The following is a 142990-nucleotide window of genomic DNA, read 5'->3' as shown; positions in this document are numbered from 1 at the left end:
ACACTGATGTGATCAACACTAAACACTATGAATAGATGTGTCTACCAATCAACACTGATGTGATCAACACAAAACACTATGAATAGATGTGTCTACCAATCAACACTGATGTGATCAACACTAAACACTATGAATAGATGTGTCTACCAATCAACACTGATGTGATCAACACTAAACACTATGAATAGATGTGTCTACCAATCAACACTGATGTGATCAACACTAAACACTATGAATAGATGTGTCTACCAATCAACACTGATGTGATCAACACTAAACACTATGAATAGATGTGTCTACCAATCAACACTGATATGATCAACACTAAACACTATGAATAGATGTGTCTACCAATCAACACTGATGTGATCAACACTATGAATAGATGTGTCTACCAATCAACACTGATGTGATCAACACTATGAATAGATGTGTCTACCAATCAACACTGATATGATCAACACTAAACACTATGAATAGATGTGTCTACCAATCAACACTGATGTGATCAACACAAAACACTATGAATAGATGTGTCTACCAATCAACACTGATGTGATCAACACTGATGTGTCTGAATCATGTGACACTAAACACTATGAATAGATGTGTCTACCAATCAACACTGATGATGAATCAACACTGAAACACTATGAATAGATGTGTCTACCAATCAACACTGATGTGATCAACACTATGAATAGATGTGTCTACCAATCAACACTGATATGATCAACACTAAACACTATGAATAGATGTGTCTACCAATCAACACTGATGTGATCAACACTATGAATAGATGTGTCTACCAATCAACACTGATGTGATCAAACACTATGAATAGATGTGTCTCACTAACACTGAATAGATGTGTCTACCAATCAACACTGATATGATCAACACTAAACACTATGAATAGATGTGTCTACCAATCAACACTGATGTGATCAACACTATGAATAGATGTGTCTACCAATCAACACTGATGTGATCAACACTAAACACTATGAATAGATGTGTCTACCAATCAACACTGATGTGATCAACACTAAACACTATGAATAGATGTGTCTACCAATCAACACTGATGTGATCAACACTATGAATAGATGTGTCTACCAATCAACACTGATATGATCAACACTAAACACTATGAATAGATGTGTCTACCAATCAACACTGATGTGATCAACACTAAACACTATGAATAGATGTGTCTACCAACCAACACTGATGTGATCAACACTAAACACTATGAATAGATGTGTCTACCAATCAACACTGATGTGATCAACACTATATGAATAGATGTGTCTACCAATCAACACTGATGTGATCAAATCACTAAACACTATGAATAGATGTGTCTACCAATCAACACAATCAACACTGATGTGATCAACACTAAACACTATGAATAGATGTGTCTACCAATCAACACTGATATGATCAACACTAAACACTATGAATAGATGTGTCTACCAATCAACACTGATGTGATCAACACTAAACACTATGAATAGATGTGTCTACCAATCAACACTGATGTGATCAACACTAAACACTATGAATAGATGTGATCAACACAATCAACACTGATGTGATCAACACTAAACACTATGAATAGATGTGTCTACCAATCAACACTGATGTGATCAACACTAAACACTATGAATAGATGTGTCTACCAATCAACACTGATGTGATCAACACTAAACACTATGAATAGATGTGTCTACCAATCAACACTGATGTGATCAACACTAAACACTATGAATAGATGTGTCTACCAATCAACACTGATGTGATCAACACTAAACACTATGAATAGATGTGTCTACCAATCAACACTGATGTGATCAACACAAAACACTATGAATAGATGTGTCTACCAATCAACACTGATGTGATCAACACTAAACACTATGAATAGATGTGTCTACCAATCAACACTGATGTGATCAACACTAAACACTATGAATAGATGTGTCTACCAATCAACACTGATGTGATCAACACTATGAATAGATGTGTCTACCAATCAACACTGATGTGATCAACACTAAACACTATGAATAGATGTGTCTACCAACCAACACTGATGTGATCAACACTAAACACTATGAATAGATGTGTCTACCAATCAACACTGATGTGATCAACACTAATACACTAACACTGAATAGATGAATGATGTGTCTACCAATCAACACTGATATGATCAACACTAAACACTATGAATAGATGTGTCTACCAATCAACACTGATGTGATCAACACTAAACACTATGAATAGATGTGTCTACCAATCAACACTGATGTGATCAACACTAAACACTATGAATAGATGTGTCTACCAATCAACACTGATATGATCAACACTAAACACTATGAATAGATGTGTCTACCAATCAACACTGATGATCAACACTAAACACTATGAATAGATGTGTCTAAATCAACACTGATGATCAACACTATGATCAAATCAACACTGATGTGATCAACACTATGAATAGATGTGTCTACCAATCAACACTGATGTGATCAACACTAAACACTATGAATAGATGTGTCTACCAACCAACACTGATGTGATCAACACTATGAATAGATGTGTCTACCAATCAACACTGATATGATCAACACTAAACACTATGAATAGATGTGTCTACCAACCAACACTGATGTGATCAACACTAAACACTATGAATAGATGTGTCTACCAATCAACACTGATATGATCAACACTAAACACTATGAATAGATGTGTCTACCAATCAACACTGATGTGATCAACACTAAACACTATGAATAGATGTGTCTACCAATCAACACTGATGTGATCAACACTAAACACTATGAATAGATGTGTCTACCAATCAACACTGATATGATCAACACTAAACACTATGAATAGATGTGTCTACCAATCAACACTGATGTCAACACTAAACACTATGATCAAATCAACACTGATAATCAACACTATGAATAGATGTGTCTACCAATCAACACTGATATGATCAACACTAAACACTATGAATAGATGTGTCTACCAATCAACACTGATGTGATCAACACTAAACACTATGAATAGATGTGTCTACCAATCAACACTGATGTGATCAACACTAAACACTATGAATAGATGTGTCTACCAATCAACACTGATGTGATCAACACTAAACACTATGAATAGATGTGTCTACCAATCAACACTGATGTGATCAACACTAAACACTATGAATAGATGTGTCTACCAATCAACACTGATGTGATCAACACTAAACACTATGAATAGATGTGTCTACCAATCAACACTGATGTGATCAACACTAAACACTATGAATAGATGTGTCTACCAACCAACACTGATGTGATCAACACAAAACACCACTAATGAAGATCCAACAGTAGGTTTATTCCTTTTGCATGTTCAGTGTTACACTGTATCCGGTTGTAAAGGATTGTTACAGCTAGTAACACAAATAAACACACACACGCAATACAGTTACAAAAACATTGTCATTTATTTCCAAAAAGCAGTATTATTTGAACACTTGTGTTTTGTATGTAACACTTTCCATACCCAACAGGAGAAAAACAGGAAAAACATTCAGTAAGATAAAGAGTTTTCTGTACAAAAAAATGTAAAAATGAAAGAGGCTCATTCTTTTAAAACTCTAAACACAAAAAAAGACATAAACACGTGAAAAATGTAAGAAAAAATACATTCGGCTGCATCCTGTCTCCTATTTCTCCCTGGCCACAACACCTCATCTACATCACAAGCCATGTTCTCCCTGGCCACAACACCTCATCTACATCACAAGCCATGTTCTCCCTGGCCACAACACCTCATCTACATCACAAGCCATGTTCTCCCTGGCCACAACACCTCATCTACATCACAAGCCATGTTCTCCCTGGCCACAACACCTCATCTACATCACAAGCCATGTTCTCCCTGGCCACAACACCTCATCTACATCACAAGCCATGTTCTCCCTGGCCACAACACCTCATCTACATCACAAGCCATGTTCTCCCTGGCCACAACACCTCATCTACATCACAGGCCATGTTCTCCCTGGCCACAACACCTCATCTACATCACAAGCCATGTTCTCCCTGGCCACAACACCTCATCTACATCACAAGCCATGTTCTCCCTGGCCACAACACCTAATCTACATCACAAGCCATGTTCTCCCTGGCCACAACACCTCATCTACATCACAAGCCATGTTCTCCCTGGCCACAACACCTAATCTACATCACAAGCCATGTTCTCCCTGGCCACAACACCTCATCTACATCACAGGCCATGTTCTCCCTGGCCACAACACCTAATCTACATCACAGGCCATGTTCTCCCTGGCCACAACACCTCATCTACATCACAGGCCATGTTCTCCCTGGCCACAACACCTAATCTACATCACAGGCCATGTTCTCCCTGGCCACAACACCTAATCTACATCACAGGCCATGTTCTCCCTGGCCACAACACCTAATCTACATCACAGGCCATGTTCTCCCTGGCCACAACACCTAATCTACATCACAGGCCATGTTCTCCCTGGCCACAACACCTAATCTACATCACAAGCCATGTTCTCCCTGGCCACAACACCTCATCTACATCACAGGCCATGTTCTCCTGGCCACAACACCTCATCTACATCACAGGCCATGTTCTCCTGGCAACAACACCTCATCTACATCACAGGCCATGTTCTCCCTGGCCACAACACCTCATCTACATCACTGGCCATGTTCTCCTGGCCACAACACCTCATCTACATCACAGGCCATGTTCTCCTGGCTAAACAACACCTCATCTACATCACAGGCCATGTTCTCCTGGCCACAACACCTCATCTACATCACAGGCCATGTTCTCCCTGGCTAAACAACACCTCATCTACATCACAAGCCATGTTCTCCCTGGCTAAACAACACCTCATCTACATCACAGGCCATGTTCTCCTGGCCAAACAACACCTCATCTACATCACAGGCCATGTTCTCCTGGCTAAACAACACCTCATCTACATCACAGGCCATGTTCTCCCTGGCTAAACAACACCTCATCTACATCACAAGCCATGTTCTCCCTGGCTAAACAACACCTCATCTACATCACAGGCCATGTTCTCCTGGCTAAACAACACCTAATCTACATCACAAGCCATGTTCTCCTGGCCACATCACCTCATCTACATCACAAGCCATGTTCTCCTGGCCACAGCACCTCATCTACATCACAGGCCATGTTCTCCTGGCCACAACACCTCATCTACATCACAGGCCATGTTCTCCTGGCTAAACAACACCTCATCTACATCACAGGCTATGTTCTCCCTGGCTAAACAACACCTAATCTACATCACAAGCCATGTTCTCCTGGCCACATCACCTCATCTACATCACAAGCCATGTTCTCCTGGCCACAGCACCTAATCTACGTCACAAGCCATGTTCTCCCTGGCCACAACACCTCATCTACATCACAAGCCATGTTCTCCCTGGCCACAAAACCTCATCTACATCACAAGCCATGTTCTCCTGGCCACAACACCTCATCTACATCACAAGCCATGTTCTCCCTAGCTAAACAGCACCTCATCTACATCACAAGTCATGTTCTCCTGGCCACAACACCTCATCTACATCACAGGCCATGTTCTCCCTGGCTGAACAGCACCTCATCTACATCACAAGCCATGTTCTCCCTGACTAAACAGCACCTCATCTACATCACAAGCCATGTTCTCCTGGCTAAACAGCACCTCATCTACATCATAAACCATGTTCTCCTGGCTAAACATCACCTCATCTACATCACAAGCCATGTTCTCCCTGGCTAAACTGTACCTCATCTACATCACAAGTTATGTTCTCCTGGCCACAACACCTCATCTACATCACAGGCCATGTTCTCCCAGGCTAAACAACACCTCATCTACATCACAAGCCATGTTCTCCTGGCTAAACAGCACCTTATCTACATCACAAGCCATGTTCTCCTGGCCACAACACCTCATCTACATCACAGGCCATGTTCTCCCTGGCTAAACAGCACCTCATCTACATCACTGGCCATGTTCTCCTGGCCACAACACCTCATCTACATCACTGGCCATGTTCTCCTGGCTAAACAGCACCTCATCTACATCACAGGCCATGTTCTCCTGGCTAAACAGCACCTCATCTACATCACAGGCCATGTTCTCCCTGGCTAAACAGCACCTCATCTACATCACAAGCCATGTTCTCCTGGCTCAACATCACCTCATCTACATCACAAACCATGTTCTCCCTGGCTCAACATCACCTCATCTACATCACAAGCCATGTTCTCCCTGGCTAAACAGCACCTCATCTATCACAGGCCATGTTCTCCCTGGCCACAACACCTCATCTACATCACAAGACATGTTCTCCCTGGCTAAACAGCACCTCATCTACATCACAAGCCATGTTCTCCTGGCTAAACAGTACCTCATCTACATCACAAGCCATGTTCTCCCTGGCCACAACACCTCATCTACATCACAAGCCATGTTCTCCCTGGCCACATCACCTCATCTACATCACAAGCCATGTTCTCCCTGGCCACATCACCTCATATACATCACAAGCCATGTTCTCCTGGCCACAGCACCTAATCTACATCACAGGCCATGTTCTCCTGGCCACAACACCTCATCTACATCACAGGCCATGTTCTCCTGGCTAAACAACACCTCATCTACATCACAGGCCATGTTCTCCTGGCTAAACAACACCTCATCTACATCACAAGCCATGTTCTCCTGGCCACATCACCTCATCTACATCACAAGCCATGTTCTCCCTGGCCACATCACAAGCCATGTTCATCTAATCATCACAAGCCATGTTCTCCCTGGCCACAACACCTCATCTACATCACAAGCCATGTTCTCCCTGGCCACAAAACCTCATCTACATCACAAGCCATGTTCTCCCTGGCCACAACACCTCATCTACATCACAAGCCATGTTCTCCCTAGCTAAACAGCACCTCATCTACATCACAAGTCATGTTCTCCTGGCCACAACACCTCATCTACATCACAGGCCATGTTCTCCCTGGCTGAACAGCACCTCATCTACATCACAAGCCATGTTCTCCCTGACTAAACAGCACCTCATCTACATCACAAGCCATGTTCTCCCTGGCTAAACAGCACCTCATCTACATCATAAACCATGTTCTCCTGGCTAAACATCACCTCATCTACATCACAAGCCATGTTCTCCTGGCTAAACTGTACCTCATCTACATCACAAGTTATGTTCTCCCTGGCCACAACACCTCATCTACATCACAGGCCATGTTCTCCCAGGCTAAACAACACCTCATCTACATCACAAGCCATGTTCTCTCTGGCTAAACAGCACCTCATCTACATCACAAGCCATGTTCTCCCTGGCCACAACACCTCATCTACATCACAGGCCATGTTCTCCCTGGCTAAACAGCACCTCATCTACATCACAAGCCATGTTCTCCCTGGCCACAACACCTCATCTACATCACAGGCCATGTTCTCCCTGGCTAAACAGCACCTTATCTACATCACAGGCCATGTTCTCCCTGGCTAAACAGCACCTCATCTACATCACAGGCCATGTTCTCCCTGGCTAAACAGCACCTCATCTACATCACAAGCCATGTTCTCCTGGCTCAACATCACCTCATCTACATCACAAGCCATGTTCTCCCTGGCTCAACATCACCTCATCTACATCACAAGCCATGTTCTCCCTGGCTAAACAGCACCTCATCTACATCACAGGCCATGTTCTCTGGCCACAACACCTCATCTACATCACAAGACATGTTCTCCTGGCTAAACAGCACCTCATCTACATCACAAGCCATGTTCTCCTGGCTAAACAGTACCTCATCTACATCACAAGCCATGTTCTCCTGGCCACAACACCTCATCTACATCACAAGCCATGTTCTCCTGGCCACAACACCTCATCTACATCACAGGCCATGTTCTCCTGGCTAAACAGTACCTCATCTACATCACAAGCCATGTTCTCCCTGGCCACAACACCTCATCTACATCACAAGCCATGTTCTCCCTGGCTAAACAGCACCTCATCTACATCACAAGCCATGTTCTCCTGGCTAAACAGTACCTCATCTACATCACAAGCCATGTTCTCCTTGGCCACAACACCTCATCTACATCACAGGCCATGTTCTCCTGGCTAAACAGCACCTCATCTACATCACAAGCCATGTTCTCCCTGACTAAACAGCACCTCATCTACATCACAAGCCATGTTCTCCTGGCTAAACAGCACCTCATCTACATCATAAACCATGTTCTCCCTGGCTAAACATCACCTCATCTACATCACAAGCCATGTTCTCCCTGGCTAAACTGTACCTCATCTACATCACAAGTTATGTTCTCCCTGGCCACAACACCTCATCTACATCACAGGCCATGTTCTCCCAGGCTAAACAACACCTCATCTACATCACAAGCCATGTTCTCCTGGCTAAACAGCACCTCATCTACATCACAAGCCATGTTCTCCCTGGCTAAACACCTCATCTACATCACAGGCCATGTTCTCCCTGGCTAAACACCTCATCTACATCACAGGCCATGTTCTCCCTGGCCACAACACCTCATCTACATCACAGGCCATGTTCTCCCTGGCTAAACAGCACCTCATCTACATCACAGGCCATGTTCTCCCTGGCTAAACAGCACCTCATCTACATCACAGGCCATGTTCTCCCTGGCTAAACAGCACCTCATCTACATCACAGGCCATGTTCTCCCTGGCTGAACAGCACCTCATCTACATCACAAGCCATGGTCTCCCTGGCTAAACAGCACCTCATCTACATCACAAGCCATGTTCTCCCTGGCTACAGCACCTCATCTACATCACAGGCCATGTTCTCCTGGCCACAACACCTCATCTACATCACAAGACATGTTCTCCTGGCTAAACAGCACCTCATCTACATCACAAGCCATGTTCTCCTGGCTAAACAGTACCTCATCTACATCACAAGCCATGTTCTCCTGGCCACAACACCTCATCTACATCACAAGCCATGTTCTCCCTGGCCACATCACCTCATCTACATCACAAACCATGTTCTCCTGGCCACATCACCTCATATACATCACAAGCCATGTTCTCCTGGCCACAGCACCTAATCTACATCACAGGCCATGTTCTCCCTGGCCACAACACCTCATCTACATCACAGGCCATGTTCTCCCTGGCTAAACAACACCTCATCTACATCACAGGCTATGTTCTCCTGGCTAAACAACACCTCATCTACATCACAAGCCATGTTCTCCTGGCCACATCACCTCATCTACATCACAAGCCATGTTCTCCCTGGCCACATCACAAGCCATGTTCTCCTGGCCACAGCACCTAATCTACAAAGCCATGTTCTCCTGGCCACAACACCTCATCTACATCACAAGCCATGTTCTCCCTGGCCACAAAACCTCATCTACATCACAAGCCATGTTCTCCCTGGCCACAACACCTCATCTACATCACAAGCCATGTTCTCCCTAGCTAAACAGCACCTCATCTACATCACAAGTCATGTTCTCCCTGGCCACAACACCTCATCTACATCACAGGCCATGTTCTCCCTGGCTGAACAGCACCTCATCTACATCACAAGCCATGTTCTCCCTGGCTAAACAGCACCTCATCTACATCACAAGCCATGTTCTCCCTGGCTAAACAGCACCTCATCTACATCATAAACCATGTTCTCCCTGGCTAAACATCACCTCATCTACATCACAAGCCATGTTCTCCCTGGCTAAACAGTACCTCATCTACATCACAAGCCATGCTCTCCCTGGCCACAACACCTCATCTACATCACAGGCCATGTTCTCCCTGGCTAAACAACACCTCATCTACATCACAGGCCATGTTCTCCATGGCTAAACAGCACCTTATCTACATCACAAGCCATGTTCTCCCTGGCCACAACACCTCATCTACATCACAGGCCATGTTCTCCTGGCTAAACAGCACCTCATCTACATCACTGGCCATGTTCTCCTGGCCACAACACCTCATCTACATCACTGGCCATGTTCTCCTGGCTAAACAGCACCTCATCTACATCACAGGCCATGTTCTCCCTGGCTAAACAGCACCTCATCTACATCACAGGCCATGTTCTCCTGGCTAAACAGCACCTCATCTACATCACAGGCCATGTTCTCCATGGCTAAACAGCACCTCATCTACACCACAAGCCATGTTCTCCCTGGTTCAACATCACCTCATCTACATCACAAGCCATGTTCTCCCTGGCTAAACATCACCTCATCTACATCACTGGCCATGTTCTCCCTGGCCACAACACCTCATCTACATCACAAGCCATGTTCTCCCTGGCTAAACAGCACCTCATCTACATCACAAGCCATGTTCTCCCTGGCTAAACAACACCTCATCTACATCACAAGCCATGTTCTCCCTGGCCACAACACCTCATCTACATCACAAGCCATGTTCTCCCTGGCCACAACACCTCATCTACATTACAGGCCATGTTCTCCTGGCTAAACAGTACCTCATCTACATCACAAGCCATGTTCTCCCTGGCCACAACACCTCATCTACATCACAAGCCATGTTCTCCCTGGCTAAACAGCACCTCATCTACATCACAAGCCATGTTCTCCTGGCTAAACAGTACCTCATCTACATCACAAGCCATGCTCTCCTTGGCCACAACACCTCATCTACATCACAGGCCATGTTCTCCTGGCTAAACAGCACCTCATCTACATCACAAGCCATGTTCTCCTGGCTAAACAGCACCTCATCTACATCACAAGCCATGTTCTCCTGGCTAAACAGCACCTCATCTACATCACAAGCCATGTTCTCCTGGCTAAACAGCACCTCATCTACATCACAAGCCATGTTCTCCCTGGCTAAACAGCACCTCATCTACATCACAAGCCATGTTCTCCTGGCTCAACATCACCTCATCTACATCACAAGCCATGTTCTCCCTGGCTCAACATCACCTCATCTACATCACAAGCCATGTTCTCCCTGGCTAAACAGCACCTCATCTACATCACAGGCCATGTTCTCCCTGGCCACAACACCTCATCTACATCACAAGACATGTTCTCCCTGGCTAAACAGCACCTCATCTACATCATAAACCATGTTCTCCTGGCTAAACATCACCTCATCTACATCACAAGCCATGTTCTCCCTGGCTAAACTGTACCTCATCTACATCACAAGTTATGTTCTCCCTGGCCACAACACCTCATCTACATCACAGGCCATGTTCTCCCAGGCTAAACAACACCTCATCTACATCACAAGCCATGTTCTCCTGGCTAAACAGCACCTTATCTACATCACAAGCCATGTTCTCCCTGGCCACAACACCTCATCTACATCACAAGCCATGTTCTCCCTGGCTAAACAGCACCTCATCTACATCACAAGCCATGTTCTCCCTGGCTAAACAGTACCTCATCTACATCACAAGCCATGCTCTCCTTGGCCACAACACCTCATCTACATCACAGGCCATGTTCTCCCTGGCTAAACAGCACCTCATCTACATCACAAGCCATGTTCTCCTGGCTAAACAGCACCTCATCTACATCACAAGCCATGTTCTCCCTGGCTAAACAGCACCTCATCTACATCACAAGCCATGTTCTCCTGGCTAAACAGCACCTCATCTACATCACAAGCCATGTTCTCCCTGGCTAAACAGCACCTCATCTACATCACAAGCCATGTTCTCCCTGGCTCAACATCACCTCATCTACATCACAAGCCATGTTCTCCCTGGCTCAACATCACCTCATCTACATCACAAGCCATGTTCTCCTGGCTAAACAGCACCTCATCTACATCACAGGCCATGTTCTCCCTGGCCACACACCTCATCTACATCACAAGACATGTTCTCCCTGGCTAAACAGCACCTCATCTACATCATAAACCATGTTCTCCCTGGCTAAACATCACCTCATCTACATCACAAGCCATGTTCTCCCTGGCTAAACTGTACCTCATCTACATCACAAGTTATGTTCTCCCTGGCCACAACACCTCATCTACATCACAGGCCATGTTCTCCCAGGCTAAACAACACCTCATCTACATCACAAGCCATGTTCTCCCTGGCTAAACAGCACCTTATCTACATCACAAGCCATGTTCTCCTGGCCACAACACCTCATCTACATCACAGGCCATGTTCTCCCTGGCTAAACAGCACCTCATCTACATCACTGGCCATGTTCTCCTGGCCACAACACCTCATCTACATCACTGGCCATGTTCTCCCTGGCTAAACAGCACCTCATCTACATCACAGGCCATGTTCTCCTGGCTAAACAGCACCTCATCTACATCACAGGCCATGTTCTCCTGGCTAAACAGCACCTCATCTACATCACAAGCCATGTTCTCCTGGCTCAACATCACCTCATCTACATCACAAGCCATGTTCTCCCTGGCTAAACAGCACCTCATCTACATCACAGGCCATGTTCTCCTGGCCACAACACCTCATCTACATCACAAGACATGTTCTCCTGGCTAAACAGCACCTCATCTACATCACAAGCCATGTTCTCCTGGCTAAACAGTACCTCATCTACATCACAAGCCATGTTCTCCTGGCCACAACACCTCATCTACATCACAAGCCATGTTCTCCCTGGCCACAACACCTCATCTACATCACAGGCCATGTTCTCCTGGCTAAACAGTACCTCATCTACATCACAAGCCATGTTCTCCCTGGCCACAACACCTCATCTACATCACAAGCCATGTTCTCCCTGGCTAAACAGCACCTCATCTACATCACAAGCCATGTTCTCCCTGGCTAAACAGCACCTCATCTACATCACAAGCCATGCTCTCCCTGGCCACATCACCTCATCTACATCACAGGCCATGTTCTCCCAGGCTAAACAACACCTCATCGACATCACAGGCCATGTTCTCCCTGGCTAAACAGCACCTCATCTACACCACAAGCCATGTTCTCCCTGGCTAAACAGCACCTCATCTACATCACAAGCCATGTTCTCCCTGGCTAAACAGCACCTCATCTACATCACAAGCCATGTTCTCCCTGGCTAAACAGCACCTCATCTACATCATAAACCATGTTCTCCCTGGCTAAACATCACCTCATCTACATCACAAGCCATGTTCTCCCTGGCTCAACAACACCTCATCTACATCACAAGCCATGTTCTCCCTGGCTAAACAGCACCTCATCTACATCACAGGCCATGTTCTCCTGGCCACAACACCTCATCTACATCACAAGACATGTTCTCCCTGGCTAAACAGCACCTCATCTACATCACAAGCCATGTTCTCCCTGGCTAAACAGTACCTAATCTACATCACAGGCCATGTTCTCCTGGCCACAACACCTCATCTACATCACAAGCCATGTTCTCCCTGGCCACAACACCTCATCTACATCACAAGCCATGTTCTCCCTGGCCACAACACCTCATCTACATCACAGGCCATGTTCTCCCTGGCTAAACAGTACCTCATCTACATCACAAGCCATGTTCTCCCTGGCCACAACACCTCATCTACATCACAAGCCATGTTCTCCCTGGCTAAACAGCACCTTATCTACATCACAAGCCATGTTCTCCCTGGCTAAACAGCACCTCATCTACATCACAAGCCATGTTCTCCCTGGCTAAACAGCACCTCATCTACATCACAAGCCATGTTCTCCCTGGCTCAACATCACCTCATCTACATCACAGGCCATGTTCTCCCTGGCCACAACACCTCATCTACATCACAGGCCATGTTCTCCCTGGCTAAAAAGCACCTAATCTACATCACAGGCCATGTTCTCCCTGGCTAAACAACAGCTCATCTACATCACAAGCCATGTTCTCCTGGCTAAACAACACCTCGTCTACATCACAAGCCATGTTCTCCCTGGCTCAACATCACCTCATCTACATCACAAGCCATGTTCTCCCTGGCTAAACAACACCTCGTCTACATCACAAGCCATGTTCTCCCTGGCTAAACAGCGGGGAAAGAATCTTCTGGAGTGACGGATCCAGCCGCCGAAAGCCCCCACATCATCTTCATCACATGCATCCTCCATTGCCCGGAGAAGAGACATGAGTGCGAGGGGATGGCGGTCATACACATTCCATCGCCATGCCGTAAAAACACTATTTAATTGTTTTTAGGATATAGGAAAATGGTGGGAGGTATAGAACAATAAAGAGACATTCACAACGGCACGGTGGCCAACAGTAGTGGAGAGGGTAGCAAGTTTTAAGTTCCTCAGCATACACATCACAGACAAACTGAATTGGTCCACCCACACAGACAGTGTGTTCTAGTCAGTGAGTCAGTGTGCTGCCAACACACTGCCAACACACTGACTCAACTCCAGCCACTTTAATAATGAGAATTGATGGGAAATGATGTAAAATATATCACTAGCCACTTTAAACAATGCTACCTAATATAATGTTTACATACCCTACATTATTCATCTCATATGTATACGTATATACTGTACTCTATATCATCTACTGCATATTTATGTAATACATGTATCACTAGCCACTTTAACTATGCCACTTTGTTTACATACTCATCTCATATGTATATACTGCACTCAATATCATCTACTGTATCTTGCCTATGCCGCTCTGTACTATCACTCATTCATATATCTTTATACATATTCTTTACCCCCCTACACTTGTGTGTATAAGACAGTAGTTTTGGAATTGTTAGTTAGATTTCTTATTGGTTATTACTGCATTGTCGGAACTAGAAGCACAAGCATTTCGCTACACTCGCATTAACATCTGCTAACCATGTGTATGTGACAAATAAAATTTGATTTGATTTGATTCAATGTTCCGTCCCCTTCTTTTGGCTTGGTTGAAGCCTCATCAACTGTGAACATAAATGTGTTGATTTGCAGAGGCATCTAGCTCCAAGACATCCAGCTCCAAGACATCCAGCTCCAAGACATCCAGCTCCAAGACATCCAGCTCCAAGGCATCCAGCTCCAAGGCATCCAGCTCCAAGACATCCAGCTCCAAGACATCCAGCTCCAAGACATCCAGCTCCAAGGCATCCAGCTCCAAGGCATCCAGCTCCAAGACATCCAGCTCCAAGACATCCAGCTCCAATACATCCAGCTCCAAGACATCCAGCTCCAAGACATCCAGCTCCAAGACATCCAGCTCCAAGACATCCAGCTCCAAGGCATCCAGCTCCAAGACATCCAGCTCCAAGGCATCCAGCTCCAAGACATCCAGCTCCAAGGCATCCAGCTCCAATACATCCAGCTCCAAGGCATCCAGCTCCAAGACATCCAGCTCCAAGGCATCCAGCTACAAGACATCCAGCTCCAAGACATCCAGCTCCAATACATCCAGCTCCAAGACATCCAGCTCCAATACATCCAGCTCCAAGGCATCCAGCTCCAAGACATCCAGCTCCAAGACATCCAGCTCCAAGGCATCCAGCTCCAAGACATCCAGCTCCAAGACATCCAGCTCCAAGACATCCAGCTCCAAGACATCCAGCTCCAAGACATCCAGCTCCAAGACATCCAGCTCCAAGACATCCAGCTCCAAGACATCCAGCTCCAAGACATCCAGCTCCAAGACATCCAGCTCCAAGACATCCAGCTCCAAGACATCCAGCTCCAAGACATCCAGCTCCAAGACATCCAGCTCCAAGACATCCAGCTCCAAGACTCTCTGAAACAGACAAGACAATATGTGACATAGACAGTCAATATGGTGATGCACAATACACTGGATTACAGCACGGTAATGTGTCTATACACTGCTGATATGGTAGTACGTTCACAGTATAGAACTTACTTGCACATATTCATAGCGCTGTTATTTAACCCTCTCGGAGTTTCGCTCAAATGGCTCCCTGTAGACCTGTTTCATCCGGATTCAGTTTTGCTGTAATACACGGTCCAATGTAGACAAGCCCAGCTGGTGAATGTTATTGAATATTGTGTTGTCTGCAATTATGTGGTTCTGGATTTCTCCTAGTCTAATGGTATTGTTGACCACCACCATGTTCACAATGGTGGTCTCCTGTTCTGGTGTGAACTGTGTCTTCCACCATGGCCTGACCGTCTCTCAGTTCTGCAGAAGATCCACAAATATGATATGATTGGTTACAGTAAGCTAAAATAATACATTTTCTTTCAATATGAAATGACATTACTGTAACATTGGCCAACAATCACTGAGTAACAAAGGCCTACTGATATGTCAGACTGCAGTATACATACACAAAGAGCATAGTGTAGATGGAAGGTAACTTACCGGTTCTCATTTCTGAATGTACGGATGACAGACGCAACCGTGTAGCGGCTCAGGTTGGGCTGAACTCTCTGCCCAGCCTCCCTCATACTCAATCCATGTTTGAGCACATGGTCAACCAATGTGGCCCTGATCTCATCTGAGACAACTGTCCATCCTCGTCCTCGTCCTCCTCTTCCTCCTCTTCCTCTCACTCCTTCACCTCCAGCTCTTGCTTCACCATTGACTTCCATTTTCCTCCAGAACAGGAGAGATCATCTGTGGCCTTTTATCGTGCTGAAGCTCTGATTTCTAAGTGAACAATTCAGCAACTAGTGTTTACACCTGTGAGGAGTGGGTGTTGCCAATTGGTGCATAGAGCTTGGCATTGTGATTTTGAATGGTGTGCCTAATGTGGAGAACTGTGTGTAGTGTTTTGCAAAAAGTGTGATATAGAATTGAAAACTGAGTATAAAGCAGGAATTGTGCTTGCGATTTTGCAGACTTGCTATAGAGATTTAGTACATGAGTTTCAGGTTTCGGTGATTGCGTTTCAAGTTCCAATTTTAGTGTGTAAACAACCGGGGAAAAAACTGCAACACTGGTCATCTGTTTCACTTGTTATACAACACTACCCCCTAGTGGTCCAACAGCAGGATGCAGCTTCAGATCAACAATAAAACGTCTCAATGACCACCTTACTCCCCAGCAGCCCCCGGTGTGTGTGGGGGCCCATGCGCCTGTCATCGATGTAAAAATTTTAAATTAAATTAAAAACAGTAAGCCTCCCAAAAGTCATTCATAAACCTTTTTAAGTGCCATATGTAGCCGGAAGCTAAGTGTTTGTTTCTTGGGATTCAGGAACGTGACTGATCAAACTGCATCAGGCCTTGCATTTTATTTTTATCTGATTGTAAGTAAGTGGTTTTCGGTGAGAAATGCTGTGGTCAAGCCTACGACTGCACTGGTGCAATGAGTGGAGCTTACTTATTTATGAGCTTTAGAAATTGATCTCTCTGCAGAAGACAGTTACAGGGCAGGTAAAAACAGCTTGATTGCCGTAGCAACATCAGGGAAACTGGGCAGAAGGAAGGAGGGCTTCAAATACAGCAGTTATGTAAAGTCTTTCATTAAGCATCTCATTTCCCTTAATTGCCGGCCTCAACACATTAGGGAAAGATATTAACTGTATAGGAAGCTCTGGGGAAAGATATTAACTGTATAGGAAGCTCTGGGGAAAGATATTAACTGTATAGGAAGCTCTGGGGAAAGATATTAACTGTATATGAAGCTCTGGGGAAAGGTATTAACTGTATAGGAAGCTCTGGGGAAAGGTATTAACTGAATAGGAAGCTCTGGGGAAAAGTCATCTGGATACTGGACTGACAATACATCCAGATTATCATCTTTAGCGGACAACAGTTATTGAGGGTTTGAAAAGAAATGGTCTGGGTTGGTAATACTATAGAACAGTCCAATGTACCACCTGGACCAACAGTCTGGGTTGGTAATACTATAGAACAGTCCAGTGTACCACCTGGTCCAACAGTCTGGGTTGGTAATACTATAGAACAGTCCAGTGTACCACCTGGACCAACAGTCTGGGTTGGTAATACTATAGAACAGTCCAGTGTACCACCTGGACCAACAGTCTGGGTTGGTAATACTATAGAACAGTCCAGTGTACCACCTGGACCAACAGTCTGGGTTGGTAATACTATAGAACAGTCCAGTGTACCACCTGGACCAACAGTCTGGGTTGGTAATACTATAGAACAGTCCAGTGTACCACCTGGACCAACAGTCTGGGTTGGTAATACTATAGAACAGTCCAGTGTACCACCTGGACCAACAGAAACGGTCTGGGTTGGTAATACTATAGAACAGTCCAGTGTACCACCTGGACCAACAGTCTGGGTTGGTAATACTATAGAACAGTCCAGTGTACCACCTGGACAAACGGTCTGGGTTGGTAATACTATAGAACAGTCCAGTGTACCACCTGGTCCAACAGTCTGGGTTGGTAATACTATAGAACAGTCCAGTGTACCACCTGGACCAACAGTCTGGGTTGGTAATACTATAGAACAGTCCAGTGTACCACCTGGACCAACCGTCTGGGTTGGTAATACTATAGAACAGTCCAGTGTACATCCTGGACCAGCAGAAACGGTCTGGGTTGGTAATACTATAGAACAGTCCAGTGTACCACCTGGACCAACAGTCTGGGTTGGTAATACTATAGAACAGTCCAGTGTACCACCTGGACCAACAGTCTGGGTTGGTAATACTATAGAACAGTCCAGTGTACCACCTGGACCAACAGAAATGGTCTGGGTTGGTAATACTATAGAACAGTCCAGTGTACCACCTGGACAAACGGTCTGGGTTGGTAATACTATAGAACAGTCCAGTGTACCACCTGGACCAACAGTCTGGGTTGGTAATACTATAGAACAGTCCAGTGTACCACCTGGACCAACAGTCTGGGTTGGTAATACTATAGAACAGTCCAGTGTACCACCTGGACCAACAGAAACGGTCTGGGTTGGTAATACTATAGAACAGTCCAGTGTACCACCTGGACCAACAGTCTGGGTTGGTAATACTATAGAACAGTCCAGTGTACCACCTGGACCAACAGTCTGGGTTGGTAATACTATAGAACAGTCCAGTGTACCACCTGGACCAACAGTCTGGGTTGGTAATACTATAGAACAGTCCAGTGTACCACCTGGACCAACAGAAACGGTCTGGGTTGGTAATACTATAGAACAGTCCAGTGTACCACCTGGACCAACAGTCTGGGTTGGTAATACTATAGAACAGTCCAGTGTACCACCTGGACCAACAGAAACGGTCTGGGTTGGTAATACTATAGAACAGTCCAGTGTACCACCTGGACCAACAGTCTGGGTTGGTAATACTATAGAACAGTCCAGTGTACCACCTGGACCAACAGAAATGGTCTGGGTTGGTAATACTATAGAACAGTCCAGTGTACCACCTGGACCAACAGTCTGGGTTGGTAATACTATAGAACAGTCCAGTGTACCACCTGGACCAACAGAAATGGTCTGGGTTGGTAATACTATAGAACAGTCCAGTGTACCACCTGGACAAACGGTCTGGGTTGGTAATACTATAGAACAGTCCAGTGTACCACCTGGACCAACAGTCTGGGTTGGTAATACTATAGAACAGTCCAGTGTACCACCTGGACCAACAGGAACGGACTGGGTTGGTGATACTATAGAACAGTCCAGTGTACCACCTGGACCAACAGGAACGGTCTGGGTTGGTGATACTATAGAACAGTCCAGTGTACAACCTGGACCAACAGGAACAGTCTGGGTTGGTAATACTATAGAACAGTCCAGTGTACCACCTGGACCAACAGTCTGGGTTGGTAATACTATAGAACAGTCCAGTGTACCACCTGGACCAACAGGAACAGTCTGGGTTGGTAATACTATAGAACAGTCCAGTGTACCACCTGGACCAACAGTCTGGGTTGGTAATACTATAGAACAGTCCAGTGTACCACCTGGACCAACAGGAACGGACTGGGTTGGTGATACTATAGAACAGTCCAGTGTACCACCTGGACCAACAGTCTGGGTTGGTAATACTATAGAACAGTCCAGTGTACCACCTGGACCAACAGGAACAGTCTGGGTTGGTAATACTATAGAACAGTCCAGTGTACCACCTGGACCAACAGTCTGGGTTGGTAATACTATAGAACAGTCCAGTGTACCACCTGGACCAACAGGAACGGACTGGGTTGGTGATACTATAGAACAGTCCAGTGTACCACCTGGACCAACAGTCTGGCTTGGTAATACTATAGAACAGTCCAGTGTACCACCTGGACCAACAGTCTGGTTGGTAATACTATAGAACAGTCCAGTGTACCACCTGGACCAACAGTCTGGGTTGGTAATACTATAGAACACCACCTGGACCAACAGAAATGGTCTGGGTTGGTAATACTATAGAACAGTCCAGTGTACCACCTGGTCCAACAGAAACGGTCTGGGTTGGTAATACTATAGAACAGTCCAGTGTACCACCTGGACCAACAGTCTGGGTTGGTAATACTATAGAACAGTCCAGTGTACCACCTGGTCCAACAGAAACGGTCTGGGTTGGTAATACTATAGAACAGTCCAGTGTACCACCTGGTCCAACAGAAACGGTCTGGGTTGGTAATACTATAGAACAGTCCAGTGTACCACCTGGTCCAACAGAAACGGTCTGGGTTGGTAATACTATAGAACAGTCCAGTGTACCACCTGGTCCAACAGTCTGGGTTGGTAATACTATAGAACAGTCCAGTGTACCACCTGGACCAACAGAAACGGTCTGGGTTGGTAATACTATAGAACAGTCCAGTGTACCACCTGGACCAACAGTCTGGGTTGGTAATACTATAGAACAGTCCAGTGTACCACCTGGACCAACAGTCTGGTTTGGTAATACTATAGAACAGTCCAGTGTACCACCTGGACCAACAGTCTGGGTTGGTAATACTATAGAACAGTCCAGTGTACCACCTGGACCAACAGAAACGGTCTGGGTTGGTAATACTATAGAACAGTCCAGTGTACCACCTGGACAAACGGTCTGGGTTGGTAATACTATAGAACAGTCCAGTGTACCACCTGGACCAACAGAAACGGTCTGGGTTGGTAATACTATAGAACAGTCCAGTGTACCACCTGGACAAACGGTCTGGGTTGGTAATACTATAGAACAGTCCAGTGTACCACCTGGACCAACAGTCTGGGTTGGTAATGCTATAAAACAGTCCAGTTGGTATAGTACTAATGACGTCAGGGTGATTTATACCCTCCAGTTGGTATAGTACTAATGACGTCAGGGTGATTTAAACCCTCCAGTTGGTATAGTACTAATGACGTCAGGGTGATTTAAACCTTCCAGTTGGTTTAGTACTAATGACGTCAGGGGATTTAAACCCTCCAGTTGGTATAGTACTAATGACGTCAGGGGATTTATACCCTCCAGTTGGTATAGTACATTTAAACCCTCCAGTTGGTATAGTACTAATGACGTCAGGGGATTTAAACCCTCCAGTTGGTATAGTACTAATGACGTCAGGGTGATTTATACCCTCCAGTTGGTATAGTACTAATGACGTCAGGGGATTTAAACCCTCCAGTTGGTATAGTACTAATGACGTCAGGGTGATTTAAACCCTCCAGTTGGTATAGTACTAATGACGTCAGGGGATTTAAACCCTCCAGTTGGTATAGTACTAATGACGTCAGGGTGATTTAAACCCTCCAGTTGGTATAGTACTAATGACGTCAGGGGGATTTAAACCCTCCAGTTGGTATAGTACTAATGACGTCAGGGGTATTTAAACCCTCCAGTTGGTATAGTACTAATGACGTCAGGGGGATTTATACCCTCCAGTTGGTATAGTACTAATGACGTCAGGGTGATTTATACCCTCCAGTTGGTATAGTACTAATGACGTCAGGGGGATTTATACCCTCCAGTTGGTATAGTACTAATGACGTCAGGGGGATTTATACCCTCCAGTTGGTATAGTACTAATGACGTCAGGGGGATTTAAACCCTCCAGTTGGTATAGTACTAATGACGTCAGGGTGATTTAAACCCTCCAGTTGGTATAGTACTAATGACGTCAGGGTGATTTAAACCCTCCAGTTGGTATAGTACTAATGGCGTCAGGGGATTTAAACCCTCCAGTTGTTATAGTACTAATGACGTCAGGGTGATTTAAACCCTCCAGTTGGTATAGTACTAATGACGTCAGGGGATTTATACCCTCCAGTTGGTATAGTACTAATGACGTCAGGGGGATTTATACCCTCCAGTTGGTATAGTACTAATGACGTCAGGGGGATTTATACCCTCCAGTTGGTATAGTACTAATGACGTCAGGGGATTTATACCCTCCAGTTGGTATAGTACTAATGACGTCAGGGGGATTTATACCCTCCAGTTGGTATAGTACTAATGACGTCAGGGTGATTTAAACCCTCCAGTTGGTATAGTACTAATGACGTCAGGGGGATTTATACCCTCCAGTTGGTATAGTACTAATGACGTCAGGGGGATTTATACCCTCCAGTTGGTATAGTACTAATGACGTCAGGGTGATTTATACCCTCCAGTTGGTATAGTACTAATGACGTCAGGGGGATTTATACCCTCCAGTTGGTATAGTACTAATGACGTCAGGGTGATTTAAACCCTCCAGTTGGTATAGTACTAATGACGTCAGGGGGATTTATACCCTCCAGTTGGTATAGTACTAATGACGTCAGGGGATTTAAACCCTCCAGTTGGTATAGTACTAATGACGTCAGGGGGATTTAAACCCTCCAGTTGGTATAGTACTAATGACGTCAGGGGATTTATACCCTCCAGTTGGTATAGTACTAATGACGTCAGGGGATTTATACCCTCCAGTTGTTATAGTACTAATGACGTCAGGGGATTTAAACCCTCCAGTTGGTATAGTACTAATGACGTCAGGGAGATTTATACCCTCCAGTTGGTTTAGTACTAATGACGTCAGGGGGATTTATACCCTCCAGTTGGTATAGTACTAATGACATCAGGGGATTTATACCCTCCAGTTGGTATAGTACTAATGACGTCAGGGTGATTTAAACCCTCCAGTTGGTGTAGTACTAATGACGTCAGGGGATTATACCCTCCAGTTGGTATAGTACTAATGACGTCAGGGGATTTAAACCCTCCAGTTGGTATAGTACTAATGACGTCAGGGGATTTAAACCCTCCAGTTGGTATAGTACTAATGACGTCAGGGTGATTTATACCCTCCAGTTGGTATAGTACTAATGACGTCAGGGGATTTAAACCCCCAGTTGGTATAGTACCCTAATGACGTCAGGGTGATTTAAACCCTCCAGTTGGTATAGTACTAATGACGTCAGGGTGATTTATACCCTCCAGTTGGTATAGTACTAATGACGTCAGGGGATTTAAACCCTCCAGTTGGTATAGTACTAATGACGTCAGGGGGATTTAAACCCTCCAGTTGGTATAGTACTAATGACGTCCCCTCCAGTTGGTATAGTATAATGACGTCAGGGGATTTAAACCCTCCAGTTGGTATAGTACTAATGACGTCAGGGGATTTAAACCCTCCAGTTGGTATAGTACTAATGGCGTCAGGGTGATATAAACCCTCCAGTTGGTATTACTAATGACGTCAGGGGATTTATACCCTCCAGTTGGTATAGTACTAATGACGTCAGGGGATTTAAACCCTCCAGTTGGTATAGTACTAATGACGTCAGGGTGATTTAAACCCTCCAGTTGGTATAGTACTAATGACGTCAGGGGATTTAAACCCTCCAGTTGGTATAGTACTAATGACGTCAGGGTGATTTAAACCCTCCAGTTGTTATAGTACTAATGACGTCAGGGTGATATAAACCCTCAGTTGGTATAGTACTAATGACGTCAGGGTGATATAAACCCTCCAGTTGTTATAGTACTAATGACGTCAGGGGATTTAAACCCTCCAGTTGGTATAGTACTAATGACGTCAGGGGATTAAACCCTCCAGTTGGTATAGTACTAATGACGTCAGGGTGATATAAACCCTCCAGTTGGTATAGTACTAATGACGTCAGGGGGATTTATACCCTCCAGTTGGTATAGTACTAATGACGTCAGGGGGATTTATACCCTCCAGTTGGTATAGTACTAATGACGTCAGGGGGATTTAAACCCTCCAGTTGGTATAGTACTAATGACGTCAGGGTGATTTAAACCCTCCAGTTGGTATAGTACTAATGACGTCAGGGGGATTTAAACCCTCCAGTTGGTATAGTACTAATGACGTCAGGGTGATTTAAACCCTCCAGTTGGTATAGTACTAATGACGTCAGGGGGATTTAAACCCTCCAGTTGGTATAGTACTAATGACGTCAGGGGGATTTAAACCCTCCAGTTGGTATAGTACTAATGACGTCAGGGGGATTTATACCCTCCAGTTGGTATAGTACTAATGACGTCAGGGGATTTATACCCTCCAGTTGGTATAGTACTAATGACGTCAGGGTGATTTATACCCTCCAGTTGGTATAGTACTAATGACGTCAGGGGGATTTAAACCCTCCAGTTGGTATAGTACTAATGACGTCAGGGGATTTAAACCCTCCAGTTGGTATAGTACTAATGACGTCAGGGGGATTTAAACCCTCCAGTTGGTATAGTACTAATGACGTCAGGGGGATTTAAACCCTCCAGTTGGTATAGTACTAATGACGTCAGGGGGATTTAAACCCTCCAGTTGGTATAGTACTAATGACGTCAGGGTGATTTATACCCTCCAGTTGGTATAGTACTAATGACGTCAGGGGGATTTATACCCTCCAGTTGGTATAGTACTAATGACGTCAGGGTGATTTATACCCTCCAGTTGGTATAGTACTAATGACGTCAGGGGGATTTATACCCTCCAGTTGGTATAGTACTAATGACGTCAGGGGATTTATACCCTCCAGTTGGTATAGTACTAATGACGTCAGGGGGATTTAAACCCTCCAGTTGGTTTAGTACTAATGACGTCAGGGGATTTAAACCCTCCAGTTGGTTTAGTACTAATGACGTCAGGGGATTTAAACCCTCCAGTTGGTATAGTACTAATGACGTCAGGGTGATTTAAACCCTCCAGTTGGTATAGTACTAATGACGTCAGGGTGATTTATACCCTCCAGTTGGTATAGTACTAATGACGTCAGGGGGATTTATACCCTCCAGTTGGTATAGTACTAATGACGTCAGGGTGATTTATACCCTCCAGTTGGTATAGTACTAATGACGTCAGGGGGATTTATACCCTCCAGTTGGTATAGTACTAATGACGTCAGGGGGATTTATACCCTCCAGTTGGTATAGTACTAATGACGTATTGATGTTAGGGTGATCGTAAACCCATATGGTTTGGAGCTTTGCTGTGGGCTGTTAGTTATCATTATCTATTGATGTTAGGGTGATTTTAAACCCATATGGTTTGGAGCTTTGCTGTGGACTAGGAGCTCTCATTATCTTGCACCAAAGTCAAAATAGGCTGCTATGTAAAGCGTGTCCTACTTCCTGCAATAGTGCGGCTTCGTGCTTGTGTTTCACGCCAATGAAACGTGTCTGTTAACTTATCTATTTATGAATTAATATTAAGACTAGGAACACACTGATGATCCAATATATAATACAAGTGTTGTTTTTATCAACCTGACAAGGAAAAATACACATTGCACAAAGTCTACTTAATGCCATATTGATAAAGAGCTGTTTAAGTAACGTCTGCTTCCAACTCACTCTCAAACACATAGATCCCCTGAACGCAGCTCACTTTCCAACCCACTTTCCAGACCACTTTCCCCAACTCACTCTCAAACACATAGATCCCCTGAACGCAGCTCACTTTCCAACCCACTTTCCAGACCACTTTCCCCAACTCACTCTCAAACACATACCTGTAAATCCCCTGAATGCAGCTCACTTTCCAACTCACTCTCAGACACATAGTTCCCCTGAACGCAGCTCACTCTCCAGATCCCAATCACCTGTTCACGCACCTGCATGTCATCATCTCACTCTATTTAGTTCAGTTCTTTGCCCCCCCCCATCACCGTGAGGTATTGTTTGTTTGTGACACTTCTTTCAGAGCTCTGGTTGGCGTGTGATTTACTCTTCCTGTGTGTGATAGTGAGGCAGGCAAACACTATCTACCTTTTGCCCGATCTCATGGACTATGTTACTAGCCTCTTCCCTGCCTGTACTGTTGCCCCTACACCGCCTGTGTATGACCTTCTGCCTCCTCCTGTGGTCCTTTGCTATAAACACCTGCTGCGCCCTGTGCTTGAAACCAGCTCTGTCTCCTCCTGTGCTTGAAACCAGCTCTGTCTCCTCCTGTGCTTGAAACCAGCTCTCTGTCTCCTCCTGTGCTTGAAACCAGCTCTCTGTCTCCTCCTGTGCTTGAAACCAGCTCACTGTCTCCTCCTGTGCTTGAAACCAGCTCACTGTCTCCTCCTGTGCTTGAAACCAGCTCTGTCTCCTCCTGTGCTTGAAACCAGCGCTGTCTCCTCCTGTGCTTGAAACCAGCTCTCTGTCTCCTGTGCTTGAAACCAGCTCTCTGTCTCCTCCTGTGCTTGAAACCAGCTCTCTGTCTCCTCCTGTGCTTGAAACCAGCTCTGTCTCCTCCTGTGCTTGAAACTAGCTCTGTCTCCTCCTGTGCTTGAAACCAGCTCTCTGTCTCCTGTGCTTGAAACCAGCTCTGTCTCCTCCTGTGCTTGAAACCAGCTCTGTCTCCTCCTGTGCTTGAAACCAGCTCTCTGTCTCATCCTGTGCTTGAAACCAGCTCTCTGTCTCCTCCTGTGCTTGAAACCAGCTGTGTCTCCTCCTGTGCTTGAAACCAGCTCTCTGTCTCCTCCTGTGCTTGAAACCAGCTATGTGTCTCCTCCTGTGCTTGAAACCAGCTCTCTGTCTCCTCCTGTGCTTGAAACCAGCTCTCTGTCTCCTCCTGTGCTTGAAACCAGCTCTCTGCCTCCTCCTGTGCTTGAAACCAGCTCTCTGTCTCCTCCTGTGCTTGAAACCAGCTCTCTGTCTCCTCCTGTGCTTGAAACCAGCTCTGTCTCCTCCTGTGCTTGAAACCGGCTCTCTGTCTCCTCCTGTGCTTGAAACCGGCTCTCTGTCTCCTCCTGTGCTTGAAACCAGCTCTCTGTCTCCTCCTGTGCTTGAAACCAGCTCTCTGTCTCCTCCTGTGCTTGAAACCAGCTCTCTGTCTCCTCCTGTGCTTGAAACCAGCTCTGTCTCCTCCTGTGCTTGAAACCAGCTCTGTCTCCTCCTGTGCTTGAAACCAGCTCTCTGTCTCCTCCTGTGCTTGAAACCAGCTCTCTGTCTCCTCCTGTGCTTGAAACCAGCTCTGTCTCCTCCTGTGCTTGAAACCAGCTCTGTTTCCCCTCAATCATTACAGCTTATTTCAAAGAGAATGTTTTTTTTCTCATATAGCTAAATACAACAGCCAAGAGTTAAAAGGTTAATATAAATAATTGCATGTAAAAAAAAACAAGCTCATTAGACTAATTAAATATTAGCATTGGTCAATGTTATTCATGTAAGTCGCCCTCTATAAGAGCATTTGCTAAATTACTAAAATGTAAAGCATGTGATATATAAAATATCATATACATGTAAAACACAGCAGGACAGTTGTCTATGTCACGTTCTCTCCACTCCGGTGAGGATGGGGTTCTCCACAGCAGGACAGTTGTCTATGTCACGTTCTCTCCACTCTGGTGAGGATGGGGTTCTCCACAGCAGGACAGTTGTCTATGTCACGTTCTCTCCACTACGGTGAGGATGGGGTCTCCACAGCAGGACAGTTGTCTATGTCATGTTCTCTCCACTCCGGTGAGGATGGGGTTCTCCACAGCAGGACAGTTGTCTATGTCACGTTCTCTCCACTCCGGTGAGGATGGGGTTCTCCATAGCAGGACAGTTGTCTATGTCACGTTCTCTCCACTCCGGTGAGGATGGGGTTCTCCAGAGCATGACAGTTGTCTATGTCACGTTCTCTCCACTCTGGTGAGGATGGGGTTCTCCACAGCAGGACAGTTGTCTATGTCATGTTCTCTCCACTCCGGTGAGGATGGGGTTCTCCACAGCAGGACAGTTGTCTATGTCACGTTCTCTCCACTCTGGTGAGGATGGGGTTCTCCACAGCAGGACAGTTGTCTATGTCACATTCTCTCCACTCCGGTGAGGATGGGGTTCTCCAGAGCATGACAGTTGTCTATGTCACGTTCACTCTGGTGAGGATGGGGTTCTCTCTCCACTCTGGTGAGGATGGGGTTCTCCACAGCAGGACAGTTGTCTATGTCACGTTCTCTCCACTCCGGTGAGGATGGGGTTCTCCACAGCAGGACAGTTGTCTATGTCACGTTCTCTCCACTCCGGTGAGGATGGGGTTCTCCACAGCAGGACAGTTGTCTATGTCACGTTCTCTCCACTCTGGTGAGGATGGGGTTCTCCACAGCAGGACAGTTGTCTATGTCACGTTCTCTCCACTCCGGTGAGGATGGGGTTCTCCAGAGCATGACAGTTGTCTATGTCACGTTCTCTCCACTCTGGTGAGGATGGGGTTCTCCACAGCAGGACAGTTGTCTATGTCACGTTCTCTCCACTCCGGTGAGGATGGGGTTCTCCACAGCAGGACAGTTGTCTATGTCACGTTCTCTCCACTCCGGTGAAGATGGGGTTCTCCACAGCAGGACAGTTGTCTATGTCACGTTCTCTCCACTCCGGTGAGGATGGGGTTCTCCACAGCAGGACAGTTGTCTATGTCACGTTCTCTCCACTCCGGTGAGGATGGGGTTCTCCAGAGCATGACAGTTGTCTATGTCACGTTCTCTCCACTCTGGTGAGGATGGGGTTCTCCACAGCAGGACAGTTGTCTATGTCATGTTCTCTCCACTCCGGTGAGGATGGGGTTCTCCACAGCAGGACAGTTGTCTATGTCACATTCTCTCCACTCCGGTGAGGATGGGGTTCTCCACAGCAGGACAGTCCCTGGCCTCCAGAGCAGCTCAGAGTTTGTGGCAGAAGACTCTGGTGTGTTCCCCAGCTCTGGGTCAGCTCAGGTAGGTGCGTCTCTTCACCAGCCTCCTCATGTGGTGGTAGGGTGCGAGCTGGTGGTCTGGGATCTTCTCAAAAAACACCAGGATCAGCAAATCCTTCTGCTCATCAAACAGAAGGAAGACTGGAAAGAGAAGTGTCTTTTTTTTCATTATTTGACCCATTATTTGACTCAATATACAGGGAGAGTTTCCCCCAAAACCTCCAACCTGTACCTAACATTGTTTTCCTCAACAACCCAGCCACACAAGAAAATAAATGATCAACTTCATGTGTGACTGTAAATTGTTGGTGTGTGAAAAACAACATTTGTCAAATAAAGCATTTTGCTGTTTTTCTGTTAGCTACGACACATTAGGGAAATGAACCCCTGGGCAGAATACCATAATACATAGAAAGATATGAAACCAACCTGGACACCTGGATCTCTCTGGAGCAACACTCGCTCTCCAGGTTTCAGCTGCTGATTACAGACGGTCTTTCTGCTCCGATAGATGGTGTTAGTGTTTCATACTGGAGAGGGAATGCAAATCAACAACGCTGGACAGTGGAATCAGGTGTATCAAAAAGGCCGTTTATTGGTCAAAGATATCTTGTCCTGCAGTTTTACGTGCACGGATCTAGTTCATATAACCCGATAAGGAGTCAGGTGAAAAAGAGAGCTAGACATTGGTCACAGCAGATTTTATACATGGAATATGGAGGTGGAGTCTTGTCGTGTTGGTCTTCTGACTGGTCCTGAAGAGTTGGAGGCGGGCCTTGCTCTAGCCAGAGCGGGCCCCATTGGTGCACAGCAACAGTCATTTGCTCTTGGCACCCGACCAGTAGGGGGGGTAGAGTGTGTGTGTACAGTGCTTCATGAAATGTATGTGTGTACAGGAAACGTGGATATTGGTAATGTCTGCTTTAGGCTCAGGTGTTTCCTGTCTTTGCAGGAGAGCATGCAGGGTTCAATGTCAGCGAGATAGCTTGGCACTTCTAAGCTCGTTAGTGTTGCAGGATGCTCTTTGTAGTTTTACAGGGGAGTAATATTTGCGTGATGGCAGCTGTGTGTCCTTCGGATAATCATGTTATTGCACACAGGCTCTAGACTTGGCTGAAGACACTGGGCCCAGAGTTATCTGAGGGCATCCGGTTTAACCAGAGCTTTGGTCTGCTAGTAACGCTTTATATTAGATGATTTATATAACAAATGCTACTGTTTTTTTCTATGGTTGGTTTATCTGTGGAACACAGTGAGAAACCATGTTCTCTCATGAATCTACACACAATACACCATAATGACAAAGCAAAAACTGTTTTTAGACATTTTTGAACATTTATTAAAAATAAAAACTGAAATATCACATTTTACATAAGTATTCAGACCCTTTACTCAGTACTTTGTTGAAGCACCTTTGGCAGCGATTACAGCCTGGAGTCTTTTGGATATGATGCTATAAGCTTGGCACACCTGTATTTGGGGAGTCTCTCCCATTCCTCTAGTTCCTCCTAGTGAAAAACATCCCCACAGCGTGATGTTGCCACCACCATGCTTCACCGTAGGGATGGTGCTAGGTTTCCTCCAGATGTGATGCTTGACATTAGATGCCTTTTGGCAAACTCCAATTGGGCTGTCAAATGTCTTTTACTGAGGAGTGGCTGCAGAGATGGTTGTCCTTCTGGAAGGTTCTCCCATCTCCACAGAGGAACTCTGGAGCTCTGTCAGAGTGACCATTGACTATTGGATATAAGAGCAACTTATACATCTCAACTTATAAATCTCACATTTGGACTCATCAGACAAAAAGACAGATTTCCACCGGTCTAATGTCCATTGCTCATGTTTCTTGACCCAAGCAAGTCCCCCCCCCCCCACCCCCCTTCATCCCATTGCTGCGTGCACAGGGAACATCATCCTTCATAGCTTGAGGGAGGCGCTATCAAAAACGAATCTGTAAATCTTAGCCTGGAGGGTGCGTGACCCTCCTTGTGGGATTTCGTTACAACAGTGGCATTTTCTGCTGCGTTGACGGATGGAATTGTAGGACCCTTCGATACTGACACCACACTGACCTACAGTAAAGTTATCACCAACATCAGCTAGGCCTGCTACCCAACTACAGGTCATAACCACGTTCATATGTGTGGTCATGTGACCGATGGCGTTGTCCATTCATATACAGCCATTGATTTTGTCATCCATGTGCTCAGAACCAGCAGTATCATTTTAGAACGACTAGAGGGCGATCTTGTCCTGTATTCAGACTGTCTCTGAGTCTACTCCCCAGACACACTGGGTACATTACAGTCTTATATGAGCTGAAACTGTCCCAAAAAAAATATTATTTTGTACAGAAATCTATTTTATTACTACTGTCTGAAGGGTTGTACCAATGTTATGTAATTGCTCTAGTGTTTGCTTGAAGTTCCCGAGCAAATTCTAGCCCTTACCTTGCGCATTAACTCAGTATGCTCCCTCTTATGGCAAATCAATTTTCTTATTGTCATTTTAATCAAAACTTGTGCTGACTGATCAACAGTGTTCAGTTACTTTTCAATGTGTCCCCAAAAAACGGATGTCGTTATCCACAAGTTAGAAGTAGCACGGGTGCAGTTTGCACACAACGCAAAGTAAAGCGCGATCTGTGCGCAGTCAAAAGAAACTGCCATGCTAACTTGGTTAGCTATGTGATAAAATGTAACAGTTTAACACATCAACTGTTTTAGACTATTTTAACCAAGCAGGAGAAATAATCATTCAATCAGCACTGAGTGAATTAATGAAAACATTTTTAAACGAACGTCATAACCAGACTGACCATTTACATAGAGTGGTCCTGGATTCGCGAACCGGATATTTTGACCATTCTCTTTCTTGCAGTTTTTGACACCCTCTACCTTTCCCGACACACACCGGCACGCACAGGTACACGCTCAAACTCTCAATGAAGAGGTCTTTGCCGTGATCCGTCAGAAGCACGCCATGCCTACGGTACAAATGCGCAAGATAAATTGCACAGGTTGTAAAAGTGTATCCTTTTCAGGCTCCGCTTTGTGTCATTTGAGAAGCTAAGAAATGTTTCAAGCTGGCCCACGTGCATCTGACAAATGACGTACACTTATTAATATGCACGCAGTAAATCGCACACTATCAGCAGCACATACAGTATGTACTGTATAGTCTATTCCAGATCTATGAGTACTCCCATCTGTTTTCATATGTACACTGATTAAACCAAACGTAAGGAACACCTTCCTAATACCTAGTTGCACCCCCGGTTTGCCCTCAGAGCAGCTTCAATTTGTTGGGGCATGGCCCATGTTGACTCCAATGCTTCCCACCACTGTGTCTAGTTGGCTGGATGGTGAATAATTATTGATACACACAGGAAACTGTTGAGAGTGAAAAACCCAGCAGCGTTAAAGTTCTTGACAAGCACAGGTGTGCTTGGTACCTACTGCCATACCCAGTTCAAAGGCATATGGGGCGGCAGGTAGCCTAGTGGTTAGAGAGGGAGGCAGGTAGCCTAGTGGTTAGAGAGGGAGGCAGGTAGCCTAGTGGTTAGAGAGGGAGGCAGGTAGCCTAGTGGTTAGAGAGGGAGGCAGGTAGCCTAGTGGTTCGAGTGTTGGACTTGTAACCGATAGCTTTCAAGATTGAATCCCTGAGCTGACAAGGTAAAAATCTGTCTTTTTGCCCCTGGACAAGGCAGTTAACCCACTGTTCCTAGGCCGTCATTGAAAATAAAAATGTGTTCTTAACTGACCTGCCCAGTTAAATTAATAAAATAGATATAGTCTTTCCCATTCTCTCTCTGAATGGCACATTTACACAATCCATGTCTCAAGGCTTAAAAATCCTTCTTTAACCTGTCTCCTTCCCTTCATCTACACTGATTGAAGTGGATTTAACAACTGACATTAATAAGGGATCATAGATTTTACCTGGTCAGTCTACTGTGTCATGGAAAGAGCATTCTTAATGTGTAGTATACTCAGTTTATATATCATTTGGCTGTATGTCTTTTTAGACATAAGCCTATTGTAAACGTGTATTATCGTGGCCTCCCCAAATAAATAGATGTGCAAAGATAACTCTAAGCTACACATTCATTTGACAGAGGTAATGAACCGTCCATTGATCAGCACAGCAACTGATTAAACAGGATCATGTTTAGAAAAAAAAACAGGTGTTTCTGAGTTTATGTCAATATTACACAGTTAAGCGAAGAGTTCCAGAAATCTGGAATACAGACAGGCTCTATATCTATATGAGTGACAGTGTCCAAAACATCCCCTTCTGTTGGGGACCTACTGACAAAAAAACGATGTCATGAACTATTCAGATTTTTCAATGGCATGTATTGTTAAATAAATATTTAAGGAAATACAGGCAGGCACCACATTGCTACAAAACAGCTCTGAAAGTTGAAATGTGCTTTGAAGGTGTGTGTGTCAAATCAAATCAAATTTTATTTGTCACATGCAGATGTTAATGCGAGTGTAGCGAAATGCTTGTGCTTCTAGTTCCGACAATGCAGTAATAACCAACAAGTAATCTAACTAACAATTCCAAAACTACTGTCTTATACACAGTGTAAGGGGATAAAGAATATGTACATAAGGATATATGAATGAGTGATGGTACAGAGCAGCATAGGCAAGATACAGTAGATGGTGTCGAGTACAGTATATGAGATGGGTATGTAAACAAAGTGGCATAGTTAAAGTGGCTAGTGATACATGTATTACATAAGGATGCAGTCGATGATATAGAGTACAGTATATACGTATGCATATGAGATTAATAATGTAGGGTAAGTAACATTATATAAGGTAGCATTGTTTAAAGTGGCTAGTGATATATTTACATAATTTCCCATCAATTCCCATTATTAAAGTGGCTGGAGTTGAGTCAGTGTCAGTGTGTTGGAAGCAGCCACTCAATGTTAGTGGTGGCTGTTTAACAGTCTGATGGCCTTGAGATAGAAGCTGTTTTTCAGTCTCTCGGTCCCCGCTTTGATGCACCTGTACTGACCTCGCCTTCTGGATGGTAGCGGGGTGAACAGGCAGTGGCTCAGGTGGTTGTTGTCCTTGATGATCTTTATGGCCTTCCTGTAACATCGGGTGGTGTAGGTGTCCTGGAGGGCAGGTAGTTTGCCCCCGGTGATGCGTTGTGCAGACCTCACTACCCTCTGGAGAGCCTTACGGTTGAGGGCGGAGCAGTTGCCGTACCAGGCGGTGGGTGATACAGCCCGCCAGGATGCTCTCGATTGTGCATCTGTAGAAGTTTGTGAGTGCTTTTGGTGACAAGCCAAATTTCTTCAGCCTCCTGAGGTTGAAGAGGCGCTGCTGCGCCTTCTTCACGATGCTGTCTGTGTGAGTGGACCAATTCAGTTTGTCTGTGATGTGTATGCCGAGGAACTTAAAACTTGCTACCCTCTCCACTACTGTTCCATCGATGTGGATAGGGAGGTGTTCCCTCTGCTGTTTCCTGAAGTCCACAATCATCTCCTTAGTTTTGTTGACGTTGAGTGTGAGGTTATTTTCCTGACACCACACTCCGAGGGCCCTCACCTCCTCCCTGTAGGCCGTCTCGTCGTTGTTGGTAATCAAGCCTACCACTGTTGTGTCGTCCGCAAACTTGATGATTGAGTTGGAGGCGTGCGTGGCCACGCAGTCGTGGGTGAACAGGGAGTACAGGAGAGGGCTCAGAACGCACCCTTGTGGGGCCCCAGTGTTGAGGATCAGCAGGGAGGAGATGTTGTTGCCTACCCTCACCACCTGGGGGCGGCCCGTCAGGAAGTCCAGTACCCAGTTGCACAGGGCGGGGTCGAGACCCAGGGTCTCGAGCTTGATGACGAGCTTGGAGGGTACTATGGTGTTGAATGCCGAGCTGTAGTCGATGAACAGCATTCTCACATAGGTATTCCTCTTGTCCAGATGGGTTAGGGCAGTGTGCAGTGTGGTTGAGATTGCATCGTCTGTGGACCTATTTGGGCGGTAAGCAAATTGGAGTGGGTCTAGGGTGTCAGGTAGGGTGGAGGTGATATGGTCCTTGACTAGTCTCTCAAAGCACTTCATGATGACGGAAGTGAGTGCTACGGGGCAGTAGTCGTTTAGCTCAGTTACCTTAGCTTTCTTGGGAACAGGAACAATGGTGGCCCTCTTGAAGCATGTGGGAACAGCAGACTGGTATAGGGATTGATTGAATATGTCCGTAAACACACCGGCCAGCTGGTCTGCGCATGCTCTGAGGGCGCGGCTGGGGATGTCGTCTGGGCCTGCAGCCTTGCGAAGGTTAACACGTTTAAATGTCTTACTCACCTCGGCTGCAGTGAAGGAGAGACCGCACGTTTCTGTTGCAGGCCGTGTCAGTGGCACTGTATTGTTCTCGAAGCGGGCAAAAAAGTTATTTAGTCTGCCTGGGAGCAAGACATCCTGGTCCATGACGGGGCTGGATTTCTTCCTGTAGTCCGTGATTGACTGTAGACCCTGCCACATGCCTCTTGTGTCTGAGCCGTTGAATTGAGAATCTACTTTGTCTCTGTACTGACACTTAGCTTGTTTGATAGCCTTGCGGAGGGAATAGATGCACTGTTTGTATTCGGTCATGTTGCCAGACACCTTGCCCTGATTAAAAGCAGTGGTTCGCGCTTTCAGTTTCACGCGAATGCTGCCATCAATCCACGGATTCTGGTTCGGGAATGTTTTAATCGTTGCTATGGGAACGGCCTCTTCAACGCACGTTCTAATGAACTCGCACCCCGAATCAGCGTATTCGTCAATATTGTTAACTGACGCAATACGAAACATATCCCAGTCCACGTGATGGAAGCAGTCTTGGAGTGTGGAGTCAGCTTGGTCGGACCAGCATTGGACAGACCTCAGCGTGGGAGCCTCTTGTTTTAGTTTCTGTCTGTAGGCAGGGATCAACAAAATGGAGTCGTGGTCAGCTTTTCCAAAAGGGGGGCGGGGCAGGGCCTTATATGCGTCGCGGAAGTTAGAGTAACAATGATCCAAGGTTTTTCCACCCCTGGTTGCGCAATCGATATGCTGATAAAATTTAGGGAGTAGTAGTGTGTGTGTGTGTGTGTGTGTGTGTGTGTGTGTGTGTGTGTGTGTGTGTGTGTGTGTGTGTGTGTGTGTGTGTGTGTGTGTTTCACTGCACCAGTCCAACTCCAATCAGGTGTCTCAGATTCTCTGTGTCAGCGCCCCCTCCTGCCTCCCCCTCCTCTCCCTCCTTGCCCAGCCCCCTCTTCTCATTGGATGACCTAGTGGGGTTGCCAAGGAAACATCTGTGGTGAGGCTACCCTGCGAAATGTGGGGTGCATCTTTTTTGAATGGGCCTCAAGCACGCACGCACGCGCACACACACACACACACACACGGGAATGCATGCACGGACACACACGTATGCATCCACGTTGTCGAATACACACACACTCAGGGGGAAATCAGTGGTGAGTTTTTATAGAAGCAAGGCCAGTTACCCCTGGGGATGTAATGATGGAGGAAAAGATGACAGGAGCAGAGAACTGCTGTCATTGTTACCTGGTGGTTTTATCCAAAAGAGTATATTATCTATTATAAACTGGGTGGTTCAAGCCCTGAATGCTGATTGGCTGAAAGTATGATGGGTGTGACAAAACATGTATTGTTACTACTTTAATTACGTTGGTGACCATTTTATAACAGCAGTAAAGGCACTTGGGGGGCTTGTGGTATATGACCAACAGGCTTGGGTAGGTTACTTTCCAAATGTAATCCGTTACAGTTACTAGTTACCTGTCCAATATTGTAATCAGTAACGTAACTTTTGGATTACCCAAAGTCAGTAATGTAATCTGATTACATTCAGTTACTTTTAGATTACTTTCATCCTTAAGAGGCATTAGAAGAAAACAAAAATGTCTGTTACCAATTGAACAACATCTATTACAGGATAAATCAATGTTAAAGTTTACATAGCTGGCCATATATGGATGTTACATGTTAAGTTATAGGTTGGTTATGTAGGCTTCTTCTAACCCATCGCTTTCTACTACATATAATAATATGATTATATCTTTACATTAAAAACCAAAGTCTATCAGAATTCCAGTCATTCCAATAAATGTTATACCCCTTGATCTTCAAGAATAGGACTTGGAAATATGGAAGAATAGATTAGCCAAATTGTTTTACTTGAGCATAACCCCAGAACTAAGGACTAATTAGCCTGCCCTACTTGTTTATGATTTTGTTGTCATGGAGGACTGATTGGTGTCATTGATTCAAGGTGAAAAATAAATGCTGTGTTCATGGAATGGCCTGCTTTGAGCACTACTGAACAGAGCTATTTACATGTGTAAAATGTAGGTCATATGCTGCATTTGCTGTAGGCCTATTGTTTACCTTGTAGTTGGTGACACTTTGATATCTTGATAATCTGAAGTTGTTTAAAGGGCAAATCTTATTGTTTTAACCATTTTGGGCTTTGTTACAGATGAAACAATTGTTGGTTACGGCTTTTGCCCCGTCTCTGTTTTGGTAAAAAGCTAAGGGACGGGCCTGGAGAAATGTACCCACTCTTATTGTTTTAACCATTTTGAGGCTTTTGTGGGGTATATTTATTTAAAAAATGTAACTACATTGTTGGTTAGGGGCTTGTAAGTAAGCATTTCACTGTGAGGTCTACACCTGTTGTATTCAGAATTTCACTGTGAGGTCTACACCTACTGTATTCAGCATTTCACAGTGAGGTCTACACCTGCTGTATTCAGCATTTCACTGTGAGGTCTACACCTGCTGTATTCAGCATTTCACTGTGAGGTCTACACCTGCTGTATTCAGCATTTCACTGTGAGGTCTACACCTACTGTATTCAGCATTTCACTGTGAGGTCTACACCTACTGTATTCAGCATTTCACTGTGAGGTCTACACCTGCTGTATTCAGCATTTCACTGTGAGGTCTACTACACCTGTTGTATTCAGCATTTCACTGTGAGGTCTACACCTGCTGTATTCAGCATTTCACTGTGAGGTCTACTACACCTGTTGTATTCAGCATTTCACTGTGAGGTCTACACCTGCTGTATTCAGCATTTCACTGTGAGGTCTACTACACCTGTTGTATTCAGCATTTCACTGTGAGGTCTACACCTGCTCTATTCAGCATTTCACTGTGAGGTCTACACCTGCTGTATTCAGCATTTCACTGTGAGGTCTACTACACCTGTTGTATTCAGCATTTCACTGTGAGGTCTACACCTGCTCTATTCAGCATTTCACTGTGAGGTCTACACCTGCTCTATTCAGCATTTCACTGTGAGGTCTACACCTACTGTATTCAGTATTTCACTGTGAGGTCTACACCTGCTGTATTCAGCATTTCACTGTGAGGTCTACTACACCTGTTGTATTCAGCATTTCACTGTAAGGTCTACTACACCTGTTGTATTCAGCATTTCACTGTAAGGTCTACTACACCTGCTGCACTACACTGCCGTTCAAAAAAGTCATTTTTGTCCATGCAGCTGTTATTCCATAGACTGGGATCTGCACTATGCAGCTGTTATTCCATAGGCTGGGATCCGCACTATGCAGCTGTTATTCCATAGACTGGGATCCGCACTATGCAGCGGTTATTCCATAGGCTGGGATCTGCACTATGCAGCTGTTATTCCATAGACTGGGATCCGCACTATGCAGCGGTTATTCCATAGACTGGGATCTGCACTATGCAGCTGTTATTCCATAGACTGGGATCTGCACTATGCAGCTGTTATTCCATAGGCTGGGATCTGCACTATGCAGCTGTTATTCCATAGTCTGGGATCCGCACTATGCAGCTGTTATTCCATAGGCTGGGATCTGCACTATGCAGCTGTTATTCCATAGGCTGGGATCTGCACTATGCAGCTGTTATTCCATAGGCTGGGATCTGCACTATACAGCTGTTATTCCATAGGCTGGGATCTGCACTATGCAGCTGTTATTCCATAGGCTGGGATCTGCACTATGCAGCTGTTATTCCATAGGCTGGGATCTGCACTATACAGCTGTTATTCCATAGGCTGGGATCTGCACTATGCAGCTGTTATTCCATAGGCTGGGATCTGCACTATGCAGCTGTTATTCCATAGGCTGGGATCTGCACTATGCAGCTGTTATTCCATAGGCTGGGATCTGCACTATACAGCTGTTATTCCATAGGCTGGGATCTGCACTATACAGCTGTTATTCCATAGGCTGGGATCTGCACTATGCAGCTGTTATTCCATAGGCTGGGATCTGCACTATACAGCTGTTATTCCATAGGCTGGGATCTGCACTATGCAGCTGTTATTCCATAGGCTGGGATCTGCACTATGCAGCTGTTATTCCATAGGCTGGGATCTGCACTATGCAGCTGTTATTCCATAGGCTGGGATCTGCACTATGCAGCTGTTGTTCCATAGGCTGGGATCTGCACTATGCAGCTGTTATTCCATAGGCTGGGATCTGCACTATACAGCTGTTATTCCATAGGCTGGGATCTGCACTATACAGCTGTTATTCCATAGGCTGGGATCTGCACTATACAGCTGTTATTCCATAGGCTGGGATCTGCACTATACAGCTGTTATTCCATAGGCTGGGATCTGCACTATGCAGCTGTTATTCCATAGGCTGGGATCTGCACTGTGCAGCTGTTATTCCATAGGCTGGGATCTGCACTATGCAGCTGTTATTCCATAGGCTGGGATCTGCACTATACAGCTGTTGTTCCATAGGCTGGGATCTGCACTATACAGCTGTTATTCCATAGGCTGGGATCTGCACTATACAGCTGTTATTCCATAGGCTGGGATCTGCACTATGCAGCTGTTGTTCCATAGGCTGGGATCTGCACTATGCAGCTGTTATTCCATAGGCTGGGATCTGCACTATGCAGCTGTTGTTCCATAGGCTGGGATCTGCACTATGCAGCTGTTATTCCATAGGCTGGGATCTGCACTATACAGCTGTTATTCCATAGGCTGGGATCTGCACTATGCAGCTGTTGCAAGAGCACATTTTTCCCTGGCTAGTTTCAAAAACAATGATTGATAGGCAGCTTAAACTTCTTGAATTGAACCATTATTGGGTTTAAATACACATTTAGATTTGTGAACAGTCATCCACAACAACAACAAATAGCTAAATGAGAGAGCAGCGCTATGCGCTTTGTAGATATCAATAATAAGTGATATCTGTATCGCAGTAGACTACACCACTGCTGTCATCTTTACCTCCAAGGGTTTATTCAAGTTGGATTATCTTTGGATGCCAACAGCAGTTGTACCATTGGAAGACATAGCTTGTACTGTAGCCCACAAAAGCCTATTCCTTCTCTTTTCCCGCAATCCATCAAACTCATTTGGTGTGTCATCATAGTGGTCTCTGACTTGTGGTCAGACTCGCTCAGGTGGAACAAATTTAAACTTGCGCCTTTTTTCAATGCCGATTTGAATGTAATTGAGAAAAACTGTGTCAGATATTTTTTTTCGCAAACATCCTTTCTGTATTTAAAAGTGATCCTTGAAGAAATCATCTAGTTTCTCAAAAGTAGCTGTAATCTGATTACAATATTTTTGCTGGTAACGTACCAGATTACAGTTACAGTTTTTTAGCAATCCGTTACTCCTCAACCCTGATGGCCAATATACCACGGCTAAGGGCTGTATCCAGGCACTCCATATTGCGTTGTGTGTACCACTACCCCTAAGCCGTGGTATATTGCCCATATACCACACCCTCTCATGCCTTATTGGTTAAGTATATCATCATCATCATCAGTACAGTCTGACCTGAATGGTCATGCAGGTATAATTCTTCTACATTATGCAGATTCTCACACACACACACACACACACACACACACACACACAATTCTCTTCCCTTCCCCTAATTATTCTCCTCCCTACCCCTCACTCTTCTCCTCCCTACCCCTCACTCTTCTCCTCCCTACCCCTCACTCTTCTCCTCCCTACCCCTCACTCTTCTCCTCCCTACCCCTCACTCTTCTCCTCCCTACCCCTCACTCTTCTCCTCCCTACCCCTCACTCTTCTCCTCCCTACCCCTCACTCTTCTCCTCCCTACCCCTCACTCTTCTCCTCCCTACCCCTCACTCTTCTCCTCCCTACCCCTCACTCTTCTGCTCCCTACCCCTCACTCTTCTGCTCCCTACCCCTCACTCTTCTGCTCCCTACCCCTCACACTTCTCCTCCCTAACCTTAATTCTTCTCCTCCCTCTTCTCCTCATTCTTCTCCTCCCTACCCCTCACTCTTCCCCTCCCTACCCTTCACGCTTCTCCTCCCTAACCTTAATTCTTCTCCTCCCTAACCTTAATTCTTCTCCTCCCTCTTCTCCTCATTCTTCTCCTCCCTAACCTTAATTCTTCTCCTCCCTCTTCTCCTCATTCTTCTCCTCCCTACCCCTCACTCTTCCCCTCCCTACCCTTCACGCTTCTCCTCCCTAACCTTAATTCTTCTCCTCCCTAACCTTAATTCTTCTCCTCCCTAAACTTAATTCTTCTCCTCCCTCTTTTCCTCCCTACCCCTAATTATTCTCCTCCCTACACCTAATTATTCTCCGACCTACCCCTCCCTCTTCTCCTCCCTCTTCTCCTCACTCTTTTCCTCCCTACCCCTCACTCTTTTCCTCCCTCTTCTCCTCCCTCTTCTCCTCCCTACCCCTCACTCTTCGCCTCCCTACCCCTCACTCTTCTCCTCCCTACCCCTCACTCTTCTCCTCCCTACCCCTCACTCTTCTCCTCCCTACCCCTCACTCTTCTCCTCCCTACCCCTCACTCTTCTCCTCCCTACCCCTCATTCTTCTCCTCCCTACCCCTCATTCTTCTCCTCCCTACCCCTCACTCTTCTCCTCCCTACCCCTCACTCTTCTCCTCCCTACCCCTCACTCTTCTCCTCCCTACCCCTCACTCTTCTCCCCCCTACCCCTCACTCTTCTCCCCCCTACCCCTCACTCTTCTCCCCCCTACCCCTCAGTCTTTATTTAACTTTTTCTTTCTCATTCTCTTAGTCTCTCGTTTCTCTTCTCAGTCTGTTGTTTTCAGCTGTACAAAATTCTAAATAATTCCATGCAGTCTTTTTAGTTGAATATATACCAACGCTAAGCCCAGGTCCAGGTTTCCTAGAAACTAAAAGGAGATGAGATCAGCAACAGTGTCTATAACCCACCACACACACACACACACACCTCTCTCTGTCATCATGAGAAGCTTTGATCTGGTATTACCTAATGCTTTTACACACTCTGCAGGGAGCGAGAGAGGGGAGGGGAGAAGACGATGGGGAAAGAGATGGAGGGGAGAAAAAGAGAGAGGGGGAGGGGAGAAGAGGGGGAGAGGGATGGAGGGGAGAAAAAGAGAGAGGGGGAGAGAGATGGAGGGGAGAAAAAGAGAGAGGGGGAGAGAGAAGAGGGGGGAGAGAAAAGAGGGAGAAAAAGAGAGAGGGGGAGGGGAGAAGAGGGGGAGAGAGATGGAAAGGAGAAAAAGAGAGAGGAGAAGAGGGGGAGAGAGATGGAGGGGAGAAGAAGAGAGAGGGGGAGGGGGAGAGAGTTGGAGGGGAGAAAAAAAGAGAGAGGAGAAGAGGGGGAGAAAGAGAGGGGGAGGGGAGAAGAGGGGGAGAGAGAGAGAGGGGAGAAAAAGAGAGAGGGGGAGGGGAGAAGAGGGGAGATGTATTTTTTTCTGCACTATTACATTCACACTGATTCACACATTCACACTGATTCACACTGCACCAAATACTCCTGCCTTCCTTAGGCGTACACACACACACAAATACAGTACATCCTTTCTCCAGCAACACGTGCGTCCCTCTAACAATGACAGAGAAAGCTTACAAATAGAGACATTCCCTCCCATCTATATTCAACACTAAAACACACACACGCGCGCACACACAAACACTTATGCAGATAGGGAGGTCTTAAAGTAGATGTACATACACACACATTTACCCGGTTTCATATCGACAGAAAGCCTGTATCAGCTGCAGCCAGCCTCTCTCTGTGTGTCTCTCTCCCACCTTCACATTCATTCAGCCTCAGAAAGACCATACAATCTAACAATCAATATTACATTCGGAGGTCTTCTTGAGGAACAAGTGATGTGAGTAGTTTATCCATCAGCAGCTGTAGCTCTCTGAGCCACACGCAAAAACATCACCCACCACTGCAGCAGAGCAACAACAGCATCACCCTCCCATCCCTCGTGTGTGTGTGTGTGTGTGTGTGTGTGTGTGTGTGTGTGTGTGTGTGTGTGTGTGTGTGTGTGTGTGTGTGTGTCAGCAGGCGACTGAAATGGATGCCAACACACTAAGGCAGAATCGTCTCAATTAGCGCGAACACAGCGGTTTATTAATTAAACAAAGATATTCACACCATTAACAGAACGAAAGAAAACAAAGATATTCACACCATTAACAGAGTGAAAGAAAACAAAGATATTCACACCAGAGGGAATAATAGAAAGACAGAGAGATGGACAGACAGGTAGGTAGATGTAAGGCTAAGAGTGACGTCATTCTGCATTCAGATCTCATTGTTTATAGGTCTGTAACAGCTAATGGTATAGAATAACAGCAGGATGAGGGGAGCGTGGGGAGCGTGTCTATGATTTGGGGATGAAGGTTACTCCTGATTTGGGGACAGAGGGTGAAGGTTTCTCCTGATTTGGGGACAGAGGGTGAAGGTTTCTCCTGATTTGGGGACAGAGGGTGAAGGTTTCTCCTGATTTGGGGATGGGAGGTGAAGGTTACACCTGATATGGGGATGGGGGGTGAAGGTTTCTCCTGATTTGGGGACAGAGGGTGAGGGTTACTCCTGATTTGGGGACAGAGGGTGAAGATTTCTCCTGATTTGTGGATGGGGGGGTGAAGATTTCTCCTGATTTGTGGATGGGGGGTGAAGGTTTCTCCTGATTTGGGGACGGGGGGTGAAGGTTTCTCCTGATTTGGGGACGGGGGGTGAAGGTTTCTCCTGATTTGGGGACAGAGGGTGAAGGTTACTCCTGATTTGGGGACAGAGGGTGAAGGTTTCTCCTGATTTGGGGATGGGAGGTGAAGGTTACTCCTGATTTGGGGACAGAGGGTGAAGGTTATTCCTGATTTGGGGACAGAGGGTGAAGGTTACTCCTGATTTGGGGACAGAGGGTGAAGGTTACTCCTGATTTGGGGACAGAGGGTGAAGGTTACTCCTGATTTGGGGATTGGGGGTGAAGGTTACTCCTGATTTGGGGATGGGGGTGAAGGTTTCTCCTGATTTGGGGACGGAGGGTGAAGGTTTCTCCTGATTTGGGGATGGGGGTGAAGGTTACTCCTGATTTGGGGAGGGGGAGTGAAGGTTTCTCCTGATTTGGGGATTGGGGTGAAGGTTTCTCCTGATTTGGGGATGGGGGGTGAAGGTTACTCCTGATTTGGGGACGGAGGGTGAAGGTTTCTCCTGATTTGGGGACGGAGGGTGAAGGTTACTCCTGATTTGGGGATGGGGGTGATGGTTACTCCTGATTTGGGGATGGGGGTGAAGGTTACTCCTGATTTGGGGACGGAGGGTGAAGGTTACTCCTGATTTGGGGATGGGGGTGATGGTTTCTCCTGATTTGGGGATGGGGGTGAAGGTTTCTCCTGATTTGGGGACGGGGGTGAAGGTTACTCCTGATTTGGGGACGGGGGTGAAGGTTACTCCTGATTTGGGGACGGAGGGTGAAGGTTACTCCTGATTTGGGGACGGAGGGTGAAGGTTACTCCTGATTTGGGGATTGGGGTGAAGGTTACTCCTGATTTGGGGACGGGGGTGAAGGTTTCTCCTGATTTGGGGATGGGGGTGAAGGTTTCTCCTGATTTGGGGATTGGGGTGAAGGTTTCTCCTGATTTGGGGATGGAGGGTGAAGGTTACTCCTGATTTGGGGATGGGGGTGATGGTTTCTCCTGATTTGGGGATTGGGGTGAAGGTTTCTCCTGATTTGGGGATGGAGGGTGAAGGTTTCTCCTGATTTGGGGATGGGGGTGATGGTTTCTCCTGATTTGGGGACTGGGGGTGAAGGTTACTCCTGATTTGGGGACGGAGGGTGAAGGTTACTCCTGATTTGGGGACGGAGGGTGAAGGTTACTCCTGATTTGGGGATTGGGGTGAAGGTTTCTCCTGATTTGGGGACGGAGGGTGAAGGTTTCTCCTGATTTGGGGATGGGGGGTGAAGGTTACTCCTGATTTGGGGATGGGGGTGAAGGTTACTCCTGATTTGGGGAGGGGGTGAAGGTTTCTCCTGATTTGGGGATTGGGGTGAAGGTTACTCCTGATTTGGGGACGGGGGTGAAGGTTACTCCTGATTTGGGGACGGAGGGTGAAGGTTTCTCCTGATTTGGGGACGGAGGGTGAAGGTTACTCCTGATTTGGGGATGGGGGTGATGGTTACTCCTGATTTGGGGATTGGGGTGAAGGTTACTCCTGATTTGGGGACGGATTGGGGGTGATTTGGGGATGGGGGTGAAATATACTCCTGAATTATGGGGGTGAAGGTTTCTCCTGATTTGGGGACAAGGTTACTCCTGATTTGGGGACGGAGGGTGAAGGTTACTCCTGATTTGGGGACGGAGGGTGAAGGTTACTCCTGATTTGGGGATGGAGGGTGAAAACAAAAGCCCCTGATTTGGGGATTGGGGTGAAGCTGGTTTGGGGACGGAGGGTGAAGGTTACTCCTGATTTGGGGATGGGGGTGATGGTTATCCTGATTTGGGGATTGGGGTGAAGGTTAAAACTGATTTGGGGACGGAGGGTGAAGGTTACTCCTGATTTGGGGATGGGGGTGATGGTTTCTCCTGATTTGGGGATTGGGGTGAAGAAAGTAATCCAGGGGACGGGTGAAAAGTTACTTCCTGATTTGGGGATGGGGGTGATGGTTTCTCCTGATTTGGGGACGGAGGGTGAAGGTTACTCCTGATTTGGGGACAGGGTGAAGGTTACAGCCTGAGTTGGGGTGCGGAGGGGTGGCCCTGATTTGGGGATTGGGGTGAAGGTTTCTCAGGCTTTGGGGACAGGGTGATGGTTTCTCCTGATTTGGGGATTGGGGTGAAGGTTTCTCCTGATTTGGGGATTGCAGGGCGAAGGTTTCTCCTGATTTGGGGATTAGGGGTGGGCTGAAATATACTGGAGCCATAGGCAAGCTTGGAGAGTTGTGTGTGTGTGTGTGTGTGTGTGTGTGTGTGGTGTGTGTGTGTTTGATTGTGTGTGTGTGTGTGTGTGTGTGTGTTTAATGTGTATGTGTATGTGTATGTGTATGTGTATGTGTGTGTGTGTGTGTGTGTGTGTGTGTGTTCCCTGATCCTAGTGCCTTGTGTTCCAGGCACCTCATGCAGCGAGAGTGTTCAGTTAGTTTTCCAGTTTTCCATTAGGTGATTTGTTATGGTTGTAAATCCCAGAGAGATTGAACCTGCAGCTGTTTTCCCAGATTGCAGTGCGGCTGTGTAAGGTCATCGCAGTCCATCAGGTGCAGAGGACCATGTGTGTGTTTATGTTTCACTAAGGAGGATGTTTTAGGGATGTTTCTAGGTTACATTCACTGGCAAGGTGAGGTATCCTGTGATCTCCATGTGCACCTTAATGTATAAACATACATACATTCTCTCGGATTTATTTGAGCAATGTTGTCATCACAGCCATCCACTGGCAGTAGAAAAATAGTCAGCAGTACAACCAATCAGGTTTTAGAAGACGGTGGTCCACTGTAGCTCAGTTGGTAGCACATTGCGCTTGCAATGCCAGGATGGTGGCTTTGATTCCTGGGATCACCCATCATAAAAAATAATAGAATAATATGCATGTATGACTCACTGGTGGGAGGATGGGCTCAATGGAATAAATGGAATGGTATCACACAAAAAGTAACATGTTTGACTCTGTTCCATTAATTCCATTCCAGCCTTTACAATGAGCCCTCCCTCATATAGCTCCTCCCACCTGCATTACTGTAAATCACTTTGGATAAAAATGTCTGCTAAATGGCATGACAAAATGACAGATTAAGGATCGGAGTCTGGGATTAGGAGGTAATTAGTTACAGATTAGATGATGACACATTCCAAACTGTTTAATTATATTAGACTGTTAGATTAAACACGTTGTATCATATAAAATCTGTCTTTTAGAAAAAAGGACTTGAAGAGAAAAGGTAAAGGTGCTCTGGACCTTCCTAGCAGTGTGAAAGGTGCTCTGGTCCTTCCTAGCGGTGTGAAAGGTGCTCTGGTCCTTCCTAGCAGTGTGAAAGGTGCTCTGGTCCTTCCTAGCGGTGTGAAAGGTGCTCTGGTCCTTCCTAGCAGTGTGAAAGGTGCTCTGGTCCTTCCTAGCGGTGTGAAAGGTGCTCTGGTCCTTCCTAGCGGTGTGAAAGGTGCTCTGGTCCTTCCTAGCAGTGTGAAAGGTGCTCTGGTCCTTACTAGCAGTGTGAAAGGTGCTCTGGTCCTTCCTAGCAGTGTGAAAGGTGCTCTGGTCCTTCCTAGTGGTGTGAAAGGTGCTCTGGTCCTTCCTAGCGGTGTGAAAGGTGCTCTGGTCCTTCCTAGCAGTGTGAAAGGTGCTCTGGTCCTTCCTAGCAGTGTGAAAGGTGCTCTGGTGTCCTTCCTAGCAGTGTGAAAGGTGCCCTTGTCCTTCCTAGCAGTGTGAAAGGTGCTCTGGTCCTTCCTAGCAGTGTGAAAGGTGCTCTGGTCCTTCCTAGCGGTGTGAAAGGTGCTCTGATCCTTCCTAGCGGTGTGAAAGGTGCCCTTGTCCTTCCTAGCAGTGTGAAAGGTGCTCTGGTCCTTCCTAGCAATGTGAAAGGTGCTCTGGTCCTTCCTAGCAGTGTGAAAGGTGCTCTGGTCCTTCCTAGCAGTGTGAAAGGTGCTCTGGTCCTTCCTAGCGGTGTGAAAGGTGCTCTGGTCCTTCCTAGCGGTGTGAAAGGTGCTCTGGTCCTTCCTAGCAGTGTGAAAGGTGCTCTGGTCCTTCCTAGCGGTGTGAAAGGTGCTCTGGTCCTTCCTAGCAGTGTGAAAGGTGCTCTGGTCCTTCCTAGCGGTGTGAAAGGTGCTCTGGTCCTTCCTAGCGGTGTGAAAGGTGCTTTATATGACCTTCCTAGCCGTGTGAAAAATGCTCTGGTCCTTCCTAAAAATGTGGATCCCAAACTTTTCTGTGCGCTCTCTTCCCCACTTGAAGAGTTGCCAGTGTTGAAAAAATCTGTTCAGGAAGCGATAAGAGTTCTCTAAAAATGTGGATCCCAAACTTTTCTGTGCGCTCTCTTCCCCCACTTGAAGAGTTGCCAAGTTTCTTATACACATAATATATATGTTTCCCATACACATAATTCCAGTGATGTTGTACACACACAACCAGTTATGTTGAACACACACCTCCAGTGATGTTGTACACACCTCCAGTGATGTTGTACACACCTCCAGTGATGTTGTACACACCTCCAGTGATCACCTCCAGTGATGTTGTACACACCTCCAGTGATGTTGTACACACACCTCCAGTGATGTTGTACACACCTCCAGTGATGTTGTACACACCTCCAGTGATGTTGTACACACACGACCAGTGATGTTGTACACACACCTCCAGTGATGTTGTACACACACGACCAGTGATGTTGATGTTGTACACACCTCCAGTGATCACTGGAGGTGATGTACAACATCACTGGAGGTGATCACTGGAGGTGTGATACAACATCACTGGAGGTGTGTACAACATCACTGGTCGTGATGTTTACAACATCACTGGTCGTGATGTTTACAACATCACTGGTCGTGTGATGTACATCACTGGAGGTGTGTACAACACGACCAGTGATGTTGTACACACACGACCAGTGATGTTGTACACACACGACCAGTGATGTTGTACACACCTCCAGTGATGTTGTACACACACCTCCAGTGATGTTGTACACACCTCCAGTGATGTTGTACACACCTCCAGTGGTTAAAGTATGTCAAACTTTCTTTGCCACCCAAAGATTATTTAGTTTTGTTGTGACCCACTAGGATCCAATGGGAGTGTTGCTTAGAGCTCTTCTGTCTATCATTGTCTGATGCCTTCCACAACCCACCAGTCCAGCAAAGTCTTAAACATAAGACCAGTGATGGTGTACACAGGTTCAGTCCAAAGACACCAAAGTTCATGGCTGCCTGGTCCAAAGCTACTTCCTGGGGGCTGGCCCCTGTGTAGCGTTGCCGGCCTTGTTCCCAGGGCGACGGACTGGCACCTTGGAGACAGGGATTCTGGTCCGGGCTGGGATAGGGGCATGGGTGGGTGTGTCAGAGGGAGGAGCGGTTGCGTGGACAAAGGAAAGAGCTGATTGGCTCACAGAGTGAGGGGGTGTGGTCTGTCTGACACTAAGAGGGATTTTGGACTCGCGGGGAAGGCTAGTGCTTCCCTTCATCGAGTGGAAAGAGGAAGAGGAGGAGGAGAAAGGAGGAGTAGTCCGGGCCAGAGGGCTGAGTTTGTACTCACATGCGGAGGTGGAAGGAGTACTCATCAGATCTTCTTCCTCGTCATCAGATCTTTCCAATTCCTCATTGTAGAGGTCGTAGAGCGCATCGCCAGAGCAGCTGTCACACAATAGGCCAAGCCTCTGGTTCCGCAGGAAGCCGTTGTCAGGCGTTGCCGTGGGGGTTGCAGAGGGCGTATCCCAGTAGCCCTCATCCCTAAGAGCCGGGACATCCTGTTGGGGTGGGACTTCCTCCTTAGTCTCCTTCTCATTGGGAGAGGAGGTTTGGCAAGCGGCGTGAGTGGGGAGTTTAGTCACCCTTCCTCCCCCTCCTCCCCCCACTACAGGGATCTTGCTGAGTCCCAGAGACTTGACCTGGGTGAATTTCCGCTCTGTACCCCTCGGGGGAGCCAGGTGAGAGTTGGATCGGAGGAAAGTGGGGGAGTTTTCTCCCCTAGAGGGGAGCATGTGCCAGAGCCCCTGCATGTCTGCGTCATCCACCCCGTCAGGGCTGGCCATCTCCTCCCCACCCCCCATGTAGGCCACCACGCCGCTGCCAGAGGGCTGCTGAGTCGGGGCAGAGTGAGAGGGCATCAACCGTGCTCTGGCAGGGAGGGGGCCAGGGGTAGAGGCAGTTGCGGAGGTAGAGGTAGAAGGGGTGACATGGGTATTAATGGAGCTTCGTACTCCTCCTCCTCCTCCTCCTTCCCCACTACTAGTGCTACTGCTAGTAGCACTTCCTACTCCTCCTCCCCCGTTTCCTGCCCCCTCCTCCTCTGCGTCTGCGATGATGTCACCGCACCCCGTCAGTGAATCGAAGCTCTTGAGTGAAGTGACGTCAGTGAAGAGGACTGAACAGAGCCGGTCCACTGAGGGTTCGGAGTGGGGGTCACACTGATCCAGAGGGGGGATGGCCGTTACAGAGGAAATTGACGTTTTGGGTTTTGAGTGGAGAACGGTGCGGAGAGGGGAGGGGGATGGCGTATAGAGGGATTCTGACAGGTTTGTCGTCAAGGCGATTGATTGCGTAAGTGGTGTCGTGGCGTTGTTGGAGGGAGAGGTTCCTGCCGATTCTGTGTTTTTCTCAGCCTCCGAGCTACCATGATCCTCCAGGAGCGGGCGGGGCTGGGGTTCGAGGGTCAGAGTGATTTCTTTCACTTCTTCTGTTAGAATCACTTCCCCCTCTCTCACCTCCGTTACCTCCCCCTCTCCCACCATCACGTTCTCCTTCCGCCGCCATTTCATACTACTGAAGAAGCCTTTTAAACCCCTCCCCCTTCTCCCAAACCCTGTATTCTCATTGACTCTCACACTTCCTCGTCTGAGCAGCGAAAAGAAGCTCAGTGATTTGCTGAGAGACCTCACCTGTCCCGCCTCTGATATTCCGGACTCCTCCCCTCTCTGTCCGTCTGGTTCCAAGCTCGTTAGTCCGCCATGCGTTTTACTCCTGACGAGCTCGTTAGTAGCCCCCACAGAATTCACATTCACAGAATTCCCGTTCCTGTTGACCCCTTTGTTCCTGAAAGAGAAGAATCCAGCCATTCCGGAGCGTCGTTTTCCGAACAGCTTGAAGGCTGCTTTGTTGATCTTCCCTGGCGGCTGGGGATCGCATGGAGGTGGAGGAGGCTCAATGCATTCTGACTGAACCTCCATCTTCTAGCTATCACTCTATCACTATTTTGCTCTGGCTGTCTCTCTCTGTCTCTCTCTCTCACGCTCCCTCTGTCTCTCTCACTCTCTCTCTGTCCTGCAGCTTGGTGTTCTCTCACTTCCTCACTGGTTCTGTCTGATGCTTGCCTGTTGGTTTTCCCTCTCTCTCTCTCGCTCTCTTTTTTTCTCACACACAAGGTGCTGCCCCTGACTGTATCCATGGCAACTGGTTGCACTAAGCAGCTTTCGTCAGCGTTTGGCGGATTGCCCATGGCTCTCTCTCTCTCTCTCCATTCCCATCCCACCAGCACTATAGATCCCTCTCTGCTTTTCTCTTCTTTATTTATCTATGTTCACAACCCAGATGTAATACTCCCCTCACAGTGTGACAGAGAGAGAGATTGTCTTGTGCTGCACTGCTGTATGTGGTTGTGTGTTTGTGGTTGTGTGTAGGTTTTTGAGAGAGATTTCAAAGGTACGAAACAAATGAGCTTGTTTTTGCTTATGAATGTGCGACTGATACAGTACTTACACGATAATGTGTGCGTGTGTGTTTTCAGGTTTAAAGGTGTAAGTAAACAAAACTAAGCCTCTCAAATCCCACTTAGATGAGAGGATTCGGTTGTGTCGTTTTTTTCAATGTGTGTGTGTGTGTGATGTAGGATTTGAGCAGATTTGCTGATCAGCGGTATCTAGAGGATAAATTAGATTTAGAGAAATATTCCAGCTTAGCTAATGTTCTTAACACACACACACACACACACCTCTGTGCATAGCATATTACCCAATCCTCTCTCTCTCAACAAATGTCTGTTTCTTCCACTCATTCTGCTTCGTTCTCTCACTTTCAACAAATGTATGTTTCTTCCACAGATTGATTCATTCTCTCACTTCAACAAATGTGTTTCTTCCACAGATTCTAAGTGATCTAGCTGAGCTCTGTGGGTATTATTTTTCTATTCATCCCTATCTCCCCGGGCGCCGAAGACGTGGGTGTCGATTAAGGCAGCCCCCCCGCACCTCTCTGAGGGGTTGGGTTAAATACGGAAGACACATTTCAGTTGAATGCATTCAGTTGTACAACTGACTAGGTATCCCCCTTTCCCTTCCCCTAAGCACCTGACCTACTTTCAGCGTCTCTCTCTTCCCTTCTCCATCATCTCCTCTCTTCTTTCCTTCTTCTTTGAGGCACAGGACCCCTTTTCCACCTCATTGCTATCAAACAATGTCTGCATTCACACACACACACACACACGCACGCACGCAAGCAAGCACGCACACACGCACACACACACACGCACGCATGCACACACGCACGCGCGCACACACACACACGAGGGCTTCCGCATAGTGGAGCGTTGAGAAAGAACTTATGGTCTTTCCCAACCAACTCTGATAGACAGAGCTGACCTAGGCATGCCTGGAGAGCATGTTACCAGGTCAAGTCATCTGCCTGCCTGGAGAGCATGTTACCAGGTCAAGTCATCTGTCTGCCTGGAGGCCATGTTACCAGGTCAAGTCATCTGTCTGCCTGGAGAGCATGTTACCAGGTCAAGTCATCTGTCTGCCTGGAGAGCATGTTACCAGGTCAAGTCATCTGTCTGCCTGGAGGCCATGTTACCAGGTCAAGTCATCTGTCTGCCTGGAGAGCATGTTACCAGGTCAAGTCATCTGTCTGCCTGGAGAGCATGTTACCAGGTCAAGTCATCTGTCTGCCTGGAGAGCATGTTACCAGGTCAAGTCATCTGCCTGGAGGCCATGTTACCAGGTCAAGTCATCTGCCTGGAGAGCATGTTACCAGGTCAAGTCATCTGCCTGGAGGGCATGTTACCAGGTCAAGTCATCTGCCTGGAGAGCATGTTACCAGGTCAAGTCATCTGCCTGGAGAGCATGTTACCAGGTCAAGTCATCTGCCTGGAGAGCATGTTACCAGGTCAAGTCATCTGCCTGCCTGGAGAGCATGTTACCAGGTCAAGTCATCTGCCTGCCTGGAGAGCATGTTACCAGGTCAAGTCATCTGCCTGCCTGGAGAGCATGTTACCAGGTCAAGTCATCTGTCTGCCTGGAGAGCATGTTACCAGGTCAAGTCATCTGCCTGGAGAGCATGTTACCAGGTCAAGTCATCTGTCTGCCTGGAGAGCATGTTACCAGGTCAAGTCATCTGCCTGGAGGCCATGTTACCAGGTCAAGTCATCTGCCTGCCTGGAGAGCATGTTACCAGGTCAAGTCATCTGCCTGGAGGCCATGTTACCAGGTCAAGTCATCTGCCTGGAGAGCATGTTACCAGGTCAAGTCATCTGTCTGCCTGGAGAGCATGTTACCAGGTCAAGTCATCTGTCTGCCTGGAGAGCATGTTACCAGGTCAAGTCATCTGCCTGGAGGCCATGTTACCAGGTCAAGTCATCTGCCTGCCTGGAGAGCATGTTACCAGGTCAAGTCATCTGCCTGGAGGCCATGTTATCAGGTCAAGTCATCTGTCTGCCTGGAGAGCATGTTACCAGGTCAAGTCATCTGTCTGCTGGAGGCCATGTTATCAGGTCAAGTCATCTGTCTGCCTGGAGGCCATGTTATCAGGTCAAGTCATCTGTCTGCCTAGAGAGCATGTTACCAGGTCAAGTCATCTGTCTGCCTGGAGAGCATGTTACCAGGTCAAGTCATCTGTCTGCCTGGAGGCCATGTTATCAGGTCAAGTCATCTGTCTGCCTAGAGAGCATGTTACCAGGTCAAGTCATATGTCTGCCCGGAGAGCATGTTACCAGGTCAAGTCATCTGTCTGCCTGGAGGCCATGTTACCAGGTCAAGTCGTCTGTCTGCCTGGAGGCCATGTTACCAGGTCAAGTCATCTGTCTGCCTGGAGAGCATGTTACCAGGTCAAGTCATCTGCCTGGAGGCCATGTTACCAGGTCAAGTCATCTGTCTGCCTGGAGAGCATGTTACCAGGTGAAGTCATCTGTCTGCCTGGAGGCCATGTTATCAGGTCAAGTCATCTGTCTGCCTGGAGGCCATGTTACCAGGTCAAGTCATCTGTCTGCCTGGAGGCCATGTTACCAGGTCAAGTCATCTGTCTGCCTGGAGGCCATGTTACCAGGTCAAGTCATCTGCCTGGAGGCCATGTTACCAGGTCAAGTCATCTGCCTGGAGAGCATGTTACCAGGTCAAGTCATCTGTCTGCCTGGAGAGCATGTTACCAGGTCAAGTCATCTGCCTGGAGAGCATGTTACCAGGTCAAGTCATCTGCCTGCCTAGAGCATGTTACCAGGTCAAGTCATCTGCCTGCCTGGAGAGCATGTTACCAGGTCAAGTCATCTGCCTGCCTGGAGAGCATGTTACCAGGTCAAGTCATCTGCCTGCCTGGAGAGCATGTTACCAGGTCAAGTCATCTGTCTGCCTGGAGGCCATGTTATCAGGTCAAGTCATCTGTCTGCCTGGAGAGCATGTTACCAGGTCAAGTCATCTGCCTGGAGAGCATGTTACCAGGTCAAGTCATCTGTCTGCCTGGAGAGCATGTTACCAGGTCAAGTCATCTGCCCTGGAGGCCATGTTACCAGGTCAAGTCATCTGCCTGCCTGGAGAGCATGTTACCAGGTCAAGTCATCTGCCTGGAGGCCATGTTACCAGGTCAAGTCATCTGCCTGGAGAGCATGTTACCAGGTCAAGTCATCTGTCTGCCTGGAGAGCATGTTACCAGGTCAAGTCATCTGTCTGCCTGGAGAGCATGTTACCAGGTCAAGTCATCTGCCTGGAGGCCATGTTATCAGGTCAAGTCATCTGTCTGCCTGGAGAGCATGTTACCAGGTCAAGTCATCTGCCTGGAGGCCATGTTACCAGGTCAAGTCATCTGTCTGCCTGGAGAGCATGTTACCAGGTCAAGTCATCTGCCTGGAGGCCATGTTATCAGGTCAAGTCATCTGTCTGCCTGGAGGCCATGTTATCAGGTCAAGTCATCTGTCTGCCTAGAGAGCATGTTACCAGGTCAAGTCATCTGTCTGCCTGGAGAGCATGTTACCAGGTCAAGTCATCTGTCTGCCTGGAGGCCATGTTATCAGGTCAAGTCATCTGTCTGCCTAGAGAGCATGTTACCAGGTCAAGTCATATGTCTGCCCGGAGAGCATGTTACCAGGTCAAGTCATCTGTCTGCCTGGAGGCCATGTTACCAGGTCAAGGCGTCTGTCTGCCTGGAGGCCATGTTACCAGGTCAAGTCATCTGTCTGCCTGGAGAGCATGTTACCAGGTCAAGTCATCTGTCCTGGAGGCCATGTTACCAGGTCAAGTCATCTGTCTGGAGAGCATGTTACCAGGTCAAGTCATCTGCCTGGAGAGCATGTTACCAGGTCAAGTCATCTGACAATGAAAAAATACGATCCAACATCGGATGAAGCAATTCTGAGGCTATTCAACTCCGACACCGGAAGGAGATGACTTCAGTATTTTCAGTGCACAGGAGGAGGAAGACAGTGATCAATGACTTTCTTGGTAGGCTACTCTTTACATTTTTGTTACAAACCGTAATGGTTTTGTGGATCAAAGCCTATTTATTTTTTGTTATCAAACTGTTTTTTTAACTAAAGGCTGTGTAAAGTTCATTTGTTTCAATATACGGCCCCCGGGCTTATAGTTGGTGTGCCTTGTTTATGTACAAAATACATATTTTTTAATAATTCAGTGGGTGTGGTTTATATTCAGGTGCGCTTAATAGTCCAGCAATTACAGTACTTTGTTGGAGCACCTTTAGCAGCGATTTCAGTCTCGAGTCTTCTTGGGTATGACAATACAAGCTTGGCACACCTGTATTTGGGGAGTTTCTCCCATTCTTCTCTGAAGATCATCTCAAGCTTCGTCAGGATGGAAGGGGAGTGTCTCTGCAATAAAACAATTTCAGGTCTCACCAGAGATGTTCGATTGGATTAATGTCCGGGCTCTGGTTGGGCCACGCAAGGACATTCAGAGACTTGTCCCGAAGCCAATCCTGCGTTGGCTTGGCTGTGTGCTTAGGGTTGTTATCCTGTTGGAAGGTGAACCTTCACCCCAGTCTGAAATCCTGAGTGCTCTGGAGCAGGTTTTCATCAAGGATCTCGCTGTACTTTGCGCCATTTATCTTTCCCTATATCCTGACTAGTATTCAAGTCCCGCCCGCTGAAAAACATCCCCACAGCTTGATGCTGCCAGCACCATGCTTCACCATAGGGTTGGTGCTATGTTTCTTCCAGATGTGACAGTTTGCATTCAGACCAGAGAATCTTGTTTCTCATGGGTGCCTTTTGGCATACTTCAAGCGGGCTGTCATGCACCTTTACTGAGGAGTGTGTTCTGTCTAGGCACTAGTCCATAAATGCCTGATTGGTGGAGTGCTGCAGAGATGGTTGTCCTTCTGGAAGGTTCTCCCATCTCCACAGAATAACTCTGGAAATCCGTCAAGAGTTACCATCGGGGTCTTGCCTGCCTCTCTGACCAAGACTAGGACTAGTGTGTGTGTGCGTACCTCTGTAGTGTCATGGCTGCCTCTCTGACCAAGACTAGGACGAGTGTGTGTGTGTGTGCGTACCTCTGTAGTGTCATGGCTGGTTGAGGTATAGAGCATGGCAGAATGTTGGAGCGCTCTGGGAGACAGTAGGGGAACCATGTCATCTAAAATACCTGTTAATATTTAATGGAAGGTAAAGTGCAACGGTACAAAATGGATTAAGGAGGCCCAGTTCACCACCCAGAAGGAGAAGTGTGTGGGGAAAGGGGGGGTGGGGGTCTTGTCTATGCAGTCCAACCCTTCACCAGACACTATTGATGGAGTGAGCGTGCAAATACAGAATGTGTGTGTCTGTGTAGTAACAATGACCTCCAGAGCTCTTAAAGTACAAGGAGTTCTTTGTCTCAGGCCACAGGGCTATAGCTGGTCTTTACAGAAAGCTGACACACAACTATAAAGTAGCCTTCTTCAGAAGCCAACGGTGTATTAGTGGAAGCAGAGACCATCAGCTAGCCAGTCTAGGAATTAAACCAGCCAGGTCACCGGTGATACAAGTCCGTTTCCGATGCCCATCCATGTCTGAGGACGTTGGGAGATGACGTGGAAACCGGGCACTTGGGGGCAACATTGAGAGCTTTTTAACTTGCAAGAATGTTTTGGTTTGGCTAGGTTGTTATGGATAGAGATGGGCGTAAGCATTGGCCTCTGATTCAGAAGGTTGCAAGTTTGAATCCAGCAATAGAAAGTTGTTTTTACAAGAGAAAAAAAAAACTGAGAACTGGTGAAAAGAGTTAAATGCTCATGCTGGGCATATTCATAAATAGTTTAGGAGCAAGTAGACTCACACACTCTAACATGCACATATACGCAGCTCATAAAACTGTAAATGAGCTACACACCATCTGTAACCTAGTGTGTGTGAGCTTACATGGCGTTCCTCCGGTATGGTGTATGGCGTTCCTCCGGTATGGCGTATGGTGTTCCTCATGTATGGCGTACCTCATGTATGGCGTATGGCGTTCCTCATGTATGGCGTATGGCGTTCCTCATGTATGGCGTATGGCGTTCCTCATGTATGGCATATGGCGTTCCTCATGTATGGCGTATGGCGTTCCTCATGTATGGCGTTCCTCATGTATGGCGTATGGCGTTCCTCATGTATGGCGTTATGGCGTTCCTCATGTATGGCGTATGGCGTTCCTCATGTATGGCGTATGGCGTTCTTCATGTATGGCGTATGTGCGTTCCTCATGTATGGCGTATGGCGTTCCAGCATGTATGGCGTATGGCGTTCCTCATGTCTGGCGTAGATGGCGTTCCTCATGTATGGCGTATGGCGTTCCTCATGTATGGCGTTTGGCTCCGGTATGGTGTATGGGCGTTCCTCCTCTGTATGGCGTATGGCGTTCCTCAGGTATGGCGTATGTTTTTCCTCATGTATGGCGTATGGCGTTCCTCATGTATGGCATTCCTCAATGTATGGCGTATGGCGTTCCTCATGTATGGCGTATGGCGTTCCTCATGTATGGCATATGGCGTTCCTCATGTATGGCGTATGGCGTTCCTCATGTATGGCGTTCCTCATGTATGGCGTATGGCGTTCCTCATGTATGGCGTATGGCGTTCCTCATGTATGGTGTATGTTGTTCCTCATGTATGGCGTTCCTCCGGTATGGTGTTCCTCAGGTATGGCGTATGGCGTTCCTCAGGTATGGCGTATGGCGTTCCTCATGTATGGCGTTCCTCATGTATGGTGTATGGCGTTCCTCATGTATGGTGTATGTTGTTCCTCATGTATGGCGTTCCTCCGGTATGGTGTATGGCGTTCCTCAGGTATGGCGTATGGCGTTCCTCATGTATGGCGTTCCTCATGTATGGCGTATGGCGTTCCTCATGTATGGCGTATGGCGTTCCTCATGTATGGTGTATGTTGTTCCTCATGTATGGCGTTCCTCCGGTATGGTGTATGGCGTTCCTCAGGTATGGCGTATGGCGTTCCTCAGGTATGGCGTTCCTCAGGTATGGCGTATGGCGTTCCTCATGTATGGCGTATGGCGTTCCTCATGTATGGCGTTCTTCCGGTATGGTGTATGGCGTTCATATGGATCGGACAGAAATGGTTCAGGTCCAGCTGTATAAACCCATTCCAGCCTGTCTAACCCAGTTACACTCTGGTAGCGACTGCTGGAGGACAGCAATGTCCTGTTCTCTCAGCATGGGCCATAGTATGACTACACTACACTGTAGTGAGGCTCCACTGGTCCCGGGGGCCCAAGGGAAATCAAGGAGGGCCTAGTCCTATAATGACAGTAGTCAGGGGTCTGTTAACCTAGTACTATAATGACAGTAGTCAGGGGTCTGTTAACCTAGTCCTATAATGACAGTAGTCAGGGGTCTGTTAACCTAGTACTATAATGACAGTAGTCAGGGGTCTGTTAACCTAGTACTATAATGACAGAGGGGTCTGTTAACCTAGACCTATAGTGATACTAGACCTATAGTGATACTAGTCAGGGGTCTGTTAACCTAGTCCTATAGTGATCAGGGGTCTGTTAACCTTGTCCTATAGTGATCAGGGGTCTGTTAACCTAGTCCTATAGTGATCAGGGGTCTGTTAACCTAGTCCTATAGTGACAGTAGTCAGGGATCTGTTAACCTAGTCCTATAGTGGTCAGGGGTCTGTTAACCTAGTCCTATAGTGATCAGGGGTCTGTTAACCTAGTCCTATAGTGATCAGGGATCTGTTAACCTAGTCCTATAGTGACAGTAGTCAGGGGTCTGTTAACCTAGTCCTATAGTGATCAGGGGTCTGTTAACCTAGTCCTATAGTGATCAGGGGTCTGTTAACCTAGTCCTATAGTGATCAGGGATCTGTTAACCTAGTCCTATAGTGATCAGGGGTCTGTTAACCTAGTCCTATAGTGACAGTAGTCAGGGATCTGTTAACCTAGTCCTATAGTGACAGTAGTCAGGGATCTGTTAACCTAGTCCTATAGTGATCAGGGGTCTGTTAACCTAGTCCTATAGTGTTCAGGGGTCTGTTAACCTAGTCCTATAATGACAGTAGTCAGGGGTCTGTTAACCTAGTCCTATAGTGACAGTAGTCAGGGGTCTGTTAACCTAGTCCTATAGTGACAGTAGTCAGGGATCTGTTAACCTAGTCCTATAGTGATCAGGGATCTGTTAACCTAGTCCTATAGTGGTCAGGGGTCTGTTAACCTAGTCCTATAGTGTTCAGGGGTCTGTTAACCTAGTCCTATAGTGTTCAGGGGTCTGTTAACCTAGTCCTATAATGACAGTAGTCAGGGATCTGTTAACCTAGTCCTATAATGACAGTAGTCAGGGGTCTGTTAAGAGGTCAGATGCACTATGATGACGGTCTTATTGACTGCTGTCACCACGGTGTGTTATAGTGACCACCTGCTGGATGTCAGGGAACAATGGCTGTTTTCATTCATTTGACATGGTCTGAAAACTGTCTGAAAAATCTTGATGTGTCTCTCCTCTTAGAAACTGGGACCGACCCCAGACCATGGCAATGACATCAAAATGGGGTCATGACCTCATCCAGTCAGACAGAGGTAACCAATTGGATTATCCGATCAATGCAAGAGAACCAGTGGGATTATCTCATCAGTGCCATGTCCGTGGCCGAATGTTGGACCTGATGCAGCAACGTCAACGTTCTGAATCCATCATCATTCAGATTAAAGAGGAATCGTGCCATCCACATGTTATAACAGGGTTATCCAAAGTTGATCTGGCGTTGACAGAGGATGGAAGAGTTTTAGGACTAAAATCTGTACCTGGCTGTGGTCCCATTGGGAGGATCTCAATATTGAGAACATTAAATATGAGATGTTCACAAGGACTCGGCTCGGATCTGATGGTTTAAACATCAAGAGATCAGAGCTGACAGTGATGTTAGGAAAGGGTCATACAGTGCTTTAGTTGCTGACTCGAATAATACCTAGAACAAACGGTTTCATCTTCTCATTTATTCTCTTTAGAGCTTTTCAACATTCATAAAACAGCCTTTCTAAGTAGGGTAAATGCCATAGTGTCTCTTTCCACAGAGACGTACATTACAGGCATACAGTACACCCTCATAGGAATATGGCTGAACACAACACACACCCGTCCTTCAGTCACCGCATCGCTCAGTATCCCCCCCCCATTCCAGTCCAATCTCCCCTCCTCCTCCTGTATCCCACAATGCCTCAGCATGTCATGCGGGCCACTCCAAACTCCAGGCTGACCACAGCGGGCTCCACCTTAGCCCCGTATGTCCCCTGCAGGTCTCCGTAGCTCTCCTTGCGCTCTGAGCCACTGCTTCCCTCTACTGTCCGCTCTGTGTCACTGCAGCATTTTTTTGCCTCCTCTCCCACCTCCTCCTGATGCTGCGCCTCCTTAAGGCTGAGGGGGGCTGCCAGGATGAGGGAGTGGGGCCGTGTGTGGTTAAGGAGGGTGCGTTGGTCTTTAGGGGGGGCCTGGGGGTCTGGGGTGGGGGGGCTGATGCCATGCTTCTGTAGTCTCTGGAGGAACAGAGAGAAGACAGGGTTAAATTAGGTCATGAGAGAGAGGGTGAGAGCGCGAGAGAGAGAGAGAGAGAGAGGGTGAGAGAGAGAGAGAGAGAGGGTGAGAGAGAGGGGGTGAGAGTGCTAGAGAGAGAGAGAGAGGGTGAGAGAGGGGTGAGAGTGCTAGAGAGAGAGAGTGAGAACAAGGAGTGTACTCACAGCCTCCAGTTTCATTATTGTGTCCTCCAGTTGGCGGTTGCTCTCTTTCAGGGTGAGAACGTTTTTCAGGACAGACTGACGGGGGTGCATGGAACGATCAAACTGGTGGTACATATTCCTCCAGAACCTGGCAGGGGGTGAGAGAGTGAGAGAAATGAGGAACATTAAGGAGTAACATTCACGTGAGGTTGTAGAGCAGGGTTGATGAGAGAGATAGGGGAGGAGAAAGAGGACAAAGAGAGAGTGAGAGAAATGAGGAACATTAAGGAGTAACATTCACGTGAGGTTGTAGAGCAGGGTTGATGAGAGAGATAGGGGAGGAGAAAGAGGACAAAGAGAGAGAGAGGAGGACAAAGAGAGAGGAGGACAAAGAGAGAGGAGAAAGAGAGAGGAGGAGAAAGAGAGAGGAGGAGAAAGAGGACAAAGAGAGAGGAGAAAGAGAGAGGAGAGAGAGAGAGGAGGAGAAAGAGAGAGGAGGAGAAAGAGAGGAGGAGAAAGAGAGAGGAGAAAGAGAGAGGAGAGAGAGGAGGAGAAAGAGAGAGGAGAGAGAGGAGGAGAGGAGTAACAAAGCTGAGGGAAGGACAGAGAAAGAGGACTAATGCTTAGGGTAGAGTGGATGAGATTGAAAGAGATATGAGGAGAGAGAGCGAGATGAGGTAAACAACTAGATCTTACTTGAGGTGGCAGGGCAGGGTGGAGGGTTCTAGGACAGGGTGTGTCCCTGCGTAGGTGTGGCAGTAGGCGGGGTTTAGGTAGTTCTGCCCCTCACTCAACAGAAACGCCCACAGAGAGTGAGTCCTGTCTTTGAGTCTGGTGGGAGAAGAGAGTGCTTAATATGTATACTGTGTGTGTATGTGTGTGTGTTTTTGTGTGTGTGTGTGTGTGTACGTGAGTGAGTGCATGTTACTCACTGCAGCTCTTCTCTCCGCCTCTGGTTGTTGGCCAGGAAGTTCCCGTACTGACAGGAGTGAACATGTTCATGGATCTGCAGCAGCAGCCACTCACTGAACTCAAACGCCTTAGGAAGAGTATGCATCATCACCATCATCACTCATGGCTGCTATGTGGTATTCTGAGTATTCTGGCACACACACCTACCTGGGGGAACTGTTCTGTGAGCTGCCACACACACTCCAGGAACTGTGTGAAGACGGGGGACACCTCCTTGGGTTCACCATCCAACTGATCACATCTGTCTGCAAACTTGTGTCCAAATGAGATCCAGTCTTTCTCTATGAGGACCTGAACCACAGAGAGAGAGAACAGAGTTTATGGCCTGATATTCATTTTACTCATCTCTACAGTCATAGGGAAGTGTGTTGTGTCCTACCATGAAGCTGTTGATGGTGCGGTAGTACACAGACCTACCATGAAGCATTTGATGGTACAGTAGTACACAGACCTACCATGAAGCCATTGATGGTACAGTAGTAAACAGACCTACCATGAAGCCTTTGATGGTACAGTAGTAAACAGACCTACCATGAAGCATTTGATGGTACAGTAGTACACAGACCTACCATGAAGCCATTGATGGTACAGTAGTAAACAGACCTACCATGAAGCCTTTGATGGTACAGTAGTAAACAGACCTACCATGAAGCCTTTGATGGTGCGGTAGTAGGGGTCCATGAGCAGAGCTCCCAGAGAGCAGACCTGGGCTGTCCGATCCCAGCCGTCTGAACAGTGGACCAACACACTGGCTCCTTCTACTGTTACTGCCTATGGTGGGAGGAGGGGAGAGAGAGGAGGAAAAGAGAGGTTTGTGACCTGTTACCACAAGAAAAGAGCAACCAGTGAAGAACAAACACCATTGTAAATACAACATATTAAGTTGATTTATTTCCCCTTTTGTACTTTAACTACTTGCACATTGTTATAACACTGTATATAGACATACTATGGAAGTGTGTTTAAATGCTAAATTATTTCACCACCATGGCCTATTTGCCTTACCTCCCTTATCCTACCTCATTTGCACACACTGTATATAGATTTTTCTACTGTATTATTGACTGTATGTTTTGTTTATTCCATGTGTAACTCCATGTTGTTGTTTGTGTCGCACTGCTTTGCTTTATCTTGGCGAGGTCGCAGTTGTAAATGAGAAGTTGTTCTCAACTGACCTACCTGGTTAAATAAAGGTGAAATAAAAATATATATATATTACATTTGAAATGTCTATTCCTTTGTAACTTTTGTGAGGGTAATGTTTACTGTTATTGTTTTATTATCTATTTCACTTGTTAACATGTGTTTCCCAGGCCTATAAAGCCCCTTGAATGTAAATGTAAATGTGAGAGTGAAAGATTAACCACTTCCCTTGTCATTATCAAAACATGGAACAGATGTCGGATGCAGTCCAGGGAAGACATTCCAACATCAGTGGGACTAACTAAGAGCAGAAGGGGTGGGGACTAACTAGAGCAGAAGGGCAGAAGGGGTGGGGACTAACTCGATCTGAAGGGGGCGGGACTAACTAGAGCAGAAGGGTTGGGGACTAACTAGAGCAGAAGGGTTGGGGACTAACTAGAGCAGAAGGGTTGGGGACTAACTAGAGCAGAAGGGTTGGGGACTAACTAGAGCAGAAGGGTTGGGGACTAACTAGAGCAGAAGGGTTGGGGACTAACTAGAGCAGAAGGGTTGGGGACTAACTAGAGCAGAAGGGGGCGGGGACTAACTAGAGCAGAAGGGGGCGGGGACTAACTAGAGCAGAAGGGGGCGGGGACTAACTAGAGCAGAAGGGGGCGGGGACTAACTAGAGCAGAAGGGGGGGGGGACTAACTAGAGCAGAAGGGGATCGGGACTAACGGGGACTAACTAGAGCAGAAGGGGCGGGGACTAACTAGAGCAGAAGGGGTGGGGACTAACTAGAGCAGAAGGGAGCGGGGACTAACTAGAGCAGAAGGGAGCGGGGACTAACTAGAGCAGAAGGGAGCGGGGACTAACTAGAGCAGAAGGGGTGGGGACTAACTAGAGCAGAAGGGGTGGGGACTAACTAGAGCAGAAGGGGTGGGGACTAACTAGAGCAGAAGGGGTGGGGACTAACTAGAGCAGAAGGGGTGGGGACTAACTAGAGCAGAAGGGGTGGGGACTAACTAGAGCAGAAGGGGTGGGGACTAACTAGAGCTGAAGAGCAGAAGGGGTGGGGACTAACTAGATCTGAAGAGCAGAAGGGGTGGGGACAAACTAGATCTGAAGAGCAGAAGGGGACTGGACTAACTAGATCTGAAGAGCAGAAGGGGACTGGACTAATTAGATCTGAAGGGGGGGTGGGACTAACTAGAGCAGAAGGGGGAGGGACTAACTAGAGCAGAAGGGGTGGGGACTAACTAGATCTGAAGAGCAGAAGGGGTGGGGACTAACTAGATCTGAAGAGCAGAAGGGGACTGGACTAACTAGATCTGAAGAGCAGAAGGGGACTGGACTAACTAGATCTGAAGGGGGTGGGACTAACTAGAGCAGAAGGGGGAGGGACTAACTAGAGCAGAAGGGGTGGGGACTAACTAGATCTGAAGAGCAGAAGGGGTGGGGACTATCTAGATCTGAAGAGCAGAAGGGGACTGGAGGCCCGGGGCCTTACCTTGGTGAGGAAGATGGCTGCGTCTACCACAGCTTTGACGTGTCGTAGCCAACCAGAGCTCTCCAAGCCCAGCAGGTAGTCATTCACTGACAGAGAACGAGTTCCCACCACTAAGCGAGAGAGAGAGAGAGAGAGAGAGAGAGAGGGAGTCTGAGTGTCTGTCTGTGCTGAGTGAGTGAGTGAGTTTGAGCGCAACTAACCTTCCAGTAGTTTCTGTAGGCTGGTCCTCATCACGTGGATGTTCTCGATCCCCACAAACTGAAAGCGGATGTTGGAGTAGTTATCTTCATTCTCATAGCCTTTACCAGCTGCTCTGTTGGCCATGGCATTCAACTGCAGAGAGGGAGGAAGATTAACACACACAGAGGGACTGAGAATGTCTACATACTTCTGTGGGAGGAGATAGCCAGCCATGTCGAGATTGGGTACCTTGGGCCTGGTATCCATGACGTAGACAAACCGGCTGTTGTGATTGGCTTTGCTGATGGCCTGCAGCATGCTCTCATCCTCCAGGCATCGCGCGCTAAACCCAGAGAGAGGCTGGCTGCACCGACACACCGCTGCCTGCAGGGGGCAGAGACGAGCATGCAGATTAGGCCACACATACCTGATGATGTTTTAGGGATTATATCACAGGAGGTTGGTGGCACCTTAATTGGGGAGGATAGGCTCGTGGTAATGACTGGAATGGAATCAGTGGAATGATATTAAATACATCAAACACCTGGTCTACAGAAGTTTGGTGACTTTCCATTTGCTCCGTTCTGGACATTATTATGAGCCGTCCTCCCATCAGCAGCCTCCACTGGGTTATATGTAGGTTTGGGATGTAGGTAAGATGTTAGGAGAACGCTGGGTAAGGGTTAGGAGGACGCTGGGTAAGGTAAGGATTAGGAGGAAGCTGGGTAAGGTAAGGATTAGGAGGAAGCTGGGTAAGGGTTAGGAGAACGCTGGGTAAGGGTTAGGAGGAAGCTGGGTAAGGTAAGGATTAGGAGGAAGCTGGGTAAGGGTTAGGAGGAAGCTGGGTAAGGTAAGGGTTAGGAGGAAGCTGGGTAAGGGTTAGGAGGAAGCTGGGTAAGGTAAGGGTTAGGAGGAAGCTGGGTAAGGTAAGGGTTAGGAGGAAGCTGGGTAAGGTAAGGGTTAGGAGGAAGCTGGGTAAGGTAAGGGTTAGGAGGAAGCTGGGTAAAGTAAGGGTTAGGAGGAAGCTGGGTAAAGTAAGGGTTAGGAGGAAGCTGGGTAAGGTAAGGATTAGGAGGAAGCTGGGTAAGGTAAGGATTAGGAGGAAGCTGGGTAAGGTAAGGATTAGGAGGAAGCTGGGTAAGGTAGGAGGATTAGGAGGAAGCTGGGTAAGGTAAGGGTTAGGAGGAAGCTGGGTAAGGTAAGGGTTAGGAGGAAGCTGGGTAAGGTAAGGGTTAGGAGGAAGCTGGGTAAGGTAAGGGTTAGGAGGAAGCTGGGTAAGGGGGTTAGGAGGAAGCTGGGTAAGGTAAGGATTAGGAGGAAGCTGGGTAAGGTAAGGGTTAGGAGGAAGCTGGGTAAGGTAAGGGTTAGGAGGAAGCTGGGTAAGGTAAGGGTTAGGAGGAAGCTGGGTAAGGTAAGGGTTAGGAGGAAGCTGGGTAAGGTAAGGGTTAGGAGGACGCTGGGTAAGGTAAGGTTAGGACGCTGGGTAAGGTAAGGGTTAGGGACGCTGGGTAAGGTAAGGGTTAGGAGGAAGCTGGGTAAGGTAAGGGTTAGGAGGAAGCTGGGTAAGGTAAGGGTTAGGAGGAAGCTGGTAAGGGTTAGGAGGAAGCTGGGTAAGGTAAGGGTTAGGAGGAAGCTGGGTAAGGTAAGGGTTAGGGTAAGCTGGGTAAGGTAAGGGTTAGGAGGAAGCTGGGTAAGGTAAGGGTTAGGAGGAAGCTGGGTAAAGTAAGGGTTAGGAGGAAGCTGGGTAAAGTAAGGGTTAGGAGGAAGCTGGGTAAGGTAAGGATTAGGAGGAAGCTGGGTAAGGTAAGGATTAGGAGGAAGCTGGGTAAGGTAAGGGTTAGGAGGAAGCTGGGTAAGGTAAGGATTAGGAGGAAGCTGGGTAAGGTAAGGATTAGGAGGAAGCTGGGTAAGGTAAGGGTTAGGAGGAAGCTGGGTAAGGTAAGGGTTAGGAGGAAGCTGGGTAAGGTAAGGGTTAGGAGGAAGCTGGGTAAGGTAAGGGTTAGGAGGAAGCTGGGTAAGGTAAGGATTAGGAGGAAGCTGGGTAAGGTAAGGGTTAGGAGGAAGCTGGGTAAGGTAAGGGTTAGGAGGAAGCTGGGTAAGGTAAGGGTTAGGAGGAAGCTGGGTAAGGTAAGGGTTAGGAGGACGCTGGGTAAGGTAAGGTTAGGACGCTGGGTAAGGTAAGGGTTAGGACGCTGGGTAAGGTAAGGGTTAGGACGCTGGGTAAGGTAAGGGTTAGGAGGAAGCTGGGTAAGGTAAGGGTTAGGAGGAAGCTGGTAAGGTAAGGGTTAGGAGGAAGCTGGTAAGGTAAGGGTTAGGAGGAAGCTGGGTAAGGTAAGGGTTAGGAGGAAGCTGGGTAAGGTAAAAGGGTTAGGAGGAAGCTGGGTGAGGTAAGGGTTAGGAGGAAGCTGGGTAAGGGTTAGGAGGAAGCTGGGTAAGGGTTAGGAGGAAGCTGGGTAAGGGTTAGGAGGAAGCTGGGTAAGGGTTGGGAGGAAGCTGGGTAAGGGTTAGGAGGACGCTGGGTAAGGGTTAGGAGGAAGCTGGGTAAGGGTTAGGAGGACGCTGGGTAAGGGTTAGGAGGAAGCTGGCTAAGGGTTAGGAGGAAGCTGGGTAAGGGTTAGGAGGAAGCTGGGTAAGGGTTAGGAGGAAGCTGGGTAAGGGTTAGGAGGACGCTGGGTAAGGGTTAGGAGGATGCTGGGTAAGGGTTAGGAGGAAGCTGGGTAAGGGTTAGGAGGAAGCTGGGTAAGGGTTAGGAGGAAGCTGGGTAAGGGTTAGGAGGAAGCTGGGTAAGGGTTAGGTGTTACCTTCTTCTCCTGGTAGAAGTATGTGAGGACAGGGAAGCGTCCTTTGCTCCTGAACTTGGAGCTGCCGACGATGATGGGCTTACTGGCTGTGATGGGCACATACAGGTCCCTGGGATACGTCTCACATATCTACAACACAACGAGAGGGAATATTACATAGGACAGGTTGTAAAACATCCAATCAATACTATTCCATTAGACCTGCAGACACCAAAGGTTTGTTTCTGGACAGGGCCAACGCCTAACATTTACTATTGATAGACCCCCCACCTTGTAGTTCCTGTTGACATCAGTGAGTTGCCATTGGTCGCAGGGGACGCCCATCCTCTCAAACTCTGCCCCCAGGTCAATGAGCTGCCAGCCCTCCTCTCTCTGCTGCTCATTCTGCTTGGGGTTGTAAGAGAACGCATAGAGCTCCTCATAGGATACTAGGAAGGGAGAGAGATATGGAGAAGAGAGGAGGAGGCAGAGAGGAGAGATGGAGAAGGGGGAGGGGAGAGAGGAGGGAAGGAGGGATGGGAGAGAAGAGGGAAGAGGAAAGAGAGGGATGGAGAGGAGAAGGGGGAGGGAGAAAGGGGAGGGAAGAGGACGAGAGGGAGGGAAGGAGAAGAGGGAGAGGAGAAGGGGAAGAGAGAGAAAATGTGAACATTCTTTTGAAACTTCAGTTGACTCAAGCATCCTGCACACACTCAAAGACAGACACCCAGACACACATTAGGTACCTGGCCGTAGCAGTCTGAGCAGTGAGCTGTAGATGTCGTGACAGTCTCTCTCTCTCTGGACCACAAAGTGGACCACTCTGAAGTTACGACACTGGATGACCAGGGGACAACCGCTGGTGGTCAACGACAGCTTCTCCACTGACCCGATGTGGTGGTGCAGGATCTGGAGGGAAACACAAAACAGACATGACACCTGATAGACTGATCATGACACCTGGCCTATATACTGGACATGTTCAGTCTGTAGTCATTTATACAGGTGGAAAATTCTTTATTTTATTCTCTCGCTCTATTGAACATTTCACACACACACACACACACCTTTCTGTATGCCAGCAGTGTTTGAATGCATATTAGATAACCCATAACTCTATTGGGACTTTAATCCTGGGAAGTTATTCAATGCGCATTCATCAGCATAGTTAATCACGAGCAGAACGTTCCAGCACAAATGGAGGTGTGTGTGAGACAAGTGAGTGAAAGTGGTGTTGGGGGGAAAACATACAACATTATAAAATTAATGTACACAAACCAAATGTGCCATTATTATGTGAAAAACAAAAACAGATTTCCTCAGTGCTGGGGGGGGCAGCTTAAGCCCCACCCTCATCAACACTTAACTACGAATTGACAAGGGCACTAGAACAGTCTACAGCACCCGGCATCACCCTACTAGAATCTGAAGTCAAATGTCTACTGTTTGCTGATGATCTGGTGCTTCTGTCACCAAACAATGAGGGCAGACAGCAGCACCTAGAGCTTCTGAGCAGTTTCTGCCAGACCTGGGCCCTGACAGTACATTTCTATAAGACCAAAATAATGGTGTTCCGAAAAAGGTCCAGTTGCCAGGACCACGAATACAAATTCCATCTAGACACTGTTGCCCTAAAGCACACAAACTATACACACCTTGGCCTAAACATCAGCGCCACATGTAACTTCCACAAAGCTGTGAACGATCTGAGAGACAAGGCAAGAACGGCCTTCTATGCAATCAAAAGGACATCCCAATTAGGATCTGGCTAAAAATACTTGAATCAGTTATAGAACCCATTGCCCTTCATGGTTGTGAGGTCTGAGGTCTGCTCACCAACCAAGAATTCACAAAATGGGACAAACACCAAATTGAGACTCTGCATGCAAAATTCTGCAAAAATATCCTCCGTGTACAACGTAAAACACCAAATAATGCACGCAGACCCCTCCTCCTAGGCTGAGTCTCCTCCTCCACATCTGTACAAGCACTGATATTTAACCCCTCCTCCTAGGCGGAGTCTCCTCCTCCACATCTGTACAAGCACTGATATTTAACCCCTCCTCCTAGGCTGAGTCTCCTCCTCCACATCTGTACAAGCACTGATATTTAACCCCTCCTAGGCGGAGTCCCCTCCTCCACATCTGTACAAGCACTGATATTTAACCCCTCCTCCTAGGCTGAGTCTCCTCCTCCACATCTGTACAAGCACTGATATTTAACCCCTCCTCCTAGGCTGAGTCTCCTCCTCCACATCTGTACAAGCACTGATATTTAACCCCTCCTCCTAGGCTGAGTCTCCTTCTCTAAAACCGGACAAGCACTGATATTAAACCCCTCCTCCTAGGCTGAGTCTCCTCCTCCACATCTGTACAAGCACTGATATTTAACCCCTCCTCCTAGGCGGAGTCTCCTCCTCCAAATCTGTACAAGCACTGATATTTAACCCCTCCTCCTAGGCGGAGTCTCCTCCTCCACATCTGAACAGCCAATGCATCTCTGTTGCTAGACAGAACCTTATCGTGAGATGTGTTCTTCCTCACTTCATCTGACCTGCACTCTACCCCAAAGTGCTCACTCCTCCCCAACTCACAGCTGTCATGTTGACTCGTACCAGACTGTCTTTTAACCTCCCGTAGGATTACTGATGTCTAACAATAACATGAATAAGTATATTTCATATTTTTTGACTGACCCAAACTTAAGGAAAGCTTTGACTATGTTCAGACTCAGTGAGCATAGCCTTGCTATTGAGAAAGGCCGCCGTAGGCAGACCTGGCTCTCAAGAGAAGACAGGCTATGTGCACACTGCCCACAAAATGAGGTGGAAACTGAGCTGCACTTCTTAACCTCCTGCCAAATGTATGACAATATTAGAGACACATATTTCCCTCAGATTACACAGACCCACAAATAATTTTTAAACAAATCCAAGCTTGATAAACTCCCATATCTGTTAAGTGAAATACCACAGTGTGACATCACAGCAGCAAGATGTGTGACCTGTTGCCACAAGAAAAGGCAAACCAGTGAAGAACAAACACCATTATATATACAAACTATATTAATCTGTTTATTTATTTTCCCTTTCATACTTCAACTATTTGCACATTTTTATAACACTGTAGCCAATAATATAATATTTGAAATGTACATTATTTTAAAACTTGTGTGAATGTAATGTTTACTGTTAATTCCCGCTAGTTTATTTCCCTTTTGTTTATCCATTTCAATGTAAACATGTGTCCCATGCCAATAAAGCCCCATGGGGAGAGAGAGGAGAGACTTAAAATGCTGACTGATAGCTAGCTACCAAATTAACTCCTACACACATACCTTCCCTGTGCTCAACAGTAGAAGAGGAAGGAATTGTGTAGGACATTTGGCAGCAGTTTCAGACTGTAACTTCATAGACCAGAGATGTGACTGAAAGCCCTGAAGAACCACAGGGTTTACCGACTTGTGTTCCAGGCTCCAGCCCAGCACCAACTAACACACCTGATTCAGCTGCTCAACATAGGCCATTCCTACTTCCTTTCCTTGATCTCTCCCTCCTTCCCTTTCCACCTAGCCCTGTCAACAGGTTACTAAGGCGACGGGAGACAAGGCTGGGCCGGCAGGTTATTGTAGCAACAGTTGTCTCGTGAGGAAGGCTGAACCCGGTTGCCACGGTGTCTCAACAGTAATTGTCTTTCACCGCTAGACAGACAACAATACACCCACACAATCAAACACCCATGTATCAAAGTACACTGTAGTGTAGATGTGTGTGTCAAGCAGGAGCTAAAGGAAGTCCTACGTTCTGAACTCAGAGCTCTGTGTGAGATGAGGTGTGTTCTGAATACCGGTCCTTCTCACCCAGATCTCCTGGGCGGCGTCGGCATTGCTCTCCACGAAGATGAGGTGTGTAGCCGTCAGGTGCAGCGTCCCGCTGGTCGACTTGTTACTGAAACGATCCAACAGACGCACCTGCTCCACCTGCGCAAGTACACACACAGGTAAACAACAGTTAGAACCCAGGTAAACAATGACCCCTACCCACACACACAGGTAAACAACAGTTAGAACCCAGGTAAACAATGACCCCTACCCACACACACAGGTAAACAACAGTTAGAACCCAGGTAAACAATGACCCCCACCCACACACACAGGTAAACAACAGTTAGAACCCAGGTAAACAATGACCCCTACCCAAACACAGGTAAACAACAGTTAGAACCCAGGTAAACAATAACCCCTACTCACACACACAGGTAAACAACAGTTAGAACCCAGGTAAACAATGACCCCTACCCACACACACAGGTAAACAACAGTTAGAACCCAGGTAAACAATGACCCCCACCCAAACACAGGTAAACAATGACCCCTACCCACACACACAGGTAAACAACAGTTAGAACCCAGGTAAACAATGACCCCTACCCACACACACAGGTAAACAACAGTTAGAACCCAGGTAAACAATGACCCCCACACACACACACACACACACACACACACACACACACACACACACACACACACACACACACAGAAATGAAATAGGATACGCAGCTGTCGATCTATATAGATGTGTCAGACACAGTACTTGTTGTCAGTTATACAACAAGCAGAGCATTAGCCACTTAGCCAGAAAGAAAGGCTGTCAATTATAATTACAGCTGTATATATAGAAGAGCTCTGGAGTGGCTGTGACTTGCATGTAATTTGTTACTGGAGTGGCTGTGACTTGCATGTCATTTGTTACTGGAGTGGCTGTGACTTGCATGTCATTTGTTACTGGAGTGGCTGTGACTTGCATGTCATTTGTTACTGGAATTTCAATAAACTTCCCTCAGCTCATCTCAGCTCCCACACATGAACACACTGTTAATCTCTCCCTCTCCTCCGCTCTCGCTCTCACTCTCCTCCGCTCTCCTCCGCTCTCCCTCTCCTCCGCTCTCACTCTCCTCCGCTCTCCCTCGCTCCCCTCTCCTCCCCGCTCTCCCTCTCCTCCGCTCTCCCTCTCCTCCGCTCTCCCTCTCCTCCGCTCTCCCTCTCCTCCGCTCTCCCTCTCCTCCGCTCTCCCTCTCCTCCGCTCTCCCTCTCCTCCGCCTCCCTCTCCTCCGCTCTCCCTCTCCCTCTCCTCTCCCTCTTGTTCCTGACACGGTTCTCTACATGGCTGGTGAAGCTCAACTTCTCATCCGCCTAAACTCAGATTGTTGAATGGTTTTGACTTGCTCTATGGAATGTCTGTATGGAATGTATTGGAAAATACCACGCACTTTGTATACCACATTAGTATTGGAAAATACCACGCACTTTGTATACCATTAGTATTGGAAAATTTTGTATACCGCATTAGTATTGGAAAATACCACGCACTTTGTATACCGCATTAGTATTGGAAAATACCACGCACTTTGTATACCGCATTAGTATTGGAAAATACCATGCACTTTGTATACCGCATTAGTATTGGAAAATACCACACACTTTGTATACCACATTAGTATTGGAAAATACCACGCACTTTGTATACCGCATTAGTATTGGAAAATACCACGCACTTTGTATACCGCATTAGTATTGGAAAATACCACGCACTTTGTATACCGCATTAGTATTGGAAAATACCACGCACTTTGTATACCACATTAGTATTGGAAAATACCACGCACTTTGTATACCGCATTAGTATTGGAAAATACCACGCACTTTGTATACCGCATTAGTATTGGAAAATACCACGCACTTTGTATACCGCATTAGTATTGGAAAATACCACGCACTTTGTATACCGCATTAGTATTGGAAAATACCACGCACTTTGTATACCGCATTAGTATTGGAAAATACCACGCACTTTGTATACCACATTAGTATTGGAAAATACCACGCACTTTGTATACCGCATTAGTATTGGAAAATACCACGCACTTTGTATACCGCATTAGTATTGGAAAATACCACGCACTTTGTATACCGCATTAGTATTGGAAAATACCACGCACTTTGTATACCGCATTAGTATTGGAAAATACCACGCACTTTGTATACCGCATTAGTATTGGAAAATACCACGCACTTTGTATACCGCATTAGTATTGGAAAATACCACGCACTTTGTATACCGCATTAGTATTGGAAAATACCACGCACTTTGTATACCGCATTAGTATTGGAAAATCCCTACTACCACGTCCTCGTTAACACTGCCACAGCTTTAACATCAGCAGAACATTGAGTCAGTGGGACCAGGGTAGTACACTGGACAGCCTGGTTATTCATCTTGTAACCAGTCAAACTTAACTCTATACCCTTTTGTCTTCACACCCTGTAGGTTATGTCTCACCTTAATGACATCATTTAGAACCCTTGACTGAATATAGACAAATAGCCTATTCTCTCTCTTTGAAAAGGTCTCTCTCTGTCTCCCAGCAACCAGCGTGGCGCTAGGCAACTCCACAGGATGGCGATCAGTCAACTCAGTCAAGGACTGGCAGAAAACAGAAGAACAGGAAGTGTGTGTGTGTGTGTGTGTGTGTGTGTGTGTGTGTGTGTGTGTGTGTGTGTGTGTGTGTGTGTGTGTGTGTGTGTGTGTGTGTGTGTGTACGCTAAAGGAGAGGATGAGGGAAGAAATGGCCTGAAGTCAAGCTGATGACTCGGTCTGTTCTGTTTACCATTTATCCAAGTGCATTGCCGTCCCAATGTAATACATTATATTTCCTCGCTCCGGTCCGGATATTTGCATGATCCACTTTAGTGCAACCATGAACCAAATATCAGGGGTTGACTGTCTGTGTGCTTTAAGAGATCAAACAGGGTTCTGGGGGCAGAGTCCGAAATACCACAGTTGGGACACACCCCTGCAGGCAACCCCTCCCACCCTTTCACCTGAACAAAACAACCACACCCTAGGAGTGTCAGTTCTGACAGACATACTTCTTTGTTTTGTTCAAGTGAAAGGGTGGGTGTGGTTGCCTGCAGGTGTCCCCCGTCTGCAGTCTTTTGGGGACTGCCCCCAGGATCATGTTGTACAGACTATTCCCTACAACACTTTTACTGCAGCACCCAGAATCGTTTTTGCTATGGAATCACATTGGGGGCATAAATGTGGAACATGTTTAAAACCCCAAATGTAATGCAAATGTCACTTAAATATGAATCATTGACCCGGAAGTACTTTTTTTTATAGAGTTGCTGAAAAATGACCCTCCAAAAAGGACTGAGTTGGTTCTTCAATCCAGATTTTTATTAAGCTACACCCACATGAAAGCTTTGAGCCTGAGAAAACTGTGGTTGTCACTCACTATAGCATGAAGAAAATACTGTCAACTTTGCTTTGTCATGGAGGACTGATTGGGCTCATTGACTCCAGTTGAAAAATAAATGCTGTGTTCATGGAATGGCCTGCTTTGAACACTACTGAACAGAGCTATTTACATGTGTAAAATGTAGGTCATATGCTGCATTTGCTGTAGGCCTATTGTTTACCTTGTAGTTGGTGACACTTTGATATCTTGATAATCTGCAGCTGTTTGAAGGACAATGGTGGCCCCATGATCCGTCACACTAAATGCATTACCAGGAAACATGCAAGATAGTCTAATAAATCTAATATTGTCTGAGCCAAGGAGGACAAACAGAAACACGAGGCGGCTCGCTACAAAAACAGACGGCCCAAACTGCTGCATATAACGTTACCCTGACTCTGTTGCAAGAGAAGTGACACAATTTACCTAGTTAAAAGAAATTCATGTTAGCAGGCAATATTAACTAAATATGCAGGTTTAAAAATATATACTTGTGTATTGATTTTAAGAAAGGCATTGATGTTTATGGTTAGGTACACATTGGAGCAACGAGAGTCCTTTTTCGCAAATGCGCACTGCATCTATTATATGCAACACTAGATAAACTACTAATATCATCAACCATGTGTAGTTAACTAGTGATTATGATTGATTGATTGTTTTTTATAAGATAAGTTTAATGCTAGCTAGCAACTTACTGCATTAGCATAACAGGCAGGCTCCTCGTGGAGTACAATATAAGGCAGGTGGTTAGAGTGTTGGACTAGTTAACCGTAAGGTTGCAAGATTGAATCCTCAAGCCATAAGACTCCTGAACAGCTTATCAAATGGCTACGCAGACTATTTGCATTGTGCCCCCCCCCCTTCCACTCTCTGTCATTATCTATGCCTAGTCACTTTAATAACTCTACCTTCTTGTACATATTACCTCAGTTACCTTGACACCGGTGCCCCCGCACATTGACTCTGTACCAGTACCCCCTGTATATAGCCTCCACATTGACTCTGTACTGCTACCCCCTGTATATAGCCTCCACATTGACTCTGTACCGGTACCCCCTGTATATAGCCTCCACATTGACTCTGTACCAGTACCCCCTGTATATAGCCTCCACATTGACTCTGTACTGCTACCCCCTGTATATAGCCTCCACATTGACTCTGTACTGCTACCCCCTGTATATAGCCTCCACATTGACTCTGTACCGGTACCCCCTGTATATAGCCTCCACATTGACTCTGTACCAGTACCCCCTGTATATAGCCTCCACATTGACTCTGTACCATTACCCCCTGTATATAGCCTCCACATTGACTCTGTACCGGTACCCCCTGTATATAGCCTCCACATTGACTCTGTACCATTACCCCCTGTATATAGCCTCCACATTGACTCTGTACCGGTACCCCCTGTATATAGCCTCCACATTGACTCTGTACCATTACTCCCTGTATATAGCCTCCACATTGACTCTGTACCATTACCCCCTGTATATAGCCTCCACATTGACTCTGTACCGGTACCCCTGTATATAGCCTCCACATTGACTCTGTACCAGTACCCCCTGTATATAGCCTCCACATTGACTCTGTACCATTACCCCCTGTATATAGCCTCCACATTGACTCTGTACCATTACCCCTGTATATAGCCTCCACATTGACTCTGTACCGGTACCCCCTGTATATAGCCTCCACATTGACTCTGTACCAGTACCCCCTGTATATAGCCTCCACATTGACTCTGTACCGGTACCCCCTGTATATAGCCTCCACATTGACTCTGTACCATTACCCCCTGTATATAGCCTCCACATTGACTCTGTACCGGTACCCCCTGTATATAGCCTCCACATTGACTCTGTACCGGTACCCCCTGTATATAGCCTCCACATTGACTCTGTACCAGTACCCCCTGTATATAGCCTCCACATTGACTCTGTACCAGTACCCCCTGTATATAGCCTCCACATTGACTCTGTACCATTACCCCCTGTATATAGCCTCCACATTGACTCTGTACCATTACCCCCTGTATATAGCCTCCACATTGACTCTGTACCGGTACCCCCTGTATATAGCCTCCACATTGACTCTGTACCAGTACCCCCTGTATATAGCCTCCACATTGACTCTGTACCATTACCCCCTGTATATATAGCCTCCACATTGACTCTGTACCATTACCCCCTGTATATATAGCCTCCACATTGACTCTGTACCAGTACCCCCTGTATATATAGCCTCCACATTGACTCTGTACCAGTACCCCCTGTATATAGCCTCCACATTGACTCTGTACCAGTACCCCCTGTATATAGCCTCCACATTGACTCTGTACCAGTACCCCCTGTATATAGCACCTCTGTTGTTATTTACTGCTGCTCTTTAATTATCTGTCATTCTTATCTCTTTTTTAAACTGCATTGTTGGTTAAGGGCTTGTAAGTAAGCATTTCACTGTTGCATTCGGCGCAACGTTGTAGACTACACCACACCATTGGAAGACATAGTTTGGACAGTAGTCCACAAAACCCTATTCCTGCAATCCATCAAACACAGTTGGTGTGTCATCATAGTGGTCTCTGATTTGAGGTCAGACTCGCTCAGAACAAATCGCTCCAGGTTTGGTTTTGTAAGACCACCCAGATGATTCGGTCATGGGCAATTGATCATGGTTGGAGATACGTGAACATGCAAGTTATAGCTAGCTAATAAAGACCTACGTTAAGAAATATCCTTTGGTACTGCATTTTATTATTTTGTACAAAGCGTGCAAAACAAGACATCATTGACAGATTACTATAATTTGTGTTCTTCCGCATCCTTTATGAATTTAAAAGTAATCATTTTAGCTTTATAAGAGTATTTGTAATCAGATTACAATATCTTGCTGGTAACGTAACTGATTCGTTTATAAGAAAATGTAATCCCTTACATGTACCGGATTACATTGCTCCCCTACCCTGAACACACATTAGAAAGCTGGCTGGCAAACTAGCCACCCCTGCAACATTATCCTATATCTATTTTGACACCACTGTCAACGCACCATTCGTTATTGCATAGCAAGTCATTATTGTTAGCTTGCTAACTACATAGCATGCATTTTAAATGTTTTTGCTGGGTGGTAGAAAATAGCTACGCAAGTTAGTTAACGTTAGCTGTCTTACCTTTGGCGTTCGGATATGTTCCATTTCACTGACAGCTGTCAGTGCAAGCAACGATATAAACAGTTGACCGGTGATATGATTCGCACATCGACTATCAAGGTGCGGCAAACTGATGTTATTTGATAGCTTTTTTTACTTGCTACCGGCATTCGTTGAGCTTTCACGATTGTGTATGTTTTCAGTAGATGTTATAGCTATCGGCTCTTCACAGCACTTCCTGCTTGGACGTACTTCTCCGCTACGGACTACAACCACACCAGGCATTATGGGACATTAAGTTTCTAACCAGTAATTAGCAATGCCGCGTTCACAACAACTGAGAACTCGGAAAACTCTGACTTCAGACATCAGTAAATTCAAAAGGGCAACTCGGGGAAAAAAACTAGTTCCGACTTCCGGTCATCCAACACGGAATTCTAACTTTTTTTTATTCCTTTTTATTTTTTATTAACAACAAATCAATACATAAAGCACATGAGGGAACACAAGCATACATATTGTAGCGACCCGCACAGACAACTGTGTGTTATGTGTTAGGCTAGGAGGTGGTTGTGTTGTACTGACCAGTACCCGGTGTTCGCGGGGTCCGACCTGTCAATCAACCTGCTATCTGCCAATCACGGGAATGCCTGGAATGTTCTGATGCCGGGCATCCTGGTGGTTGGCGGAGTGGCGTGGAGGGGGGTTGGGCAGGGGGGTGGAGCATTGGAAGTTAAGACCAGGTTCAGCCTTTGTTCTCTCTCTCTTACGTCTGGGTTTCACAAGAGAAGGTCACCATTGGCTTGTGGGTTATCTGTCATCTATTTGGCGTGTGCTACGGCCCAAACAGTAACCTGTGTAAAGTTGGTGTAATAAACCGTCAATTCGTAAACTCAAGCCTCTGTCTGGACAATTGTTCATTTATGATCTAGTCAGGTCATTACAATATATTACAAACAATGGACAATCGAGCTAGGGGATACAATATCACATTACAATTACACAAGGACCTTAAGGGACGTACATATACTTAGAATTCTAACAGCTGTTTTGTTAGTAGAGCATTTAACAGTCTTAAAATACAATTTATTTTTTGTAGGGTACGAAAATGTGGTTTTCTGTTTGTAAATTTACATTTGTGTATATGAAATTTGGCCAAAAGAATAATGAAATGAATTACATAAAAATGTTTCAGCTTATTTCTATTGTATGTAAAGAATCCAAACAGTACATCTCTCCACAATAGTGTACAATCTTCATAAATGTGTTCAATTATAAACCTACTGATGTCTTGCCACAGTTTTCTTACATGCATACAATGCCAAAAAAATATGTTTTCCTTAAACTTCTTCATATAGTGGTTGGCAGGATAATATTTCTGAATAATTTTAAAGGAAACTTCCTTAATTTTGTTAAAATGTAGGTATGTGTGGCAACATCCAAACTTTTTTTCCAACAGATATTATTAATATAGTATAGATACAACAGTATAGATACAACATCCTGCTGAAACAAGGATCGTATCGCTCTGTTGTTGAATGGACCAAAAGAGAAACACATCTTTCCTGCTGATGAGTCAACAGGGTCAATAGAAGGTAGGCTCTGAGGGTCAGGTCTTGACACGTTCCTGAATAACATAGCAACACCTGAGGGAATGGCATCTAAAACAATTGCAAAATCTTTAATAATAATAATACCTTGTAAAGTGATAAGAATTCCTTATAACTGAGTAAAAGACCCTCTGCATTTACCAGTTGGCTCACCAATAGGATATTATTTTGGAACCAATATTCTAAAAACAAAGAAGTATTTTTATACAGTATATCCTTATTATTCCATATATAATATCTTTGTGGAGAAAAATTGTGTTTATAAATTAAGGACCATGACATGAAAACCTGACGATGAAAAGCAGAAAGTTTCACTGGAACTCTGTCAATATTATAATTGCAAAACAACATGAAGTTAAGGCCACCAAAAGTAAACATTACATTTACATTTAAGTAATTTAGCAGACGCTCTTATCCAGAGCGACTTACAAATTGGTGCATTCACCTTATGACATCCAGTAGAACAGTCACTTTACAATAGTGCATCTAAATCTTAAGGGGGGGTGAGAAGGATTACTTATCCTATCCTAGGTATTCCTTAAAGAGGTGGGGTTTCAGGTGTCTCCGGAAGGTGGTGATTGACTCCGCTGTCCTGGCGCCGTGAGGGAGTTTGTTCCACCATTGGGGGCCAGAGCAGCGAACAGTTTTGACTGGGCTGAGCGGGAACTGTACTTCCTCAGTGGTAGGGAGGCGAGCAGGCCAGAGGTGGATGAACGCAGTGCCCTTGTTTGGGTGTAGGGCCTGATCAGAGCCTGGAGGTACTGAGGTGCCGTTCCCCTCACAGCTCCGTAGGCAAGCACCATGGTCTTGTAGCGGATGCGAGCTTCAACTGGAAGCCAGTGGAGAGAGCGGAGGAGCGGGGTGACGTGAGAGAACTTGGGAAGGTTGAACACCAGACGGGCTGCGGCGTTCTGGATGAGTTGTAGGGGTTTAATGGCACAGGCAGGGAGCCCAGCCAACAGCGAGTTGCAGTAATCCAGACGGGAGATGACAAGTGCCTGGATTAGGACCTGCGCCGCTTCCTGTGTGAGGCAGGGTCGAACTCTGGGGATGTTGTAGAGCATGAACCTACAGGAACGGGCCACCGCCTTGATGTTAGTTGAGAATGACAGGGTGTTGTCCAGGATCACGCCAAGGTTCTTAGCGCTCTGGGAGGAGGACACAATGGAGTTGTCAACCGTGATGGCGAGATCATGGAACGGGCAGTCCTTCCCCGGGAGGAAGAGCAGCTCCGTCTTGCCGAGGTTCAGCTTGAGGTGGTGATCCGTCATCCACACTGATATGTCTGCCAGACATGCAGAGATGCGATTCGCCACCTGGTCATCAGAAGGGGGAAAGGAGAAGATTAATTGTGTGTCGTCTGCATAGCAATGATAGGAGAGACCATGTGAGGTTATGACAGAGCCAAGTGACTTGGTGTATAGCGAGAATAGGAGAGGGCCTAGAACAGAGCCCTGGGGACACCAGTGGTGAGAGCGCGTGGTGAGGAGACAGATTCTCGCCACGCCACCTGGTAGGAGCGACCTGTCAGGTAGGACGCAATCCAAGCGTGGGCCGCGCCGGAGATGCCCAACTCGGAGAGGGTGGAGAGGAGGATCTGATGGTTCACAGTATCGAAGGCAGCCGATAGGTCTAGAAGGATGAGAGCAGAGGAGAGAGAGTTAGCTTTAGCGGTGCGGAGAGCCTCCGTGATACAGAGAAGAGCAGTCTCAGTTGAATGACTAGTCTTGAAACCTGACTGATTTGGATCGAAAAGGTCATTCAGAGAGAGATAGCGGGAGAGCTGGCCAAGGACGGCACGTTCAAGAGTTTTGGAGAGAAAAGAAAGAAGGGATACTGGTCTGTAGTTGTTGACATCGGAGGGATCGAGTGTAGGTTTTTTCAGAAGGGGTGCAACTCTCGCTCTCTTGAAGACGGAAGGGACGTAGCCAGCGGTCAGGGATGAGTTGGTGAGCGAGGTGAGGTAAGGGAGAAGGTCTCCGGAAATGGTCTGGAGAAGAGAGGAGGGGATAGGGTCAAGCGGGCAGGTTGTTGGGCGGCCGGCCGTCACAAGACGCGAGATTTCATCTGGAGAGAGAGGGGAGAAAGAGGTCAGAGCACAGGGTAGGGCAGTGTGAGCAGAACCAGCGGTGCCGTTTGACTTAGCAAACGAGGATCGGATGTCGTCGACCTTCTTTTCAAAGTGGTTGACGAAGTCATCTGCAGAGAGGGAGGAGGGGGGGGGAGGAGGGGGAGGGAGAGGTGGCAAAGAGCTTCAGGAGGGAGGTCCTTCTGTAGCTCAGTTGGTAGGCATGGCAAGGGTAGGTTCTTCCCACCCATAGGGTTGTAGAGGCAGATGCTTGGAATTTAGAGTGGTAGAAAATGGCTTTAGCAGCAGAGACAGAGGAGGAAATGTAGAGAGGAGGGAGTGAAAGGATGCCAGGTCCGCAGGGAGGCGAGTTTTCCTCCATTTCCGCTCGGCTGCCCGAAGCCCTGTAAAGAAGACATGATGAGGAATAAAATTCCACATAGAAGTGGGTCTTCTTGGGAATTGTTTTATCCAATTGATCTTAAAAGTATTATTTAAAGTAGTAAAGTCCAGAACATTCAGCCCACCATTCTCATAAGTGTTCATTACAACAGTTTTCCTAATGTAATGGGTATGGTTTCTCCACAGAAAGTTGAAAAGCATCTGGTCTATCTCCTTGCTTATTTTACTGTCAAGATATAAAGATAGAGCACCATATGTTAGTCTAGAGATACCTTCAGCCTTGGTTATTAGGACTCTACCTTTTAAAGATAAGTCCCTCTGTAGCCATTGATTTAGCTTCTTCTGGGGTTTTTAAATAAGAGGGTTCAAATTTAGTGCAAAATTTAGAGCCTCTAGACTTCTGATCCTTTGTAATGGTTATGCCTAAATATGTAAGTTATTATTTTACTGGAATACAATAATATGAAGGTGTCACACAATATTTGACAGCTATGAGTTCACATTTCTTAATGTTAAGATATAGACCAGACGCTTTGGAAAAGGATTGTATCACATTGATCGATATGGGAATTTGGTTAGCGTCTTTCAGAGAAAGTGTAGTATCATCAGCCAGCTGGCTTATAATAATTTCTTTACCAGCTATGGAAATACCTTGTACAGGACTATTATTTAAAGAATTTGCAAGAAGTTGGGTGATTAATAAAAACAGGTAAGGAGAGATAGGACAACCTTGCCTAATTCCTCTCTTTTACTCAAATCTAGGTGAGCTGCCATATTTCAATTTGATAGACCATTTGCATAGAGAGTCTTAATAGCCTTACAGACAAAATCCCCAAAGCCAAGTCTCTCAAGGGAGTGGAAGAGAAACTAATGCTCTACTGTGTCAAATGCATTATAAAAATCTAAAAGCTAAGCTATCCTCAGTCCGAGGTCTGAGTAGTCAAGTATGTCTAATACTAGTCTGACATTGTTAGAAATATGTCTGTTCCTCCTGAAGCCAGACTGTGTTTCATCAATGATTTCATCATTATTAAGAAGACAAATTGGACGGCAGTTATCGATGAGCAGCACTTCTTTTTTAGGCTTACAGGTATCAGTGTTATTAACCCCTGACTCATTGTAGGAGGGAGAACATTGTTTCTAATACTCTCTAAAAAAGACTTAAAATAGGAAGGGAGCTACTTGTTCAGAAAATAATTTGTAAAATTCTGATGTAATTCCATAAACACCTGGTGATTTATTGTTCTTTAGATATTTGATGGGTTCATCACACTGTTTAGATTCTATATCACTGACAGAGTGAACATTATTCAGTGAGTTCAGTGAGTTAAAAAACATATCTGTGGATTCCTGACAGTACGTAGAGCTATACAATTTTGTTTAAAAATTGCTACAGTATTTAGTGATTAATTTTTGGTCATCTGTAATGACACCATCAATGTTTAACTTATGGATAGTGTTATTTTTAGAGTGAAATTTCTCATGTCTAAAGAAATAGGATTAATTCTGTTCTCCCTCCTCAATCCATTTTTTCTAGATCTAATAAAGGCTCCTTCTGCTTTTAATCTATATATATTATCCAGTTTATTTTGTAACTCAATTAGTTCCATCTCCTCCTTCCCCGAGAGGTCGGCTGGGGACCTCTGAGAAAGGGAAGTTATCTTAATGATCACCTTTTCCTCCTCAGCTCTTCTGGTCTTAGCAAGATTACTACCATATTTTCTAAGGTATTTGGACACCTCAAATTTAAAGAGCTCCCAGTTCTTGCAATAAGATTTTTCTTCACAAGCCCTTCACCAAAAGTGTGAGAGCAGATCTTTAACCTCAAATGTAACTATATCATTATTTAATAATGAGCTATTTAGCTTCCAGTAGGATGCTCTAACAAGGTTAGTGTCGGTAAATATTTTGATATCAACATAAAAAGCCCTATGATCTGTGAGGGGAGGAGTACAAATATTTGTAATAACACACTCACTATCAATACATTTGGATATAAGCCAAACATCTATTCTGGATTGTCTGGAGCCTGTTTTGTTACTCCAAGTGAATGATCTGTCGGCCGGAAACCTCTCTCTCCATATATCAGTATACTATTCCAGAAAAAGTATTAAACCCAAATTCTGATTGGTTGGCCATCTATCAGTTGTATTATCTATAGTAATGTTAAAGTCCCCTCCTATCAATAATAACAAATTGGGAAATGTAGATAACCAATGAAGTATATGTTTCTCTATAGTTTCAAGCAACTCATCATTCTCATGTTTGGTGTTGTACCCGTAGAAGTTTACAGTAATGAGCGTAATGTCATTGCAACTCATAATTCTCATGTTTGGTGTTGTACCCGTAGAAGTTTACAGTAGTGAGTGTAATGTCATTGTAACTGATGACAAGACAAATAAAGTGACCAAAGGGGTCATATTCCGAGTGTAGAATATTACCACCAAAGGTATTTTTCATTGTAGTGACACCAGCAGAGCGTTCAGATCCATGGGAAAGCCAAATATCGTTGCCCCACTGTGACCTCCAGAAGTTGGCATCTGTTCAAAATTGTTCAGCAAATAAAAATAAGGCCTTGCGCTTCACATTGTTTTGTAACCCCCTAGCATTAAGAGAAACTATAGACAGAACAAGAAATATTATATAAAAGTATAAACTGTAGTAGGATGAGTCAAAGACCTAGGAGCAGTGAACGTAAACGATAAGGAACCGAAATCTGCACCATTTAAGTCCATTTAAAGTGAAAATAGCTTATTCCATAACCTTTGAGCTAGACGTTATCCGGCTTACTACAAGGGTTCTTGTAGTAAGAGAGACTAAAAACCCTCTTTAGTGTAATCAGGAACTATTCTGAGAAAAAAATAAAAAATAATAATTTAAATAAAAGGGTACCTACTATTTTAAGTACATATAAAAACTGATCATAAAATAATTGAATAAAAAATGTTTTACATATAAACGTTCCTAAGACCTTTTTCACTTGGAAATAAGTATTAATAACTAAATAGAACAATACCCGTGTAAACTCAGAGCAGACCTGTATGCCCTTTAAAACAGTATCTTGGTTACTGTATACATAAAAACTAAATACAGCTTTCAATCTTCTTCGTAAGTTTGTAAACAAAATAGATCTTCTGGTCATACAAGAACAAACTAATTAATTGAAATACCTGAGTATTCCTTTAAAATAGTCACCTGATGCCTGTTAGGTAAACAACATAAGGAAAATGAGAATACCATGGCTGAAACCATCAACCTGTTCCTTCTGGTGAGATTTTAGGGAGGAATATGGATTTTTGAACCGTTGATGAAACCTCGTCCTCTGACGAAGTAAGCAGCCTTCCCCTCACTTCGTGCTATCTTGATCGTTGGCCACAACTTGTTCCTTCTATCTATGTCCTCTGGGCTGAGATGCTCGGCGAAACGCATACCATGGCTCTGAAGGAAGGCGTTCTTCCTAGCAGCTTTCCAGACAGCATCCCTGTAGAATCTGGCAGTGAAGAGGATGATGATACTCCTTGGTCTTGAATCGTTTTGCTGTCGCTTCTTGTCGAGGCGATGCACAACGAGACGTCTATGGTAGACATGGTTTTCCCAAAATTCTGACACAAATTTACATTCAAAGAACAACAACTTTTTTCACAGAAAACACAGATATCATCAATTGCCACAAATTTGGATATCATAGAATTACATGGATATATCTTGTGTAAAATGTTGAAGTGCACTTCCTTAACTTTGTTTGGTATACAGTATTTGTAAGACAATGTCAGGAATAAGCATGTTCCAGAAAAACGTTCCTCTCGGTGTAAGTTGGTTTTGTGATTGAAGAATTTGTCTTATATATTTATTACAAGATTTCTCAAGTATGCCCACACCTTCCAAACTGAGTTCTGGACAGGGATGTTTCTGACTACCCTGGCAACTTGTTTTTCAAACAGCACCTAGCAACAAATTTAGCTATTTGAAACTTTTAGCAACTTTTGAAAAGTGACTCAAATGCTAAAATGCATGCATTTTCCCTCTAAATGACACAAAAACGATTTTCTCTGTCACACACTCAGTCACAACGCACGTGCCTGGCTGCAAACGTGCATTGTGAGTGACGTGAGCAGCAGGCCAGCAGCAATTTCAGTAAATCATTGTTGTCTGACTGCAGCAGCAGGGTTCAACGAGCCAAACCCAATGAATATAGTTGCTCACGAATGTTTGATCTTGAACAGAACTTACAACATCAGTCAACATGTCTCAATCAAAATTGTACAGCCAGAAGTACAGTGGGAGTCTGTACCTGAACAAATGTCAAATCATATTTTTGGCCGAGATGGCCAGTCTTCTTTTTTTCTTTTTCTCGAGATGGCCAGTCAATTTGAATAACGTTGTGTATATTCTACGTAATGACGCAGTTTTACGTTATCACGCAATGACATCACAACGTCATTTAGCAACTTTTTGTGCTTCAAGCCACTTCCCCTGAAAATGAGTTGACAACACTGGTCCTGGATCAACTTTGTGATCATTACCAAAGCTAAATTGAGTTTTCATTAGTGTAGTTAGACCACTGGGAACGGCTTTGATCACATTAATAAACTCTCTGAAAGGTATTGGAAACTATTTTGTTCATATGTGAGAATATTACCCTTGTTGTCGAAACCATCAAGAACAAAGTCAATATTCCTCTCGTGCCAGCTGGGGCAGAACAATGACTTATTCCTTGTAAAACTCAGGCCTTTTTTCTAAAGCTCCGACGTGAAGAGCACTGACGTCAAGTCAGAGTACGTTCTTTGCCATTTTACCGTAATATGCCATTTTTTGCAATTTTACCGTTCTCAAATTAGCAAAGCACTTTTTTTCCCTCAACGTAATTCATTCACACACATGATGAGAAATGTACATTGTGGTCATGACCACTATCAAACGCTAGATGTCCTGACATGACCGTCCAATCTGCTAAATCCTCCAGACACCACTGTCCTAGTAGGCCAATGTAACTGGAAAATATAACTCCACTCCGGGTGAAGCGCGGACCGGAAAACAGAACCGGTCCAGACGGAACGTTAACATTTGAGTGCTGGTTTTGTGCATAAATGACTAAGTTTCCGATCTTTGTCAAATGTTATACGTTACTAAGCGTGTGAGTTGAAATAGCCGAATAGTGGTTATTATTTTTAGTTTACCATGATGTCAGACCGGGCCTCCATGCGGGTGAGAGGTTTTTTATTATCCAAAAGCTAGTTGCTAACTAGTGAACAATCGGCTAACTAAAGTTACATCAATATATTGGCCTGTTGTTATAAAAGAAGATGTCAGGCTTTAATTTCGGGTCTGGATCCACGAACACTGGCGGAGGGTTTTCGTTTGGAGGCACTGCCAGGTAAGAAGTGTTGGCCACGGCTCACGGAAATTAGCTGATTTATCTCCATTTATTATGTTAATTAACTTACCCAGCATGGATTGTTACCAACTGGCTAACTAGGTAGTTAACTAACGTCAGCTATCCAGTAGTAATCGTAATAAACCCCACTGTTAAAATTGTGACGTTAAGTAGTTCCCCAACTATATTAGATTAAAGAAGCATAACGTTACTACTTAGTCCAAGGACCTTCTTTAGCTACATGCTGCGTGTAAATGCCGAACTGTCTCTGGAGTGGAAGCCAAAACAGCCACATACTCCATCTAAACGCGAGTCGATTCTCAATTGCGGTACGGTTCTAGAAACATAAATCCCTCTACTTTCATATCACAGCGATAATTTAACAAATGCAAAATACACACATACTGTACACTGTTTTAACTGTTGCAGCGACATTTTTTTTCAGTGACAACATAATTGTGGCACCTGTCTTCCGTTTTACACAGACGTTCGTTCAGAAACGCAGATAGCTAATTAGTACAGGTCTTCCTCATTCACACAGGTCGTCTGTCTTCCGTATGTTTACCGTAAACAAGCGCAGTAACATGGACATGTGGGAATCCTAGCCCTATAAAGGTTGTATCACTTTTAACCTTTGTTTTTAGAAAAGTATTTCAAGCTGATATAAAAGATAAGGACCTCATGCTTCCAAAACCGTACAGTACCACAAAACACCCCCTACAGAAGACTCCTTCGTCCAATGACTCATATGTGTAATATAATATAATGGAACTGAGAGTCATGATCAACTGCTAACTACCACATGTGCGATGGATGCATCAACTACTTGTGTTTCTCTTCTGAATGTGTGTGTTTGCTAGAGAGAGAGGCTGTGTGATCGTTTGTAAATCAGTGTGAGTTTTAGACTTGGGGCTTTGCTGTCATCCTTACTGTACCCATTCAACATCAAAACAGATATGCATTGTTCGTCATAAAAACTGTAATATAACATGTGAGGCATATTTGCATAGTAATGTTTTGTACTTCTCACCCCCTCTCTCTAGTACCCCAGCTGCAGCAGTTATGGGTGGCTTTACTCTGGGTGGTACAGCCTCCACCACCACCACCACCTCTTCTCTGGGCCTGGGGGGGTCCCTGTTCGCACAGAAACCTACTGGGGGGTTCTCCTTTAACACTCCTGCCTCAGGTAGGTACACACGAGGTCAATTAATTAGGGCCGATTTCAAGTTTTCATAACAATCGTAAATCTGTATTTTTGGAGACCGATTTGGCCGATTAAAAACATATATTATAATTTTTAATTTACACCTTTATTTAATCTTTATTTAACTAGGCAAGTCAGTTAAGAACACATTCTTATTTTCAATGACGGCCTAGGAATGGTGGGTTAACTGCCTTGTTCAGGGGCAGAACGACAGATTTTTACCTCGTCAGCTCGGGGATTCAAACTTGCAACCTTACAGTTAACTAGTCCAACGCTCTAACCACCTGCCTCACGAGGAGCCCGCCTGTTACGTGAATGCAGTAAGAAGCCAAGGTAAGTTTCTAGCTATCAATCATAATCACCAGTTAACTACACATGGTTGATGATTGGTTGAGGAGAGGGATGGAAGCTATACTGTTACACTGGCAATACTAAAGTGCCTATTAGAACATCCAATAGTCATAGGTATATGAAATACAAATGGTATAGAGAGAAATAGTACTATAAATACTTTATTAACTACAACCTAAAATCTCTTACCTTGGAATATTGAAGACTCGTTAAAAGGAACCACCAGCTTTAATATGTTCTCATGTTCTGAGCAAGGAACTTAAACGTTAGCTTTTTTTACATGGCACATATTGCACTTTTACTTTCTTCTCCAACACTTTGTTTTTGCATTATTTAAACCAAATTGAACATGTTTCATTATTAATTTGAGGTTAATTGATTTTTATTGATATATTAAGTTAAAATAAGTGTATATTCAGGATTGTTGTAATTGTCATTATTACAAATACATATTTTTTAAACCGTCCGATTAATCGGTAGCGGCTTTTTTGGTCCTCCAATAATCGGTATCGACGTTGAAAAATCATAATCGGTCGACCTCTAGTACACACCACACACGCGTTTTTACGACTGTCTGTCTGTCTCCCTCTGCAGACCTGCCTCATGCTTGTTTCTTTCACCCACGCACAAAGAAATGCGCAGACATCACCATAGGTGTAGGTGATTATTGTAGTTATGGAGTTGTGTTCTTGTTTCACTGCAGGTGTTGCTGCACCCACTAAAGGCCGTACGTTAGGCAAATGTTCTGTCAACGTAGCGACACATCGGTCATGACGTCCACGTCTACCATTGGCTGATCCCAATTTGAGCCTTAGCATGACAAACCAATAGTAGCAGTCTCTGCAGATGAATTCGTTCTCGTTGATGTCATACGGTTGAATCTACCTTTAACCCAGCTCTTTCCTGGTCTCTCCCAGGTGCCCCAGCAGCCTCTACCACAGGCTTTAGTATGGCCTTCAATAAACCGTCTGCCTCGGCCCAACCCTTCTCCCTCACTGCTGCCTCCTCGGCCCCCTCAGGGGCAGGACTGACGCTAGGCTCCGTCCTCACCTCCACCGCTCCACAACAAGGAGCCACAGGATTTGCTCTCAACCTAGGGGGTGTGGCCCCATCCACAGGCCTATCGTTGGGTTCCAGTATGTTCTCTAACATGGCTTCTACTGGTTAGTTAACTACATCTGGCTGTTCTCTAACATGACTCCTACTGGTTAGTTGGTTAGTTAACTACATCTGTCTGTTCTCTAACATAACTCCTACTGGTTAGTTAACTACATCTGTCTGTTCTCTAACATGACTCCTACTGGTTAGTTGGTTAGTTAACTACATCTGTCTGTTCTCTAACATAACTCCTACTGGTTAGTTAACTACATCTATCTGTTCTCTAACATGACTCCTACTGGTTAGTTGGTTAGTTAACTACATCGATCTCTTATCTCTCCTTATTTAGAGGTAGTGTATGATCTGTCAGTTGTTTTCTTTGTGTGTGTGTGTGTCACCTTTCCGGTGATGTAATAGTCTTAGGTTTGTGTCAGTCCACTCTGGGAGGACTGGGGTCAGCATTACGGGGACTAACACGTGTGCGAGCTTCATTCTGTATGTGTGTTTGTGTCATCGGGTTTATTTGTGTTAACTCTTGTGTGTGTTTCCAGGTTTGGCCCAGACCACTCTTGGTTCAGGGGGGTTGACGTTAGGTTCCCTAGTCTCTACTTCGACGGCGATCTCAACAGCCCCCAGCTTTGGACTGGGCGGAGTTGACTTCAGCACTTCCTCAGAGAAAAAGAGCGACAAATCATTAGGGGCCAGCCCACAGTAAGTACTACTGACTGACACCTGTCTGGACCAATAAGATTCCGCAGTGTGACCAATGACTGATTGCAGTTGCCCCTTATGGTTGTCATAATGAGTTTCTCGCTGTCTCTTTCAGGGACAGTAAAGCGTTGAAAGATGAAAACTTGCCTCCAGTCATCTGTCAGGATGTAGACCATTTCCAGTAAGTGAGGAAGTCGTGCATCGTCATGTGCGTGTGTCTACGCACATCTCTAACACGGTGGTCATGAATATCCATTGTGTTGACGTGTGAGTTTCTACCGTCCTGTAGGAAGTTTGTGAAGGAGCAGAAGCAGGTTCACGAGGAGATCAGCAGGATGTCATCTAAAGCCATGCTGAAGGTTCAGGACGACATCAGGAGTCTCAAACAGCTGCTGTCTGTCAGCGCCTCGGGACTACAGAGAAACGCCCTGGCTATAGGTCACCTGAAGATGGAGGCTGCGCTGGTACACACACTGAAGTCACATTGTCCTTTGAGGAATTCAGGATCAAAACTAAATTGCCCTTAGTGTTGCTGGGCTTGATAGTGGGGGTCTCCGTGTGTGTGTGTGTGTGTGTGTGTGTGTGTGTGTGTGTGTGTGTGTGTGTGTGTGTGTGTAGGAGTTGAAGAATGCAGACATAGCTCTACGGACTCAGAAGACACCCCCTGGACTCCAACATGAAAACACAGCTCCCTATGAGTGAGTAGTCCCATCATCATCACACCTCCCTGAACTTACCTTATCACATTGTCCTTTAGATCCACACAGATTCATCTACTGCATTTTATCCCTAATAAGTTGAATCCTGTCCTCTCTCTTCTGTCATGCTCTCTTTCTGTGTCTCTCTCTGTCTTTCTCTCTAGTTATTTCCGGTGTTTAGTGGATCAGTTTGAGGTCCAGCTGCAGCAGTACAGACAGCAGATAGAGGAGCTGGAGAATCACCTCTCCACACAGGGCAGTGGATCACACATCACACCACAGGGTGAGAATCACCTCTCTACACAGGGCAGTGGATCACACATCACACCACAGGGTGAGAATCACCTCTCTACACAGGGCAGGGGATCACACATCACACCACAGGGTGAGAATCACCTCTCTACACAGGGCAGGGGATCACACATCACACCACAGGGTGAGAATCACCTCTCTACACAGGGCAGGGGATCACACATCACACCACAGGGTGAGAATCACCTCTCTACACAGGGCAGTGGATCACACATCACACCACAGGGTGAGAATCACCTCTCTACACAGGGCAGTGGGATCACACATCACACCACAGGGTGAGAATCACCTCTCTACACAGGACAGTGGATCACACATCACACCACAGGGTGAGAATCACCTCTCTACACAGGGCAGGGGATCACACATCACACCACAGGGTGAGAATCACCTCTCTACACAGGGCAGGGGATCACACATCACACCACAGGGTGAGAATCACCTCTCTACACAGGGCAGTGGATCACACACACCACAGGGTGAGAATCACCTCTCTACACAGGGCAGGGGATCACACATCACAGGGTGAGAATCACCTCTCTACACAGGGCAGTGGATCACACATCACACCACAGGGTGAGAATCACCTCTCTACACAGGGCAGGGGATCACACATCACACCACAGGGTGAGAATCACCTCTCTACACAGGGCAGGGGATCACACATCACACCACAGGGTGAGAATCACCTCTCTACACAGGGCAGGGGATCACACATCACACCACAGGGTGAGAATCACCTCTCTACACAGGGCAGGGGATCACACATCACACCACAGGGTGAGAATCACCTCTCACACCACAGGGTGACACAGGACAGTGGATCACACATCACACCACAGGGTGAGAATCACCTCTCTACACAGGGCAGTGGATCACACATCACACCACAGGGTGAGAATCACCTCTCTACACAGGGCAGGGGATCACACATCACAGGGTGAGAATCACCTCTCTACACAGGGCAGTGGATCACACATCACACCACAGGGTGGATCACACATCACAGGGTGAGATCAACTCTCTACACAGGGCAGTGGATCACACATCACACCACAGGGTGAGAATCACCTCTCTACACAGGGCAGGGGATCACACATCACACCACAGGGTGAGAATCACCTCTACACAGGGCAGTGGATCACACATCACACCACAGGGTGAGAATCACCTCTACACAGGGCAGGGGATCACACATCACACCACAGGGTGAGAATCACCTCTCTACACAGGGCAGGGGATCACACACCACACCACAGGGTGAGAATCACCTCTCTACACAGGGCAGTGGATCACACATCACACCACAGGGTGAGAATCACCTCTCTACACAGGGCAGGGGATCACACATCACACCACAGGGTGAGAATCACCTCTCTACACAGGGCAGTGGATCACACATCACACCACAGGGTGAGAATCACCTCTCTACACAGGGCAGGGGATCACACATCACACCACAGGGTGAGAATCACCTCTCTACACAGGGCAGGGATCACACACCACACCACAGGGTGAGAATCACCTCTCTACACAGGGCAGGGGATCACACATCACACCACAGGGTGAGAATCACCTCTCTACACAGGGCAGGGGATCACACATCACACCACAGGGTGAGAATCACCTCTCTACACAGGGCAGTGGATCACACATCACACCACAGGGTGAGAATCACCTCTCTACACAGGGCAGTGGATCACACACCACAGGGTGAGAATCACCTCTCTACACAGGGCAGGGGATCACACATCACACCTGACTTCACACTGTGTTTGTTGTGTTTCTCTCTTCATACTACATGTGTAGATCTGTCTCTGGCCATGCAGAAGTTGTACCAGACATTTGTTTGTCTGGCTGCTCAGCTCCAGTCAGTACACGAGAACGTCAAGGTAAGTCCTACAGACCGCTAACAACATCACCTTGACCAATCACCAAGAGCTATAAATAAAGTATTTAGAATGAAGCGAATGGGGTTCTTCCTCTGTGGTAGATCCTGAAGCAGCAGTACCTGGGATACCGCCGGGCCTTCCTGGAGGACTCCACTGATGTTTTCGAGTCCAAGCGGGCAGCCAGTAAGAAGTGGAAGAGCGCTCCACGCATCACAATCGGTCCCGCCCCGTTCGGCAGTGTCCCTAACGCAGCAGCGGTCGCCATGGCAGCCACGCTGAGCCAGCAGCAGCCCGGCCCAGGTGTGAACTCCGCCTTCAAGTTCTAGAACCCTGACCCTTCATATTTGACCTTTCACCTTACCAACCCCTCAGTCTGACAGAGGGAGGGGGAGGAGGGAGAAAGTGGAGAATGAAAAGCAATGTAGCCAGTGCCAAACATTTAGTTTAGTTTCTTTTCTTTCTCTGGAAAGGGGGAGAGCTGGAGGATTAGAGGAAGAAAACATGAAAGGATCATAGCCAGCGCCAAACCCTTTTTATTCATTTCTTTCTGTGGTTTGGCGCTAAATGTGTCAGAAGTTACCAGAAGTGTTTGTTGAAACCGCCTGTCCATAAACCTAGCAACCATTTATTCATCAGGTAGTCTAGTGGTTAGAGCGTTGGGCCTGTAACTGAAAGGTCGCTAGTTGGAATCTGACCCTACTTGATAATGGCATTCCCTGGCTGTGATTCTACTCTGAGGGTGTCTCAGGGAGAGTTGGGATATATATATATATATGAAATGGAACAAACCTAAGCATCCACCAAATGATTATTACATTCAGATGGCTATGCTTTTCTTCTCCATCTCTCTCTCTCTTATCGATCTATATCTAAAATAGAAGCACTTAACATGATCTCAGTAAGGCTCTTCCTCTACTGGAAACAAGGAGGGATGGGACCTGAAGGATGAATAAAGAAGTGTAGAGGTTTCAGATTACTGGGCACACTGGGGTGTTCATTCACAGCTCTCAGATCTGTCCCAGACAGACTAGAATAACTGAACCTGGAGGCTGAATGTCTTTCGGTTCAGTCTCTATTTGAAGATGATGAAGTGAAGCTGATGATGGTGAAGCTGAATTAGTTTGGTTTTATTGAGAATAACACATCGTCTAGTATGTGGTGCTGCCAAGTGCGTGTTCTGGCATCCTTTAGGAGTCAAATCGCTTTAGTTCCAAAACTGAGCCTCAACTTGTTTTTTTTTTTTTTGGGGTGGGGGTTGTACAAACTGGTTTAGGTGAGGACCGTGTGTGTGCGTGCGTGTTTATGCCTTGATGCACACTTCCAAGTTAGACCGACAGTGTACTGCACGTGTCAGTCTCATTCCACGGAGGGCCGAGTGTCTGCAGGTTTTCTGTTCTGCCTGATAGTTATTTGACCCGGTGTCCCAGGTCTAAATCAGTCCCTGATTTAGTTATTTGACCCGGTGTCCCAGGTCTAAATCAGTCCCTGATTTAGTTATTTGACCCGGTGTCCCAGGTCTAAATCAGTCCCTGATTTAGTTATTTGACCCGTTGTCCCAGGTCTAAATCAGTCCCTGATTAGAGGACAACAATGAAACAAGGCAGTGGAACTGGCTTCAAGGTCCAGAGTTTAATTTGATGGGTGGAAAGCCTAGGGTTACAAACATAGTGTTACTCACTGCAGTGGTTCCCTAATCCGTTCCTTCAGTACCCACAACAGTACGCTTGTGTTGTAATATAATAATAATAATATATGCCATTTAGCTGACTTTTATCCAAAGGACTTACAGTCATGTGTGCATACATTCTACGTGGTGGTCTCGGGAAGGGCTTGCGCCATGCTCTATTACAGAAGGACCACTGTGTTGTAGTCCTGGACACCAGATTCTACTGGTCAAGGGCTTGATGATTAGTCGACAGGTAGGATCTGGTGTGCTTGTCCGGGGACATGACAGAAATATGTACTGTTGGGGTACCTGAGTGGGGGAACACTGACTTACTGTACAGGTCATGCAGAAGAGGTTGTTTTCTGTGTGTGTGTGTGTGTGTGTGTGTGTGTGTGTGTGTGTGTGTGTGTGTGTGTGTGTGTGTGTGTGTGTGTGTGTGTGTGTGTGTGTGTGTGTGTGTGTGTGTGTGTGTGTGTGTGTGTGTGTGTGTGTGTGTGTGTGTGTCTTTATTTGCATTGTAGATAGAACATTGACTGACTGCCGTAGCTGGGAATGGTCATTGGGTATAACCAGAGTATCCCAAACAGGGTTTCCTAACCAGGGGTACTAGGACTATCCACAGGGGGTACTGGAGAAGACTCATGAGACCATAGGGTTACTGGTCAAATGCATGAGGGGGTACTTCAGGGGTACTAGGACTATCCACAGGGGTACTGGAGAAGACTCATGAGACCATAGGGTTACTGGTCAAATGCACGAGGGGGTACTTCAGGTGTACTAGGACCATCCAACAAGATTTAGATGCAATGGCTGTTCCACTGGTTGTCATAAGGTGTATGCACTAATTTGTACAGGGGCTACTGGATAAGAGCGTCTGAGAATGACTTAAATGTAATGTAATGATGTACTTCAGGGGTACTAGGACTATCCACAGGGGGTACTGGAGAAGACTCATGAGATCATAGGGTTACTGGTCAAATGCATGAGGGGGTACTTCAGGGGTACTCCGGGCAGAACACAATTCAGTTGGTGGTAAAGTACCCCAAAAAGGTTGGGATCCACTATTCTAAAACACGTGTCAAATTAATTCCATGAAGGGCCGAGTGTCGGGGCTTTCACTCCTCCCTTGTACTTGACTGATGAATTAAGGTCCCTGATTAGTAAGGAACTCCTCTCACAAGGTTGTCTGGGTCTTCATTGAAAGGAAAAAACCAGACACTAGACCCTCCATGGAATGAATTTGACACCCCTGGTCTAAATACACACTTCTACCTGACAGTCCATCCAACTTTGAATGTATCACTGTGTGTTCTCCATTACCCTTTTGAGATAATGATTTATCAGTATTTCCTACACACACTACTTAACACTGGTGGTTGGTCTACCATGCAGGCCTAGCTGGCTCCAGGAAATGGATAGCAGAGGGGCTGATGACCTTCTGTACAGACAACCTAGTTTTCTTTAGTTTCATTATCTATTCAATAGAAGGGCTTCAGTATTACATCACTCACTAGTTTATCAAGGGAGAGACCGTGATCTTGCTGCTCGTATCGACTGCTTCGAGAAAGCCAGTGGGAACATTGGTGCCAAGAATCAGTATTTTTCTGTATTCTGAGTGACAATTTGTGCTCTGAGATAATCAACTGCTGCTCTGACCTGTCTGTTCACCCTCTCACGCTAACCTTCCAGAACCACTCTGAAATATTCTAGACTGAGTACATAATGTGGAACTAGAACTGTGATTGGTTCTGGAACTCATAGGGCTGCTGCAGATGGCAGACTCCTGTTAGTGTATAACAGTGATGGCTAACAGGACTATGATGAATCTTGGGCCTTTTTGAGGGCTTCAATGAGATCAGAAGACTGGTAGTGGTTGGACTGACTGGCTGAGACAGTCCCTCCACTCAGTGTACGGACTCAGGGCTAGCTACATAGAGCCAGGGAGCTGCTCTGGGATGTAGTATGTACAACACTGATGTTATTGGCTGTAGAGGTGTAGTTTCCCTATTGGATTACTTTACTAACACAGGTGGCAGTACTGGGGCCTGTTCTGGATGGTTTGACATATTTTATATACATACATACATACATACATACATACATACATACATACATACATACATACATACAGTTGAAGTCGGAAGTTTACATACACTTAGGTTGGAGTCATTAATACTTGTTTTTCAACCACTCCACACATTACTTGTTAGCAAACTATAGTTTTGGCAAGTCGGTTAGGACATCTACTCTAAGTCATTTTTCCAACAATTGTTCACAGACAGATTATTTCACTTATAATTCACTGTATCACAATTCCAGTGGGTCAGAAGTTTACGTACACTAAGTTGACTGTGCCTTTAAACAGCTTGGAAAATTCCAGAAGATGATGTCATTGCTTTAGAAGCTTCTGATAGGCTAATTGACATCATTTGAGTCAATTGGAGGTGTACATGTGGATGTATTTCAAGGCCTACCTTCAAACTCTGTTCCTCTGCTTGACATCATGGGAAAATCAAAAGAAATCAGCCAAGACCTCAGAAAAATAAATTGTAGACCTCCACAAGTCTGGTTCATCCTTGGGAGCAATTTCCAAACGCCTGAAGGTACCACGTTCATCTGTATAAACAATAGTACACAAGTATAAACACCATGGGACCATGCAACCGTCATACCGCTGAGGAAGTAGACGCGTTCTGTCTCCTAGAGATGAACTTACTTTGGTGCGAAAAGTGCAAATCAATCCCAGAACAACAGCAAAGGACCTTGTGAAGATGCTGGAGGAAACAGGTACAAAAGTATCTAAACGAGTCCTATATCGACATAACATGAAAGGCCACTGCTCCAAAACCGCCATAGAAATGCCAGACTACAGTTTGCAACTGCACATGGGGACAAAGATTGTACTTTTTGGAGAAATGTCCTCTGGTCTGATGAAACAAAAATAGAATTGTTTGGCCACAATGACCATCGTTATGTTTGGAGGGAAAAAGGGGGAGGCTTGCAAGCCGAAGAACACTATCCCAACCGTGAAGCATGGGGGTGGCAGCATCATGTTGTGGGGGTGCTTTGGTGGAGGAGGGACTGGTGCACTTCACAAAATAGATGGCATCATGAGAGAGGAATATTGCGTGAATGTATTGAAGCAACATCTCAAGACATCAGTCAGGAAGTTACAGCTTGGTCACAAATGGGTCTTCCAAATGGACAATGACCCCAAGCATACTTCCAAAGTTGTGGCAAAATGGCTTAAGGACAACAAAGTCAAGGTATTGGAGTGGCCATCACAAAAATTGTGGGCAGAACTGAGAGTGTGTGAGAAAGGAGGCCTAAAAACCTGACTCAGTTACACCAGCTCGGTCAGGAGGAATGGGCCAAAATTCACCCAACTTATTGTGGGAAGTTTGTGGAAGGCTACTCAACGTTTGACCCAAGTTAAACTATTTAAAGGCAATGCTACCAAATACTAATTGAGTGTATATAAACTTCTGACCCGCTGGGAATGTGAAGAAAGAAATACAGGCTGAAATAAATCATTCTCTACTATTATTCTGACATTTCACATTCTTAAAATAAAGTGGTGATCCTAACTGACCTAAGACAGGGAATTTTTACTAGGATTAAATGTGAGGAATTGTGAAAAACTGAGTTTAAATGTATTTGGCTAAGGTTTTTTGATACACTGCAGATTTTGCAGGTTTTCCTACATACAAAGCATGTAGAGGTCTGTCTTTTTTTATCATTGGAACACTGCAGCTGTGAGAGACGGAATCTAAAGCAAAAATCCAGAAAATCACATTGTATGATTTTTAAAATTAGCATTTTATTGCATAACATAAGTATTTGATCACCTACCAACCAGTAAGAATTCCGGCTCCCACAGACCTGTAGTTTTTCTTTAAGAAGCCCCCCTGTTCTCCACTCATTACCTGTATAAGACACCTGTCCACACACCCAATCAAACAGACCCCAACCTCTCCACAATTGCCCAGACCAGAGAGGGTGTAAGGACATCAGGGATAAAATTGTAGACCTTCACAAGGCTGGGATGGGCTACAGGACAATAGGCAAGCAGCTTGGTGAGAAGGCAACAACTGTTGGCCCAATTATTAAAAAATGGAAGAAGTTCAAGTTGACGGTCAATCACCCTCGGTCTGTGGCTCCATGCAAGATCTCACCTCGTGGGGCATCAATGATCATGAGGAAGGTGAGGGATCAGCCCAGAACTACACGGCAGGACCTGGTCAATGACCTGAAGAGAGCTGGGACCACAGTCTCAAAGAAAAACCATTAGTAACACACTACGCCGTCGTGGATTAAAATCCTGCAGCGCACGCAAGGTCCCTCTGCTCAAGCCAGCGAATGTCCAGGCCTGTCTGAAGTTTGTCAATGACCATCTGGATGATCCAGAGGAGGAATGGGAGAAGGTCATGTGGTCTGATGAGACAAAAATAGAGCTTTTTGGTCTAAACTCCACTCGCCGTGTTTGGAGGAAGAAGAAGAGTACAACCCCAACAACACCATCCCAACAAGTAAAGCATGGAGGTGGAAACATCATTCTTTGGGGATGCTTTTCTGCAAAGGGGACAGGACGACTGCACCGTATTGAGGGGAGGACGGATGGGGCCATGTATCGCTTGATCTTGGCCAACAACCTCCTTCCCTCAGTAAGAGCATTGAAGATGGGTCGTGGCTGGGTCTTCCAGCATGACAACGACCCGAAACACACAGCCAGGGCAACTAAGGAGTAGCTCCGTAAGAAGAATCTCAAGGTCCTGGAGTGGCCTAGCCAGTCTCCAGACCTGAACCCAATAGAAAATATTTGGAGGGAGCTGAAAGTCCGTATTGCCCAGCGACAGCCCCGAAACCTGAAGAATCTGGAGAAGGTCTGTATGGAGGTGTGGGCCAAAATCCCTGCTGCAGTGTGTGCAAACCTGGTCAAGTTCTACAGGAAACGTATGACCGCTGTAATTGCAAACAAAGGTTTCTGTACCAAATATTAAGTTCTGCTTTTCTGATGTATCAAATACTTATGCCATGCAATAAAATGCAAACTAATTACTTAAAAATCATACAATGTGATTTTCTGGATTTTTGTTTTAGATTCCGTCTCTCACTGAAGTGTACCTATGATTAAAAATTACAGACCTCTACATGCGTTGTAAATAGGAAACACTGACGATTTTGCAGGTTATTAAATACTTGTTCTCCCCACTGTATATATATATGCGCATGCAATAAGGCCCGAGGGTGTGTGGTATATGTCCAATGTACTACGACTTAAACACGACGCAACCTGGAGTGCATGGACACAGTCTTTAGCCGTGGTATATTGGCCATATACCACAAACCCCCGAGGTGCCTTATTGCTATTCTAAACTGGTTACCAATGTAATTGGAGCAGTAAAAATAGCTGTTTTGTCATACCCGTGGTATATGGTCTGATTCACCACGGCTGTCGGCCAATCAGCATTCAATGCACGAACCACCCAGTTTATATTTATATATTAAACCAATGCTTGTTGTTGTTGATGCATATATCTGACACTAAATAATATTGTGTGCCTTTTGAAACTTGACATGTATGAATAATTGTTTGCGCTGCATTTTTTCCTGGCACATGCTAGTTCCTTCACTCGTGGAATCTTGAACCATTTTGGAGACCATAGCAGCTAGGAATTAACAGTCGATTGTGTCCTTGAACTGTTTGTCTCGTTTATGTAAGTGGAATTGCTTTCATTTGACAATAAATTAGTTTTTAAAGGAGCGACCTTGTCTTTGTTTCTTTTTGACTGGTGAATCACTCATTTTAGAAATCCAATTGGATTTAAGAGAATTAACTAATACTATAGCGGAGGCTGAAACTCTAAAATCCAATTTGAGAACCGCTAAAAAGAAACAAGACTGGTGCCCTGAGATTTGAGTGAAGGTCCTAACTGCCATGTTTCTATCACATCTACTTTAAGGCAATTCCATTGTAAGGGTGATGCTGAGACTCTGATTTTTCCAAAATGGATGTCAAACAAAAACCATTGATTGCAAAGTTAAACAAACCATACAACTCTCTGCACAAGGACGACTTAACAACTTCCACCATCTCCACTGTTCTTCAAGTACAGGACATTCGGAAAGTTGACTTTTTTTTGCCTGACTATTTTACATTTTGTTACGTTACAGCCTTATTCTAAAATGTATTAAATTGTTTTTCCCCCTCATTAATCTGTACACAATACCCCACCCATAATGACAAAGAAAAAAAAGATTTAAATAAAAAAATTGAAATTTTTATTTAAAAAAAATACAAAACTGAAATATCACATTTACATAAGTATGCAGACCATTAACTCAGTAAAAAGTACTTAGTATCTCCCATTCTTCTCTGCAGATCCTCCCAAGATCTGTCGGGTTGGATGGGGAGCATCGCTGCACAGCTATTTTCAGGTCTCTCCAGAGATGTTAGATCGGGTTCAAGTCCGGCCTCTGGCTGGGCCACTCAAAGACATGTCCCGAAGCCACCCCTGCATTCTCTTGTCTGTGTGCTTAGGGTCATTGTCCTGTTGGAAGGTGAACCTTCACCCCAGTCATAGGTCCTGAGCGTTCTGGATAAGGTTTTCATCAAGGATCTCTCAGTACTTCTCTCCGTTCATCTTTGCCTCGATCCTGACTAGTCTCCCCGTCCCTGCCGCTGAAAAACATCCCCAAAGCATGATGCTGCCACCACAATGCTTCACCGTAGGGATGGTGACAGGTTTCCTCCAGATTTGACGGTTTGTATTTAGGCCAAAGAGTTCAATCTTGATTTTATCAGACCAGAGAATCTTGTTTCAAGTGGGCTGTCATGTGTCTTTTACTGAAGAGTGACTTCCCTCTGGCCACTCTACCATACAGGTCTGATTTGGTGGAGTGCTGCAGAGATGGTTGTCTTTCTGGAAGGTTCTCCCATCTCCACAGAGGAACTCTGGAGCTCTGTCAGAGTGACCATCGGGTTCTTTGTCACCTCCCTGACCAAGGCTCTTCTCCCACGATTGCTCAGTTTGGTTGGGCGGCCAGCTCTAGGAAGTCTTGGTGCTTCCAAACATCTTTCATTTTAAAAATGATTGAGGCCACTGTTTTCTTTGGGACCTTCAATGCTGCAGAAATGTTTGGTACCCTTCCCTAGATCTGTGCCTCGACACAATCCTGTCTCGGAGCTCTTTAGATAATTCCTTTGACCGTGGCTTGGTTTTTGCAGGTATGTGTGCTTTTCCAAATCATTAAAAATCATCTCAGTTTTGAGTCTTGTAGCAAAGGGTCTGAATACTTATGTAAATAAGGTATTTCTTAGTTTTTATTTTAAATACATTTGCAAACATGTCTGAACCTGTTTTCACTTTATTATGGGGTAATGTGTGTGGATTGAGGGGAGAAAAACATTATTGAATCCATTTTAGAATAAGGCTGTAATAATATGGAAAAGGGGAAGGGGTCTGAATACTTTCCGAATGCACTGTCAATGCATTCTTGTGAAATGTTTAGTGGAAACTGTTAAAAGTCGTCCTTGTGCAAAGAGTTGTATTGTTTTTCGTTTGAAATCCATTTAGAAAAATCTGAGTCTCAGCATCACTCCGTTTACCGGGGAATTGCCATTTACCATTTGATCTGTGAAAATCAACCCACAGTCTCATAGTTCCATTATCACTAATAAGCAGCCTATCAGTAGTCATTAGGTATATCAAGGGGAACAACTTAGATGTGGCCATAAGGTTAGTGTTGGGATGGGAGTCTGAGAAGACTACTGGAGTCTAATGTAATATAGAACCACTGTTCCACAGGGCCCTGAGGTGTTACTCTGTTCACACAGTCTATACCACCACTGAACGTTGCAGAGGAGAGGGGGGAACTTGACTTCAGTAACAGACTGTAGTACAGAGGAGTAAGCTATGTTCTCTCTGTCTGTCTCAGGGAGACAGGCGCCCCTGGGGTCTGGCTTGGGAAACCCCTTTGCCTCAGGAGTGGGCTCTAGCACGAGCTCATCGGGCCTTGGAGGTAGTACCTGTCTTTTTACATTAGTCTGTCTCATCCCCATCCATCTACCTCTCTTCCTCCTACTTTTTACTATCCCCCTCTTTCTCACTCTCTTGATCTCTTTATTTTTACTCTCTAACTTCTTCTGTTCCTCACCATCTCACCCCCCTCTTGTGTAAGACAGGTGGCAGTATTAGGGAATGTATCTGAGTTTTTAAGCTCTTCACTATCTAGGGCTGAAACAACAGTCTGCCTGTAGCTGGGGTCTGGTGTGGGTCTCTCTGCTTTACTCTCTTCATTGGATACCAGCTGCTCTTTCCTCATTGGTCTACTTAGTATACCCTGTTTGGATACCAGCTGCTCATTGGTCTACTCGTCAGTATACCCTGTTTGGATACCAGCTGCTCTTTCCTCATTGGTCTACTCTCAGTATACCCTGTTTGGATACCAGCTGCTCTTTCCTCATTGGTCTACTCGTCAGTATACCCTGTTTGGATACCAGCTGCTCTTTCCTCATTGGTCTACTCTTAGTATACCCTGTTTGGATACCAGCTGCTCTTTCCTCATTGGTCTACTCTCAGTATACCCTGTTTGGATACCAGCTGCTCTTTCCTCATTGGTCTACTCTTAGTATACCCTGTTTGGATACCAGCTGCTCTTTCCTCATTGGTCTACTCTTAGTATAACCTGTTTGGATACCAGCTGCTCTTTCCTCATTGGTCTACTCTTAGTATACCCTGTTTGGATACCAGCTGCTCTTTCCTCATTGGTCTACTCTTAGTATACCCTGTTTGGATACCAGCTGCTCTTTCCTCATTGGTCTACTCTTAGTATACCCTGTTTGGATACCAGCTGCTCTTTCCTCATTGGTCTACTCTTAGTATACCCTGTTTGGATACCAGCTGCTCTTTCCTCATTGGTCTACTCTTAGTATAACCTGTGCTCTTTCCTCATTGGTCTACTCTTGGTATACCCTGTTTGGATACCAGCTGCTCTTTCCTCATTGGTCTACTCTTAGTATAACCTGTGCTCTTTCCTCATTGGTCTACTCTTGGTATACCCTGTTTGGTCTACTCTTAGTATAACTTGTTTGGAGCTGCTCTTTCCTCATTGGTCTACTTTTAGTATACCCTGTTTGGATACCAGCTGTTCTTTCCTCATTGGTCTACTCTTAGTATACCCTGTTTGGATACCAGCTGCTCTTTCCTCATTGGTCTACTCTTAGTATACCCTGTTTGGATACCAGTTGCTCTTTCCTCATTGGTCTACTCGTCAGTATACCCTGTTTGGATACCAGCTGCTCTTTCCTCATTGGTCTACTCGTCAGTATACCCTGTTTGTCAGTGAGTCATTACGGAGGCTTAACTCCCTCTTTTCCTCACACGCCCTTGCAGTTTGTGTGTGTGTGTCCGCCCGCACCCGTGTCCATGAAGCTAAGCTCTTTCCGTCTTGTCATAGCAGCATAGTTAGTGTGTCTGTGTGTCCATGAAGCTAAGCTCTCTCTCTCTCTCTGTCTGTCTGTATCTAGTATGCCACAGCAACACTCATGTCTGTCCTGTCCTGTCCTGTCTGTCTTGTCTGTCTGTCTGTCTGTCTGTCTGTCTGTCTGTCTCACTCATGTCGTAGCAGCATAGAGTGTGTGTCCAGGAAGCTAAGCTCTCTCTCTCTCTCTGTGTCATGTTGAGGCAGCATAGTTAGTGAATGTCTTACTAAAGCTTGGCTCCCTCTCTCTCTCCTGCAGTATTTGTTGGGGGTCCAGGTTTCGGGGGGGTTGCGACGGGGGGCACATTTGGTTTCTCCTCCGCCAGCAAGGCCTCGGGAGGGAGCCTGAGCGCAGGTACACACACACTCCTCACTCATGTCTCAGCAGACACCCTGTGAGCATTCTAAATATGAATAACTCATGTTCTTTCTCTTTTCCTCCCCACAGGTTTTGGTAGCAGCAGTAGTTCGGGGTTTAACTTCAGTAACCCCGGGCTAAACGCGTCTGCCGGCCTGACGTTTGGCGTGTCCACGGGCTTCGGAACGGGAGGTCCCCTGCTACAGCTCAAGAAGCCCCCGGTGGGAAACAAGAGGGGCAAGAGATAGTCTCTCCACCGGTGCTCAAAGGGCAAAGGGAACAGTGGGGTAACAGTTGGGATTTGGGGAGGGAAAGCTGATCCTAGCTCTATGACTTCCAGAACTGTCTGTGTTTGTATAATGGGTTAAATGGGTCGCAGTCCATCTTAGATGGATTTGGGGAATGTAGGTTTATTCTAGATCTGTGCCTAAGGGTGACTACTAGTCCATGGGAGGTGGAGACGGGGGTAACAGTCTGTCCCAGATCTCTATTTTTATATCTGTCAGGGAGCATGGGGGGAGCAGGAGGGAGAGAGGATGGGGGGGAGCAGGGGGTAGGGAGGAGGGGGGTAGGAGCAGGAGGTAGGGAGGAGGGGGGTAGGAGCAGGAGGTAGGGAGGAGGGGGTAGGAGCGGGATGGAGGAGGAGGGGGGGTAGGAGCAGGAAGGAGGGAGGAGGTAGGAGCAGGAAGGAGGGAGGAGGGGGTAGGAGGGGGGTAGGAGCGGGAAGGAGGGAGGAGGGGGGTAGGAGCAGGGAGGAGGGGGGTAGGAGCAGGAAGGAGGGAGGAGGGGGTGGGTAGGAGCGGGATGGAGGCATATCTAGCTAGTAACTAGTTTCAACAAACAGTTCAAACCGATCAGCACATTTGGAGAAGTTTCATTACCTGTGTTTTAAATTTTAAACCTTGATTATTGTTTCATCGTGATTGCTGGGTTTTTTTTATACGCTGTGTGTGTGTGCGTTTGAGAGAGCGAAAGAGAGTGTGTGTGCGCGTGCAAGGGAGAGAACTTGGCCATGCTGAATGTCCCACACAGCCCTTCATACAAGTTAGAACCTGAAAGGGATTGATCATAACCATAATTGGAAATAACATCTGTACCGGAACTGGTGTTAGTCAGTCAATAGATCACGGTCTTATTGTATGGTGGGTGGAGGGTGATCCTATTGCTGTCTGTTTTCCAGTTGTCTATTCTGATTCTCTGTCACCAAATAGTGATGCCATTAGCTTTTCTTTTCATCTGAGGTGATGAAGGTAAACTTGTATTTTCAAACAGAAGTTTAATAGTAAAAGTTATGTTGATGATTCTTTGCCTTGGTATGACTGTGTTATTGTTGAAATGATTCTCTTCTGAGCAGACAGGCTGTCCATGTATTAACGGAAAACATGGGATTCTTGGGATGTCTAACTCTGACGTCAACCCATTGATGTTTAAATGTGAACCGTAAGAGTTAGGGCACAGATGGAACAAGAAGCTATGGTTAATTATGAATATATTGGTTATAAACAAGGATGAAGGTTTAGTTATAAATGTCTGGTTAGGGTTTAGGGTAGGGAAGTTACAAGGATTATGAGGCAGCCTATAGGAAGGTCAGACACTGCCAGGACAACAACCTCTCCCTCAACGTCAGCAAGACCAAAGGAGCTGATTGTGGACAACAGGAAACGGAGGGGTGAGCACAACCCCATATACATCCATGGGGCTGTGGTAGAGCGTGTCGAGATCTTCAAGTTCCTTGGTGTCCACATCACTAAGGAATGAACAATGTTCACACACAAGAAACACAGTTGTGAAGAGGGCACGACAGCGTCTCTTCCCCTTCAGAGGGCTGAAAAGATTTGGCATGGGCCCTCAGAACCTCAGTTCTATTGCTGCACAATTTAAGAGCATCTTGACTGGCTGCATTACGGCTTGGTATGTCAACTGCAAGGCACCCAACCACAAGGCGCTACAGAGGGTGGTGAGTACGGCCCAGTACATCCCTGGGGCCAAGCTCCCTTCCTTCCAGGCGGTGTCAGAAGAAGGCCCAAACAATTCAGACTCCAGCCACCTAAACCATAGACTTCTCTTTGTATAGTTAAGAACAGAATCTTGGAGGATTGAATAGTTGTAAGAGTTGTTGCCCTGTCTCTTTCTCTGTGATGTCATTCTAATGGGATCTATAAAGAACACAACCCTGTCTCTTTCTCTGTGATGTCATTCTAATGGGATCCATAAAGAACACAACCCTGTCTCTTTCTCTGTGATGTCATTCTAATGGGATCCATAAAGAACACAACCCTGTCTCTTTCTCTGTGATGTCATTCTAATGGGATCCATAAAGAACACAACCCTGTCTCTCTCTGTGATGTCATTCTAATGGGATCCATAAAGAACACAACCCTGTCTCTTTCTCTGTGATGTCATTCTAATGGGATCCATAAAGAACACAACCCTGTCTCTTTCTCTGTGATGTCATTCTAATGGGATCCATAAAGAACACAACCCTGTCTCTTTCTCTGTGATGTCATTCTAATGGGATCTATAAAGAACACAACCCTGTCTCTTTCTCTGTGATGTCATTCTAATGGGATCCATAAAGAACACAACCCTGTCTCTTTCTCTGTGATGTCATTCTAATGGGATCTATAAAGAACACAACCCTGTCTCTTTCTCTGTGATGTCATTCTAATGGGATCCATAAAGAACACAACCCTGTCTCTTTCTCTGTGATGTCATTCTAATGGGATCCATAAAGAACACAACCCTGTCTCTTTCTCTGTGATGTCATTCTAATGGGATCTATAAAGAACACAACCCTGTCTCTTTCTCTGTGATGTCATTCTAATGGGATCCATAAAGAACACAACCCTGTCTCTTTCTCTGTGATGTCATTCTAATGGGATCCATAAAGAACACAACCCTGTCTCTTTCTCTGTGATGTCATTCTAATGGGATCCATAAAGAACACAACCCTGTCTCTTTCTCTGTGATGTCATTCTAATGGGATCCATAAAGAACACAACCCTGTCTCTTTCTCTGTGATGTCATTCTAATGGGATCCATAAAGAACACAACCCTGTCTCTTTCTCTGTGATGTCATTCTAATGGGATCCATAAAGAACACAACCCTGTCTCTTTCTCTGTGATGTCATTCTAATGGGATCCATAAAGAACACAACCCTGTCTCTTTCTCTGTGATGTCATTCTAATGGGATCCATAAAGAACACAACCCTGTCTCTTTCTCTGTGATGTCATTCTAATGGGATCCATAAAGAACACAACCCTGTCTCTTTCTCTGTGATGTCATTCTAATGGGATCCATAAAGAACACAACCCTGTCTCTTTCTCTGTGATGTCATTCTAATGGGATCTATAAAGAACACAACCCTGTCTCTTTCTCTGTGATGTCATTCTAATGGGATCCATAAAGAACACAACCCTGTCTCTTTCTCTGTGATGTCATTCTAATGGGATCCATAAAGAACACAACCCTGTCTCTTTCTCTGTGATGTCATTCTAATGGGATCCATAAAGAACACAACCCTGTCTCTTTCTCTGTGATGTCATTCTAATGGGATCCATAAAGAACACAACCCTGTCTCTTTCTCTGTGATGTCATTCTAATGGGATCTATAAAGAACACAACCCTGTCTCTTTCTCTGTGATGTCATTCTAATGGGATCTATAAAGAACACAACCCTGTCTCTTTCTCTGTGATGTCATTCTAATGGGATCTATAATGAACACAACCCTGTCTCTTTCTCTGTGATGTTATTCTAATGGGATCCATAAAGAACACAACCCTGTCTCTTTCTCTGTGATGTCATTCTAATGGGATCCATAAAGTACAAAACCCCAGTCCTCAAACATTTACATTATAAGGTGCAAAGTTATGGGCAAAGACACAAAACATCCACATGAAATAAAATATTTTTCTTGATCAAATAACATGGAAAACAATGACTTTGTGTGCAGTATTAATCTAATTTACCATCCTTACAGACCACTCAATGTACGCTGGTCATCTAGGTTTGTACCTGTAGATTTTCCATCACCACAAATTAAAAAATTGTGGTTTGTGATGATGTGGCTTATAGTTGACAGGGTTGTAGGTTGGATTCCCACTGGGGACCAGTATGAAACTGTTTGCACTCAGTACTGTAAGTTGCTTTGGATAAGAGTGTCTAATAAAATGGAAAAGGAATTCATAAAACATTTTAGTTTTCACAAAGTATTTCAAGAAACTGGAAAACGTATCAAGCAAGTTTTTTAAATATTCTACAAGTATTATTAGATCAACTGTACTAGACCTTCACTAGTTCTGTTTTAGTGGACCTGATAGGCATCTTCAGGGCTGGCCATTTTTTTTGAACGACCCCTCCCTGCGGCTAAGTGTATGTATAAGACTGCTTAACATGATTACTAAATATGGCCATTGACTTTTTGGACTCTTCCCACAAATCGCACATAACGAAACACCAACACACAAAATGCACAAACATGCATACTGGCGTAAGTCACTTTCACGCTCACTACATATACTGCTGCTGCCATTGTCTTATCTATCCTGTTGTGTAGTCACTTAACTCCGACCCCTGTATACAGCCATGTTACTTTTACTCGTTATTCGTGTATTTGTTCATCGTGTCACTATTTCTATTTTTTATGATATTTATCTTGAACTCTGCATTGTTTGGAAAAGAACCCATAAGTAAGCGTTTGACGGTCTACACCTGTTTACGAAGCATGTGACAAATACAATTTGATTTGACTTAAGGGTGCGTTCGTAAATTCACCCAGGCCATCTACTCCGATTCCAGAGCACTCTCGTCTGTGTGGCAGAGCGCAGAATAACTGATGAATATGGCCGGTGTCAGTAAACGTCGACAAAATACAAGCATAATTAAATTGTTGCCAGCAGCACAGTCGCTCTAGATAACATGAAAACAGTCTAACCAGCTCTGCCAGGGGGAGTGAAATGGTCAGAGTGAGATGTTATTTCATTGGTGTTTGGAATTTGCTTGAAAGCTAGGCAACGTTAATTTGGGTGTTGAGGTCAGAACGCTCCGATCAACCCTACTCGGCCAGAGCGTCCAGTTCCGCTCTGACTTTACGGACGGACAATCTGACAAAACTCTGACTTTACGAACGAACAAATCTGACTTTACGGACGCTCTGAGCGCACTCCAGATTTACGAACAAGCACATATCAAGCGTCTGCAACGACGCGGTGTTGTTTGCCTTTGTTCACATCGCCTTCCGGTGGCGGAACAAATATTTTGCGGGGAAGTCCTGACTTCTTTCTGGTCCAATCACCGAGGGTTGCTGTTGCTATGTGACGTTGACTGCAAACGTTAAGTTGCTATGGATTGAACATGAAGTTGGCCGATCTCTAAACCAACCACTTTTTATATAATTTTAGCAAATTAACTCTCTTACTTGTTTTGTTTTTTGTTGTTGTTTTTTTTATCAACAAGAAAGATATTCGATTAGTATTCAGGTAAGAGTTTTTGTAGAAAGTAAATTGATTATACGACTTGATGATGTCAGCCATCTTCTGTCTGCTCAACGTTAAGGCTGTCATCTCATTCGTGTGGTTCAGATAGCTAACGTCTGTTACAATATAGTCTTCTGTAATGATAGGCACATTCATTGGCTATAGTTTATACTAATGTTAGATTGACTATCACATCTTGAAAACTATGAATAACATTTCATGTCCACTATATTTCCCAGCAATGCCTCCTCCAGATACTATGTACTGTGAACAGCAAATCAACATCCCCCCTGAACTACCAGACATTCTCAAACAGTTCACCAAAGCTGCAATCAGAACCCAACCCCATGACATACTACAGTGGTCTGCAGCGTAAGTACAGCCTAGCCTCCCTGGATGTGACTGTACAACGAAGAGAGCCCAGCTTTTATGGTTCAGATGGTAGGACAGTGGCCTTGTAACTACCCAGTTGCTGAGCATAGATAATGGCCAGGGTAAAGTACAATTGTTGTTTCATTTAAATGTTTGTTGTTCTATCAGGTACTTCTCTGCCCTGTCCAAAGGAGACACTCTGCCAGTCAAAGATAGGCTGGAGATGCCCGTTGCCACACAGAAGACTGATACCGGATTGACTCCAGGCCTGCTGAAGGTCCTACACAAACAGGTACTCACTGACTGACTGACTCCAGGCCTGCTGAAGGTCCTACACAAACAGGTACTCACTGACTGACTGACTGACTGACTCCAGGCCTGCTGAAGATCCTACACAAACAGGTACTCACTGACTGACTGACTGACTCCAGGCCTGCTGAAGGTCCTACACAAACAGGTACTCACTGACTGACTGACTCCAGGCCTGCTGAAGGTCCTACACAAACTGGCAAACTGGTACTCACTGATTGACTGACTCCAGGCCTGCTGAAGGTCCTACACAATCTGGTACTCACTGACTGACTGACTGACTGACTCACTGACTTGACTGACTGACTGACTCCAGGCCTGCTGAAGGTCCTACACAAACAGATACTCGCTGACTGTCTGACTGACTCCAGGCCTGCTGAAGGTCCTACACAAACAGGTACTCACTGACTGACATTGATCTCAGGTGTGCTGAAAGTCCTTCCCTGCCTCTCCCCCTCTATGGTAGGATGTTAAGGTACCTCTCTTTCTCTCCCTGTATGTTGCTGGCTTCTATTGTTGTAAAAGAAAAGATGACCTCTCCTGCCTCTTTCTCCCTCTCCTTCCTCTCTGTCCCTGTGAATGTAGCTGGCCCCTAAGGAGACGATCAGTAAGGAGGAGCTGCAGCAGAAGTGGAAAGGTCTGTGTCTGCCCTCAGAGCAGCTGGACACTCTGCTGGCCCTGGGGAACTTCAACGACAACATCCACTGGATGCAGTTCTTCGCCCTGGGCTGCAGCGCTCTGGGAGGGGTGAGTCCCTGGCTCCGATATCTGTCTGTCAGTTTTCAGAGAGAAACTGTGGTGTCGTGCTAGCAAATACCACATGATGGCAGTATTGCACTGTCTTGATGGCCCAGGCTTTTCTGGTGTGTGTGTGTGTGTGTGTGTGTGTGTGTGTGTGTGTGTGTGTTCAGACCATCATCAGTGCCCTGAAGTATGCGTGTGAAATCCTGACGGAGAATGAGGAGGGTGGAGCGGCGAGGATCCCCTTTGATACATTCGTAGGGCTGTACACTTACCTGGCCCACCTGGACGGAGAGATCCCCCAGGACCAGATAGACAGCTTCCTAAGCAGCCTGCAGGAGTCTGTGTGAGTGGTACACTACCCTACACTCTCTCTATCTGCACACACTCATTTCCTGCAATTCTACACATTTTGCCATGACTTATTCCTTGTTAATATGATATCTGAGTGAGAATCACTAACTACAGTGCCTTGCGAAAGTATTCGGCCCCCTTGAACTTTACGACCTTTTGCCACATTTCAGGCTTCAAACATAAAGATATAAAACTGTATTTTTTTGTGAAGAATCAACAACAAGTGGGACACAATCATGAAGTGGAACGACATTTATTGGATATTTCAAACTTTTTTAACAAATGAAAAACTGAAAAATTGGGCGTGCAAAATTATTCAGCCCCTTTACTTTCAGTGCAGCAAACTCTCTCCGGAAGTTCAGTGAGGATCTCTGAATGATCCAATGTTGACCTAAATGACTAATGATGATAAATACAATCCACCTGTGTGTAATCAAGTCTCCGTATAAATGCACCTGCACTGTGATAGTCTCAGAGGTCCGTTAAAAGCTCAGAGAGCATCATGAAGAACAAGGAACACACCAGGCAGGTCCGAGATACTGTTGTGAAGAAGTTTAAAGGCGGATTTGGATACAAAAAGATTTCCCAAGCTTTAAACATCCCAAGGAGCACTGTGCAAGCGATAATATTGAAATGGAAGGAGTATCAGACCACTGCAAATCTACCAAGACCTGGCCGTCCCTCTAAACTTTCAGCTCATACAAGGAGAAGACTGATCAGAGATGCAGCCAAGAGGCCCATGATCACTGTGGATGAACTGCAGAGATCTACAGCTGAGGTGGGAGACTCTGTCCATAGGACAACAATCAGTCGTATATTGCACAAATCTGGCCTTTATGGAAGAGTGGCAAGAAGAAAGCCATTTCTTAAAGATATCCATAAAAAGTGTAGTTTAAAGTTTGCCACAAGCCACCTGGGAGACACACCAAACATGTGGAAGAAGGTGCTCTGGTCAGATGAAACCAAAATTGAACGTTTTGGCAACAATGCAAAACGTTATGTTTGGCGTAAAAGCAACACAGCTCATCACACTGAACACACCATCCACACTGTCAAACATGGTGGTGGCAGCATCATGGTTTGGGCCTGCTTTTCTTCAGCAGGGACAGGGAAGATGGTTAAAATTGATGGGAAGATGGATGGAGCCAAATACAGGACCATAACCTGATGGAGTCTGCAAAAGACCTGAGACTGGGACGGAGATTTGTCTTCCAACAAGACAATGATCCAAAACATAAAGCAAAATCTACAATGGAATGGTTCAAAAATAAACATATCCAGGTGTTAGAATGGCCAAGTCAAAGTCCAGACCTGAATCCAATTGAGAATCTTTGGAAAGAACTGAAAACCGCTGTTCACAAATGCTCTCCATCCAACCTCACTGAGCTCGAGCTGTTTTGCAAGGAGGAACGGGAAAAAATGTCAGTCTGTCAATGTGCAAAACTGATAGAGACATACCCCAAGCGACTTACAGCTGTAATCGCAGCAAAAGGTGGCGCTACAAAGTATTAACTTCAGGGGGCTGAATAATTTTGCACGCCCAATTTTTCAGTTTTTGATTGGTTAAAAAAGTTTGAAATATCCAATAAATGTCGTTCCACTTCATGATTGTGTCCCACTTGTTGTTGATTCTTCACAAAAAATACCGTTTTATATCTTTATGTTTGAAGCCTGAAATGTGGCAAAAGGTCGCAAAGTTCAAGGGGGCCGAATACTTTCGCAAGGCACTGTAAATCAATGGTGGCCCCCTGGAGGTCAGGGCCCCTGGGCATGTTACCTGACATGGGCTAATTGAGTGACTGTCTGTGACTGACGTAACAAGAGAGAAACTGCAGATCTACCTCTATACCTCTACCTTTCTCTCTTCCTCTACCTCACTCTACATTTCTCTCTTCTTCTACCTCGCTCTACCTTTCTCTCTACATCTACCTCACTCTACCTTTCTTTCTTCCTCTACCTCGCTCTACCTTTCTCTCTTCCTCTACCTAGCTCTACCTTTCTCTCTTCCTCTACCTCGCTCTACCTTTCTCTCTTCCTCTACCTCGCTCTACCTTTCTCTCTTCCTCTACCTCGCTCTACATTTCTCTCTTCTTCTACCTCACTCTACCTTTCTCTCTACATCTACCTCACTCTACCTTTCTCTCTACCTCGCTCTACATTTCTCTCTTCTTCTACCTCGCTCTACCTTTCTCTCTACATCTACCTCACTCTACCTTTCTCTCTTCCTCTACCTCGCTCTGCCTTTCTCTCGACCTCACTCTACCTTTCTCTCTTCCTCGACCTCACTCTACCTTTCTCTCTTCCTTGACCTCACTCTACCTTTCTCTCTTCCTCTACCTCACTCTACCTTTCTCTCTACATCTACCTCACTCTACCTTTCTCTCTTCCTCTACCTCGCTCTGCCTTTCTCTCTTCCTCTACCTCGCTCTGCCTTTCTCTCTACCTCGCTCTACCTTTCTCTACCTCACTCTACCTTTCTCTACCTCACTCTACCTTTCTCTACCTCACTCTACCTTTCTCTCTTCCTCTACCTCACTCTACCTTTCTCTCTTCCTCTACCTCACTCTACCTTTCTCTCTTCCTCTACCTCACTCTACCTTTCTCTCTTCCTCTACCTCACTCTACCTTTCTCTCTTCCTCTACCTCACTCTACCTTTCTCTCTTCCTCTACCTCACTCTACCTTTCTCTCTTCCTCGACCTCACTCTACCTTTCTCTCTTCCTCTACCTCACTCTACCTTTCTCTCTTACTCTACCTCACTACGTCTACCTTTCTCTCTTCCTCTACCTCACCTTACCTTTCTCTCTACCTTGCTCTACCTTTCTCTGCCTCTCTCTACCTTGCTCTACCTTTGTCTCTTCCTCTACCTTGCTCTACCTTTGTCTCTTGCTCTACCTTTCTCTCTACCTCGCTCTACCTTTCTCTCTACCTCACTCCACCTTTCTCTCTTCCTCTACCTCACCTTACCTTTCTCTCTACCTTTCTCTGCCTCACTCTACCTCGCTCTACCTTGCTCTACCTTTCTCTCTTCCTCTACCTTGCTCTACCTTTCTCTCTTCCTCTACCTCGCTCTACCTTGCTCTACCTTTCTCTCTTCCTCTACCTCACTCTACCTTTCTCTCTTCCCCTACCTCGCTCTACCTTACTCTACCTTTCTCTGCCTCGCTCTACCTCTCTCTACCTTGCTCTACCTTTCTCTCTTGCTCTACCTTTCTCTCTTCCTCTACCTCGCTCTACCTTGCTCTACCTTTCTCTCTTCCTCTACCTCGCTCTACCTTTCTCTCTTCCCCTACCTCGCTCTACCTTACTCTCTACCTCACTCTACCTCTACCTCGCTCTACCTTTCTCTCTTCATCTACCTCGCTCTACCTTTTTGTCTACCTCTACCTCACTCTACCTTTCTCTCTACCTCACTCTACATTTCTCTCTTCTTCTACCTCGCTCTACATTTCTCTCTTCTTCTACCTCTCTCTACCTTTCTCTCTACATCTACCTCACTCTACCTTTCTCTCGTTCTCTACCTCGCTCTACCTTTCTCTCTACATCTACCTCACTCTACCTTTCTCTCTTCCTCTACCTCGCTCTGCCTTTCTCTCTACCTCACTCTACCTTTCTCTCTTACTCTACCTCACTCTACCTTTCTCTCTACCTTGCTCTACCTTTCTCTCTACCTCACTCTACCTTTCTCTCTACCTCACTCTACCTTTCTCTCTTACTCTACCTTGCTCTACCTTTCTCTCTTCCTCTACCTCGCTCTACCTTTCTCTCTACCTCGCTCTACCTTTCTCTCTACCTCGCTCTACCTTTCTCTCTTCCTCTACCTCGCTCTACCTTTCTCTCTTCCTCTACCTCACTCTACCTCTACCTCGCTCTACCTTTCTCTCTACCTCGCTCTACCTTTCTCTCTACCTCACTCCACCTTTCTCTCTTCCTCTACCTCACTCTACCTTTCTCTCTACCTTTCTCTGCCTCTCTCTACCTTTCTCTGCCTCGCTCTACCTCTCTCTACCTTGCTCTACCTTTGTCTCTTCCTCTACCTTGCTCTACCTTTCTCTCTTGCTCTACCTTTCTCTCTTCCTCTACCTCGCTCTACCTTGCTCTACCTTTCTCTCTTCCTCTACCTCGCTCTACCTTTCTCTCTTCCTCTACCTCGCTCTACCTTTCTCTCTCCTCTACCTCACTCTACCTTTCTCTCTTCCTCTACCTCGCTCTACCTTGCTCTACCTTTCTCTCTTCCTCTACCTCACTCTACCTCACTCTACCTTTCTCTCTTCCCTACCTCGCTCTACCTTACTCTACCTTTCTCTGCCTCGCTCTACCTCTCTCTACCTTGCTCTACCTTTCTCTCTTGCTCTACCTTTCTCTCTTCCTCTACCTCGCTCTACCTTGCTCTACCTTTCTCTCTTCCTCTACCTCGCTCTACCTTGCTCTACCTTTCTCTCTCCTCTACCTCACTCTACCTTTCTCTCTTTCCCTACCTCGCCTACCTTACTCTCTACCTCACTCTACCTCTACCTCGCTCTACCTTTCTCTCTTCCTCTACCTCGCTCTACCTCTCTCTACCTTTTTGTCTACCTCTACCTCACTCTACCTTTCTCTCTCATCTACCTCGCTCTACCTTTCTCTCTTCATCTACCTCGCTCTACCTTGCTCTACCTTTCTCTCTTCCTCTACCTCGCTCTACCTCGCTCTACCTTTCTCTCTCCTCTACCTCACTCTACCTTTCTCTCTTCCCCTACCTCGCTCTACCTTACTCTCTACCTCACTCTACCTCTACCTCGCTCTACCTTTCTCTCTTCCTCTACCTCGCTCTACCTCTCTACCTTTTTGTCTACCTCTACCTCACTCTACCTTTCTCTCTTCATCTACCTCGCTCTACCTTTCTCTCTTCCCCTACCTCGCTCTACCTTACTCTCTACCTCAATCTTCATCTACCTCGCTCTACCTTTCTCTCTTCATCTACCTCGCTCTACCTTTCTCTCTTCATCTACCTCGCTCTACCTTTCTCTCTTCATCTACCTCGCTCTACCTTTCTCTCTTCCCCTACCTCGCTCTACCTTACTCTCTACCTCACTCTACCTCTACCTCGCTCTACCTTTCTCTCTTCATCTACCTCGTTCTACCTTTCTCTCTTCATCTACCTCTCTCTACCTCTACCTCACTCTACCTTTCTCTCTACCTCGCTCTACCTTTCTCTCTTCCCCTACCTCGCTCTACCTTACTCTCTACCTCACTCTTCATCTACCTCGCTCTACCTTTCTCTCTTCATCTACCTCGCTCTACCTTTCTCTCTTCATCTACCTCGCTCTACCTTTCTCTCTTCCCCTACCTCGCTCTACCTTACTCTCTACCTCACTCTACCTCTACCTCGCTCTACCTTTCTCTCTTCATCTACCTCGTTCTACCTTTCTCTCTTCATCTACCTCTCTCTACCTTTTTGTCTACCTCTACCTCACTCTACCTTTCTCTCTACCTCGCTCTACCTTTCTCTTTACCTCGCTCTACCTTTCTCTCTACCTCGCTCTACCTTGCTCTACCCTTCTCTCTTCCTCACTCTACCTCTCTCTTCCTCTACCTCTCTCTCTCTACCTCTCCCTCTCTACCTTTACCTCTTACACATTATCTCTTTCTACCTCTCTCTATATTCTAATTTTCTCTCGACCTCTACTTTTCTCTCTACCATTACCTCTCTTACACATTATCTCTCTCCTTCTCTCTCTTTCTACTTCTCTCTACCTCTCTCTGCTTTACTTTGTGTGTTTCTTGTGGTTTACAGCACCAAGCAGAATGGGATGATTCAGCTGGCCAACTTCTACAGCCGCAAAAAATTTAGATAATAGGAGAGATTGAGGGAGAGACGAAAAGGACAGGAAAGAGCAGGAAGAAACAGAGAGTAGCAGGAAGGATTTGGCTTTACTACTTATTCTACAAATAAATAGTCTTCTCTAAATCCCCATGGAATCACGATCAGTTTATGTATTTCCTGTTAAAGCTCAGATCTGTACAGTAGTGATACCCAGTTGCTTGAATTATTTCCCAGGCAGTTGAGTTTGGTTCATATCTTATTGTTATATCAGACAGAGAGTTGCTGTGATATAACATGGAAGGTCTACTGTACTGCGTGTGAATGTAGGTCAGTGTCACTAGAACCAATGAGAACCACTCCTGCTCCTGTCCTGACAGGTTAGTCGATAGTTCATTTGTCATGCTCATGCCTTGTCAATGAAGTGCCTGTTGCATTCTTTTTCAACTTGGCATATTCATTTAGCCAGTAAGTGAGGGAGGGAGGGAGTCTGTCTGTCTCTGTCTGTCTGCTAGTTCTTGTGAAATGGAGATAGTGTTCACAGTAGTGGTCCTCTCAGCAGTACAACAGTTATAAGGCTAGTGAATGAGACAGCTGTGGACAGATGCTCTGGGGCCTAGCTGACACTAGTAGACTAGTACCCAGTAACACATGCTGTAAGACACAGTCTATTGCCCGTCTGTGGTAGTGAAAGCCAGAGAACACATCAGTATAGTGGTGGAACACAATAATCAAAGCAGACTAATTTGACTCTGTTTCCCATACAGTCATCATGTATGAAGAGGAAGTATTACTACAGTTTGACAACGTATGGAACTCTCTCATTACTCATGTAGTGGATGACCTACAGTGCTGTAATTACTGGGACACTGAAGCATTCTTCAGTTGGCTCTATACTTCCAACCATTTGGATTTGAAATCAAACAATGACTTTGAGGATTAAGTGCAGACTGTCAACTTTAATTTGAGGGTATTCGTATCAGGTGAACTGTTTAGAAATTACAGCACTTTTTTGTACATAGTCCCCCTGTTTTAGGGGACCAAAAGTATTGGGACAAATTCACTTGATGTTTATTAAAGTACATATAAATGCTAACCTACCCTGTTATTGTAATGGTGACGTTTTGGGGGTATGGTATTTGTGCTTTTATAAAAGTGACCCCAAAATGACACAATACAGGATTTACCGTTCAATTTGTATTAGGCATAACATAATCCAAAACAAACAGAAAATACATCCAACAAATGTAGGACCAAATACTTTTTACTACTTAAAGTTGTCCCAATACTTTTGCTCCTGTAAAATGGGGGGTGTCTGTGTTCTAATAGTGCTGTAATTTCTAAACGGTTCATCCGATATGGATGAAAATACCCTCAAATTGAAGTGGACAATCTGTACTTTAAGCCCTTGGTCATGCTTGATTTCCAAAGTGTTGAAGTATAGAGCCAAAAGAAGAAAAAAGGATTCACTGTCCCAATTATTACTGAGGGAACTGTAGTTAGAACAATGTGTAAAAGGTTTACTCAAAAGCCCTTCAGCCCAACTTAAATAAAAAGGGGACATCAGTTGCTCGAAAAAACATTCCTTACCCCAGGATACTTCAACTAGTACCTATCATTCCTTACTCCAGGATACTTCAACTAGTAACTATCATTCCTTACCCCAGGATACTTCAACTAGTAACTATCATTCCTTACCCCAGGATACTTCAACTAGTAACTATCATTCCTTACCTCGGGATACTTCAACTAGTAACTATCATTCCTTACCCCAGGATACTTCAACTAGTAACTATCATTCCTTACCTCGGGATACTTCAACTAGTAACTATCATTCCTTACCCCAGGATACTTCAACTAGTAACTATCATTCCTTACCCCAGGATACTTCAACTAGTAACTATCATTCCTTACCCCAGGATACTTCAACTAGTAACTATCATTCCTTACCCCAGGATACTTCAACTAGTAACTATCATTCCTTACCCCAGGATACTTCAACTAGTAACTATCATTCCTTACCCCAGGATACTTCAACTAGTAACTATCATTCCTTACCCCAGGATACTTCAACTAGTAACTATCATTCCTTACTCCAGGATACTTCAACTAGTAACTATCATTCCTTACCCCAGGATACTTCAACTAGAAACTATCATTCCTTACCCCAGGATACTTCAACTAGTAACTATCATTCCTTACCCCAGGATACTTCAACTAGTAACTATCATTCCTTACCCCAGGATACTTCAACTAGTAACTATCATTCCTTACCCCAGGATACTTCAACTAGTAACTATCATTCCTTACCCCAGGATACTTCAACTAGTAACTATCATTCCTTACCCCAGGATACTTCAACTAGTAACTATAATTCCTTACCCCAGGATACTTCAACTAGTAACTATCATTCCTTACCCCAGGATACTTCAACTAGTAACTATCATTCCTTACCCCAGGATACTTCAACTAGTAACTATCATTCCTTACCCCAGGATACTTCAACTAGTAACTATCATTCCTTACCCCAGGATACTTCAACTAGTAACTATCATTCCTTACCCCAGGATACTTCAACTAGTAACTATCATTCCTTACTCCAGGATACTTCAACTAGTAACTATCATTCCTTACCCCAGGATACTTCAACTAGTAACTATCATTCCTTACCCCAGGATGCTTCAACTAGTAACTATCATTCCTTACCCCAGGATACTTCAACTAGTAACTATCATTCCTTACCCCAGGATACTTCAACTAGTAACTATCATTCCTTACCCCAGGATACTTCAACTAGTAACTATCATTCCTTACCCCAGGATACTTCAACTAGTAACTATCATTCCTTAACTCAGGATAATTCAACTGGTGACTTTCCAGGAGAATAAAGGAAAAAGCACTCTGTTGCTGGGTAAATCTGATATTTATTGACCAGAGAAACAACCAATAGGCTTACGTTTAGGCATGACTCACCTTCATCAGCCGGGGAGTGTTCTATTCATATCAATCATAGATGTCAGTAGTAGTAGCAGCAATGCCACAGGTTATTCAAACGAGTATGATCATCAGTCAAGAGCCGTAGACATACATTCCACTTGAAAAACAAAAGACAGAAAGATCAGAAAGGAGCTGTTCAGTCAGACCCTTTGTCTCGGCGCAATCTAAGCAGTCGATCCAAAGTGCCTCTTAACAATTTCCTCACTATATTCCCTCCTCTGGAGGACAGAGAAACTAGAGGCTGAGCCATGATTAGCGTTTGCGTAAGGCAGCGCATTCCCCTAGTCCATAGTTTTTTTTGTGCAGATAGCCGTTTTGTGCTCAGCTATTCTTAATTTGAGCGCGTGTTTCGTCTGACCAATTTAAACAAGCCCACTTGGGCATTTAAATAACGTGTTGTACTACAATTTAGGACGTATTTCATCTTGTATTCTTTAACCGAACGTGGGTGATAGAATACTTTTGTGTCACATGAGTTGGAACAATGACTGCAGTGGTAGAAACCATTAAGGGACCCGGGAGCACACTGTGCACGACCCCGTCTCTGATATTACAACCCTCCTAGAGCATATCAGGGGAGGGTTGGACGCGAAGTCTTTGAGCAAGGGATGACTCTGGAGAATGTGTCCGTGTTTGAGGATGACGCTTTTTATCTGCCTGTCTGGCACTGTAGTTAGGCTGCTTCATGCTTGAAAGATGATCAATGTAGATTTTACAGTGGGGTGTTCATGCCAGACAAAGTGTTTCTTGAATCTGTGCCAGGGTTTCATTGGGCTAATCTAGTTCCCTGGCTAGCATGTCCCTGATGCTAATGTAATAAACTCCCTTACCTCACAACACCCTGTCATCCGATTGGCTATTGGCAGCACTGCTTAATAAGCCTATGATCTGAATTTCTCCTGACAGCACTTAATGAACTCTGTCATCTGATTTGGTCCTTGCAGTGATTGGTTTGGTAATTCTGTGATTTAATTGGTTGCTGGCTCTTTTAGGTAAAGTACTAATTTGATCTGATTGGCTCTTGACAATGATGAGTGAAGGTGCAGAAAAGAGCTTGGTAAATGTCACCCTTATTGGTTAAGATTATGACAACATTTTGTCACATTTAGTTTGTTTTGGAGTTGGACTGCGTTGGGCAGTTTTTTTTGCGGATGTTCGACGAGCACACCATTTTCTTTCTTGAGGCAAGCCGAAGTTCAGTACCCGAAGTCTACGCCCCTTCGTTAGTGATTGGTCAACAGTAGTGATTCTTCAATGAAGTCTTTGTTGTCATTAAACGAGAGACGACTGCTTTTCATTGAGAAATACTGCACCAAACATCTTAGTTAGATGGTAAATTGTGTGACTAAGATCTCCTCAGCACAAACGTGAAAATGAATGGCAGATTTCTGGGTGTGTTGTTGATACGGCAAATGTCTTTAGGCAGAATGCGAGCACAGAAGTTCACTTCCCCTCGCCGAGTTCTGCTAGGAGCAAAGACGTACCACGTCATGATGCCAAAGGTACACTCACTGATGGGGAGCACTCTCACCTCATAGTGAGGTAATGGCTGGCTGGCTGCTGAGACAGACTGCAGCATGATGCCAAACCTGAACAGCAGCCAACTCACTGAGAGGAAATCACTAAATCCCTAACACACCCACTGCAACTCTGACAGAGTACACACACACACATACACATACACATACACACACACATACACATACACATACACATACACACACACATACACATACACATACACACACACATACACACATACACACATACACACACACACACATACATACATACATACATACATACATACACACACACATATACATACACACACACACATACATACATACACATACATACATACATACATACATACATACATACATACATACATACATACATACATATATACATACATACATACATACATACATACATACATACATACATACAGTGGGACAAAAAAGTATTTAGTCAGCCAACAATTGTGTAAGTTATCCCACTTAAAAAGATGAGAGAGGCCTGTAATTGTCATCATAGGTTCACTTCAACTATGACAGACAAAATGAGAGAGAAGAATCCAGAAAATCACATTGATTTTTTATGAATTTATTTGCAAATTATGGTGGAAAATAAGTATTAGGTCACCTATTTGGTCACCTACAAGCAAGATTTCTGTAACTTCTTCTTTAAGATGCTCCTCTGTCCTCCACTCGTTACCTGTATTAATGACACCTGTTTGAACTTGTTATCAGTATAAAAGACACTTGTCCACAACCTCAAACAGTCACACTCCAAACTCCACTATTGCCAAGACCAAAGAGCTGTCAAAGGACACCAGAAACAAAATTGTAGACCTGCACCAGGCTGGGAAGACTGAATCTGCAATAGGTAAGCAGCTTGGTTTGAAGAAATCAACTATGGGAGCAATTATTAGGAAATGGAAGACATACAAGACCACTGATAATCTCCCTCGATCTCACCCCTTGGGGTCAAAATGATCACAAGAACGGTGAGCAAAAATCCCAGAACCACACGGGGGGACCTAGTGAATGACCTGCAGACAGCTGGGACCAAAGTAACAAACCCTACCATCAGTAACACACTACGCCGCCAGGGACTCAAATCCTGCAGTGCCAGACGTGTCCCCCTGCTTAAGCCAGTACATGTCCAGGCCCGTCTGAAGTTTGCTAGAGAGCATTTGGATGATCCAGAAGAAGATTGGGAGAATATCATATGGTCAGATGAAACCAAAATATAACTTTTTGGTAAAAAGTCAACTCGTCGTGTTTGGAGGACAAAGAATGCTGAGTTGCATCCAAAGAACACCATACCTACTGTGAAGCATGGGGGTGGAAACATCATGCTTTGGGGCTGTTTTTCTGCAAAGGGACCAGGACGACTGATCCGTGTAAAGGAAAGAATGAATGGGGCCATGTATTGTGAGATTTTGCAAGGGCATTGAAGATGAAACATGGCTGGGTCTTTCAGCATGACAATGATCCCAAACACACAGCCCGGGCAACGAAGGAGTGGCTTTGTAAGAAGCATTTCAAGGTCCTGGAGTGGCCTAGCCAGTCTCCAGATCTCACCCCATAGAAAATCTTTGGAGGGAGTTGAAAGTCTGTGTTGCCCAGCAACAGCCCCAAAACATCACTGCTCTAGAGGAGATCTGCATGGAAGAATGGGCCAAAATACCAGCAATAGTGTGTGAAAACCTTGCGAAGACTTACAGAAAACGTTTGACCTCTGTCATTGCCAACAAAGGGTATATAACAAAGTATTGAGATAAACTTTTGTTATTGACCAAATACTTATTTTCCACCATAATTTGCAAATAAACAACTGCGTGGCCACGCACGCCTCCAACTCAATCATCAAGTTTGCGGACGACACGACAGTGGTAGGCTTGATTACCAACAACGACGAGACGGCCTACAGGGAGGAGGTGAGGGCCCTCGGAGTGTGGTGTCAGGAAAATAACCTCACACTCAACGTCAACAAAACTAAGGAGATGATTGTGGACTTCAGGAAACAGCAGAGGGAACACCCCCCTATCCACATCGATGGAACAGTAGTGGAGAGGGTAGTAAGTTTTAAGGTCCTCGGCATACACATCACAGACAAACTGAATTGGTCCACTCACACAGACAGCATCGTGAAGAAGGCGCAGCAGCGCCTCTTCAACCTCAGGAGGCTGAAGAAATTCGGCTTGTCACCAAAAGCACTCACAAATTTCTACAGATGCACAATCGAGAGCATCCTGGCGGGCTGTATCACCGCCTGGTACGGCAACTGCTCCGCCCACAACCGTAAGGCTCTCCAGAGGGTAGTGAGGTCTGCACAACGCATCACCGGGGGCAAACTACCTGCCCTCCAGGACACCTACACCACCCGATGTTACAGGAAGGCCATAAAGATCATCAAGGACAACAACCACCTGAGCCACTGCCTGTTCACCCCGCTACCATCCAGAAGGCGAGGTCAGTACAGGTGCATCAAAGCTGGGACCGAGAGACTGAAAAACAGCTTCTATCTCAAGGCCATCAGACTGTTAAACAGCCACCACTAACATTGAGTAGCTGCTGCCAACACACTGACTCAACTCCAGCCACTTTAATAATGGGAATTGATGGGAAAGGATGTAAAATATATCACTAGCCACTTTAAACAATGCTACCTAATATAATGTTTACATACCCTACATTATTCATCTCATATGTATACGTATATACTGTACTCATTACACTGTGTATAAGACAGTAGTTTTGGAATTGTTAATTAGATTACTTGTTGGTTATTACTGCATTGTCGGAACTAGAAGCACAAGCATTTCGCTACACTCGCATTAACATCTGCTAACCATGTGTATGTGACAAATAAAATTGTATTTTATTTTATTTATTATAGGTTCTAAACAGCAGTACTGTGTATTCACAGTATTATAGGTTCTAACCAGCAGTACTGTGTATTCACAGTATTATAGGTCCTAACCAGCAGTACTGTGTATTCACAGTATTATAGGTCCTAACCAGCAGTACTGTGTATTATAGGTCCTAACCAGCAGTACTGTGTATTCACAGTATTATAGGTTCTAACCAGCAGTACTGTGTATTCACAGTATTATAGGTCCTAACCAGCAGTACTGTGTATTCACAGTATTATAGGTTCTAACCAGCAGTACTGTGTATTCACAGTATTATAGGTCCTAACCAGCAGTACTGTGTATTCACAGTATTATAGGTTCTAACCAGCAGTACTGTGTATTCACAGTATTATAGGTCCTAACCAGCAGTACTGTGTATTCACAGTATTATAGGTTCTAACCAGCAGTACTGTGTATTCACAGTATTATAGGTCCTAACCAGCAGTACTGTGTATTCACAGTATTATAGGTCCTAACCAGCAGTACTGTGTATTATAGGTCCGAACCAGCAGAACTGTGTATTATAGGTCCGAACCAGCAGTACTGTGTATTCAGCTAATTCTGGATAGGTAGAGCTCTAAAACATGAGGGGGCCATACTGTGTGAGTGTGGAGCGACCTAGCCAGGACACAAGTCAGGACACATCAAAATCCCTCTTTTCAGATGGACTAGTAACCCACTTCTCCCTTCTAGGCTGTGCTAGTCTCTTCATTATCTTTAGGTAGCTTAGGACTGACGCTTGTGCCCAAGGCTCCATAGACTGTAGTGCCAGTCTGTGTGTAGAGGCTGTGGTCCCAGTGAAGAATTTGTTGCACATCAGCAGCCTGGCTCTGGGAAACAACATCTCTGGGGAAGTGACGCTGTCACAGAATAGTGAGGAGGGAGGAGGGAGGAAGACAAAGAAAGAGAGAGAACAGAGGACAGAGCTGGACCGGAAGAGAGGGAAAGATGAGGGAGAACAGCTTTTGTCCCCTGGCAACATGCTGTCAGGGTAGGTCCCAGCTAACAATACAGCAAGGTCCCTCTCTCCTCTATTGCAACTATTTTCATGTTTTAAAGTCCTCTCCCCTCTCTCTCTCTCTCTCTCTCATCCTCTAGGGAATGCCAAGGAGGGATGGTGCAGACAGCGAACTTCAGGGATGTGATTTTTCCTGAAATGTGATTTTTTTCCTGAAACCAGTCATTCCTGCTTTTTTGTCATCATCCCCCAGTCCAACAGCATTAGAAGGGATGAGTTATACCCCCAAAAGTAAAATCCCATGTTCCCTGTCCTGAATTATAATGCTTTCTGTATTGTGGACCAACAGACTGCAGTGACTAGGACCCAGGACAGGAAGCCTCATTCAAATACGTGTCTGCCTATTGCCTGTCTATAATACTGTACTGTGATATGACAGTATATGTGTATCTGTTTCCATGTCCACTCTTACGGACTATTTATTTACTTGTACTTTGGTTCTGGGCATTTTCAATCCACCTGGGACTGAATAAAGTTGTTTTATAGTATTTCTAGGCTGTCTTTTAATAAATGGTACGTACACACACACACACACAGTCAGACACACACACACACACAGTCAGACACACACACACTCACAGTCAGACACACACACTCACAGTCAGACACGCACTCACAGTCAGACACAACTTCACATACAAACAACTTGTGTTAATGAAGGGTGTTGCTCTGTGGTTACACACAGTCAGAACAAACACACACATTTACAGTCAGACACACACACACACACACACACACACAGTCAGACACACACACAGTCAGACACACACACACTCACAGTCAGACACACACTCACAGTCAGACACACACACACACAGTCAGACACACACACTCACAGTCACATACAAACAACTTGTGTTAATGAAGGGTGTTGCTCTGTGGTTAGAATTTGTTAATTGCTACTCGGAAGGCTAAATAAATACTATTTAATTAATGCCATTTACCATGCACTCTCTTTCCACCTCTGTCACTCCATGTCTCTCTCTCTCTGCCCACCCCTCTCTCTTGCTCTCTCTCTCTACCTACCTCTCTCTCTCTCTCTCTGCCTACCTCTCTCTCTCTCAATTAAATTTACTTTATTGGCACGATGTAACAATGTACATATTGCCAAAGCTTACTTTGGATATTTATAATATTAAAATAATAAGAATAAGAACTGTTGTCAATGGGACAACAGTAACAAGGGTCAGAATAACCATAAATTGAACAATAACAATAAGCATAGAGGACATGTGTAGGTTGGTTGGTCTGTCAGACAATGTCCCTCATCTTATGGCAGGCAGCAATGTAGTGCGCTGCCAACCCACAGCTCTCTGCGTCCTCCCCCAACAGGACGGGTAGCCTACTCTCATCGAGAGGTCTTTGAAACCTTGAATAGGGGTTTCACATTTTGGGAAATGACACTCTAATTGTTTTATATTTTTGACATTTTGTCAGGAAATGCAGCTCCGTCTCAGGTTCTGCTGTTGTGCAGTAGTTGCACAGCCTTTCCTCTACAGGGAGCCAGGTTTTCCTGCGTCTACCCTCCTCAATGGCAAGGCTGTGCTCACTGAGCCTGTACTTTGTCAAGGTTTTTCTAGGTTTTGATCAGTAACCATGGTCAAATAGTTAGCCAGTGTGTACTGTCGATTTAGGGCCAAATAGCACTGCATTTTGCTTTGTGCTTGTGTTTCCCAATAAGCAATATAGTATTGTTTTGACTGTGTTGTAATTAGATTTATTCTGATTGATTGGATGTTCTGGTCCTGAGGCTTCAGTGTGTTAGTAGAACAGGTTTGTGAACTCAGCCCCAGGACCAGCTGGATGAGGGGACTCTTTTCTTTGCTCAGCTCTTGGCATTGCAGGGCTTGGTAATGATATGATAGGGGGTCATTGTATTTTTGATGTTTCCAAAACTTAATTGCTCTTTTTTGAGTTTTTATTATTAATGGATATTGGACTAATTTTGCCCTGAATTCATTGTTTGTAGTTTTCCTCTGGACATGTAGGAGAATCTTACAGAACTCTGCATGCAGGGTTTCAATGGGTGTTTGTCCATTTGGTGAAACCTTGTTTTGCAAGTGAACCCCACACCTCGCTGAAATAAAGTGCAATTGGTTCAATGACACATTCAATTGGTTTTAGCCAAATCGTTTTTTTAATGGCGTAGAATGCCCTGCGTGCATTCTCTCTCAGTTCATTCACTGCATCATTAAGGTGTCTAGTTGAGCTTATTTTTTATTGTAGTAATTGTAGTGTGTGCAGAACTCTATATATTTTGTACCAACTGAGAACTTTTGTCTAATCTTTGGTCCCTCTCTTTCTCTCTCTCTCTCTCTCTCTCTCTCTCTCTCTCTCTCTCTCTCCTCCCCCTCTCTCTCTCTCTCTCTCTCTCTCTCTCTCTCTCTCTCTCTCTCCCCCTCTCTCTCTCTCCCCCCCCCCCTCTCTCTCTCTCTCTCTCCTTTAGTGTCAACCTGGTGTCCTCTGCTCAGGCCAATTACCTGATTGACCTGTTGGTTCAAGAGCTGCTAATCAACCTATTAATACTCAGCAGATTGGTACTTTATGGTAAAAGGGGAAACCACTCATAGAGATCTGTAAAAACCCACACAGGGTATTTCAGACTGGTTCAAGTTTACCTCAGAAATAAACCAGGTTTTTCCAGACATCTGAACCTTGGGCAGCTCTATGCCTTTAAGGTGTTGTGTAGGCCCCGTGGTAAAGGAAATAATTGGAGAGGTCTGTAGGGAGAGAGAGAACATGTATAGACGTGTTTAAATCCCAGGTTGGATGCTGTTGTGTTGAGGAATACTGACTTAGATTACCAGAATGCTATATGACTGGTTAATTGTCAGTCAGTTCCTCTAGATACAGTATAAATGTCATATAAGACCTCCATGGGGGAAGTAACAGCATTGAGATAACATTGACTCAGGCTCATCTTTGCAGTGACACATCTTCCTCTGTGGCTATCTCACACCTGTGGCCTTCCCCCCAGGGTCCTACTCTGATTGGCTGTCTGGGGATTCCAGGAGCGGCTCACTGTCGAGGAGATGAATGTTATTGGCCGGTGGTGCATAATCCCAGAGGGATAGTACTTTAGGGGCTGAAATTACATGGCAGGAAGTTACATCCTCCTCACTGTCTCACACAAACACACAAACTAACTCCAGCCAGGGCCGTGACTAAAAATCATTGGATGTGGGGCGGCAGGTAGCCTGGGCCAATAACCGAAAGGTTGCTAGATTGAATCCCAGAGCCGACAAGGTCAAAATCTGTTGTTCAGCCCCTGAGCAAGGCAGTTAACACCCAACACCTGCTCTCTGATTCAGAGGGCTTGGGTTAAATATGTAACACGCATTTCAGTTGAATGCATTCAGTTGTACAACTGACTAGGTATCCCCCTTTCCCTTGTGTCAGACCTGTGACTAGATCAGGAGACAACAGGCCTGTGACTAGATCAGGAGACAACAGGCCTGTGACTAGATCAGGAGACAACAGACCTGTGACTAGATCAGGAGACAACAGACCTGTGACTAGATCAGGAGACAACAGGCCTGTGACTAGATCAGGAGACAACAGACCTGTGATTAGATCAGGAGACAACAGACCTGTGACTAGATCAGGAGACAACAGACCTGTGACTAGATCAGGAGACAACAGACCTGTGACTAGATTAGGAGACAACAGACCTGTGACTAGATCAGGAGACAACAGGCCTGTGACTAGATCAGGAGACAACAAACCTGTGACTAGATCAGGAGACAACAGGCCTGTGACTAGATCAGGAGACAACAGGCCTGTGACTAGATCAGGAGACAACAGGCCTGTGACTAGATCAGGAGACAACAGGCCTGTGACTAGATCAGGAGACAACAGGCCTGTGACTAGATCAGGAGACAACAGACCTGTGACTAGATCAGGAGACAACAGACCTGTGACTAGATCAGGAGACAACAGACCTGTGACTAGATCAGGAGACAACAGACCTGTGACTAGATCAGGAGACAACAGACCTGTGACTAGATCAGGAGACAACAGACCTGTGATTAGATCAGGAGACAACAGACCTGTGACTAGATCAGGAGACAACAGACCTGTGACTAGATCAGGAGACAACAGGCCTGTGACTAGATCAGGAGACAACAGACCTGTGACTAGATCAGGAGACAACAGACCTGTGACTAGATCAGGAGACAACAGACCTGTGACTAGATCAGGAGACAACAGACCTGTGACTAGATCAGGAGACAACAGACCTGTGATTAGATCAGGAGACAACAGACCTGTGACTAGATCAGGAGACAACAGACCTGTGACTAGATCAGGAGACAACAGACCTGTGACTAGATCAGGAGACAACAGACCTGTGACTAGATCAGGAGACAACAGGCCTGTGACTAGATCAGGAGACAACAGACCTGTGACTAGATCAGGAGACAACAGACCTGTGATTAGATCAGGAGACAACAGACCTGTGACTAGATCAGGAGACAACAGACCTGTGACTAGATCAGGAGACAACAGACCTGTGACTAGATCAGGAGAAAACAGACCTACTGAACACTGAACAGCCTTGCCATCCACTCCTATTGGATCTGATTAGCTATGTACTGATACATTACAGACCGACTGAGAGGCTGCTGGGGCCGGGGCCAGGGGCGGATTCGGGTCAGACACACAGAGAGAGGAGAGACTCCCTCTAGGAGATGCACAGATCCAGAGGACATTTAAAACGGGCTGGCCCTGGGACTGACATCACGAGGATCCCACTGGGAACAGATGTCTATTCCACGTTCAAATTGAAATTACATGGCAACAACGTTGATTCAACCAGCCTGTGCTCAGTGGGATGGGACCATATTAAACACATGTATGGTAGCCTGCCCTGGATAGGTCTGTGAATCAATAGTTAGTTTGGTGGAGTATCTAGGCTAATGGGCTGCTCACAGTATCCCTACTTCAACTTGGCTTGTTCTGCAGGTGTGGAAATATGAAAACTACTTGGTTGAATCAAGGAAGGATGTTGTATAATTGTTGTAACTGTTTTGATTGAATGGCTGAGTCAGTCAGCTCTGAGGTAGTGTAGGGGATTCCATGACAAGAGGAACGAACTTCTACGGTTTTGATTACACCATCAAAACCTCACACATTTTCTCATTTGCGTTTCCAAGAAACAGAAAAGGGGTGTTTTTCCTGTAAAAAAAAAAATGTTTTACTTCAGAATGACTGCTCATAAGTTGTGCTTTTTCTTTTCTGCAGTATGAATCATACTAACAATGACAGTTCCTGGCACATTCTTTCTCACTTGTGCCAAACAATATAGGTTGAAAAGGGGGTTTAACATTAGGAAAGGGTAGTACTGGGTTTACCTCGTTTAGTTCTGATCAGTGGCGTCATTAGGCCTGGGCTTCCAGGGCTTCAGCCCCGGATGGTTTTGGTCCAGTCCCAAAAATAACATTATTTTACATTTCAGTCTGATATGAGTTTCTACAACCACACATCACTTGCTCTATGCAGTTTAACATTTGTATTTTTACTGACAAATTTTACTGACAAAAATAAACAATCCAACATACTGCACTAGGCCGTAGCAGGCACTGCAAAAAGCCCCTGGACTGATGCGGTGCCTGCTGTGATTGGTCCAGATTTCACAACGCAGTGGACTGCTCAACGTCCCTTGACCCTTCCTCCATCCCTCACCATAAGGGTTTATGGTAGCTAACTAGCTAGCCTCCCTCGCCATAAGGGTTGATGGTAGCTAACTAGCTAGTCTCCCTCACCATAAGGGTTGATGGTAGCTAACTAGCTAGTCTCGCTCACCATAAAGGTTGGTAGTAGCTAACTAGCTAGTCTCCCTCAGCATAAGGGTTGGTAGTAGCTAACTATCTAGTCTCCCTCACCATAAGGGTTGATAGTAGCTAACTAGCTAGTCTCCCTCAGCATAAGGGTTGGTAGTAGCTAACTTGCTAGTCTCCCTCAGCATAAGGGTTGGTAGTAGCTAACTAGCTAGTCTCCCTCAGCATAAGGGTTAACCTAGCTAATGCTAATTAGATTAGCGCTCAGCATCCTTAAACTATTGGGTGTAAGTCAAAGTTATTTAACAGTATATTTAGTGAATGGGCAAGCTAAGGATGTTAGGAATAATTATTTATTATCCCCGAGTAGGTGATGGGTTTCGTTTCTGTAGCTAGCTTGGCTGAATAGCCACTTCGGTAGCTACTGGCTGGCTAGCTAGCTGAGACCGAAGAGATGAGATAATGTGCTTCAGTCAGAAAAACATTATCTCCTGGCATTGACACCGTGCCCCCCTGTGGACTGAGGCTGAACTTTACTGCATTATATTTAACCTTCTTTTGTATTACTCTTTTTATTCACTTATTTAGCTACTTGTTTTTACATTGTTGAGAGGTTAACCTGCAAGTAAGCATTTTGTTGCACTGTGTACTCTGTGTATATGATGTCTATATGACAAAAAAAACTAACTTTATGGTGATTTTTCAGTAGCATATTGTGAAATAATATTGTAATAAAACCGAATCGTTAAAAGCTTTAAAGGAACCTGTAACCACACCTGTATAGCATAAGAAAAGCCAATATTCAAAAGAAATAGACACACATTGTAATCCAGATGCATGCCTGGGTAATAAGTGTCAGAATCAATATAATGAATGTACTTGTGAATGCAGCCTGGTAGGGGCCCCTATTATTTTTTAACCAAACTGTCACAGTTGCGCCACCAATATAAACGGGTCAGTGATTTGTAGAGTGTTAAATGATTTGTAGAGGCGGGAAAAAGCCTACCTCCAAGAAAGAACTTTGGGTGGGAAACAATAGTGGTGCAAAGCCAAAAAGAGTTGATCATTTACATAGACAAGAGTGACTATGTGATGTAAGAGTGACTATGTATGTGATGTAAGAGTGACTATGTGATGTAAGAGTGACTATGTGATGTAAGAGTGACTATGTATGTGATGTAAGAGTGACTATGTATGTGATGTAAGAGTGACTATGTATGTGATGTAAGAGTGACTATGTGATGTAAGAGTGACTATGTGATGTAAGAGTGACTATGTATGTGATGTAAGAGTGACTATGTATGTGATGTAAGAGTGACTATGTATGTGATGTAAGAGTGACTATGTATGTGATGTAAGAGTGACTATGTGATGTAAGAGTGACTATGTGATGTAAGAGTGACTATGTGATGTAAGAGTGACTATGTGATGTAAGAGTGACTATGTGATGTAAGAGTGACTATGTGATGTAAGAGTGACTATGTGATGTAAGAGTGACTATGTGATGTAAGAGTGACTATGTGATGTAAGGATGAATCTGTATAAAAGGAGTGTGCTGAGGCTGGGAAACAGATCGGCCTGTTACTTTGTAATAAAGTCTACTTTGGATTCACAAGTTTCCGTATCTGAGAAATATTATTGGACCAATATTTCTACGACAACTTCAAATCAAATTGTATTTGTCACATACACATGGTTAGCAGATGTTAATGTGAGTGTAGCGAAATGCATGTGCTTCTAGTCCCGACCATGCAGTGATATCTAACAAGTAATCTAACCTAACAATTTCACAACTTGAACTTAGAAGGAGGAGGGCAGCCAGAAAGAGAGGGGAAAATATTGTCAGCTTTGTGGATAGTTTGTAGGTGAACAAAACATTGAAAATACATAGGCTCTTAAGTTATGAGTCCTCAAATGTTATGTAATCTAAAAAATATCACATTAGCTGCTAGAACTGACGAGGTCATAACTTATACCATTCTACAGGTACATTGTTTTGGCTCATGTCTCTTTATATTCATATAGCCTAGGGCAGGGTTGGGCCCCAAAATATCTGAACTCGTCAGGAGGGCCCCTCTCATACACACATTGCGAGCAAAACATTTTCGTGAACTCCCTTTGGACAGTGGTGAGAAAATTTTCATTTTGTGCAATTCTACACATTTTGCCATGTAGTGTAGAGAAAATGTTGCAGTTTTTAATCAAGTTTTCTGCAATTGTACTCATTTTGCCATTGGGCGGTGAGGGAAAAATAGCTGTTTCAACCATGATTAGGAAGTTTAGATTTGTAATGTAGTCTAGTGGCCAGCTACCTAAATTTAGTAATCATGGTTAAATTGCCGGCCGGGTGGCCCCCCATTGGTAGTCAGTCTCACTCAGATATCATATTAAAAACTGATAACATTTCTCTCCATCCTATGGCCAAATCAAATCAAACTTTAATTATTTGTCACAAGCGCCGAATACAACATGTGTAGACCTTAACGTGAAATGCTTACAGTGGGGCAAAAAAGTACTTAATTAAAAATCCTACAATGTGATTTTTTTGATTTTTTTTTCTAATTTTGTCTGTCATAGTTGAAGTGTACCTATGATGACTATTACAGGCCTCTCTCATCTTTTTAAGTGGGAGAACTTGCACAATTGGTGGCTGACTAAATACTGTTTTGCCCCACTGTATATGTGCTTTCTTGAGCAGGGGGACCTTGTGGGCTCTGCAGGATTTCAGTCCTTCACGGCATAGTGTGTTAATAATTGTTTTCTTGGTGACTATGGTCCCAGCTGCCTTGAGATCCTTGACAAGATCCTCCCGTTTAGTTCTGAGCTGATTCTTCACCGTTCTCACGATCATTGCAACTCCACGAGGTGAGATCTTGCATGGAGCCCCAAGCCGAGGTAGATCCCTGACATCCTTGGAGAGCTCTTTGGTGTAAAAAGTGTAAATAGTATAATTTTGGTCATAAACTGAGTTTGGTGAGACTTGTGGTCGTGACTCTGCATCACAACGTAAATTACGGCAGGGTTTGTTTCAATCCTGCCCACAGCAATTCGGATTGCAGCTGCACGCGACCCAATCGTTATGCCTGTGGTAAATTGGGGTTGACTTTGGATATCCCCATGGGGCTAGTTAGGGACCATCGGTAAATTACATTACACAATGAACATGGGACAATATGTTAAAATTCCAATAGCTCCAAATGTCAATAATTTGAAAACCTCAAACTAACTATAAATTATAGAAATTCATATACAAATATGAAAAGCATTTGAGAAAATGAGAATGTGTGCAACATGAAAATATTGTCATGTTTACATTGTGTCCCTAACTAGCCCCTGAGATAGGCTATCCAAAGTCCAGGTTCGGTTGCACACCAGCTGGATAAAACTAATTGGCTAAATCATTTAACTCTTTCCACGTGCAAACACACACAGCAGACACCCACATCAAACCACAACCTGAAACCAACTCACATTTCAATTCCGTGATGGCCACTAGAATTTCTTAAGTACAGTTGCCCTTTAAAAGTAACTCAATTACATGTTGCACCTCTACCTTCCAAGCTTTCAGATGAGCCAAGGAGGAGGACAGATGAGAACAGCTGTAATGAGGTCTGTGTGTAGCTGGTGTAGAGGACTGAGGCGGAGGACAGAAGGACAGCAGATATGAGTAAATAAACGTACTTTACTCAGCATAATAAATAAATGCGATATGAAAAGAGAGCCCACATAAACGGACCTGCTACATGACAAACAATCACTCACATAAAAACATGGGGGAACAGAGGGTTAAATAATGAACAAGTAATTGGGGGATTGAAACCAGGTGTGGAAAACAAGACAAAACAATTGGAAAATGAAAAGTGGATCGGCGGTGGCTAGAAGGCCGGTGACGTCGACTGCCGAACGCCGCCCGAACAAGGAGAGAGACCGACTTTGGCGGAAGTCGTGACAACAGCATGCCAGTGTTGCACTCAGAACAGCAGTCGTCAGGGGAAAATGGTAGGGAAGAGGATGAGTTAGGTGACTCAGACACAGGCCCAAAACAAGTTAAGTTCCCCAGTATCCCCTTGACTGTTTTGGACTGCAAAACTGAAGAGACACATCAAACACACCAGAAAGCAACATAAGAATAGGATATGATGGAGAGAGACACCAGACAAGGCACAGAGACAGAATAGGATATGATGTAGAGAGACACCAGACAAGGCACAGAGACAGAAACAGAATATGATATGATGGAGAGAGACACCAGACAAGGCACAGAGACAGAAACAGAATATTATATGATGGAGAGAGACACCAGACAAGGCACAGAAACAGAAACAGAATATTATATGATGGAGAGAGACACCAGACAAGGCACAGAAACAGAATAGGATATGATGTAGAGAGACACCAGACAAGGCACAGAGACAGAAACAGAATATGATATGATGGAGAGAGACACCAGACAAGGCACAGAGACAACAACAGAAGAATAGGATATGATGGAGAGAGACACCAGACAAGGCACAGAAACAGAAACAGAATAGGATATGATGGAGAGAGACACCAGACAAGGCACAGAAACAGAATAGGATATGATGTAGAGAGACACCAGACAAGGCACAGAGACAGAAACAGAATAGGATATGATGGAGAGAGACACCAGACAAGGCACAGAGACAGAAACAGAATAGGATATGATGGAGAGAGACACCAGACAAGGCACAGAGACAGAAACAGAATATTATATGATGGAGAGAGACACCAGACAAGGCACAGAAACAGAATAGGATATGATGTAGAGAGACACCAGACAAGGCACAGAGACAGAAACAGAATATGATATGATGGAGAGAGACACCAGACAAGGCACAGAGACAACAACAGAATAGGATATGATGGAGAGAGACACCAGACAAGGCACAGAGACAGAAACAGAATAGGATATGATGGAGAGAGACGCCAGACAAGGCACAGAGACAACAACAGAAGAATAGGATATGATGGAGAGAGACACCAGACAAGGCACAGAAACAGAAACAGAATAGGATATGATGGAGAGAGACACCAGACAAGGCACAGAGACAGAAACAGAATAGGATATGATGGAGAGAGACACCAGACAAGGCACAGAGACAGAAACAGAATAGGATATGATGGAGAGAGACACCAGACAAGGCACAGAGACAGAAACAGAATAGGATATGATGGAGAGAGACACCAGACAAGGCACAGAGACAGAAACAGAATAGGATATGATGGATGGAGAGACACCAGACAAGGCACAGAGACAGAAACAGAATAGGATATGATGGAGAGAGACACCAGACAAGGCACAGAGACAGAAACAGAATAGGATATGATGGAGAGACACCAGACAAGGCACAGAAACAGAAACAGAATAGGATATGATGGAGAGAGACACCAGACAAGGCACAGAGACAGAAACAGAATAGGATATGATGGAGAGAGACACCAGACAAGGCACAGAGACAGAAACAGAATAGGATATGATGGAGAGAGACACCAGACAAGGCACAGAAACAGAAACAGAATAGGATATGATGGAGAGAGACACCAGACAAGGCACAGAGACAGAAACAGAATAGGATATGATGGAGAGAGACACCAGACAAGGCACAGAGACAGAAACAGAATAGGATATGATGGAGAGAGACACCAGACAAGGCACAGAAACAGAAACAGAATAGGATATGATGGAGAGAGACACCAGACAAGGCACAGAGACAGAAACAGAATAGGATATGATGGAGAGAGACACCAGACAAGGCACAGAGACAGAAACAGAATAGGATATGATGGAGAGAGACACCAGACAAGGCACAGAGACAGAAACAGAATAGGATATGATGGAGAGAGACACCAGACAAGGCACAGAAGAAACAGAATAGGATATGATGGAGAGAGACACCAGACAAGACACAGAGACAAAACAGAAGAATAGGATATGATGGAGAGAGACACCAGACAAGGCACAGAAACAGAAACAGAATAGGATATGATGGAGAGAGACACCAGACAAGGCACAGAGACAGAAACAGAATAGGATATGATGGAGAGAGACACCAGACAAGGCACAGAGACAGAAACAGAATAGGATATGATGGAGAGAGACGCCAGACAAGGCACAGAGACAACAACAAGAATAGGATATGATGGAGAGAGACACCAGACAAGGCACAGAAACAGAAACAGAATAGGATATGATGGAGAGAGACACCAGACAAGGCACAGAGACAACAACAGAATAGGATATGATGGAGAGAGACGCCAGACAAGGCACAGAGACAGAAACAGAATGGGATATGATGGAGAGAGACACCAGACAAGGCACAGAGACAGAAACAGAATAGGATATGATGGAGAGAGACGCCAGACAAGGCACAGAAACAGAAACAGAATAGGATATGATGGAGAGACACCAGACAAGGCACAGAGACAGAAACAGAATAGGATATGATGGAGAGAGACGCCAGACAAGGCACAGAGACAGAAACAGAATAGGATATGATGGAGAGACACCAGACAAGGCACAGAGACAGAAACAGAATAGGATATGATGGAGAGAGACACCAGACAAGGCACAGAGACAGAAACAGAATAGGATATGATGGAGAGAGACACCAGACAAGGCACAGAGACAACAACAGAATAGGATATGATTGTAGGGTTACAGATGTTACGACTTTTTCCCTTAATTGTATTTTGAAATATTGCGAAAGACATTTTAGCTGCCGCCTGCTGTTTATTGACAGCCGCCCACAACTCAGAAATCAGCTGTTGGATATTTCCCGCGCGGGCTGCTCAACAGCCGGATTCCCAACTGTAGGCCTATGCCTTTTTGATAGAACTAAACACAATCCACAACAATTTTGTTTAAAGAAGCCATTGACCCTCTGTGGCACAATTATTATCTCTGGTGTAGTGTTTTTAATGATTTCATTTATTTCAGTACAGACAGGAGTAATTATATACTGTCATTTTGCTAATGTATTTATATTTATCTGCAGCACTTAGAGCACCCCTTCTGGCGGCAATGGTTTCTTCCACGGATTGTGTACAGTAACCCCATATGAGGTTATTGCGTAGCTCGGTCTACTGTTACAATCACATTTAAAATAATCTCTCAGTCTACAGTTAAAAGAGAACACATTCAGTAGACTAAGTCAATGAAGCCAATAGTGTTTTCAGTTATATTGTTATAGAACCTATGTAGGCCTCATGTCTGTTTTGGACCAGCGTAGCACAGTTTCAATGTCCATAAGGCTAATAAGAAAACACGTCAAATGACTTGAATGGCCAATGGGAAAAGTGTCAAAATTAGTATTCGCATCAGTAGGCTAAGTGACTGAAATGCATTATAAAAGTATTGGAGAGTTCAGGAAATCATCAGGGAAGCTTATCAGGTAGGTTATAGGCCTACTGTGTGTGTAGAGAACATCTGCATTGCTTTCAATTGCTAGACTAATGATTATGAGCACTGATCTCAATTTAGCTAATATTTCCCAGCCTAATTGTAACCAAATATCCAAATGGAAGTTCAGTGAAAAATGAAAATCTTACATTGAATGATTTATCAAGACGTGTCCCCAAGACGCTGTCAAAACGGACACTGTCAAAACAGGGCTGAAATGATCAGTTGACCACACATGGCAATCGATTTACATTTGTTAAAATAAGTGGTGTACTGCTGTGTTTGTTTAGGTAGCCTACTGAAGCACAGTTTTTTGCTATGATTTTGTCTTAACTTCTGAATGAAAGTTGGTACCAACATGTAGCCTATTATACTGTATAATACATTTCTAGAATATAATTACAATGCATCCTCCAAATTCTAGAATTGCCTATGCCTACACATGTGGTTCAATTAATTAATAAAAAAAACGTTTTTTCCTAAAACACCAAAATAGATCTACCTTATTTTAAATGAGGCAATCATCACTGTCAATCGTGAATGATAATTCCCCACGTTTTACAGGTGAAATGTCCATGCTGCCTTTGATCCAATCAGTTTCACGGGAATATGATCTTATTGAGTGATATAGGCTAAGTAGCCTAATTACTATTTAATCTAATGTTAGAGCCGATGGAGCTAAACATTAATGTTAGAGCCGATGGAGCTAAACATTAATGTTAGAGCCGATGGAGCTAAACATTAATGTTAGAGCCGATGGAGCTAAACATTAATGTTAGAGCCGATGGAGCTAAACATTAATGTTAGAGCCGATGGAGCTAAACATTAATGTTAGAGCCGATGGAGCTAAACATTAATGTTAGAGCCGATGGAGCTAAACATTAATGTTAGAGCCGATGGAGCTAAACATCTAATGTTAAACATCTAATGTTAGAGCCGAACATGGAGCTAAACATTAATGTTAGAGCCGATGGAGCTAAACATCTAATGTTAGAGCCGATGGAGCTAAACATCTAATGTTAGGAGCTAAACATTAATGTTAGAGCCGATGGATGGAGCTAAACATCTAATGTTAGAGCCGATGGAGCTAAACATCATAATGTTAGAGCCGATGGAGCTAAACATCTAATGTTAGAGCCGATGGAGCTAAACATCTAATGTTAGAGCCGATGGAGCTAAACATCTAATGTTAGAGCCGATGGAGCTAAACATCTAATGTTAGAGCCGATGGAGCTAAACATTAATGTTAGAGCCGATGGAGCTAAACATCTAATGTTAGAGCATCTAATGTTAGAGCCGATGGAGCTAAACATCTAATGGAGCTAAACATCTAATGTTAGAGCCGATGGAGCTAAACATCTAATGTTAGATGGAGCTAAACATAAACATAATGTTAGAGCCGATGGAGCTAAACATCTAATGTTAGAGCAGCTCTAATGTTAGAGCCGATGGAGCTAAACATCTAATGTTAGAGCCGATGGAGCCGTTAGAGCCGATGGAGCTAAACATCTAATGTTAGAGCCGATGGAGCTAAACATCTAATGTTAGAGCCGACGGAGATAAACATTAATGTTAGAGCCGATGGAGCTAAACATCTAATGTTAGAGCCGATGGAGTTAGAGCCGAAACATTAATGAGAGCCGATAAACATTAATGTTAGAGCTAATGTTAGAGCCGATGGAGCTAAACATTAATGTTAGAGCCGATGGAGCTAAACATTAATGTTAGAGCTATGGAGCTAAACATTAATGTTAGAGCCGAAACATCTAATGTTAGAGCCGTTAGAGCCGATGAGCTAAACATCTAATGTCAGAGCATCTAATGTTAGAGCCGATGGAGCTAAACATCTAATGTTAGAGCCGATGGAGCTAAACATCTAATGTTAGAGCCGATGGAGCTAAACATTAATGTTAGAGCCGATGGAGCTAAACATCTAATGAGCCCGATGGAGCTAAACATCTAATGTTAGAGCCGATGGAGAGCCGATAAACATCTAATGTTAGAGCCGATGGAGCTAAAACATTAATGTTAGAGCCGATGGAGCTAAACATTAATGTTAGAGCCGATGGAGCTAAACATTAATGTTAGAGCCGATGGAGCAAACATTAATGTTAGAGCCGATGGAGCTTTAATGTTAGAGCCGATGGAGCTAAACATCTAATGTTAGAGCCGATGGAGCATTAAACATTAATGTTAGAGCCGATGGAGCTAAACATTAATGTTAGAGCATGGAGCTAAACATGTTAGAGCCGATGGAGCTAAACATTAATGTTAGAGCCGATGGAGCTAAACATCTAATGTTAGAGCCGATGGAGCTAAACATCTAATGTTAGAGCCGATGGAGCTAAACATTAATGTTAGAGCCGATGGAGATAAACATTAATGTTAGAGCCGATGGAGCTAAACATCTAATGTTAGAGCCATTAATGTTATGGAGCTAAACATTAATGTTAGAGCCGATGGAGCTAAACATCTAATGTTAGAGCCGATGGAGCTAAACATTAATGTTAGAGCCGATGGAGCTAAACATTAATGTTAGAGCCGATGGAGCTAAACATTAATGTTAGAATGTCAGAGCCGATGGAGCTAAACATCTAATGTTAGAGCCGATGGAGCTAAACATCTAATGTTAGAGCCGATGGAGCTAAACATTAATGTTAGAGCCGAGTTAGAGATGGAGCTAAACATTAATGTTAG

At 45.2% G+C, this 142990-nt stretch overlaps 7 protein-coding genes and 4 long non-coding RNA genes across 112 annotated transcripts; 4 read left to right on the top strand and 7 right to left on the bottom strand.

Annotated features, from left to right (window-relative positions):
* Window positions 1–3513: 3513 nt before the first annotated feature.
* Window positions 3514–13743, bottom strand: LOC127917848 (uncharacterized). 50 transcript variants are annotated; one of them, XR_008097903.1, is made up of 12 exons: window positions 12029–12192; window positions 11690–11732; window positions 11142–11225; window positions 10342–10468; window positions 9920–10046; window positions 9229–9312; window positions 6510–6632; window positions 5342–5384; window positions 5052–5137; window positions 4882–4967; window positions 4719–4759; window positions 3514–4638 (listed from the first exon to the last, which is right to left on the bottom strand). It is a non-coding gene; the product is annotated as an uncharacterized LOC127917848 (long non-coding RNA). The 50 variants fall into 50 exon arrangements; XR_008097908.1 differs by lacking the exons at window positions 11690–11732; window positions 12029–12192 and adding an exon at window positions 13164–13271; XR_008097909.1 differs by lacking the exons at window positions 10342–10468; window positions 11142–11225; window positions 11690–11732; window positions 12029–12192 and adding exons at window positions 11605–11647; window positions 11818–11903; window positions 12534–12604 and having other exon boundaries at window positions 9920–9962.
* Window positions 13744–18482: 4739 nt separating this feature from the next.
* LOC127916482 (uncharacterized) lies at window positions 18483–21447 on the bottom strand. The gene is made up of 7 exons (XM_052498269.1): window positions 21427–21447; window positions 21343–21385; window positions 21070–21274; window positions 20860–20910; window positions 20752–20808; window positions 18717–19352; window positions 18483–18519 (listed from the first exon to the last, which is right to left on the bottom strand). Exons 1-7 carry the CDS (start codon window positions 21445–21447, stop codon window positions 18483–18485), a joined length of 1050 nt encoding a protein of 349 aa, XP_052354229.1.
* A 21971-nt stretch (window positions 21448–43418) lies between these two features.
* LOC127917846 (uncharacterized) lies at window positions 43419–44876 on the top strand. 3 transcript variants are annotated; one of them, XR_008097900.1, is made up of 4 exons: window positions 43419–44025; window positions 44057–44273; window positions 44457–44518; window positions 44853–44876. It is a non-coding gene; the product is annotated as an uncharacterized LOC127917846 (long non-coding RNA). The 3 variants fall into 3 exon arrangements; XR_008097899.1 differs by lacking the exon at window positions 44853–44876 and adding an exon at window positions 44731–44754; XR_008097898.1 differs by lacking the exon at window positions 44853–44876 and adding an exon at window positions 44731–44753 and having other exon boundaries at window positions 44057–44334.
* A 249-nt stretch (window positions 44877–45125) lies between these two features.
* LOC127916478 (protein phosphatase 1 regulatory subunit 35-like) lies at window positions 45126–46431 on the bottom strand. The gene is made up of 3 exons (XM_052498263.1): window positions 46427–46431; window positions 46044–46193; window positions 45126–45316 (listed from the first exon to the last, which is right to left on the bottom strand). Exons 1-3 carry the CDS (start codon window positions 46429–46431, stop codon window positions 45127–45129), a joined length of 345 nt encoding a protein of 114 aa, XP_052354223.1. The 3' UTR covers window position 45126.
* Window positions 46432–48267: 1836 nt separating this feature from the next.
* On the bottom strand, window positions 48268–51470 carry LOC118369694 (APC membrane recruitment protein 2-like). Of its 33 annotated transcripts, none has more exons than XM_052500813.1 (3): window positions 48883–51470; window positions 48544–48610; window positions 48268–48511 (listed from the first exon to the last, which is right to left on the bottom strand). In XM_052500813.1, the coding sequence occupies exon 1, from the start codon at window positions 51184–51186 to the stop codon at window positions 49243–49245; it is 1944 nt and encodes a 647-aa protein (XP_052356773.1). In that variant the 5' UTR covers window positions 51187–51470; the 3' UTR covers window positions 48268–48511; window positions 48544–48610; window positions 48883–49242. The 33 variants fall into 33 exon arrangements, with proteins under 33 accessions (XP_052356773.1, XP_052356751.1, XP_052356791.1 ...); XM_052500791.1 differs by having other exon boundaries at window positions 48544–48589; XM_052500831.1 differs by having other exon boundaries at window positions 48268–48469; window positions 48544–48589.
* Window positions 51471–60622: 9152 nt separating this feature from the next.
* On the bottom strand, window positions 60623–78657 carry LOC118369687 (myotubularin-related protein 6). Of its 3 annotated transcripts, XM_052500752.1 has the most exons (15): window positions 78394–78657; window positions 74261–74404; window positions 71779–71898; window positions 68667–68829; window positions 68215–68372; window positions 67945–68073; window positions 65393–65527; window positions 65164–65296; window positions 64964–65073; window positions 62977–63102; window positions 62479–62622; window positions 62292–62398; window positions 62056–62190; window positions 61381–61507; window positions 60623–61179 (listed from the first exon to the last, which is right to left on the bottom strand). In XM_052500752.1, the coding sequence occupies exons 1-15, from the start codon at window positions 78415–78417 to the stop codon at window positions 60865–60867; spliced, it is 2070 nt and encodes a 689-aa protein (XP_052356712.1). In that variant the 5' UTR covers window positions 78418–78657; the 3' UTR covers window positions 60623–60864. The 3 variants fall into 3 exon arrangements, with proteins under 3 accessions (XP_052356712.1, XP_052356723.1, XP_052356718.1); XM_052500763.1 differs by lacking the exon at window positions 74261–74404; XM_052500758.1 differs by lacking the exon at window positions 74261–74404 and having other exon boundaries at window positions 65164–65527.
* Window positions 78658–86925: 8268 nt separating this feature from the next.
* Window positions 86926–106112, top strand: LOC118369663 (nucleoporin p58/p45-like). 13 transcript variants are annotated; one of them, XM_052500678.1, is made up of 13 exons: window positions 86926–87053; window positions 88870–89012; window positions 90299–90544; window positions 91031–91190; window positions 91306–91371; window positions 91480–91654; window positions 91809–91888; window positions 92053–92222; window positions 94010–94092; window positions 94194–94392; window positions 103697–103780; window positions 105501–105596; window positions 105690–106112. In XM_052500678.1, exons 2-13 carry the CDS (start codon window positions 88889–88891, stop codon window positions 105845–105847), a joined length of 1641 nt encoding a protein of 546 aa, XP_052356638.1. In that variant the 5' UTR covers window positions 86926–87053; window positions 88870–88888; the 3' UTR covers window positions 105848–106112. The 13 variants fall into 13 exon arrangements, 12 of the variants coding, with proteins under 12 accessions (XP_052356638.1, XP_052356641.1, XP_052356635.1 ...); XM_052500675.1 differs by lacking the exon at window positions 86926–87053 and adding an exon at window positions 87367–87826; XM_035754227.2 differs by lacking the exon at window positions 86926–87053 and adding an exon at window positions 87371–87826 and having other exon boundaries at window positions 92053–92171.
* LOC127917723 (uncharacterized) lies at window positions 92040–93861 on the bottom strand. Of its 3 annotated transcripts, XR_008097645.1 has the most exons (7): window positions 93726–93861; window positions 93625–93675; window positions 93472–93573; window positions 92737–92889; window positions 92541–92642; window positions 92285–92437; window positions 92040–92131 (listed from the first exon to the last, which is right to left on the bottom strand). It is a non-coding gene; the product is annotated as an uncharacterized LOC127917723 (long non-coding RNA). The 3 variants fall into 3 exon arrangements; XR_008097642.1 differs by lacking the exon at window positions 92541–92642 and having other exon boundaries at window positions 92839–92991; window positions 93523–93675; XR_008097644.1 differs by lacking the exon at window positions 92737–92889 and having other exon boundaries at window positions 93523–93675.
* LOC127917725 (uncharacterized) lies at window positions 95946–101522 on the top strand. Its single transcript, XR_008097646.1, has 2 exons — window positions 95946–96530; window positions 96672–101522. It is a non-coding gene; the product is annotated as an uncharacterized LOC127917725 (long non-coding RNA).
* A 3863-nt stretch (window positions 106113–109975) lies between the features above and the next one.
* LOC118369641 (ropporin-1-like protein) lies at window positions 109976–127584 on the top strand. Of its 3 annotated transcripts, none has more exons than XM_035754189.2 (6): window positions 109976–110091; window positions 111316–111448; window positions 111617–111740; window positions 112343–112504; window positions 112669–112844; window positions 118629–118806. In XM_035754189.2, the coding sequence occupies exons 1-6, from the start codon at window positions 110070–110072 to the stop codon at window positions 118687–118689; spliced, it is 678 nt and encodes a 225-aa protein (XP_035610082.1). In that variant the 5' UTR covers window positions 109976–110069; the 3' UTR covers window positions 118690–118806. The 3 variants fall into 3 exon arrangements, with proteins under 3 accessions (XP_035610082.1, XP_035610071.1, XP_035610093.1); XM_035754178.2 differs by lacking the exon at window positions 118629–118806 and adding an exon at window positions 127177–127584 and having other exon boundaries at window positions 109984–110091; XM_035754200.2 differs by lacking the exons at window positions 109976–110091; window positions 118629–118806 and adding exons at window positions 110424–111079; window positions 127177–127584.
* A 1965-nt stretch (window positions 127585–129549) lies between these two features.
* LOC127916475 (coagulation factor V-like) lies at window positions 129550–132475 on the bottom strand. Its single transcript, XM_052498262.1, has 4 exons — window positions 132448–132475; window positions 131497–131673; window positions 130768–131334; window positions 129550–130632 (listed from the first exon to the last, which is right to left on the bottom strand). The coding sequence occupies exons 1-4, from the start codon at window positions 132473–132475 to the stop codon at window positions 130418–130420; spliced, it is 987 nt and encodes a 328-aa protein (XP_052354222.1). The 3' UTR covers window positions 129550–130417.
* Window positions 132476–142990: the final 10515 nt, after the last annotated feature.

This window comes from Oncorhynchus keta, chromosome 4 (assembly GCF_023373465.1).
Source record: "Oncorhynchus keta strain PuntledgeMale-10-30-2019 chromosome 4, Oket_V2, whole genome shotgun sequence".
Lineage (NCBI taxonomy): Eukaryota > Metazoa > Chordata > Actinopteri > Salmoniformes > Salmonidae > Oncorhynchus > Oncorhynchus keta.
Note: the sequence above shows the minus strand (reverse complement) of the source record. Positions and strands in the feature narration are given on the sequence as shown.

Excerpts from the sequence above, each read along its gene's own strand:
- LOC127916482 (XM_052498269.1), bottom strand. The coding sequence starts at position 21,447 with ATGTACTATACCAACTGGAGG. Across the intron at positions 21,386-21,426 it reads TGTACTATACCAACTGGAGG|GGTTTAAATCCCCTGACGTC; the intron begins GTATAAATCCCC and ends TACCAACTGGAG. Across the intron at positions 19,353-20,751 it reads GACCGTTTCTGTTGGTCCAG|GTGGTACACTGGACTGTTCT; the intron begins GTGGTACACTGG and ends CTGTTGGTCCAG.
- LOC127916478 (XM_052498263.1), bottom strand. Across the intron at positions 45,317-46,043 it reads TCCGCACCCCAACTCAGGCT|GAGTAACCTTCACCCCCATC; the intron begins GTAACCTTCACC and ends TCCCCAAATCAG.
- LOC118369694 (XM_052500813.1), bottom strand. The coding sequence starts at position 51,186 with ATGGAGGTTCAGTCAGAATGCATTGAGCCTCCTCCACCTCCATGCGAT.
- LOC118369687 (XM_052500752.1), bottom strand. The coding sequence starts at position 78,417 with ATGGAACATATCCGAACGCCAAAG. Across the intron at positions 68,830-71,778 it reads ACGCCGCCCAGGAGATCTGG|ATCCTGCACCACCACATCGG; the intron begins GTGAGAAGGACC and ends GTTTCCCTCCAG. Across the intron at positions 68,074-68,214 it reads ATGTCAACAGGAACTACAAG|ATATGTGAGACGTATCCCAG; the intron begins GTGGGGGGTCTA and ends GTTGTGTTGTAG.
- LOC118369663 (XM_052500675.1), top strand. The coding sequence starts at position 87,756 with ATGTCAGGCTTTAATTTCGGGTCTGGATCCACGAACACTGGCGGAGGG. Across the intron at positions 91,191-91,305 it reads TCATTAGGGGCCAGCCCACA|GGACAGTAAAGCGTTGAAAG; the intron begins GTAAGTACTACT and ends TGTCTCTTTCAG. Across the intron at positions 92,223-94,009 it reads ATCACACATCACACCACAGG|ATCTGTCTCTGGCCATGCAG; the intron begins GTGAGAATCACC and ends CTACATGTGTAG.
- LOC118369641 (XM_035754178.2), top strand. The coding sequence starts at position 110,070 with ATGCACAAACATGCATACTGGC. Across the intron at positions 111,741-112,342 it reads TGAAGGTCCTACACAAACAG|CTGGCCCCTAAGGAGACGAT; the intron begins GTACTCACTGAC and ends CTGTGAATGTAG. Across the intron at positions 112,505-112,668 it reads GCTGCAGCGCTCTGGGAGGG|ACCATCATCAGTGCCCTGAA; the intron begins GTGAGTCCCTGG and ends GTGTGTGTTCAG.
- LOC127916475 (XM_052498262.1), bottom strand. The coding sequence starts at position 132,475 with ATGACGCCACTGATCAGAACTAAACGAG. Across the intron at positions 131,335-131,496 it reads GTCTCCTGATCTAGTCACAG|GTCTGTTGTCTCCTGATCTA; the intron begins GTCTGTTGTCTC and ends ATCTAATCACAG. Across the intron at positions 130,633-130,767 it reads GTCTCCTGATCTAGTCACAG|GCCTGTTGTCTCCTGATCTA; the intron begins GTCTGTTGTCTC and ends ATCTAGTCACAG.